The 144179-nt window shown below is 45.8% G+C and overlaps 2 protein-coding genes and 1 long non-coding RNA gene across 3 annotated transcripts; 1 reads left to right on the top strand and 2 right to left on the bottom strand.

The window, feature by feature from the left end:
- The first annotated feature begins 39593 nt into the window (after positions 1-39593).
- LOC148055124 (PDZ domain-containing protein 2-like) lies at positions 39594-111634 on the top strand. The gene is given in 22 exon segments (XM_087762388.1): positions 39594-39731; positions 52347-52441; positions 52443-52487; positions 53133-53265; positions 55072-55236; positions 70403-70514; positions 72226-72374; positions 73004-73123; positions 73966-74080; positions 80985-81015; positions 81061-81114; positions 89521-89602; positions 91452-91614; positions 92770-93551; positions 94765-94909; positions 99402-100720; positions 100722-101019; positions 101022-102847; positions 102849-103003; positions 103700-103938; positions 106867-106968; positions 107498-111634. Coding segments are annotated over 21 exon segments (6228 nt in total). The 3' UTR covers positions 106929-106968; positions 107498-111634.
- A 7251-nt stretch (positions 111635-118885) lies between these two features.
- On the bottom strand, positions 118886-119979 carry LOC104021592 (phorbol-12-myristate-13-acetate-induced protein 1-like). The gene is made up of 2 exons (XM_087762497.1): positions 119840-119979; positions 118886-119598 (listed from the first exon to the last, which is right to left on the bottom strand). The coding sequence occupies exons 1-2, from the start codon at positions 119889-119891 to the stop codon at positions 119486-119488; spliced, it is 165 nt and encodes a 54-aa protein (XP_087618623.1). The 5' UTR covers positions 119892-119979; the 3' UTR covers positions 118886-119485.
- Positions 119980-121955: 1976 nt separating this feature from the next.
- On the bottom strand, positions 121956-131870 carry LOC148055123 (uncharacterized). Its single transcript, XR_015705842.1, has 3 exons — positions 128923-131870; positions 128614-128720; positions 121956-126178 (listed from the first exon to the last, which is right to left on the bottom strand). It is a non-coding gene; the product is annotated as an uncharacterized LOC148055123 (long non-coding RNA).
- Between the last annotated feature and the right edge of the window lie 12309 nt (positions 131871-144179).

Below are 144179 nucleotides of genomic sequence, written 5' to 3'. Positions count from 1 at the left end.
TGCACAGATGACCAAGCCCTTGGGCCCATTCACCCGACAGACCCGGTACAGATCGAGTGGGGATTTGCCGCAACCGGGCTGTCGATTCACTTGTGGCAAAGGGGGCCGGCAGGGCCCATCCGGCCCATTGGCTTTTATTCCCGGAGTTTCAAGGATGCAGAAAAACAGTACACCACGTGGGAGAAAGGGGCTGTTTGTAGTCAGCCTGGCTTTACGAGAAGCAGAGCGCACCATTCGCCAGCAACCGATAGTGCTCAGAGGTCCTTTCAAAGTGATTAAACCAGTTTTAACCGGGACACCTCCCCCTGACGGGGTGGCACAAAGAGCTTCGGTACGAAAATGGTATGCGCAAATAGAACATTATTGTGGTATCTTTGAAGTTTCTGAGGGCGCTACCAAAAATTTAGTTATCCAAGAGGGAGTGGCCCCAGACCGGGAAGGTGACATGCCCCCTTCTGCTGTGCAGGTAGCCCCCCCATTTTCAGAACAATGACAGAATGCTTGGTTCACCGACGCCTCCGCTAAACAAGAGGGCAGAACTTGGAAATACTGTGCTGTCGCCCTACAGATAAGGACCTCTACACCCCTCACTCCAGCACAAATTGTAAGCAACTACAGTGAAACTGCCAACATCACTTGGGATGATAGTGGAACGTGGCCAATTCAGTTTCCTGCTGTGGGGCGATACTGTCTAAATTGCACACGGGGGGAGGGGTTTATGTGGGGGAAAGCAAATGTCAGTGGACGCTTACGAATAAGTTGGTAGACAAAAACAGGGGAGTCCACATATGGATGTGGCTGGATAATGCTGGGCACAGCCGAGGGTTTTAAGGGGTATTGGTCAAACAAGAACGAAACCTTAATTTTCCGACGATCGGGGGACCACATCTATAATCAAACCTGTGAATGGAAGAACAATTTTGGTGCTGGGTATTGCACCGGCTGGACAAATAATAAGCCCACTGGGCGATGACAATACAATGTATTTCCAGTTCCCAAAGAGCGCAGCAGGGCCATTTGCCACCGGCGCTAAAGCCAAGAAGGGCCATTATTGAATCTGTGGGCATACCGCCTACAAACAGCTGCCAGCGCATTGGTTAGGGGTCTGCTATGTGGGTATTATCTGACCTGTATTCTTCCTTCTTCCAGACACAGACGGTTCTCAATTGGGGATAAGACTGTATGATAACTTGGGAGATGGAAAGATTGCCCGCAGCAAACGAGCTGTTGAAGTTAACATAGGCGGAACGCAGAAATGGGGGGAAAACGAATGGCCTCCCGAAAGAATAATTCAACACTATGGACCTGCTACCTGGAACCCCAATGAGCCGATATCAGGGGCAAGAGAACCAATCTATAATTTAAACCGCATAATCCGATTACAAGCAGTTTTGGAAATTATCACCAATAAAACTGCTGACACTGTAGATCTTTTAACAGTCTCAACAAATGCGCACGGCAATCCTTCAACACCGTATGGTTTTAGATTATTTATTAGCTGAAGAGGGAGGGGTATGTGGGAAATTAAATGTCTCTAACTGCTGTTTAGAAATAGACGATGTGGGCGAGGTAGTCCTCCAATTGACTAAAGACATTAGGAAACTGGCCCCATGTCCCCGTTCAAACCTGGAACGGCTGGACTGGCGACCTATGGTCCTGGTTACCAGAAGCACCCTGGGTAAAACAACTTATACCCTACCTACTATGTGCATTTGCTACCCTAGTGTTTTTACCATGTATTATTCCCTGTTTTATCCGACTGATCCAACATGTGGTGTCTAACATGCAACTTGTATCCACTGTCTCACCTGACAGCATAAAACAAATTCGCGCCATCCGCTAACCAAAGTTGGCGATCGTATCAATTATCTGAACCGTTTTAGAGCTATTGGCTGCCTGCCTTGCCAATGAGAAAAGACCACATGTTTGAGATTCTGCCACACCTCCTTGATATTTTGTAACTGCCCCTACGAATGTCCGTCTCCTTCACCTAATTCCCCAAATCCACCTTATGAAATAAGACATTGTTAAACCCAAGAGTGTTAGAAAGAAGGATATCTGCATTGTGTGACGTTCTGTTTATTAAGCATTCCATTAATATAAAATAAGCTGTATATATTTTCTGCTGCATCTTGCCCTGCCTTTTGCCATGTACATAGTTCAATACCATTATAAGAGTTATTATGCGCCTCCTCTGTCTTTCTCTATATATATCTCTATCTTTCACACCACCACGAAGACAGCAATATCGAGCCACGGGGTGGAGTGTAAGGGACTGCTTTGGACTGTGTCTGTCTCAACATCGCTGTTGCATCACCCTCCCACTTCCTGACCTCGACACCCTGTTTTCAGAGGAGTTGCCGGACCAAACTGCGCTTGTGTGCGGGTTGGCGGGAAAGGAGACTGCCACGCGTAGCACGGATGACACGTACGAAAATGGGCACTGCGCATGGGCGAACCCCCCTATAAAAGGACTGCGTGCTCCTCCCTGGGGGCTGCTGGTTGGCCCTCGCTCCTCCCTTTCCCTCTGAGGACATTGGCTACTTGCCCGCACGGGGCGTGAACCCACGGAACATAGCTGGATCGATGGTGGTGGTAGCTATCCCTATCGCATCTCCCATGTGCTAATTTGTTCCTGAGTTTCTACAGGAAAATAATAAGTGTGCAAACAGGCCTGAATATTGCTTTTGCCAAACAAATGTTCTCCCACTTGTACTTGCAAAGATGAATTACTGCCTCCTGCAAGCTGTAATTTACTGGGAGGACATCAACCAGCTCTTTGTGGTAGGCAGGTGAAACCAATGCCTCCCCACTTAATTGCCTGGTTTTCTTTAAACTTAAACCTGGTTGACTAATAGGATCTCACATGGATTACCAAACCCAAAAGACACATGTTCCCTGGCTAAGAGGAGACACATGTTCCCTGGCTAAGACATCACCCAGTGAAAAACAAGACACCTTTGGAGGAGTTCCTTAAATTGAAAAGCTTTGGTTTGCTCCCTTTCCTAACTGAGCCAAATGACCCAATTCCCAAGAAATAAGATCTTGTCTTTGCCAAGAAAACCTTTATTGCCAAAGGTCTCAACATGGGCTGAGGAGGCAAGAGTCCGATCAGATGCAGCAAAGGAACACTAACAGCTAATTAATAGGATGCATCTAGCTTCCCTCTCGTAAAAAAACAAAATCTACACTATGAAACAGAAAACATTTGGATTCAGGCTTTAACAACATCCTCGCAAGCAATTGTCCTTGAGCAAATGCCCTAACCACAGAGCTACTACACAGAAAGCCAGGTGTGACCTCCTCCAACCATTTTTTTTTTTTTTTTTTAATTAAAGAGTGGCCACGAGAGCTCACCTGCACACAGACTCTGTTGCACATACATGCGTGACTGGTTGGCACACCCAGGGATCACCTCACCGATCAGACTTGCGGGGAATTAGGTCTAAGAACACGTAGTTCAGGAATTACAAGAGCAGGTCCAGGCATAAGATCAGCACTGAGGTTCCAATGCAACCACGAGGGCACTGGCACTGAGCATGGGCTGCAAAGCAGCTTAGATGCCTTGGAAAACACAGAGTGTATCCAGGCTATATGGGGAAGTTATACTGTAAGACATGCCTGGTGCTAGGACAGGACAGAGCTCTGTGCTGGCAGAATGTATAAGCACGTTTTGGTGCTTACACATGTTTTAATATGACTCTTGCTCAAACTAAGCAGTTTCATGGGTAGGGGAGCAGGGGGGACACTGTGCCTTATTTCCTAGATTGTAAAAGAGATCAAAAGCACTTTCTTAGTTTAATTTCTACATCTTGTTAATCTGCCATGAACAATCAGGTACTGTGATGCTGAGAGCCACACAGATGGATATCTGAGCTGCTTATGGTGTTTGAACTAAGGGAGAACAAAATCCCACCCCAAAGCTAGGACTAAGTGATTGCATGTTTCAAACGTCATTCAAGAAGGTCTACAGCTTCTTCTTATACAGAAGGTCAGACTAAATGGAAACAACTGCCCTTCAGACCTGATAATCTCTTTTCTTGCATACCCTATAATTTTTATCCCTTTCTCCTTACAATTTTCCTCTGTTTCTGCTACTGGTACAGACATTAGAAATAATCAGGATATTTAGGACAATTCAGCTGAGATCAGCTAATTCATTGTATCCTCAGGGCTAGAGGAATCACTAAGGAATAGAAAATTCGGAGATGTCATTTGTCAAAGGCACTTTGACTGTATTTATTGTATTGATACAATGAGCTTATCGGGTGTTTCCCAACAGAGAGGCTATCAATGGAGATCCATTTTCCCGTTACAATACAATGTCATTTAATGTAAGTATATAGACTGTCTGTGTCACATCATCACACATTTACCAAAGGAAATTAAGGGCACAAAGGAGAGAGAAGGCATGAATTCTCCAAACACAGTGCTGTCCAGACAGTAGGAAACACTGAAAATACTGTCTCATGTATTTGGAGCTGAGCCTTTCTGAATAAATTAGCATTCAGCCAGTGAGGATACATAGAAGGAAACTTTACAAAGTGCCAAAAATGACTTGTCTGAAAAGAATTCAGTAAATAGATTCAAGTGTCTGACAAGTGTAAGCTGCACTGAATATTATCAGAGACAGCAATACCTCTTAATCACGTGGACTGCCTTGTTAAATGGTAGCTCCTACCAGTTGAAGTCCAAGAAAGATCATCTGAAGGGTCCCAACAAGACAAGACAGAAATGGTCATGGTGACAGATGCTGCCGAACCAGAGTACTCAGAAGTTGTTGTGTGAACCTTATCAATGTGTCATTTATTTTCACAGACTCATTTCAGATTGTATTTCTGGCACAAGGAGTAACATCAAGAGCATTTCTTTCACGAAATGAAGCTAATGAGGATAATTAACACAACTCCTAAATATACAAACCATGCAGATAATGAGTCTCATTTGAATTTTGCTTTTTAGCAAAAAGCAGACGGATTGATTAGACCAGTTTCATGGGACTTCTGCCTTACCAAAAAAGATGAACGCTCTCCCTTTAGCTAAGGATCAATTTCCAGGCCAACGGTTTTTCCAGTGCTTTGAGGACAATTTAGGCCTTGCTTTGGCTTACTCCTTGACTTTTGCTTCTTCTGCCAAGCAGTTGGCAGCCAGAGGACAAGGGGATCCCCTGTCTCTCTTGCTGTCAGCAGCATCCTCACCATGTACTCGCCCCAGGTCCCACAGAAACTCAGGTTCCCCCCCATGCACAAGGGAACAACGCAATGGGACCTTGATCCAAAATTTTGGATTAAAACCAAGTTAGCGCTTCAACCATAAGGTCTTTCAGAGTGCAGGACTTTAAAAGATCAGTAGATACTAGATAACCATACGCTCCATTGCAATGAGGGGAAAAACATGAATAATGGAGTATTTCATTTCTTTGAATGGGTGAAAAAAAGAGCTGGGAAAATAATTTAGTACTTATGATCAATAATGGCTGGAATTTAATCAATTTTGTTATGGGCCAACAACCAAATAAATGCTATGTGGATAGGGTTCCTCTCATGATGTCAACATCCAGCAAGAGAGGAGAGCAGCCAAAAAGTCACAGCACAAAAATTGTATGAGTTTTGATCCCAAATGAGTCACCTCAACTGGAGACCGTTACTGGAGACACAAGGCAGACTACATAGACCACCCTTGGGAGCTATTTACCTAAGCCTCCCTTGCCTGCACACACACACATACTTTTTTGGAGTTGTTTCTCATGAGTATTTGCTAAGTGGCCCAACATCCTCACTATTACGGTAAACTCCACAATCAGCTCTGACTACAGTTTTACTGCCAAGTCCTTCTCTAACAACAACAAAAAACCCTACCCACATATGTGCTTATAAATTATAACCAGGAGTAGCGCCCCATAACTTTATGAAATGTTTAAGTAAACACTTGTGCCAAGTGTGGTGCTTTCCAGATACTCCAAAAAGGAAAGTCCCACCTCCAGAGATCACACAACCCAAGGAGTGTCCAGGAGCAGGGGCAAAGACACAACAAAAGGCACATTACAGCAGTGAGAAGGGCTGCAGTAAAGATGAGCTGAACACACCTCATCATTACAAGTCCGATGTGGAAGGAGAGCTGGAGCACGCAGCCGGCAGGAAGACAGTGCTTTAATCGGCTCATGTCTAAAAATTAGCTTCCGGCCATCACCCCACCGAGCTTTCACCAGCCTCCTGCCGCGGTTGCAGAGCTCATGCCTACCCGCTCCTGGCAATCCCTGCAATTTCTTCCATCTCTGCAAGTCACCCACAGCATGCAGGTCTTCAACGCCCGGAGGAGAAAGGGGGGTAGGGGGCAGGGCGTGCCTGTGTTACTGCTCATCTCTCCCCTCTACAAATGTAAAAGATTTACAGCACCCAGAGGAATCTCATATCCTGCGTAAGGCAGAAACCGCTCTGAATCCCCTGACCACTGAGAAGATATCCAAAAACCTCATATGCTAACAAATTTTGACATTTGATGGGAAGCAGCAAATGGCATGCTCCCAAAGTCTCCTTTCTTTGCTCTCAATATTTAAAAATGCATGCATACAGTTAAAATTATTATGGATGATTTTTTAAACTGGTTTTAAAATGCTTTCAATGCACATTGAAAAAAGAATCTATGATGTGGAATCCCTGCAGTTTAAAAGATATTTTACACAGAACAACATAGACTGTAATGGTCTTTATTATTCAGATGGTAATTCCATCCAGAGGTCCCAGTGAGGCAAGCGATCCCTGTTAAGTTCACACCTGGTCATGCACATGGGTCTGATCTTTGCACACAAACCTATGACTGCATCTACAAAGCAGGTATCTATTCACACATAACCTGTGGTGGCACGTGCTGGCAAGAGACAGAAGGCATACCAGCATTAAATGCACTGCTCGAACTTAGGAGCCATCACAATAGATCTTTAATCACTTAGAAGAGGCCACGTACTTTCCTCAATTTACATCCTTAATATTAAAAGGGATTGAGATGTAAATGTTTTGAACAGGGTTTTCTAGAGTTGGTTGCTGCAGCTTAGGTTTGTGGCCACAATCTCAGATGCTCAGGCTTGAAACAGCTAAAAACCAAGTCCCTAACCCACTTCCATTCCCAGGGCACACAGTCACCCCTTCCACCTTTTCCCGTTGCTAACAGATAAGAGGACTGTTTCCTTTTGGACATGCAGGGTCTGAACCCACACTTAGCCCTGCCTGCAAGAGCTGGGTTGAGTGGAGGAGCAGAGTGAAGCTCAGCACCACCACCAGCCTGGGTACCAGACACCATGGGACCACGAACGCCTTCAGGGGGATGTAGTACAGGGTGCAAATAACTCTTACTCAATGGCCCTGCCTTGAAAGCTCAGATTGAGTCAGCCTTATTTAAGGTTCAGGCAGCCTTTACTCATTTTTCTCCCCTCCACCAGCGAGGACACCAACTGGCCCATCCTTGTGGTCTTTTTCCATTCCCCTCTTACCCCAATGCATAAAATGCCTTTCATAATTTTTCCTTCTACAAACTATTCCACCCAAAGTCCTCCTCTCTGCTCATTTCTTACATGATGCCCAGAGGTTATAAATCTACAGTGCTCTCTCAAAGACTACATTTATTTTCACAAACAACCACATCCCAGTCATTTCCTCTCTGGAGTTCTCTGGTGCATCCTGTTTATTCTGTATCATCTATCTTGTTTGGATTGCAAACTCTTCAGAATAAAGACTTTCCACATTTTGTGTCCTATACTGCTGGAAGCACATGGCTGGTACTACCCGATTCATAGCTTTTACGGCCAGAAGAGACCACTGCAATTATCTAGTCTGACCTTTTGCATACCACACAACAAATTTCAAGTGACTTCTGCATTAAGCCCCTGATAATCCTAGTGAAGGTATGCTGCTAACAGATGATAATGACCACACATACTCAGTCTCTGATTCCTTTGTAGTCCTCGCAAAGTCCTTTCTCAGCTTTGCTAATTCAGTTGCGGTAAATGGGACCTCTTTAGTAATAACTTGGGGATGATTGTCACCCTCATACACCTACTCCGTTTTGATCAGCGGATACATGTGGGGGGGGCCTCTCTACAGTCTCTTTGGCTCTTTGCACATCCCCCTGGGGGTAGACCTGCTGTATCCCCTTCTCCGCGAGGGTTGTTTCTACCCCCGGCAGTGTGTCCGCTTCCCTTAAAAGTTGATTTCTCAACTCATTTTTTTAATATCGCATTTTGGCGCCTCTCCTCCTCCAACTGTTCCTGCAGGGTTTTTATTACCACCTGCAGGGAGTTCACCACTGTATCTGTCCGACAGGACCTCTGCTTTTTCTCCTCCGCCGCGGTGGCCAGACTCGCTCCTAACACCGCACAAATTATAGCCTTTCCCTTCCTCCTCTTAACCTTAGCCTCCTTCTGCAATATACTTATTCTATCCACCACACTCTGCAACTGAATCCAGTGTTCCCTTGCCCAGTCTGGGGCGAGGGGCGAGACCGGTGCACCTCCAAAAGGTCATACAGTTTCTCTGTCTCTTCATCCAGCGAAAGCACATAATCACACACATCGGCTGCCTTTCCGGCGGCCATCACCTACAAAGGGAATATCATCCTGAGAGGGTCTCACTTCAGAATCCAAGTTTCCCCTATGCGCTCCCAGGAGGCCAAACCGTGTGCTAAGGCAAAGGTTTCCACAATGAGGCGTTACAGCACTCTCATCTCAGGGGATCCTGTCCGTGACGCCAATTAAATGTCCCGATCCAATGTCAGGGGAGGTTTCGATACGATCCCAAGGACGAGATTAAGACACGGAATAGGGTCAAATGCCGTACAACCCTTTGACTTTATTTCGGTGAACAAAGGGGTGAGGACTGGGTAGGGAGGCGGGGGGGGGGGAGGAAGAGAGAGAGGGGGAAAGAGCAAGAGAGTGGGCGAGAGAAAGAGAGAGAAAGAGCGTGCTCAGGCAGGTGAGAAGAGGGCCACGTGGGGGAACTAGCTACCACCACTCCAAGTCTGGCGATGTCCTGTTGATGGACTTTCTATGCCCAGCCGGTCCAGCCTCTGTGTCCAGGTGTTGAAGTGTCCGCAGGAGCAGGTTCCGAGGGGTGCACGGGGTAGGAGGGGAAGCCCCCCAAAAAGCGCGCGCAGTCCTTTTATAGGGCCATGCACATGTGCAGAATGTGTCTGCGTACGTGCAGTTCGTGCTTCTGCTTTTCGCGCCCTGGTCTCTGCGCAGGCGTCCTGTGGTACTTGTCTGCAGGCCATTGTGGAGGCTGGATGTCAAAGCCAGAAGATGGCGGTATAACGGCAATGTCAAGACAGTTCTGGTTCCATAACAGTCCTTGACACCTGTCCAATCGCATCTTGAAAACCTCCAGTGATGGGGACTCTACCACATCCCTGGGGAGGATGTAATTTTTAATTGCGTCACTTCCCTGGTTCACTGATGATGTGGCTGCGTGCGTTCTGGTCCTGGCATGTGGATGGGAGTGCAAAAGCACGTAGGCACAGCACCATGGTGGCACTGATTGAGGATGTCCTAATCCTGCTTCTGCTCTCAGCTCTGCCATGGATTTGCTGTATGGCCTCAGGCAGGTACTTTAATCCCATCGCAGGTTTCTCCATGGCGCAACAGGGATAATGCTGGTGACCTGTGTGGCACACAGGGATGCATCGAGCTTTAGGTAATCCAGTTTAGCATGTGGATTAATAAGGGATGCCAGTCAAGCCCAGTTTGTTGGTGAAATGCTTGTTTGTTTCTCATCTCCTCATGGCTCTGGGGCCATTGGGGAGCCCACGTATGTGTGGGGTATGCACTTGCATCACTTCCCAGTGTAGGGACTGGTGAAACCTGGAGCAGCCTGGGCTGTGAGTTACATCCCTATGGGGGGAACTGAGGCGTGGGTCAGAGGGACATCACGGAAACCCTACATGACCGTGAAAGTAAGTGTGGCTGTTGTGAAAATAGTCACAACAGTTGGATTAAACTTAAGAGGAAACTGCTTTTATTCACTGCAAAGTGAATTTCGGCCTGTGAATATCATAATGTGATTTATTAATAATCACTTCCATAGTGTTTCTCATCTATAGATCTTAAGTGGCAATTAGTATGAAGGTGAGAAAGTATTATTCTTATTTTATTGAGGCACAAAGACATCGAATGACCTGCTGCAGGGCATTTAATGAGTCAGTGGTAGGATTGGGCATAATGCCTGCTTTGAGGAGGATAATTTTTGTACGATTGGTTTGTGTCTGCTGGTGCCAGTTGTATATGTGATTTGGTTAATAATTGTGAACATGACTAAGTTTTATGGAGTTGTTCACTGATTGTGGGTCGGAGTGTTGCCAGGACTTGCTGACAGTAGAGGCTAATTCATGCTAACCTGTAGACTTGGTATAGTTTAATCCAATTCAACTTGAGTAACATGTTTCTCCTTTTAAATTCCACTGCCTATTTCCATTGATCTATTTAACAAATAGATACCTGTGTATTTTAATGGGAAATATGAAAAACCCTTCAACCCTCAACAGCTCTGTAGGTGTCCTAGCTGTTGCTAAAGCAGTCTGCTGCCTTCTCGAAGCACACAGCTTATATTGGAGCTGGTTTTCCTCCTTGTCCAATTAAGCCAGATAATTAAATCTCCCTTTTTAGTCATAGCCTGCATTTTTAATTCTGTAACTGAGCTTGGCCTGCCACAGGAAGTTCTCCGCATTTCTCAACACAGCGGATCCCTAGTAAACATGGCATTAAATCCAGTTCCATGCTGCTTCTCTGTATTCATCTGTCTCTTGTTGACCTGGTACTTTTATGCTGGGTGTTTCCTGTACTAATGGTTATTTTATTTAAATGCTAGATGCACTGTGATTATACTTTTAGCTCAAAGTATAGGGAGGGTTTTTTAAGTGTTAGATTTAGTTGCATGTACTTGATATTTAGAGTACAAGCACAAAGCATGTTTTCACTGAAGCTGCCTAGACCCAATTTGACAATCAAATAAAAAGCTGGAGGTTTCAGGAGTGAAATGGCAACATCTCTTCAGCAATACAAATTGGTTCCTCACTTCTGTATTCATTGCATGTCCTTTGTTTGATGGTAGAAGCTTTTAAATCAGCCATTGCATCTTACCTGAAGGATGTTTTGCAGTTGCTGATTGTAGATGTAGTGGATGATGTGACAAGGAGCTGAGATGAAGAACTTGCACCTCTGTGGGGCATTCCACAGGGTTGCTTAATGAATTTGATACACCAAACAAAATTTGAAGGTGCTACAAATAATCTTTCACTTTGGGGGTAAAGAAATTACAGATTTCTCTTCCCATTTGAATGTTTGCCTTGAACTCTGATACAGAAATGGGGAAGAGCGAGGACTTCTGAACTGTTTCCTTCTCTGTACCTGTAGCATCTCCTTATGGAAGTTGCTTTTAGAACTAGATTCAAATAGTTCTTTACTAGTTTCATTTTCAGCTGAATTTGCTGTGTGAGAGGGGCAAAGCTGTACACAAGACACTAGTTAAACGGAGATGTGCTAAAAACCCCATGCAATATTTGGATTGCTTTCTAACACTTGAAAATGAAGGCTCAGATTCCTTAGTTCTTACTTGAGCTCTTTGCTCAGGTCAAACCAAGGCCATGAATAAATGATGTTGGTAGGATTTTTCCATGTCTGTATGAAAGAGACAGCACTGTCAGGAGAGCCCATTTTTTGAGCAGCGGTGGTTCTTTGTCTTGCATTGGATCGTTAGGTTTAACCTCTTGCATTTATGTCATTCCTGGAGTATCTAGAGACCTCATCTGGAGTTATTGTTATTTGTGCTGCGAAAATGCTTTGGTAGATGTGGGAATCCTCACTTTGAACTCATTAAGTGCTCTCTCTCATGCATATTTTTGACCAGCAGTGAGAAACCTCTGTGATGTGGGTGCCAAGGATGCATTAGCAGATATTGAGTAGTGTGTAACAGAGTACAATGGGATGAACAGGGAGACCCTTGCCAGCTCCTAACTTCCATTGAGTTTCCACTGCAGGCTTCACCGCTCATTTGGGAATGAAATGTAGGGTCTGGCACACAAGTCTGCAGAGGTGGTTGACCCCTCTTGGAGGTGTCATCGATGATATAGAGCAAGCATTCAACTATAGTCATCAGTTCCATAGGTTAAGGACCTCCTTTTCGAATCCTTCATGACTGAATCAGTAAACGTACTAAGGAAATTAGTAAACTGAGTAAATTATTAAGTCAGTAAATCTAATAGGGATTTAGGGTCTTCCCTCCCTTCACTGAGTTTGAGTAATGAAGATTATATATGAGTTTAAACTGCCAAGTTTGGACTTGTATCCAGACTGCTACTTCAAGTCTCATGCCCTGGCTTTTAGCTTCTGGTCCGGATCCAATACATTAGGATTAATATATGTATATTGGCAAGGCTAAATAGACCTTAAAATATGGTAGATATTAGTGAGGTATTGGTATGTTCTCTTAACAGCTCTGTTTCATATATATTGTTAGAGATCTCAATTTTTAGATAAAATTTAATAAACCAGAGGAGGTAACAGGCTTTTATGTGCAGCAAATGGCTTTTGTAACCCATTTTCAGAGAGAGCTGGAAGTTTATACTGGAGGCTACTGGGCAGTACTGCTGAGGCCCCATCTCTGTCTTCCTATCCAGAGAACTGACTTAGAAAGGTACAGAAGGAAAATTAAAAGAATGTATTAACTAAGTTTAAACATGAAACTGAAATGGCGCAAAATATATGAATAAATTTGGTGTGATAGCTGTTTTCTTTATAGGGATTCAACTATTAGGTAAGTAAGTCAGCCGACTGTTGCTTCGCTGAAGGAAAGTCTCTCTAGGTGGTAAATTTGTCCTCAGTCCCTCCAGGGTTTATGTCTTTTTTTATTTCTCAAATTGTGAAAGTAATCCTTCTTGCAAGCTGAAGTTTGCCTGTGGCGACTATTCTAAGGCATCAACTTTGAGCATTGTCCAAAGCTAATTAAATCAATGAGTATTGATCAAATAGTTGGCTTCATGCTTTGTCTTTGTGTTCTTCTCCCTTGAACAAGGAGCTGCCTCACTTCCCCGGCATCTGCTTACGTATTTAGGAGAAATAGAGAAGGAAAGAAGAACTTGTGCCTCTCTTCCCTTGTAAAAAATGTGAAAATGTTGCAGGGATTGGGCCCATGTAGGGAAAAACATTTGGAGAGGAAGGGTAACCTCTAAACTGGAAGATACATTGGGATTTTCAAGGGGCAGGAACATCTGGAGAGCTGACAACATCTTTATCTGCTGTTTGCCAAAATATTTCTATAGGGTTCTTGCCAAAAACTTCCTCAAAGTTAGGAGCTTTAGTCAGAGTCACTACAAGGAGGGCTTTGTGAGGATAGTGCTACCTCTTGTCCCCTCTTGCCTTCTGGTGACACAGGCAGCTTAGGCCAGCTCTGTTTTCTGGAACATATAGTGTCTTGCATGAAAAATGCAGTAACAACATTAGTGGGGTGATTCTGCTTGGTCAAATGTGAGTTTGCAAACAACATAATGAGATGACAAATCTGGTATTGACTCAGTCCCATTGAGGTGATAAAAGGCTTTGTGTTTTACTGCATGGAGTATATGTGTTTTATGTTGTATTGGGTTTGTGTAGCAAGGTTTTGGTAGTGGGGGGGCTACAGGGGTGGCTTCTGTGAGAAGCTGCTAGAAGCTTCCCCTATCTCCGACAGAGCCAATGCCAGCCAGCTCCAAGATGAACCTGCTGCTGGCCAAGGCGGAGCCAATCAGCGATGGTGGTAGTGCCTCTGTGATAACATATTTAAGAAGGGGGAAAAAAAACCAAACCCAAACCTGTGCAATTGCAGCCAGAGAGAGGAGTGACAATATGTGAGAGAAACAACCCTGCAGACACCAAGGTCAGTGAAGAAGGAGGGGGAGGAGGTGCTCCAGATGCCGGAGCAGAGATTCCCCTTCAGCCTGTGGTGAAGACCATGGTGAGGCAAGCTGTCCCCCTGCAGCCCATGGAGGTTAATGGTGGCGCAGATATCCACCTGCAGCCCATGGAGGACCCCACAGTGGAGCAGGTGAATGCTTGAAGGAGGCTGTGACCCTGTGGGAAGCCCACACTGGTGCAGGCTCCTGGCAGGACTTGTGACCCCGTGGAGAGAGAAGCCCACGCTGGAGCAGGTTTTCTGGCAGGACTTGTGACCCTGTGGGGGACCCACGTTGGAGCAGTCTGTTCCTGAAGGACTGCACCCCGTGGAAGGGACCCACACTGGAGCAGTTAATGAAGAACTGTAGCCCATGGGAAGGACTCATGTTGGAGAAGTTCATGGAGGACTGTCTCCTGTGGGAGGGACCCCACGCTGGAGCAGGGGAAGAGTGTGAGGAGTCCTCCCCCTGAGGAGGAAGGAATGGCAGAGACAACATGTGATGAACTGATTGCAACCCCCATTCCCCATCCCCCTGCGCCGCTCAGGAGGAAGAGATAGAGAAGCTGGGAGTGAAGTTGAGCCTGGGAAGAAGGGAGGGGTGGGGGGAAGGTGTTTTGAGATTTGGGTTTTATTTTCTCATTACCTTACTCTGTTTTAATTGGCAAGAAATTAAACTAATTTCCCCAAGTAGAGTCTGTTTTTCCTGTGACAGTAATTGGTGACTGATCTCTCCCTGTCTTTATCTCAACCCATGAGCCTTTTGTTATATTTTCTCTCCCTTGTCCAGCTGAGGAGAGGGAGTGATAAAGTGGCTTTGGTGGGCACCTGGCATCCAGCCAGGGTCAATCCACCGCATATGTATATAAAGGATAGGTGCAAAATCCAGTAGGATACAACAGATTTAATCTTAATCTTTTGAAGGTCGATAACCATTTTGTTGGATTTTTAACTATCCTGTAACTTTTATTAATATCTGTATCATTGTCTTGCATTAAATGCCAAGTCTTACATCCTCTAGTATCTTACATTTAACAGCTATTCTGTTAAGCATCTCTAGACCCCAGAATCTGACCTGGCACCTGAACGGATAGGTAACCAAAGAGTCCCCCAGCGCTTCTCAGAATTTTGTCCATTAATATTACATAGTGTTTGCTTCTAATATATGTTACATATGTGTGGGCGCTGTAGTATCAGTCATGTTTATGACTTCATCCTGGTCAAATGCATAAAACATATGGTAATTGTATGGCATCCATATGAGGAGAGTTTATGCTTTGTATGTGTATATGTTTCTGTATTTCATTGGTGGGAGAGCAAATATCCCAGCGCAAAAAAAATTGTTCATGGGAGAATAAGTGCTACCATATTTCAGAGTAAAGGCTGTAGCAGGCTAATTTTAAGGTTTTGCATATAACAGATGAAGCTGTTAATAGTGCGTTGGCATCAAGATAGTACCAAAGAAAAATGAGAGGATCAACATATGCCTGTCCTGTGGTTTTAGTATTTTTCTGTTTTTGTTTTTAATACTTCAGTCCTAATGCATAATGGGGGGGGATATCATTCACCCACCTTCCCAGGTGCTCTTGCATAACAGGTATGAGGCTCTGCAAGTGGAACCAAACAATGACGAGGATGATGGAACATCCAGCTCGGAGGTGTCGCCAAGGTTAAGTCGGCCTACACCCTGCATCAAAACAGCTTCCACAAAGAAAAAAAGACGGGTCATTGTCATAGGAGACTCGCTCCTGAGGGGAACAGAAGGCCCAATATGCAGACCGGACCCACTTCTTTGGGAAGTCTGTTGCCTCCCTGGGGCCCAGGTTAAAGATGTGAAGAGAAAGCTTACTAACCTGGTACGGCCCTCAGATTACTACCCATTATTGTTTTTTTCAGGTAGGCAGTGAGGAAGTTGCAACTAGAAGTCTGAGGGCAATCAAGAGAGACTTCAGGGTCTTGGGATGACAGGTTAAGGGATCAGGAGCACAAGTAGTGTTCTCTTCTGTCCTTCCAGTTGCAGGGAATGATGAGGGAAGACACGGGAAGAGCCAGCAGATCAATACCTGGCTCCGAGTCTGGTGTTACTGGCAGAATTTTGGGGTTTTTAATCATGGGTTGGTTTACACGACACCAGGCCTGCTGGCGACAGAGGGGGGTACACCTGTCTCAAAGGGGGAAAAGGATCTTTTCACAGGACTTAGCAGGGCTCATCGAAAGAGCTTTAAACTAGATTTGAAAGGGGAAAGGGGTAAAACCAGGCTTGCTGGAGATAAGCCTGGGGGCAGCACACCAACATTTGAGGGACAGTGTGCTAGCGAGGTCCTTTGGTCTGCCGTCTCAGTGGAGGCAGGGGATGGAGAGCCATGCAGCAGCAAAGATGCAAGGGCTATGGATGCATTAGAAACCACGGAAGCACCTGAGAACGGTCACGTAGGAATTAGGGCTTCTCCCCCCAAAAAGGTGTCAGGAGCAATAGCCCAACTGAAGTGCATCTACGCCAATGCACGCAGCATGGGCAACAAACAGGAGGAGCTGGAAGCCATTGTGCATCAGGAAAACTATGGCATAGTTGCCATCACGGAAACATGGTGGGATGACTCGCACAACTGGAGTGCTGCAATGGATGGCTATAAACTCTTCGGAAGGGATAGGCAAGGAAGGAGAGGCGGTGGGGTAGCCTTGTACATTAGGGACTGTTTTGATTGTCTAGAGCTTAATGATAGGGTTGAGTGTTTATGGGTAAGAATCAGGGGGAAGGCCAACAAGGCAGATATCCCGGTGGGAGTCTGTTATAGACCACCCAACCAGGTTGAAGAGGCAGATGAAATATTCCATAAGCAGATGGGAGAAGTCTCATGATCGCTAGCCCTTGTTCTTGTGGGGGACTTGAACTTACCAGATGCCTGCTGGAACTACAATAGAGCGGAGAGGAAACAGTCTAGGAGGTTCCTGGAGTGTGTGGAAGATAGATAACTTCCTGACACAGTTGGTGAGGGAGCCAGCTAAGGAAGGCGCCCTGCTGGATCTGTTGTTTGTGAACAGAGAAGGCCTGGTGGGTGATGTGACAGTTGGAGGCCATCTTGGGCATAGCGATCATGAACTGATAGAGTTCTCGATTCTTGGAAAAGTAAGGAGGGGGGTCAGCAGAACTGCCACCTTGGACTTTTGGAGGGCAGACTTTGGCCTGTTCAGGAGCCTGGTTGACAGAGTCCCTTGGGAGGCAGTCCTGAAGGGCAAAGGAGTCCAGGAAGGCTGGATATTCTTCAAGAAGGAAATCTTAAAGGCACAGGAGCAGGCTGTCCCCATGTGCCGAAAGATGAGCTGGCAGGGAAGAAGATCGGCCTGGCTGAGCAGAGAGTTTTGGCTGGAACTCAGGAATAAAAGGAGAGTTTATGACCTTTGGAAGAAGGGGCAGGCAACTCGGGAGGACTACAAGGATGTTGTGAGGCTATGCAGGGAGAAAATTAGAAGAGCCCAAGTCCAACTAGAACTTAATCTGGCTACGGCTATAAAAGACAATAAAAAATGTTTCTACAAAAACATTAGCAAGAAATAGAGGGCTAAGGAGAATCTCCATCCTTTATTGGATGCAGGGGGAAACATAGTGAGAAAGGACGAGGAAAAGGCTGAGGTACTTAATGCCCTCTTTGCCTCAGTCTTTAATAGTCAGACCAGTTGTTTTTGGGGTACCCAGCCCCCTGAGCTGGAAGACAGGGATGGGGAGCAGAATGAAGCCCCCATAATCCAAGGGGAAATGGTTAGTGACCTGCTACACCACTTAGACACACACAAGTCTATGGGGCTGGATGGGATCCACCCAAGGGTACTGAGGGAGCTGGCAGAAGTGCTCACCAAGCCACTTTCCATCATCTATCAGCAGTCCTGGCTAACCGGGGAGGTCCCAGTTGACTGGAGGTTAGCAAATGTGACGCCCATCTACAAGAAGGGCCGGAAGGAGGATCCGGGGAACTACAGGCCTGTCAGCCTGACCTCGGTGCCAGGGAAGGTTATGGAGCAGATCATCCTGAGTGCCATCACATGGCACGTAGAGGACAACCAGGGGATCAGGCCCAGTCAGCATGGGTTTATGAAAGGCAGGTCCTGCTTCACTAACCTGGTCTCCTTCAATGACAAGGTGACCCGCTTAGTGGATGAGGGGAAGGCTGTGGATGTTGTCTACTTGGACTTTAGTAAGGCCTTTGACACTGTCTCCCACAGCATTCTCCTGGAGAAGCTGGCTGCTCATGGCTTGGACGAGTATACTCTTCGCTGGATAAAAAACTGGCTGGATGGCCAGGCCCAAAGAGTTGTGGTGAATGGAGTTAAATCCAGTTGGCGTCCGGTCATGAGTGGTGTTCCCCAGGGCTCAGTGTTGGGGCCGGTCCTGTTCAACATCTTCATTGATGATCTGGACGAGGGGATCGAGTGCACCCCCAATAAGTTTGCAGATGACACCAAGTTGGGCAGGAGTGCTGATCTGCTGGAGGGTAGGAAGGTTCTACAGAGGGACCTGGACAGGCTGGATCGTTGGGCTGGGGCCAACTGTATGAGATTCAACAAGGCTAAGTGCCGGGTCCTGCACTTGGGTCACAACAACCCCATGCAATGCTACAGGCTTGGGGAAGAGTGGCTGGAGAGCTGCCTGGTGGAAAAGGACCTGGGGGTGTTGGTTGACAGCCGCCTGAACATGAGCCAGCAGTGTGCCCAGGTGGCCAAGAGGGCCAATGGCATCCTGGCCTGTATCAGGAATAGTGTGGCCAGCAGGACCAGGGAGGTGATAGTGCCCCTGTACTCGGCACTGGTGAGGCCGCACCTCGAGTACTGCGTTCAGTTTTGGGCCCCTCACTACAAGAAGGACATTGAGGTGCTGGAGCGTGTCCAAAGAAGGGCAAGGAAGCTGGTGATGGGTCTGGAGCACAAGTCTTATGAGGAGTGGCTGAGGGAGCTGGGGTTGTTTAGTCTGGAGAAGAGGAGGCTGAGTGGAGACCAGGATGGTGTGACATCCACGAGCACGGCAAACGGAGACTGTGTTTTTTGATGCTTCTCATCTGAGTAAATGCCAGCAAATAGGATCCACAATTGGCTTTATTATTGAGCATAAGGGCCTCTAGGTAGGGTTTGGGGTGGGGGGAGGATATTTCTGTCTTCAAAAAAGTTGCTATTGTGATGAATTGCTTTAGTTTGGCAGGGGGAAGCCTCTTTGCTGCAGAAGGTTGGTAAGGTTGGTATTTAGCTGCTGTGGAGGGGAGAAGTAAGTGGAAACTGTAAGTCCCTGGGACAGTTGTTGTTTGCTGGGTGTTCGGGTTGAGGACGCCTGACCTAGCTGATGGCAAGGACAGTCTTGTTGCCTCCTGATGCATGGCAGCACGTGTCTGAAAAAAAGGCCCTGTCCTCTTCTTGGCAAAGCTTCCCGAGGGCTGTGAAGAAGCAGCCGTGGCTCTGAGCTATCACTGTACTCCGGAAAGGAAGACCTGGTCTTGTGGGGCAGGTGGCAAAGTGCCTGTCGATGGTTTTTTGGTTTTGAGTGGCTTTTTTTTTTTTTGAGGGGGGTGGGGGAAGGGTCTCAAGATTTTGCTGCTGGAGTTTTTGGTTCTGTGTGGATTAGGACAGCCTTAGGTCTGCTGTAGGGTATGGTGAGTTGCAATGGCTGTTTTGGGAAGACTGAAAATAGCACTACATTAAAGTGCCTATGGCAGAGTTGCTCGGCATACACATTTACAGCTAATATTTCTCTGGCATTGCATGCAGGATGTCTAACACCCTTCTGCGTTGCTAGAGGAGTAGAAATGTCCTGCCACAGGGATGTGATCCAGCCCCCCATCTTGTCCAACAAAGACATTCTGGTCACTAAACAAAAGGCTTTCTTAAGGAATATATAGATGCCCAAACTCTGAATTTATGCTTCCCTACATGGGATGATGATACCAAAGACTTAAACAATTTAGTAAAAGATCAGGCCCCTTTTGTCCTTTTGTGTAAATTTTGTAAGGTGTAAACTTTGTAAGATAAAGGAGTCTGCACATCAAAGGTCTCAATAGTAGTATCTCCTGGGTTATAAAGCCTGACAGACTGAAAGCTGGATGTGATAAGGAGGAACTGAAACAATGAGATGTGGAGGGAGGAATGATAACACATCGGAAAGAATAGTTACATGTCTGCCTAAAACCAGTTTCTGGAGAGTTGAGGCTTTAGAAACTTGTCCACAATCTCATTATGCAAATTACTAACCAATCATTGTAAAGAGAATGAGCTTTGCAGTTTTTGTGTATAAATGTATCGTGGAAGTCCTGTTCGGTGTGCACTTTAGGAGGAGAGATCCCCCATGCACCCAGCACTGCAATAAACCAATGTTGGCTTTCTAAACTATCATTTGGTTTGGAGAGTTTTCTTGGTTACTGTTTTCGGTAACAATGAGTCACTGCACTGTTTTTTTAATATAGCCCCTCTGCATTTATGTGGCTGCTGCTCAGATTAAACTCTGATCTAGTGCATGAAATAAGAGTCAGTAGTTGTTGTGCTCCGCTGTTGTCCTGTTACTTGCAGACAGTTGCTGGTTAAAGTCTGCTTCTGACTTTTTCTGTGCAGATAGCAGTTACAAAATACATTACAGAGCATCCTTGTTTCGGGTTATACTGACTGCCTGTACGTGTCACTACCTGTTATTTTTAAGCAGATATCCAATACCTGCTATCTTGTTGGTTGTGTTTTGTTTAATTGAATTCAGTCTTACATGAGAACATACTGACAAGTCCAATCAATACCTTTGTTGTCCCAAAGATGGGTCCTGTACCCAGTGTGCATGAACTAATCCACACACTGAGTCAAGATATTTTCTTTATTTCATTTCTGCACAGAATGGGTGCTGGGTGGTAGTTCCACAAAGCTAGCACACCTGTTATCCCTGCATCACCTATTTATACAATTAAACTACGCCTACTGTTAACACCTACTTGTTAGTCATTGGTTATTTCTATTCTTGCTTCGATTTAAAGATACAGCTCCCTTTAAAATCACTACACATGTTCAGTGGGTAGGGGTCTTCCTTTGGAGGTGGATAGCTCCTCCAACAGAGGTGTGGTTTTCATATTATAATTAGCTGGTTCACCTAGGGGACACCAATTAGTGGATCTTGCTGACTAACAAAATGGGTTTAAGGAGGAGTTTTGACACTCAAGGATGTATGTTTGTTGTTTTAGAGATTTCTTGACCTTCTGCTCCTCATTATAGATATCCTGGTACTCATTATCTTTAGTACATGCCTTCTCAAGGTAGGCAATATCATCATAAATTCAAACAATTAGTTATCACCTTCAGTGAAAGTTTAGCAAGGAAAGGGTGGGGAAGGAAATTAGTTATGTGACATGTTATAAGCTAATAATGGAGTAGATGTGATGATTTGTAATTTGTAATTTGGAATTTTTAGTCCATCCCTCCCTGTTGGGACTTGCATCTTTTTTCCTGCAGTTGCTGCCAGGTTCTACTCTGAAATTCAGAAACATCATTTGTAACACCTTTGGAGCAAGAGATGGTGATTCTCTTGGGGGGAGGCAAGTGAGCTGGAAGAGCTCTTGCAAGTGCTGGGGTGCTGTGGGTGGGGCAGGTGGGCTCAGGTGGTGGTGGAGAAGAGGAAGCCGGTTTGGAGGGGGTGGGAGTGGCGCTGAGCATACCTGCTGGTCTCTGCTGTAAGTAAACCTGCACAACTGCAGCTAGAGCAGATGAATGAAAGTCAAAAAGGGAAAGGAAATTTCTTTTCCTGTGATGCTGTTGCCTTTGACTTTTTCTAAGTAGCAAAGGCTTATCTGTCAAATAAACTCGCTCTGTAAGAAGCAGGGATGGGCAGAAACTCTTGGAATTAAAACTTGTAAGCATTGCAGTCTGCTTCTCTGGGCTTTGCATATCTTGGGGGGATTTGTAAACTTTTTTTTGCTTGAGAGCCTATCTGCATCTACCAGGGAGGCTTTGCCTCTGGCTAGTGTGCCCTTTGCATTAAATTAAGCACCCCCCCATGCTCCCCCCATCCTGTAAAAGTTGATCTGGAACAGCTGTACAGCTCATCTGTAGTAAAGCAACTATTTTTTACTTTTATTTTTTTACTTCAATTTTTGTTTTCAGTGTCTTCTGTTGTGTGCCTGTCTTCCATCTACTCAGACTATCTCTCACTGTTGAATATTCAAACTCTTGATCTGCACATGGGTTAAAATTATTATTGCTTTGACTTACAAATGAAGTAAGTGAATTCCCACATCCACCGCAGGAAAGGAAAATATTCAGTTTGAAATATAATTTGGAGCCTATAGGAAAATGCATCTGACGAAGTTTGTGCTAATTCTATAGCTTTGGTACTAAAGCACCAGCTCTGTTATCATCAAGAGTTATTGCATCTAAGCTTTGTATTTTAATAGTAACTCAGTATGACTAATTAGTTTGAAGACTCTTTGAAGCAGCCAATGTGCTGACTAAATAAGCTCTTATTTTTCAAAGCAACTAAATGCATTCTTAATTTACAGAGCAGATAGTTGTAAAACTGCCTTCGGTTTGCATGCTAGGAGCCAGTGTGAAGCCCGAGAGTGCTTGCAGTCAACTGTGCTCCAACACTGTCTTCTAGGATTGGTGTTAGTGTGCTCAAGGGAGGTTTCTGGGCCTTTGGCACAGTAGCACAGCACAAATTTATGCCACTGGGCTTGATGTGTCTGGGAGGAGGATGTTGTCTAATGAATGCTCCTGCACCATTAAAATCAGTGGCAGTATTATCAATCTTTTTGCTGTTTGCAGGCAGGTTCAATCCAATAATGAAGAACAGCTTTGAATTTCTAACCAGATGACATGGCTAATCCTGAAGCATTTATAAAGTGGCCATAATTATTAGGAGATTTGTGGCTTTGAAAGTTCAGATTCCCTTAGTGCAGTTTGTTAATGACAAGGATTTGTGGTAAGTGAATAAAGGCTTACAGGGGATTTCTTGTGACATGGTGCTGGTCTGTCTCATGCCAGAGCTGGAGAAATAACTGGGGGATCATAAAAAAAAAAATAAAAGGAGGACAATAGAATCACAGAATATCTTGAGTTGGAAGGGACTCATAAGGATCATTGAGTCCAACTCCCTGATCCTCGCAGGAATACCTAACACTAAACCATATGACTAAGAGCATCGTCCAGATGCTCCTTGAACTCTGACAGGCTTGATGCTGTGACCACTTCCCTGGGGAGCCTGTTCCAGTGACCGACCACCCTCTCAGTGAAGAACCTTTTCCTAATGTCCAATCTGAACTTCTCCTGATGCAGCTTCATTCCATTTCCATGTACCCTATTGCTGGTCACCAGAGAGAGGAGATCAGCACCTCCCCCTCTGCTGCCCTCTTTGAGGAAGTTGTAGACTGTGATGAGGTCACGCCTCAGCCTTCTCTTCTCCAAGCTGAACAAGCCAAGTGACCTCAGCCGCTCCTCATAAGTCTTGCCCTTGAGACCTTTCGCCATCTTGGTTGCCCTTCTCTGGACACACTCTAATAGCTTGACATCCCTCTTATACTGAGGCACCCAAAACTGCACACAGTACTCGAGGTGGGGCCGCACCAGTGCAGTGTAGAGTGGGACAATGACCTCCCTCGACTGGCTAGCTATGCTGTGCTTGATGCACCCCAGGACCTGGTTGGCCCTTTTGGCTGCCAGGGCACACTGTTCACTCATGTTCAACTTGCCATCAACCCAAACTCCCAGATCTCTTTCTGTGGGGCTGCTCTCCAGCCTCTCGTCCCCCAATTTGTATGTATAACCAGGACTACCCCATCCCAGGTAAAGAATCCAGCACTTGCTCTTGTTAAATTTCATATAGTTGGTGATTGCCCAGCTCCCTAGTCTATCCAGATCTCTCTGTAAGGCCTCTCTACCCTCGAGGGAGTCCACAGCTCCTCCTAGTTTAGTATCATCAGCAAACTTGCTTAATATACATTCGACTCCTGTGTCCAGATCATTTATAAAAACATTAAAGAGCACTGGCCCTAAAATTGAGCCCTGGGGAACCCCATTGGTGACTGGCCGCCAGCCTGATGTAACCCCATTTACTATAACTCTTTGAGCCTGTCACAGATGAGTGGTTAGGCCGCTTAAAAATCACCATCAAAGATATTTGCAAATAGTGATTTTAATAGAAATCTATAAAAGTGTGATTTAACAAAGTTCGATGGCAAGGTTCACTCTATTGCTTATTAAATGAATGGAATATATATATATATAAAGAGAAAGAAAGAGGAAATCGAGCCTGGAGAAAATACAAGGAGGAAAAGGGGAGCCCTCCTGTTGAGTCACGAGGTTCAGAATGGACCCCCTTGCTTTCTAAACTCCTTCTCAGAGAGGAGCCTAGGTGCGTCTGGATCCAATCCTAGTCTCAGACTTGGACAACGGTTTATGTCTAAGGATTATATATTTAGCAGCAGTTTAAGATTTGTTTGCAGCAAGGAGAGAATCACAAAAATTTAGCAATAACTAATCTTTAATTAATCTAGCATCTACAAAGTGATTAAATGAGGTTTACTATAATATTTGAATCAATTCACGCACACACACACACAATAGGCCTAAATACTCATTATATGCACAGTTAAAGGTACCTATTGAAATATGCGCAGTTAAAGGCACCAATAAAAATTCCCTGCTGGGTTTAGTGAAATACTCACTTTAAATGACTGTCTCAGTGGGCAAAAGTCGAACCTCGAGGAGCAAGGAGCGCCAGCATCAGCTCATGCAAACTTAAGAGTTTGAAGCTCCGAGAGGCGTCCCGCTCAGAGGGAGATTCTGGTGCAGCCCGCTGCGGTCCAGGAGAGCTCAAAGGGTCTCACTTGGTACCGCTGTTTATAGGGTCACGAGATGATTGACTTTAGGCATCAGTAAATTTCCATTCTACTTTCACAGCCCATGTTGAAAATTACTAAGGTTCTCAAAAATTCCAGTGATGCTGGTACAGATCCTCCCGAGTTACAGCCTAGATAAGATAGGCCCCAAGACTGCCAGGTGGTGACTAGTACAGACGAAAAATATGTTCCAAGGTTGTCAAGGCTGCTCTCACCTCAGCCATGTAAGAGTTTCTGATACAGTCAAGGGATGCTTAACCGCCAAACTCGTTATACAAAGGCCAAGTTTTGACGGGAGTTACTGAGATTGTAAAGCAGCTTCGCTCCCCATGCTCTGCCAGGTGCACAAGAAGAAAGGCGGGGGTGGGGGGGAATGAACCACCACAGAGCCTGACCTGTCAGCCAATTGCTCACCCAATGTATTATGGACTTGTCTAGCTGTGTGCTGGACATTTTGTCCAGAAGGATACTGTGAGAGACAGTATCAAAAGCTTTGCTAAAATCCAACACCACATCTACTGGCTTCCCTTGGTCAACTAGATGGGTGACCTTGTCATAAAAGGAAATTAAGTTGGTTAAGCAGGACTTTTCCCTCGTGAACCTGTGCTGGCTATGACCAATGCCTGCATTGTCTCTCAAGTGTTTTTCAGTAACTCCCAGAATAACCTTCTCTATAATTTTACCAGGCACTGAAGTGAGACTGACAGACCTGTAATTACCAGGGGCTTCCTTCTTACCCTTCTTGAAAATTGGAACGACATTTGCCAGCTTCCAGTCAACTGGGACCTCTCCAGGCTCCCAAGACCATTGAAAAATAATGGAGAGAGGTCCCACAATGACATCGGCCAGCTCTTTCAGTACCCTGGGATGAATCCCATCAGGCCCCATAGACTTATGTGCATCCAGCTGGAGCAGCAAGTCTTGAACAAATTCAGGGTCAGCTGGGAGTTTATCACCCCCCCAGTCACAGTCTTCCAACATAGGGCTCCGGGGGTCCCAGGGCCCATCATCAGTGTTTAAGACAGAGGTGAAGGCGGCATTAAATGTCTCTGCTTCATCTCTGTCCTTATTTGTAAGATGACCAACCTCATCAAGGCAACAGACCAATGTTATCTCTCATCTTCCTTTTGCTGTTAACATATTTAAAAAAAGCCCTTTTTGTTATCCTTCACAGTGCTGGCCAGCTTGAACTCGAATTGAGCTTTGGCCGCATGAATTTTCTCCCTACAGTGGCGAACAGCGTCTCTGTAGTCCTCCTCTGTCGCCTGTCCTTGCTTCCACTGTCCATACACTTTCCTTTTTGGCCTAGTTCTAGATGATGATCCCTGCTCAGCCAAGCCGGCCTTCTGCCCCGCTTGCTTGACTTCCAACACTTTGGAATTGCCTGCTCCCATGCTCTTAAGAGATGGCTCTTAAAAAGTGACCAGCATTCCTGGACCCCAATACCTTCAAAAGCAGATTCCCAGGGGACCTTACTAACTAGCTCCTTCAGCAGCCTGAAGTCTGCTCTCCCCATATCCAGGGTCGAAGTTTTGCTGGAAGTTTTTCTCCTATCATCTCCAACGATTTGAAACTCAACTACTTCGTGGTCACTGTGACCAAGACAGCCACCAATTACCACTTCGCCCACGAGTCCCTCTCTCTTTACAAACAAGTCTAGCAGGGCACCTTTCCTAGTCGGCTCCCTTAGTACCTGCACCAAGAAGTTATCTTCAACATGCTTTAGGAATTTCCTGGACCTGTTTCTGTCCGCTGTATGATATTCCCAGTTAATGTCTGGGAAGTTAAAATCACCCATAAGGACAAGGGCAGCTGATCTAGAGATATCCCTTAATTCCTTGGCAGGAGGGTGCCCCAATATTTGTGCCAGGGAGTCCTCTCAACCAGGGTGGTGTGTGACAATGCATGCCCTTATCTGCTTCTGTGATAATCGATTCAATCCTGACTGGTTGCTGGGCTGGGCTACCCGCGGTCACCTTTTGGGTGGCAGCATCAATCCCTGTTCAGAGGCTGGGTCAGGGCAAAGAGCTGTGGGAAGCTCTTTCCTGAGCCCGCAGGGAGGAGAAATCAGTGAATAACTGCACTGTTGTCACGGTGTGATGGAGGTGTGAGGGGTCCCAGGGATGTCCTTAGGCAGAAAAGTTGTGGGGTGGTATCCCAACACGGAATGGAGGATGAGAGCTTGCAATCTCCATTAGTTTTTAATTAAACAAATAAATTTGTATATCTTTTTTCCCTCTGCTGTCATGTCCCATGTTGGATTGCAACTGTGTTACATTTGGCAACATCTTATGAAGTTGCAACTTGGGGCAAATCCTGACCCATTTTGGCTGCAGCAGCAGCAACTTGGGGGGCTGATTTGCTGCTGGGAAAAGCTGGTAATGTGAATAGATGCAGAGGGCAGTCCCATCCATTCTCCTGACTGTTAAAATAATGTTTGCTTTTGGGGCTGCTGCTGGGGGCTACATCCTGCCCACCTGAGGCAGTTTCTGGGGTTGCAGCCTCCGTTGTGGCCTGCCGGAGGGATGATTGTATCTTTGTAGCTGGTGGAGTGATTACAGCAGGCTGCAAAATCTGTGTTAAATACAGAAACTTCACTGTGTGCAAAGCGTTGGTTGGGAAGTTAAAATCATCTGCAAGCACTAATCCATTGGCCTTCTGAGGAGGGCACGTCTGTCTTGTTTGTGTTGCAAAACCGAGTGAAAGTTAGGAAATGTTTATGGTTGCTGCCATGCGTGTTTATTAATTCTTTTCCCTTTTGGCCTTGTCCAAACTCACTGTGGTAAAAACAAAGTGAGGATGTAATTAGAAGCTGGTTTATAATGTGAGCATCCAAGGAAAGAGGCAGACATACTACAGACAGGCACATGTATATCTAGCATTGCCCAGCTCCTGCCTTTGCAAACTATTTTGTTGTAGTTTCCTGGCTGCAGTTCCTATATTTATTTGAGTGATGGGGTTTGGGGGCATGAGGTGTTGGTGGGGGTGTCATCCTGGGGGCGGTTGTCACCCAGGCAGGGGTGATTTGCTCTACCTGGGTTGGTGCCAGCCTCGGCAAGTTGGTAGTTGCTCTTATTTTGTTGGTGATCTGCTTCTGCCTGGGAATCTTGAGAGCGACTGAGCTGGCTCAGAGCTGAGCATCCATGAGCAAAGTGCTTGAATTCAAAGCAATGCACTTGCTTGGGCAAAAATATAATCCCAGCCCTATCACCGGGGAGCTCAGATGAGAAATGTTTGTGCTCATGGGGAATTGTAAAACTGAATGAGTATCAGCATGATATGCTTGTTTTAGAGAGGGCGAGTCCTTTATTCTGGCCAAACATCAGGAATATCAAAGATGATGCCCCATCCCTGGAAACATTCAAGGTCAGGCTGGATGGGGCTCTGAGCAACCTGATCTAGTTGTAGATGTCCCTGCTCATTGCAGGGGGGTTGGACTAGATGACCTTTAAAGGTCCCTTCCATCCCAAACTATTCTATGATTCTATATATTTAGGCAGTGGGAGAGGAAGGGTTTGGTGTGACTGACTGAAACTGTTGAGCGAGAGAGATGGTGCTTTGTGTGGGGTTATTATGGTTAGAAACCCGTCACAGCATGCAGAGGAAGTACGGTTCAGCAGGCCCATAGTCAGAGCCGAAAGCAGTTAATCCTCAGGATTTACTGTATGCGCAGCCTGTTGTCATGGCCAAGAACAAAGTAGCCATGTTAAATAGCTAAATAAACCTCCTGTCCCCACAGGTGATGGTCCTCAAAAGATAAAAATGTCCTTTGCAAGAGTGGCTGAAAGTTAAATGAAGTGCTGATGGCCTTGCTGGGAGGGGCAGGGGGCTGGAGAGTGGAGCTTGGTCAGGTGCAGTCCATGAACACAGTGATGGGTAACGGTGTCAGGTGGGGCTCATTGAGGGCCTCACCACGATGAACACACTTGTGCAAAATTCACTTCTTTTCCCTTCTTCCTCTGGCATCTTGCAGCCCGAAATCCATCCTGAAGTCACAAAAAGTAACCTATGTGGGGGTGCATTTGTGTGTATGAGTTTAGACTTTTTTTTTTCCCTTTATTAAGGTTTTTTACAGTGTTGTCAGATCACGCTTTCAGACTTTTCCCCTGCACCGATAGAGGGTTAGGGTTTTTTTTTTTGGTGTTAGTAGAGAGCGGAATTTCTCATCTCAAATACATGTTTTTGGCTTTGTGAGCTTTGTGGTCAAATCACAAGATCTGAGGATGCTGAATGACAGGCATTGCTCCCCCTTGGTAAGGAGGGAGCAGCTGATGAAGTAGCTACCATTTTCAGTATTAGGAAGAATCCTGGAAAATACCCAAAACCGAGTAATCTTTTGAAGGCAAATAGCCCTTGCTGCTAAAATTGTCCCCTTCAAATATATCTGAGTGCCATGAATTTGTTCCTTCTATATCTGCCCCCAAGCAGGTGTGGGGTTATTTGAAGCCTGGCCTCTCACTGTTAATAAGGCTCCTCTCAGGAGCTCAAGTAAGCATGCAAAAGCATTGGAAATAAGTCTCTTCTATCCCAGCGTACCGCTTCCCGCTGTAAAATAGACTTGATTAAATCTTCTGGCTCTTCCTTTCATTGCTCACAGACATCCAAAACCTTTGCTTCTCAGTGGAAAGAGGTACTTTAAGAATTATAACTAATATTGAAACCTAAAGAATGTGGTTTTCCAAAACAATGTTGCAGAGATTTTTTTTTTTTTTTTTTCATTTAAAATATCATTGCAAAACTTTGCTGCTGGAATAAAAGCTCTTTCAGTGGGATGTGTTTTTTTTCTCCTCCCTTTTGGGCATTTGTGATAATTTCTGCACAGGGAAAAATAGGAAGTTTTATCCCAAAGGGATGACCTCACTAGGCAGGCATAGCCTGGGCGTGAGTGGGGACGGAGGAACAAACCACTATTAGGTGGAAGTAAAGGGCTCCCCACATCCTCACGGCTCCGGGCTGGGGAGGAGAGGCACCAAGGGCTGCGTTAGGGGCAGGGAGCTGGCTTGGGCAGGGCAGATCTGGGCAGTCCCCAGGGAAGGGTGCCTTGGGCTGAGATGGCCAGGTCAGCCCGACAGACCTGCACCACGTCAGTATGGCTCCAAGCCTGAGCAAACAAGCCCTGCTGCTAGCACTGCCCTGTGGCATCAGCGCTGGCTGGGGGCATGATCCAGCCCCTGTGGGCTTGCAGACCTCCCATCAGGCAGCTTTGCATGAGGGGTTTGTCGCATTCACCTGTGGAATTTTTTGTGGCACCCTCCCTGGGTGCTGCATCTGTGCAAAAAGCCTGGATTATGATAAATATCTCCCATGCTGAACTTCTCATTCAATTTTGAGTACAAGCCATTTCTCTCAGTTTAAATCTACTCCTAGCTGTCACTGCTGCCTGGTGTGATTGGAAACCGGGGGCAGAATTAGATAAAAGATTTGCAGGGAGGAAGAGGGAAGGATGTGAGCTGGATGTTTAGAAAGAAGTTGTTTTAGAGGGGGGTGTGATCCTAAAATAGCCTGGACGAAATGTGGAGAGCCCTGGAAATACAGTGGCAAGATTTGGGCACTCAGGGTGAACGCTCAGGGAGAACACTCTCTATATACTTTGTATATGGGTCATATATGGATGGCTTTTGGCCTCTTCCTTGTTTCTTAATGTGAGGCACATGCTTTCCAGTTGGGTGATTTATTTCATGTTTTGCAAATGTGAACTTGTTTGGGCTTCCTGGTATGGATCAAGTCTTATACCTCGGGAGAAACAGTGCAGAGAAGGAAAATTGCTGCCATGCAAGACTGAAGGTTTTCAAACAAATACACTCAATGCAAATCAATCTGCAATAAAATAAAAAAATCTTTATTTTGACATATTCTCTCAGTTTGAAAGTCAAAGTTCCTTCCAGTGCCTCTTCGTTCACGTTTCTGAGATTTATTGTCTAATTCAGTAGTATTGTTTTAAAAAAAAAGCCAAATATCTGAACTAATGATAACAAGCTGCATCTCTGCAATTAACAGTAGCAGTGAAAACACTGTGAGCGCTGCTCTGTAATTTACTGCAACTACTGCAAAAAGTAAACAGGAATTTATTTGTTTTTCAGTGTGCGTGCTGGGCATGCTTGCAAGCAATTCTTGTATGGTTGGGTCCTTGCGCTTCTTGTGAAACAGAAAATCATGCATGGACCTAATAGATGATAGCCCCTGTCTTCGCAAACTTCCTTTGGATGAATACATTGGAGAATACTCTCATTAGGGGCGTGGAGCAATTACCCCATGTCTGTGTTAGGCAGTAGTGTAGCCCAAAGGAAAGTGGGTCTGTAGGATGAAACTGTTGTGCTGAGACCTGACCTCCACACCATGGTTGTTTTTGGGGTTACTTTGGATTAGCTCTAGTGCGGTCCCATGGACCAAACGCTGAGGGGCATTCAGCTGAAGCATACGGCACAGCAACTGGAGTACATTGAGTGTGCTCCTGGCATACATCTGCCACTTGAATTTCATCTGAGAAGGACCTGGTGGGAGCTTGGAGACTGCCCAGCCATGCAAACCAAAACACAGTAACAGGGAAAATGAGATTTGCTTCAAAACTGTGCTCTTGATTTGTACTGAAGTGCTACATAAGACAAACCCTGTTGATGGCTGTCCTGGTTTCAGCTGGGATAGAGTTAATTTTCTTCTTGGTAGCCGGTATGGGGCTGTGTTTTGGGTTTAGGATGAGAACAATGTCGATGATACACTGATGTTTTGGTTCTTGCTAAGTAGTTGCTAAGTGGCGCTCACACTGGTCAAGGACTTTTCAGCTTCCCATGCTGGGGGAGTTGGCCGGGGGAGGGGCAACGATCGCTGCTTGGGGGGACATGCTGGGCATTGGTCAGCGGGTGATGAGCAATTGTAGAGTGTATCACTTGCTTTGTATTACTATTGTACTATTATTACTTGTTTTTATTATTATTGTTAATGTTACTATTACTACTGTTCTTTTTTTATTTTACTTTAGTTATTAAACTGTTCTTATCTCAACCCATGAGTTTTCTCACTTTTGCTCTTCCGATTCTCTCCCCCATCCCACCGGTGGGGGAGTGAGCGAGCGGCTGCGTGGTGCTTAGTTGCTAGCTGGGGTTAAACCACGACAGTCCCTTTTGGCGCCCAACGTGGGGCACGAAGGGTTTGAGATAATAACAGATTAACTAGAGTGTATTAAGGAATTTGTATCTGTTAACAGTTATCGGTTGTAATATTGATTCATCCATTCTCGGTACTAGTCTACCTGATCTGTACCATGCTCTTGTTTTTGCTGTGCATGTTGAAGATTGGTGTGGGTTTTTTCAGTTTGCTGTGCTTTGCCGTAATGAGTGATGTTTTGCCTGGAAGATTGGTTATTAAAACACTGACCTTGAGTGCTATCTGGTATTTGGGTTCTGTAGTGAAGCCTTTACTGTACTTCGGGTACCACCTCATGGAGACAATTAGCAAATGATTGTGCCAGCACCCGAATAGGATACAGGGTGGGAGCAAAGCTGTGACGTTGTTTGGTGTTGGCTGATCCCAGATTTAAGGTGTTTGTGAAACTGTAATACTTAAAGCCCATGGCTTCACCACCTTAGACCTTGCAGCAATTCTGTGGGATAAGACATTGTTGGCCCTGGGTTTTTTTTTGGAAAGACTTGCCTGGGGTGCTGCAAGGGATCTGTAGTACAGAGAGGGAAAAGGAATTCAGTTCTCTCAAATTCAAAGCCACATCATTGCGTCGATATCGGGTAGAGTGAGGTGTTTCACCAGTCATAGTCCTGTGTCACAAGGCTGAGCTGAATCTCATCTTCCAGTGAAAGCCGCAAGTAGGCAGTGAGTCTGTGAAAACACAGCAGCAATCCTCTGCTCCCTTTTCACCTTTTCTGAGAGATCAGGATTTCATGGTGGGCAAAGAGGTCTTGCCTGGGGCCTCCTGCCAGGCTTGCCAGAGGTGTATTTGCCCAGGGGCTCTTGCAGACTTCAGCACTGGAGTATTTGTTGGTCTTAAATTCTTGCTGGTTTGGTTTCTCTGTTGAACAGTGAAGATCAGATCTTGCCCTGTCTGTTTGCTGCTGTCGTTGCTTCTCTGAGATGTTGGTGTTGTGTTGTACAGACTGACAGCAGCCAGCCTGCAAACAGCTCAAGCATTGCCATGGTGAGCACGAATGCAGTGTGATGCTCAAAGCTACAGGCAGTTTTAATCTGGTGGAGGATTGGGTCTAATCAGCACCAAATATGCTTGTACTGGCTTATAAAAGGCCACAGAAATACCTTGAAATTTAACTTTCAAATTTGTTTTTCCTTCAAGATTTCAGTAGGTCTAGTTGCATTGCTTGCTATAAATTTAATGGTGAAAAATATGCCACAGACCAAGTAACAAAAACTGGATTCAGAGTTTCACTCTCCAGAAAGCCACTACTTTGGCTATCCTGAGAAAAACCCATTATGGCTTAGAGAGCCACAGACAGTGTGAGATTTGAGGCGGTGCTGCTTAACCTTGGCCACAAGCTGAGGGCTGAGGATTGCTCATCCTCAAAAGGGAGGTACCCCTCTTATGTACCCTGGGCTGTTTGAATGCACTCCCTGGATGTTATTAGTCTCTTGGCTCCATGACTGACTTTTCCTATGCCGTTTCTGCCTTTCCCCCTGCTTATTAAGGCAGGCGAAGAACATCACGTCCCTTGCGCGCACCATCGCCCACAGAGCCCAGGACAGGAAAGGGCTTGTCAGTGGTGAGATACTGGATCAGGAACTGCCTGGCTTGTTCCTGGTGCGCTGTAGCTCTGTGCCCGCAAGAGTACATTGAAGTAGCAGCCGAGTTTATTAATGCCATTGCTCTCTGCTGAGATAAATTATGGTTGGAGAGCTTAGTCCTCCAGGGAGGCAGAGGAGAGGGCTGGCAGCGGGGTGTCCCTGCAGCCCCAAGGAGGTGAAACCTCTTGCAAGCTTGGCTACAGCAAGGTTTGCCTGAGACCTTGGAGCTTGGTGTTTTCCTTTGGCTGCATGCATTAATGCAGACTTGAATCCTGCCCAAAGACAGGGCAATCTGTGAAAAGTACCCCCCAGTGCTTGCCAAAACCTGCCCTCAATGGGCTGGGTTTTCTCACACGGTGAGGGCAGCGAGGTGAGGTTTCATGAGGAGCCATGTGCCTTTCCATCGGTCACTATCTGTTAGTCATTAATTTGCCCTGCCTTACCTGAAAAGCAAGTTAGCTCATTTGCCAGTGTCATGGAGAGATGGTTTGTTAATTTTAGCTTTTAAATCCCCCTTGGGGCTGGAGATTTCATTTCTGTGAGGATCTGCTCTGCCCTTCATCTTAACAGCCTAAAGAAGAGTGAGTTTCAAGATGTTTTACCATGCCAGAGTCTTTCAGAGAAGAGCATAAAAATTAGCGGTCTGTCTGTCCTGCTAAGGACATTACAGGTCCCTGGGGGGCTAGGCAGGGGCTTTGAAAGTGGTCATCTCAGCTGAGGTTTCTCCTCCGTGCCCTGGTGAGCTGCGTGATGGGATGTCTGGCGGGATGTCAGTGATGCTCTGTGTGTATCAGTTCCAAAGTACTTACTGATCTATCAGGATGAAAGGTTCTGGAGAAATGCTAAATAGTATTATTAGTGTAAAATAAACATTCTTCTTCAATATTTCTGATTCTAAAGGGAATCCAGATGTTTTCTTACAGCTGCTGGGCTTGCTTACTTTGGTTTTTCTGTTGCTCAGTGTGACTGTCTGTACTTGTTCAAGTGAGACGGGATGTGACAAAGAGCTTGTCACAGCATGCTCTTGTCAAGTCTGTAAACCTTTTAAATTTATACACACAAATATATATATATATATATAAAAAAATACTGACTTGCTCGAAAATACCATTTCCGAGTCCGACACTTCACACACGTGCCAGGGAACTTGAAATAAACTCAGCTAGCTTATCAGTTTATATGATTGCAGCAATCAGTTCAGCTGTGTAGGGGAGAAATGGGATTTGGCTGCATAACTCAAAATAGTCTCTGAAGGAAGCGGATGCGTCCTTCTCTTCATAGCTCTGATACAAAAAGAGTATTAAATGCCCCTTGATACCAGCCACCAGTTGCATTTCCCAACCTGTGGTTGAGCTTTGCAAGAGGTAACTTTCCAGCGCTGTTTCAAATGTTAAGTAATTTTTCCCTGGTTTTAAGGTGTCCTGGTTTCAGCTGGGATAGAGTTAATTTTCTTCTTAGTAGCTGGTATAGTGCTGTGTTTTGGATTTAGGATGAGAATAATGTTAATAACACACTGATGTTTTAGTTGTTGCTGAGTAGAGTTTACACTAGTCAAGGACTTTTCAGCTTCTTGTGCTCTGCCTGGTGCACAAGAAGCTGGGAGGGGGCACAGCCAGGACAGCTGACCCAGACTGGCCAAAGGGCTATTCCATACCATATGACATCATGCTCAGTATATAAACTGGGGGAAGAAGAAGGAAGGGGGTGGATGTTCGGAGTGATGGCGTTTGTCTTTCCAAGTAACCGTTACACGTGATGGAGCCCTGCTTTCCTGAGGATGGCTGAACACCTGCCTGCCCATGGGAAGTAGCGAATGAATTCCTTGGTTTGCTTTGCTTGTGTGTGCAGCTTTTGCTTTCCCTATTAAACTGCCTTTATCTCAACCTATGAGTTTTCTCACTTTTACTCTTCTGATTCTCTCCCCCATCCCACTGGTGGGGGGAGTGAACGAGGGGCTGTGTGGTGCTTAGTTGCTGGTTGGGGTTAAAGCGCAACATAAGGATTATTAACATTTTCATGGTTTCTCTCCTACAGAGAACAGGTCTGCCCCACTGCTTAAGGGTGGCATTTTGTACAGGCTGGGGTTTTACCAGAGCTGGTGCCAGGGTGAGATCAAAGCAGCAGGAGCGGCCGGGTGGTCCTTCCTTCTGAGCATGCAAATAGGAAATGTTTCCAAGCCAATGTTTCAGTCATGTTTTAGACTTTGCTTGGGGAGATGACACTGTAGCGTGTGAGGGGACTCCCAGCTGTGCCAAGGGGACTTGACACTACCTTGCAAAGACTGGCAAATACAGAAAACGTGGATGGGTATTTTGCTGGTAAAATGTTTTGTTTTAGTAACTAATATTAATAGTTGTATTATCAGCTGGTAAAATCTCTTGCATTTTTAAAATCAGTGATAATAGGATTTGTTACGTGTTGTCATTTGCTGGCACTAGGAGTAGCTGCCCAAGGTTTTTAGCTGGTATATGAGATCCAGGGCTTTCACCGAATCCTACTCCATCCCCTGCCAACCAAAATGGGGAATAGGAAATTAAAAATCTGTTGTGATTTACAGTCTCAGTTTTCAATAAATTTTGATCAATCAGAGCTGCACTGGGGATATTTTTGCTCTATGTACCTTCTCCATCCAAGCTGAAGACCATGTTCAAACTAAGCGACAACTTGAAGGTTGCAGGTGATTCCCCACGTCTGTGCCGAGAGCCACGTACGCATATCAGCTCTGATCCTGCCCTGCCTGAAACACGGTTGGTGTATTGATTGCTAAAATCTCTGTGAATGCTCTACAGGAACCAAATCTAAAAAAAGGCATGTCTGCGTTGTGCACATTAAACCCCCTGAGAAGTCGAATTTTGGGTCCTGTCTAGCTTTTGCCCAGTTTTCTGCAGTTTAGAGGCTGTATCCATCTCTTTATTCCCTTCTGGCACAGGATGCTTCTGGATTGACAGAAAGTAATTAAAAATCTGCAGGTTCTCACTCATTTAATACAACCTTTCCTGTCTCTTGTCCTGCGCTGAGAGTCTGCTGTGCTTCCGTGGGGTTTTTTGGCTTCTTACTTAAATGGGGGGGGGGGGTATGGAATACGGATGGCAAAGGAAAAGGAAGCCAGCTAAGTAGACAGCATGTATTTAGAACTTACATGTGGCTCAGGCTCCTTGGTTAACAGTCCTGTCTTGGGAGGGAAATACAGCAATTGACCACAAATTCTTGGTATATTAGTTTCCTATCTTTTCATATGAGTCTGGTGTTATAACAATGCTGGTTTGCCAACATGGGATGCCTAGTCTTTGGTTTCTATACAAACTCTGAGATAATGATGCCACTTAGTGCATCACTGGTACCAGCTGGATTTACCCTGTCTGGAAATACCTGACATCATCTGGTGTATGCGATCACTTGCTGCCATGCAAAGGTAATTGCTCACTGACCCAGACAAGACATTTCTTTTTTTCATGGAAGCTTATTGTGTGCTTTGAACTGCCAAGTACTAAAGAAGACATAAATCTATGAGTTACTACAGGCTGCATGCCTGGAACATGCAGGCCATCTCGACATATGGAGTAAATCAGTACAGCTCCACTGACTTCAGCGCAGCTGCATCTATTACTGCTTGCTGTAACCCTGCTCCAAACTGTAGGGATGGTCTTCTGTGGACAGTGGATAGAAAAAAACAAAACAAAACACCCTTTCTTTCTTCCCTTTTCATAGCTCTACACTTTATGAACAGAATAAATGTTCTACAAGTGGAGGTGAAATAGTAAAATATTTTTTCCTCTATAAAATTACTTTATTTGGATATATGCTAAGTTCCTTCTCATTCCACTTGATTCCTAAATCAAGTAGTTGATTAATGCATGCACTTGGTTACTGGCACTCAAAAATACATCAGTGATTAGTTCAGTGATAGAGATCAGTGTTTTAAAAAACCCCACATATGTGCACCTGCACAAAAACAAGTTAGGCAGAACTGACTGCATAAAAACAGGGTGGGCAGCACCTATGTAAACCACAGGACTATGGGAAGAGGAGCTGCTTTTCTGTTTCTGTGTGCCAGGAGAAGCAATGCTATCAGGCTTATGTATGATGGATCAGAGTACAGTGGTATTACTGCAAGCAAAAGTCATCAATTTTAATCAACTTTACTGGCTGCCTTGAAATTTGAGTTGAAAGATAAATGTGAAAAACAGGCAGCCCATATTGTTTCTGGTACAAAACTGCCCCTTTTCTGTTGATTAAAATAATTTTTCTTTTAACTTGATAATCAAAAATACTTCCATCTTGGTTCTGGATTTTTTTTAGGCTAACCCTTCAGGTCCTGCCAGCCTGGGGTGCCTGCCTGAGCCGTGTGTCACCTTGTGGCCACTCAGACAGCTGACCTTGGCTGCAGAGACTTTCCAGCCAGCAGGGCTCTTTGGCTGTCTGCTTTCAGCCATTTTGAAAAAGATGGATTTAGGGCTTTATTTAAATATTCTTAATGTTAAAAAAAAAAAAGACTTGCCTGGTGAAAACTGCTGAGTGGACTGTCCAGGGAGTTGAGGTCCAGTTTATATTCATTGGGGAAATTTGGCACAGCCAACATACTTGTCCTTCACCTCTGTTGCTCCAGGGCTGCTTTTAAGGTTATGTAGTTGCTGTATTCATTTGGGCATCGGTCTTCCTAATTAAATATAAGTGATTTGAATGCCAATGTTGTCTTGGGGGGAACATGTAAGTTTTGGGAAGAAGTGGACTGAAACTACCAGCTAATGTCCATGGACAGAAACACACACCCATTGTGTGTTATTTTCAGCCACTGCCAGGCTGGTCCAGATTACTTTGAGTAATTGAGAGTGCTTTCCTCACTCCTGTAAAGAAGTTTCTTTCAGGGATTATCATAGCTGCTTTTCCTGTTTTGCCATTAAGTCACCTCTATGCAGGAATAACTTTGAAGGGTTGTATTTAAGGCCAAGCAACTTTTAAGAAAGGGAAGGGGAAAATTAGCCTACAAGCACCGGGGAGGAAAAAGAGAGTGAAAGACTCCTGAGTCGCTCCTCCTCTCTCGACCACAATACCTGTATTATTTTCTCTTAGGATCTTTTATGGTTCAATTCCACACATAGTTTCTTACCTCCTCTGATAGCTGTAGGTTCGCCAACTGCTCTGTCTTAGCAAAAAGTTCATTGCAGCTGACGCAGAGGCTTATTTGATGCTCTGGAAAATTCTTGCCGCTTTCACTAGTGAGAAAGGTAATATATTTTTGGGGGCCTAAATTAGTGTGAAAGGGCACATACCAAACCTGTTAAGTACAAATTCCAGCTTGTTTGTACTCTCAGTTGGTTACGCCCTTGGCTCAGAATCCAAATATTTCAAGAATTTGGGTTGAGGTATATGCTTTTCCAAAAGAGGCATGAAGTTAGATTCCCCTTTTGTATCAATGGGTGCAGTTTCTGTAAGGTCACCGAGTATTTGCTTGAAGCAGAAATGTCAATTCCTTCAAGGCATGTCCAGAGACTTTGGGAGGGGAGGTGATGCTTTGCTCTGGTACGGGAACCTGGTGGCTGCTCCTTGCACAGCTGAGATGACTTAGCTCTTGCTTTGATTGGAATACGCTTGCTGTAAAGGAAACTCACCTTATTTCCATGTCCCTTTATGGGAGCTGGGATGCCTTATAGTGCCACACTTTGCTGTATTGAGGCCATTGGCGCTACGCCTGCTTACCCCAGTGTCTGATTTTTTTCCCTGAGGCCTTCAAAGCATGTATGTATGCCAAAGCAGAAAATTAGTTTCACTAAGGAGGCTAATTTCAGATCCAAATGCTCTATGGGCTGCTGCACAAATGAAGCCTGCCTGATTTTTAATTTTTTAAAATTTATTTATTTATTTATTTTAGTCTACCGGATCATGTTGCGCTGCATCAAGCGCAAAGCCCCTCTTCCTCCCTCCAACGGCAACAACAGCAACAGCTGTGACCCCCAAAGCCAAGCCCAGCCCTGAACCCAGCAACAGAACCACTCAAAATGGGAAAAAGACCAGGAAGTTTGGGGTCGTCACCAGAACACTGGGCAGTAAGGAGAGTAAAGAAAAGCTGGGCTCAGAGCACGGGAATGGGCACTGCATCCCGATGGAGGTGGAGGTTGCTCAGCTGGAGACCTCCAAAGCAGAAAGCAACGGGGAAGAGCATCTTTGTGGCATGGGGGGACAGTACTGGTCCCAGCTGTCGGATGGCAGCGTGCCAGACATCAGTGACCAGTCTGCCCAGGTATGTTTGCTTTGGGTTTTTCTAGAGAAGCAAGCAGCAGGTGTGCAAGTGAATTAAGGGAATTTCTTGAGCGGTTTCCCTGGTTTCAGCATACCATCCTCAGGCTGAGCCTCCATGTGACAACCCAAGCTGTCGGGGCACTGAGCTGCGGGATGGGGTGCAGAACAGGGGGACAGGAGGATTAGAGAAATAAATAATAATTGTGAGGAACCTCTGTCATGTTCCATCTGTGATGAAGGGGAAGGTCCTTATATCTCAGTTCTGTCAGTGTTGGACTCAGGATTTCTTTTGTTGAGACAACTGATGACCTTACAACACCGGGGCAGGAGGTGTCAGTGGAAGACAGTCATTTTGTCCTTTGGGGCTTCATGTTTAGCTCTGTCTGAGCTCAACAGGACCTTAAAGCTCGTGTGAAAATTGGAATTGAAGTTTCCCTTTTTGAAGGGATAGGGAGTCAGCACCAGACCATGGTGCATTTATTTGTGTTACAAAACTTGTTTGGCCAGTGTTTGGGGACCACATGGAAGTTATTGTGAATTTTGCTCCAAGTTGATGAGATGGACGATTTGTTAATGTTTGGGATGACAGTGGGACTGGGGCTTTCATTGCTTCTCTCTTCATCCTAATGGAGATCTTGGGGTTTGTTGCCTGGCTAGAATTGCAGCGTTGCTGGATGGAGAAAAATAACCCGAGCCTTGATCACATTTCAGTATGCATCTGTCACCAGAAGAGCTGTCTGCCAATCTTTCCAGAGACACTGATAGTATAAACAGATGAAGGCTGCTGTATTAGGCTTGGGGCTTGCTGCAGCAGCTGGTTTTGGTTTTAAGAGTTCAAAGCTGGTAACAGAGCAGTATGAGTGGACACCTCATGACTAAATTCTGTTGAGGAAAGTGTTGTTTTAAATGTGGCCTCTGAATTAGAACTCCCTAATACTACTGCAGGGTGGTGGTGATGGTGGTTGTTAACTTAAACTAATTTAACTTAAAATACATTGGAGGGGCTAAAACCAATTTTAAAAAATGCTGGTCTTAAAGAAACGTAATTGAGAAAATCTGCTCTTCCCATCAGTGAGACACGTTTGATTTTGTTGTGCAACGGGGAAAATGTTTGTGTACAGTTTTTGAAAGCCTTGTAATCGCAGTCTGTAAAACCTTTCTGAAAGAAAACATTAAGAGTTTAGAAATAAATAAATCCAGTCCTTCAGTATTTTGAAAGCTCCGGTCCATATAAAAACTTCTTGACTCTGTTCTGAAGATGTCTAATTAAACACATTATAAATGAAGATGATCAGAGTTTGTTTTGAGGAAGTGGAAAGCCTATCTATCTATCTATCTATCTATCTATATATATATATAAAAAAAAAACCCAAAAACCTCTTGATTCAGAGCCATTTCACGCTAGTGTTACCTTGGTGTTTTGAGTCATTTTGGTCTGAGAAGTAAATTGTTAAATTCAGAACTTATATGTATCAATGTGAGCAATAAATAAATTTTTAATGCAAAGCACATACAAGGTGTCTTTGTAAAATGTAAAAGCGTAGTTGAGTCACTGGAGATTTAAGAGCTATAATCTGTTCAGTTGTGGTGTATCTGTTGGGAGGCACAGTCATTTAGTAAAATGGCTTCTCTCTCTCTTTTTTTAAATTTTTTCCCTCCCTTAATATTTTGCTTAGAGATATGACCTCTGTATGTGTCGGTATTAATTACATTTTCCTGTCATCTGACTGTGGAGAAATGTAAATAGCTGGACTCTGAATAGCATGCCTTGCTCATCCTTTGCTTTTCAACGATGAGGGGGCCCTATAGAAGCCCATCACTTTAACATCCGTGGGGTAGCTGCTATCAGAGTAATGAGCGGCTTAATTCAGTTTCTTAGTAAGTATTGCATAGTGACAGGAAATAAAATTTTCAAAATTAATTGAGTTCTGTTTAAAAAATAATAATAAAAAAGGTCAAGAAATACACACTTGGGAGCCTCAAATCTCACTTCCAGCTCTGTTTTCAGAGCATGACCTGGCACTCAGGCATGTGAGATCCAGTCGTGTCAGGAGCCTTTTGAAAACGGCATCCAGAGTGTAGTGTCAAAAGTTGCAGCCTCCTTCCAGGCTTCAAAGTGCAAGCCAAACCTTTTGTAGCCACGGGATGAGTTATCTCCTCCCGAGCGGGGACAGGGTGCATTAGCAGGGCACCCTCTCCACAGGGAAAGCTGCTCCATCCTTGCTGCCCACGCCATGCTTGCCATCTCCTCCACGCATTGACTAATTGAATATCCAGGGCTGTCGGCCCTGCACCTTTGGGGAGCACTATATTTGCTTTGAGAGGGTGAGAGCCAGCTTGCGGTGGGCTGGAGGTCAGCTGCAGGTGGGAGGAAAGGCTTTGAGAAGCTGCTCTGCGACCCGTGCGGCTGCAGGAGGACCTTTCTGGTCCTCCCCACCACTCTTTCCCCTGCCCCTGCCCCAGGATGCAGATTGAAGAATTACTGAATCTGGAATATTGAGTCCAGGCAAATCTCTTTTTCTCCCTGTAGAAAGTTTGTTTGAAGTTGTCATAACCAAAACAGGGAAGAAGAGGTTGGGTTGAATCTACATGGTGTCTTCAGCCATTGCTGTAATGAACCCAGCAGCCAGCTTGCGGCCGATGCCTTGGAGATGTTGTGCCGGGAGTGCTTTTGAGGCAGCTGTGTGTCTTGGGTGTTGTTTGCTTTCAGTGTACCTCCTCTCCCACGAGCTTGGGGTTGTTCTCCCATTTTCTCACTGCGTGCTGCTAATAACAGCAATGCTGAATCGTGAAACGAGAGGTGAGATGAATACTGTTTGTCAAATGAACCTGCCAGGAGATTCCTGCATAACTGGTTTGTGTGCATGTGTCAGTCCCCTTCAGGCTTGCTTTCATCTCCCAGATCTTGGTCTGTCTCTCCTGTGCACTTGGCATTGCTATCGCTATGTATAAGCAAATCTGCTGGTATGTAACCCTCAGTAAATATTGTACCTGTCAATTAGCAGGCAGTATTTAATGTTTACAGGTGGTTAAGTTATGCTGCAATATTTTTAGAATGAACCTAAATGTCCCTTAAAATGTGAGGATTCAAAGCAGCAAGGCTGTATCTGCCTAGCAGGAAGATCTTGGAGGCCTGGAAACCAGGTCTGACCTTGGAGAGGACCCAGGCTTTTAAACTACTTACTGCATTTCTGTTTTCCATTTATTTACGCCTTGCTCCTGCCAAGCTTTTCTTTAATATAAGGTTTCAAAACAATTTTTCCTTTGTTTATATAGATTTGCAGCTTCTTGAACATGGCACAGTCAAAATCAGTCAAACCCCTTTAAACTCACCTGCAATTAGCTGGTGAAAGATAAAGGGGGGAAGAAGGGCTCTGACATCTTTTATTTATTTATTTATTTTCAACACTCAGAGGAAAAATGTTCCTTTTTGTTTTATTAATGATGTGCTTATGAAATCAAGCGTTTGATGTTATGCACTTGCAGCAGGCATAATGCAAGTTTCCCCACATTGCACTGGCAGCGTGCTTCCTTTCTGATCTGTAGCACACTAGTTTATTTCAGATGTAGGCTTGCTCTGAACAGAGGCTGTCTAATGTACAGTAGCTTCACGGTGGAGAAAGATTGCCTGCAGGGACCACTTGAAGCTGCCAGCTGTATTCTCTATTCTCACTTGCGGTCTGTAATGTAAGATGACCCATTTTTTGATTGCGATTAATCCAAGTAGAATATTCATACTGTCTTAAAAAATATTTTAATTATTTGTAGCTTATGCACTTTGAAGTTGATCAGCTGCAAGGGGAAAAATCTGGTCCAAAGCACTGCCTGCTCAAAAGGAGTTGAGAGTTAGGAGTTAGGAGGAGAGTTGAGTCGCCTAAGAATGATGTAACTGCAGAGAATAAAAATTAGCTGTTAGCCCAACTGAAGTCCTTTGACTTGACCATTTGTGTTTCTTCTTGCTATAGGAATGTTCACGGAAGTGAGGGAAGGTTAAAAAAAAAAAGTCTGGAAGGGACTTCAAGAGATGACCCAGTCTCATCTCCTTCTCTGAGACCATCTTTGACAAATGTTGGTCCATCATGTCCGTGAAACTTTCATATCGAGGGGAATCTGCAGCCCCTTTGCATAGACAGGTCTGCTGCTGCTCTGGGTTTACAAGCAAAAGTCCATGGGATGGATCTGAGCAGAGATAACATTTGCTCCCAGAAGATGGGGAACAAATCTCTGAAGGCAAATTTTGGCTTCTTATTCCTTTGACACTCTCAAAACAAGCATGGATGTCTTTGAGTGTCTGTCTTGGCCAGATCTCGGGTGAATTGCATGAAACTTTGTGGCTTGTCTTATACAGGCAGTCAGCCCGTGTTATCTAGTGAGCTCTTTGCACTTAGGTTCTCAAGGATGTTGTGAGGTTATGCAGGGAGAAGATTAGAAAGGCGAAGGCCCAGCTAGAACTTAAACTGGCCACCACCATTAAAGATAACAAAAAATGTTTTTACAAATATATCAGCGACAAAAGGAGGGCCAGGGAGAATCTCCGTCCTTTGTTGGATGCGGAAGGTAACTTTGCCACAAAGGCTGAGGTACTCAATGCTTTCTTTGCCTCAGTCTTTAATAGTCAGACTGGTCATCCTAGGGGTTTTCAGGCCCCTGAGCTGGGAGATGGAGACAGGAAGCAGAATGAAGCCCCAGTTGTTGAAGAGGTGGCAGTCACTGACCTGCTCCTCCACCTGGATGCTCACAAGTCCATGGGACCAGATGGGATCCACCTGAGGATACTGAGGGAGCTGGCAGAGGAGCTGGCCAAGCCACTCTCCATCATTTATCAGCAGTCCTGGTCAACAAGGGAGGTCCCAGATGACTGGAAGTTAGCTAATGTGACGCCCCTCTACAAGAAGGGTCGGAAGGAGGATCCGGGTGTGGCAATTAATCACGGACTCCGCATATGAGTTTAGGCGAAGACAAGCGAAGACACTTATTTTTACAATCTATCCCTTTTATAATATGATCTAGTGTCCACGAGCAAGCAAAGCTTATTTCATTGGCTACTGTCTTGCGTCCACGCGTCTCTTCAGCGTTGCTTATTGGTTCTTCAAGTTGGTGCACGTGAATTCCTCTTTCAGGGATGTATCCAATCTCATCCTTATTTTTCTGCCTCTAAGTTTCACAAACTTGTTTGTAACAAGCCTCAAGGCCACAGCTGCATCCCAGCGAACCTGTTTGTAACAAGTCTCAAGGGCACAGCTGCATCTCGTCAAAGTAAAACACAATCTCATTTGTTCCCACATCCGGGAAACTACAGGCCTGTCAGCCTGACCTTGGTGCCAAGGAAGGTCATGGAACAAATCATCTTGAGTGCCATTACGTGGCACGTGCGGGACAACCGGGGGATCAGGCCCAATCAGCATGGGTTCATGAAAGGCAGGTCCTGCTTGACTAACCTGGTCTCCTTCAATGACAAGGTGACCCGCTTAGTGGATGAGGGGAAAGCTGTGGATGTTGTCTGCCTGGACTTTAGTAAGGCCTTTGACACTGTCTCCCACAGCATTCTCCTGGAGAAGCTGTCTGCTCACGGCTTGAATGGGTGCACTCTCTGCTAGGTAGAAAACTGGCTGGACGGCCGAGCCCAGAGAGTAGTGGTGAATGGAGTCAAATCCAGTTGGCGGCCGGTCACGAGTGGTGTTCCCCAGGGCTCAGTGTTGGGGCCGGTCCTGTTCAACATCTTCATTGATGATCTGGATGAGGGGATTGAGTGCACCCTCAGTAAGTTTGCAGATGACACCAAGTTGGGTGGAAGTGTCGATCTGCTGGAGGGTAGGAAGGCCCTACAGAGGGACCTGGACAGGCTGGATCGGTGGGCTGGGTCCAACTGTATGAGATTCAACAAGGCTAAGTGCCGGGTCCTGCACTTGGGTCACAACAACCCCATGGAACGCTACAGGCTTGGGGAGGAGTGGCTGGAGAGCTGCCTGGTGGAAAAGGGCCTGGGGGTGTTGGTTGACAGCCGCCTGAACATGAGCCAGCAGTGTGCTCAGGTGGCCAAGAAAGCCAATGGCATCCTGGCTTGTATCAAGAACAGTGTGGCCAGCAGGACCAGGGAGGTGATAGTGCCCCTGTACTCGGCACTGGTGAGGCTGCACCTCGAGTACTGCGTTCAGTTTTGGGCCCCTCACTACAAGAAGGACATCGAGGGGCTGGAGCGTGTCCAAAGAAGGGCAAGGAAGCTGGTGAAGGGTCTAGAGCAGAAGTCTTATGAGGAGCGGCTGAGGGAGCTGGGCTTGTTTAGTCTGGAGAAGAGGAGGCTGAGGGGAGACCTTATTGCTCTCTACAACTACGTGAAAGGAGGTTGTAGCGAGGTGGGGATTGGTCTCTTCTCCCAAGTAGCAAGTGATAGGACGAGAGGAAACGGCCTCAAGTTGCACCAGGGGAGGTTTAGGTTGGATATTAGGAAAAACTTCTTCACCAAAAGGGTAGTCAGGCACTGGAACAGGCTGCCCAGGGAAGTAGTTGAGTCCCCATCCCTGGAGGTATTTAAAAGAAGGGTAGACGTGGTGCTCGTGGACATGGTTTAGTGGTGGACTTGGCAGCGTTAGGTTAACGGTTGGACTCAATGATCTTAAGGGTCTTTTCCAACCTTAAGAATTCTATGATTCTATGAAATGTTTCAATTCAAACTAGAAATTTTTTCATAAGAAACATGCAAATAAACATTTTGATTAGATTCTAGTTATCTTTTCTGTTTCATCTTTCTGCACTTCAGAGAATTCTGATGCATGAAAGGGAAAGAAAGAAAAAAGGGTTTTATTATCTTATTGTCCATTCACAAAAACACTACTTAAACTTCAGCTTTTAAAAGAGACCGATGTGATTATAAAGGGTCAATATATTTACTGAACAGGCACAGCAATAAAAGAGGTTGTCAGGACAGGGTCGCTGCCAAGTTAGCTCCAGTTCTGCATGAAATGACTCAGACCTCTGCAAATGTTGGCAGGAGGGACATACTATAAATGGGAGCTTTGAACACTTCACACAGGAGTAGTTTTGCTCCCCTCATCATGGTGTTAGGGAGGACCCTGAAGCCTGGTTTGATGATGAAGTGCTTTGCCTGGCTCACCAACGCAGACACAATGTACCCTATTTTTTTCTCTGAATCAACGTGGGAAGCTGGGGCAGCAGCAGATCAGACCCAGCTGATCCAAGGGAGTTTTCTTCACTGGTACTCAGAATAAATGGTACGAAAGCAAAACTACTCTCTCACCTGATGCTGCTTTCTGGATCTCCAGGGTTACAGATGTGGGAAGACACTGCATAAGCAATCAGATTTCCTCATATGTCATCTTACTGACTGGGATACTGTTGATGGTGGTAATCTCATCTCCTACAGCCATCTTGCCCATTGATCCCTGATGCAATGACAGATCCAAGGGAATTATAAATACACCTCAGAAGCCCTGCCACAGGGGCAAAGATTGCAGGGAAGCAATTAATAGCTTATGAGCAACATTCCCTATTTCATATCACCGCAGAGCACAGGTACAACTGCCATCAGTTTGCCAACAAATAAATAAAGAGCAGACTGTGCTTTTGCCAGAAGAGGAATTAATGATCAGTCTCAAACAGGAAGGTCAAAAGAGCTGCTGGGTTCTCTGAGAGATCAGTATCAGGATGGAGGACATAGCCCTCTTCATTTAAATGGATTGGGATAGATCAGCCCTAGTTTCTTCAGGACTGGAACACTGTCTATCATTTTTGCATTTCACGTATGAATTATATCCCTGGTCACAACCTCCCATTGGACCAATTGGACTCTCCTAAATAACTACATTGGACAGGGACTGAGCTCTTAAGGTAAAAGCCTAAGCATGTTTCTAAACACTGTACAATAAGTCAGAGAAAGAAGCAGGAACAGAACCCAAATCCCCAGCTCTCACAGCCCAATTCAAACTGCTACGACATATCCCCTCTTACCCTAGTGGCCACTAACTAGATTAAAAATGCTACATCCAGTTTTGTACACCAGAGTATCTTCCTTCCTCTGTCTGCACCTTTTCATCTAGGTCAGCAACTCCACACCCAGCACAAAACAAGTATTCACGCTAGTATATGCACGTAAGAGATGCAGAAGAGCGATGTGTTACTGGTACTACCATGGTGCTTGGCAACCCTGGCCAGCACCTAAGGCCTCCTGGTACCAGATTTGTGTAATACAGGAATACATGCATATAAAATAATAGAGAGGGATTTAAAACACACATTCTAAGTTGCAACATAGCTCCTCTCTTAATAAGCATTTTTACCACCAGCATTTATTTTGTCTTTGCTTCTGGTAAAAAGAAAGGAAACAAGAATAGTATTCCCTCAAAACTGTGAGTGTGGATGAGTCCATCTCAGTAGATCTGCCTTTTGACTTTCTCAGTTTTGAATCAGCCAGAGTGCACTTTGAATCAGAAACATTTCATTTAACAGCAGCTTCGGAACAATACAGGGTGAGACGTTTTGCCCAGCAGAGACAAACATCTCCCTTGCACTTACTCCCAACAGATCACTTGCTTAATAATAACCATCCCTGCAAAGCAAAAGCAAATCACAACAAGGCAACTCAAATTAAAAAATTACCATTTCTGCTGCTCCACCTGGCCGCAGCCCTGTGACAACAACCTTTAAGGGCATGGCCTGGATTTCCAAATCCAGGCCGAATGACTCATTCTCATTGCGAACCAGAGTGACTATTTCACCCTGGCCCTGCCTGGCCCCATCTAGTGTTTCACACTTCTTGCTGTGAGGGAGTGTCCTTGCAACAGGCTTGTTATAAGAGCCATGCTCCTCAGTCCTCTGTCTCTGAAGGCTTCGGCACTCAGTGCTCATCATGTTTTTCACTCTCGTGACTGCTCTGTGTTCAAGTTTTGGCGAACTCTTAGATTCGAGTTGTGCTTCCCAGAGCTCCTTCAAACTCAGGCTGCTGTTCAACATCTTCATTGATGATCTGGATGAGGGGGTTGAGTGTCATCTGCAAACTTACTGAGGGCACACTCAACCCCCTCATCCAGATCATCAGTGAAGATATTGAACAGGACCAGCCCCAACACTGAGCCCTGGGGAACACCACTCGTGACCGGCCACCAACTGGATTTGACTCCATTCACCACCACTCTCTGGGCTCGGCTTTCCAGCCAGTTTTTAACCCAGCAGAGAGTGCACCCATCCAAGCCGTGAGCAGCCAGCTTCTCCAGGAGAATGCTGTGGGAGACAGTGTCAAAGGCCTTACTAAAGTCCAAGTAGACAACATCCACAGCCTTCCCCTCATCCACTAAGCAGGTCACCTTGTCATTGAAGGAGACCAGGTTAGTCAAGCAGGACCTGCCTTTCATGAACCCATGCTGACTGGGCCTGATTCCCCGGTTGTCCCGCACGTGCCACGTAATGGCACTCAGGATGATCTGCTCCATGACTTTTCCCGGCACCGAGGTCAGGCTGACAGGCCTGTAGTTCCCCGGATCCTCCTTCTGACCCTTCTTGTAGAGGGGCGTCACATTTGCTAGCTTCCAGTCATCTGGGACCTCCCCGGTTGACCAGGACTGCTGAGAAATGATGGAGAGTTGCTTGGCCAGTTCCTCTGCCAGCTCCCTCAGTATCCTCGGGTGGATCCTGTCTGGCCCCATGGACTTGTGAGCGTTCTACCTCATTCTAGAATCCTAGTTTTCGTTTAAAGACTAAGTGAGCTTGTAGTCTTATTGTTTATGAAGGAAAGCTAGAAAATATGATCCTTTAAAAAATTTCAAAATTAAAGACATAAAATGCATCATAATTTTTTTTTTCTCCTTTTCTTTTTTAAAAGTCTTTAGGCTTTGTGTTGTTGAACCTGGGAATCTCTAATAATTAAAAAAAAAAGGTTTTAAGTTAAATTTAAATGCATTTACAAATCCTTGCAATTGGCATAGAGCTTTGCTATTACGGCTTTCCTGTGATGGAGTCACATAAGATGCACATTCAAAGCAGCAGCATTTCCTAGCTGGCTGTGAAGTACCCCGTTCTGCTCTGTGCAAGAGAGATAGCTACTTCATCGGGAGGGGAAGGGGATGGGGATTCTACTGAACACCACCTTTCTTCAAGAGGCCTCAAGCAAAGCCTAGTAAACTGCTTTTTAATACTTAGCCTTTAAAATCTTGGAGTGACGTACCTCAGAGGTATGTGTGTATTGGTGGGGGGCGTTTGCTTTGTAACAGCTCCACTGTGGTTAAATGAATGATCCGATTTCCAGTTGACACCGAATTGTTTATTCCCAGCGAAACGCATGCAGCTGACCGGTGGGGACTCTAGAGACAGTCTTTTCTTACACAGGAGATGGTGACCATGTCATTTGAAAATGAGTGAAAGAAATACATATTTGGGTATGTGCCAAATGGTTTCATTGTCTTTAATATGACTGCGTTCTGCCATCTGTGTTCAGAGTGAGTAACGCTTTACTTTGCAAATGCTTTTGATTTCAGTGGGACTTTGAGGGGAATAAGATGGTTCTTGCATTAAGAGCAGCAGAGTCTCGCCATTTGCTGCTGTTAAGTGTTTTGCTATGTAAATGAATATTTGAGAGCAGGTCAGTTAAGAATAAATTTGGGATTTTTTTTTTTTTTTTAATAAAATGTGTGATAGTGAGAAGTGCTGAGGAATGCAAGCAAGGCTCTGCATGTCATGGGCCTTTGCATAACTCACATTCCAAAAAGCTTTTGGAAATCATTAAACACAATTTTATGAATGCATTGTTAAACTTTATTGGAGGGTATGCTTCCAAACTGGATTTAACAACAGGACACTCGAAGTGGCATCTTGTGAGGAGAATAGATGGTCATCATTTCAGCCTGTGCTTGATTGGGGGAGGCAGAGAGATTATATTTCTCAGTTATACCGTTTTCATGATGAGTGTGAGGCACTTTATAGCAATAAAATCTCTCTGGCGTATTTTCATGCTGTAGCTTTGTTCTGTTTTTTAATTAGATAAATATAGTTGACTCTTGCCCCTGCATTTAACACAGTGTCTCATGTATCACTCTATCTCAAAGTATTCTCTGTCCTGACATGTCCTGTTATTCAGCAGGAGACTGGGCTTTTATCAATGCATTGAGGATCCCAGTTAAACCTGTTGGGATATTGCCCACGTGCATGACTTTCAAGTTAAAAAATTACCCACAGGTGTATATGATTTAGGCTCAAAATTTTCAGTTACCTCTTAAGACATGGGGTTTGGTTATCCTGTTTCTCATACCTGTTGTCTAGGGGCTTTGTAACATTAATCTATTATTATTTTTACTTTGTTCTTAAGATATCGGTGTAGATACTGATCTCTTTGTTCCTGTGTTTGAAAAACTCATCTTGCATTGCATTTAAAAGTTTCAGCGTAGGGCCCCAGTGGTCAGGTTAAAAAAAGCACTTTTTCTGTACTTAATAAAGGCTCTGATAAACAACATTGGCCTAAAATCTGCAGGTTGCTGCCACAACAACCATTGGGTTTGCTGATATATTTAGCAGTTCCACTTCTCAGAAACAAGCAGCAATTTCTACATGCTCTTCACCATTTGGCATGAAATTTTAATCATCTTTGCTACTTGGGTGTTTGTGTACTGCAAGAATGTTACTTGTGTGCAGAACAGACCCAGTCAGAAATAGCTGACCCAGTGCCCAGTAACTTCAGCACGTGGCCTAAAAATTGCCTCCAAATTGTGCAAGCTTGAAAACGTCCTGGGGCTTCTTGTAATTCTGTTATCCTGGTTCTTCCCTTCTCTCTCAGAGAGTCCTGGCAATCACCTTATGTGTCTTGCTTGTTTTTCTCTTTCCTTTTTTACTCTGCTGATATCTGCCACAGTTGTGTTTCCTTGTGCCTAGTCCTTACAGTAGGACTCATGGGAATTAGTTTTTGTTTTGCATTTTTGTATTGCTCCAGAGTTTGTAAAGCATGTTTTGGATGAGTATTTATAATCATTAAAAAAAAAAAAAAAGGTGTCCTAAACATCACTTATTACCTTGCTTATATTGAAAAGTTATTCTCTGCAGTGGGCAAATTATTATTTACAGTCTGTAAAACAGCTGTCCTATAGGAAATATTTGATTGGCAGCTGATAATTTGAAGCTGGTATTTTCTTCCTATGTCTCAAATCCTGCAAGCCCCTCTGGAGAGGGAAACACTGCTGTGTGATGCAAGTCTGATCCCTGCTGCAATAGTAGCTGTGCTACCTGGTGTTCAAGGTCCCCCTTGAACAGCGTCTTGCTCCTGTGCGACCCTGCACAGCTCATCCTTGAGTTTTGGCCAAGGGTTTTGAGGCCACTGTTTGCTGCAGGAAGGATCAGGGCATTCAGAGCAGCAACTCTGCGTGGCTTAGAAAAGCTGTGAACAACTCTGCTCGAAAACCTCTACGTGCTGACCCTGCTCTGTGCTGCCTCCTCCTTTCTGCCTTCTTCGCTTGGACCACAGCTAACAAAGGAAAGCTCAGCAAAACCACCCGTACAGCTTGAGCTATAGAGATGTGTGGTGATGGGCAGCAAGGTGCTAAATAGCTCCTTCCTGTACCCTCCCAGCCCTCTCTCACTGTCCAAATCCAAATTCAAGGACTCTCTGCACGTTTTCTTTCAGTGGGAAGGTTGCCGCATATGGAAGATGCACATTCTCAAGGGGACGGACAGGCTGGGAATCCAGATAACAGGAGGCAGAGGGTCGAAGCAGTCCCCTCAGCATCACTGTCACCTGTGTGGAGGAAGGCGGCTCTGCACACAGGTGAGGTGACGGCGGTGTCTTTGCGGGAGTGGGTGTGATGGAGCATCCGTGGCCATCGCTGTTAGCTAGACTCAAGAGACAGGCGTGAGGGATTTGCCCTCTCATTGTGTGAGGGTGAGAATATGGCATTTTTAGCTTAAAAACTTGTTTTTGTGGTTAGTCACTGAAGCCCTTTTCGGCATGTTTAGCCCAAAGTACAGACAGATCAAACACTTGCTCGGTGATGGAGCATAACCCAAGGAGCCCAATGGCTTGTGGGGCTTTTTCTCCAAGTCCCTTTTTGGAAGGTGGCCCTTTCCCATGGGATCGGCAGTGGGTGAGTGCAGGTCGTGCACCCTAGGGTGCTCGCTGCCAACCCTGGCCCTGCTCCCTGATAGGAGGAGGTGGGGTTCACTGCTGCTCCCTGGCCATCTTTGTCAGGGCACGGAGAAGGTTTGAGGGGGCTCAGCCCTGCAAAGAGGGTGAAATGGTTCTGGTTATAGCAATGATTTCCTGGGGGCGCCTTTCTGAGCCCCCCTTTCAGGCAAATAGCACTGCACTGATTGATGCAAGCTTAGCATCAGCCAGGTCACGTGTTGTTTGTCTCCATGCCCTGGAAGGGGAAGGACTGCCCTGCAGCTCCACATTCCTGCTCTGTTTTCGCAGGGATGGCAGGCTGATGGCGGGTGATGAGCTCCTCATGATCAACAGGCAGTCGCTGGTTGGGCTCTCCCACCAGGATGCCATGGCCCTCCTTCGCTCAGCCGCTGGCCTGGTGCAGTTGGTGGTCACTAGCAAGGTACAGTCCTCTCCTTGGTGGCCCCCTGAATGTATGTCCACAAGAGTTTGTGCATGTACTGCATGGAAAGGGCATATTTTTGATATGGAGTCACATGTGCACATTTGCTCCCCTAAATTTAATGCGCAGCTATTGGAAATATATCAGTAGCTGCCATAAATCTGTGGCAAATCAGCAGGGTATAGACCAACTTAATGATTTGCTTGTATTGTCGCTGTCGTTCAGTGTGCAAATGAGTCTGTATTTATTCATGCAGATGTTACTTAAGTTTTGGCCAAAACCATTTTCTTAAAATATATGTACCCTGCTAAATAAAGCAATCTATTCTCAGCCTCTTCTGATTCCTGCCTGTGTAGCCTCTGTAGCTGTCATCTCTTGTCATATCTGTGTGCCTGAGGTCTCCTGATGAGGATCTCTTGGCTTGAATTCCTTATTTTGTCCTTGTTAATAGCTTGGAGTGGAGCTCTTGCAGATAAAGGAGCATGAAATTTCTGGGAAATGAGAGTAGAACTCATTTATCAGTAGGGCTCTTTGTTTTGCTTTCATCACAGGAGAGATTGAGGGGATATTACACAATACTTTTTCCTTTGTTTAAGAAAATCCTGCCCACCCCAGTTTGCTCTCCTCCCCAGACCACAGCCTGCTGCTCCCCCGCTTGGGTTGATGCAGGTGTTTGGTGTGTGACCAACTGGATCCTAAAAGCGCCTGGGGTCTCAAAGAAGGACCTGCCTGCAGGTGTGGGGCCATCAGGGTCATTGGGGTGGTAGCAGGAACCTCTTGGGCCAAAGGGACCACTCATAAACCTGCATTTCCAGGTGTAGTGTGCTGTGTCAGCAGGCCATTGTATCAGTATTTTAAAAATTTTTTTTAGCTTCATCTTCAGGTTGCCCCAGCCAACCTTTTGCAGGTTTCTGTGGGTTTAATCTCTGGATGCTCTTATGGCTTCCTGGGATGCTTTATGCTCATGTTTTTCAAGAAGAGGCTCTATCCCACCATATTCAAAGTGAAGAGCCTATAACGTCTCTAATGTTTCAGTTAGACTTGGAAAGGCAAGCAACGGGGAATCCAGCCTGTGCCGTGTTTCAGGCAGTCTCAGAAAAGGTGTAAATAGATGAAGTGAAGTGTTCCCTCTGGGCGTTATTTGTTAGTATGGGTAAGCAGCCTTGCAATTTGGCCTGGTGAGCACTCCAAACACAGGATTTGTTCTGAAAGTAATAAAATTGGGAGTCTGTCTCGCCGCTGCTTTCAGCTGATGCATGCGTTTGCCTCCTGGAAAATGTGCCCAAAACTGGAAACAGATCCTGAAGCATCAGGACTGAGTTGGTAGGGGATCAGTAGGTCAGTTTTCATTTTGTTCTCCTAAGTAGTGTTGTTGGTTTATTATTCTTATGCATGTAGATAGATATACGTGTGAAAGGAACATCCACAGGGAGGAAGAGTGCAAGTGTGATTTGGGATGTAATGAAATGAGTAATGAAGTCTGTAAACTCTTGAATCTGCTTGCAGTGACATTTAATAAACTCGGGGTGAGGAGGAACAGGCTGCTGTAGGGAAGCATTTATTTTAAATTCTCCTTTATGGAATCTAAATGTTTTAGATGTGTATTAGCCTATGTTTACTATATGTGCACTTTAAAATCAGGTCTGCTTTTTATAACTGGACCATTAAAGTTTGAGCACATGGAAGTGTGTAATGAGGGGAGGATTACCAGGGAGCTCTCACTGGGCAGGTGAAATGGAGCAGTTTCACCATGACTTTGGTGGTTTTTTGCATGTGATATAATGTATTTTTTTGTCTCTCGGGTAGGAATCTGCTGAAGGGGATTTTCTGAAGTACCCATCTACCAGTTTGCCAGACTTGCTTAGCACTTGCTCAGTCCAAGACTCTGTCTCTTGCACTGACAATAAAGAAAACGAAGAGCCAGAAGAAGATGTGAAGGGAGTGAACATGTCTTCTGAAACACTGGTCGCTGTAAGTGTGGCTTTGGTGTGACATTTTTACTCTCTCCCTTGACACCCATCTGCATGTCATGTTCTCCTACAGCCTGACACAGAGCAGGTCCTCGGGACGGGGCGATCCAACCCAGCCCTCCTTTGCATGGGAAGGGGGTGACAAGCTGAAATGGGGATGGCATCTACCGCGGCATCTACCGCAACATTTGCTGTCTCTGCTACTGTGCTGTAGCAAAGCAGTGGCATGGGGAGCAGAAGCTCTTCTGTCCTCCAAGCTCTGTGGCAATTGTGTTTTTTGGTTTTTTTCCTCTCTGCCTTTGGATTGTTTTCCACCCACTTCCAATGCTTTTGTTGGATCTGATGCAAGGTCTCTCGCAGTGCTTACGTGGTAACACACTCTTCTTTCCCCTCCTTTTGTAACTAAACTTCTTTAAGAGTTTATGATCCAAGTCTTCAAGTTTTTATTTGCTCTGTTGAAGCCAACAGACACTTTTTCGGGGAGGGATATGAATTTCTGGCTGTGAACTGTAACTGAAGTTCTGCTGAATAAATGCTGCCAGTTGATAATCTCACTTGCATTCCCTTTAGGGCTGCATTAAGCAGAGATTAAGTGGATTATTGGTATTTATTTGTAATGTAGCAGCTCTCTGAAACTTCATCAGTGTCCTGGGCCTCTGTTGTATTGTACAGACAAAGAATAAAGTGATGTTTGCTACTCTAAAGAGTTTGTAGGCTGGTTTTCTGGCAAGAAAAAGCAGGTGGATTCACTTGAAGCTTTTTCTCTTTTTTTTATTTTATCTTCTTGACTCCCCCCCCCCCCCCCCCCCTTTCTGCAGCAATTATAATAAATCTCTTAAACCTTTGGATAGCTCAGACATGATACTGGTTTGGTGATTTGTTTTGATTTTGTATTCTTATACTTTCCCTTTTCTGAGCAAAAGACTGCTCTGCAGAACGAGTCTCGCGCTGCAGTCTAGCTGATGTGGGTGTTCACTTAATACCTGCATGTTATCTCTGACTTTCTTTGAGTCTATGCTTATAACAGTCCCCACTCTCACACATCTCTCTACTGTGACAAGCTTTGTTTTCTTGTTACTTTTTTCTGCACTGTTCTCTCTTCTATGTGCCAGGATGCCTTTTTGGAGGGAGGAAGGGAAAAACAAATAAATCAGGCGTGCTTAGTGCTGATGACATCATAATGTTTGTGTGCTAACTTGAGTAGGCACCTAAGCATTCTTTTGGCTATCAAAATACTTTAAATTCTTCTATATATTGTGTTTCAAATTTTGGTAATTTTTCGTAAGGCTGTGACTCAGCAAAGCTTAAACATAAAAATAAATTTTGTCAAAACTTAATTATGTGTGGCTTGAGGATGCAGCTCCCTGGCATTCCAGTGAATCTTTCAGCACATGCTAGGAGTTATTTGTCACTTGGTATGCTCCTGAGTTTCCAGCAAGGCTCTGCCTGGTTTTCAGCGATGTTTGGTTTTTTTTTTTTAATCGGGTGTTTCCAGATTAACATAATGCTAGGGGAAACTAGAGGTAGCTGAGGTGAACACCACCGTGAAGACCCAGCCACGTGAGACTGCCCAGAGCCCTTCAGCATGGACCTGAGTTTGGAGCCTGCCCTGAAGTCCATCCCAGTGCCACTGCGTCTGGCGGTGGTGGTAGCCTGATGGAGAGCCAGTTTGATTTGCCTGCCTATCTGGCACTCTTGCCTCTGATGGCAATAGCTCTGTGCTTTCATAATGCATCGCTGGGGGATAGAGGGGAAATCGCAGAAATCTGAGTACAATAAACACACTAGAAGAATGGCAGGAAGATTTTTTTTCCTTTGTTTCTATCTTTGTTTGTTTGGTTTTGTTGGAGGGGGTGTAATTCAGAGGGATGCAATAAGCTATTGGTGACTCTCAGGACCTCTTCTTTTTTTTTGCTTGAGCTGCACATGAAATCCTTCCTCTTCTAATCCAAAGTGCAGGATGTCTTTGCGTTCCCCACATAATTGCTGTCTCAGCCTCGGGAGTGCAGACGGGGCTCTCTGCAGCTTGGGGTAGGCAGTCAGTACAGTGTAGACCCCTTGGCTCTACCTGCAGCCTGATCCATCCTCATCAGATCAGGTCAGCCAACCGGGAGAGCTGAGCCAGGTTGTGCAAATCCTGCATGCCACCAGGCAGGATGTAGGAAGGTAAATGTATGGAAAAGCTAAACTTCACATGTGTCTTTTTTCTGCCTGGCAAGACGGGGAGGATTTTTCATAGCAAGGCTTTGAAGCTGATTTCAAGGTTAGCATGAACATGAAGCATCATGTGATTTTTTTTTTTAAAAAAAAAAGTACAGTCATAGATTATTGCAAAATTGCTTTGGAAATTACTGTTCTTTGCTGTTCCCACTCCCTTGATGATAATCCCGTGTCTTCTCTTTCTCTCATATATATTCCATTATATTTGTACTGTAGATAAGGGATGATAGTGTGACTGATGATTAAAGCAGGAACTAAGCTGGACCATTTTTTTTATCAGTGCAAATATAATTCTCTTAGACTTCTAGGGGGGTTGCTACTCAAAGTCTGGACCAGGTAACTGTAGTCTTGGTTTAAGCATCAGACCTCTTAGATTTGAAAACGATTCTCTACCCAGCTCTGGCCAGGAGTTATCTTTCTCACCACCAGTTTCTCACCTCAGACAAGAGGTTAATGAATTTTGTTGTTTACTGTACAGGGCTTTGTAGAGACTTAAAGGTATGCTGTCAGGTGCTGGGTGGTTAGGTAATAATCATAGAATTGTTTAGGTTGGAAAAGACCCTTAAGATCATCAAGTCCAACTGTTAACCTAGCACTGCCAAGTCCACTACTGAACTATGTCCCGAAGCACTACATCTACCTGTCTTTTAAATACTTCCAGGGATGGAGACTCAACCACTTCCCTGGGCAGCCTGTTCCAGTGCCTGACTACCCTTTCGGTGAAGAAGTTTTTCCTAATATCCAGCCTAAACCTCCCCTGGCGCAACTTGAGGCCGTTTCCTCTCGTCCTATCACTTGCTACTTGGGAGAAGAGACTGACACCCACCTCGCTACAACCTCCTTTCAGGTAGTTGTAGAGAGCAATAAGGTCTCCCCTCAGCCTCCTCTTCTCCAGACTAAACAACCCCAGCTCCCTCAGCCTCTCCTCATAACACTTGTGCTCTAGACCCTTCACCAACTTTGTTGCCCTTTTTGGACACGCTCCAGCCCCTCGATGTCCTTCTTGTAGTGAGGGGCCCAAAACCGAACACAGTGCTTGAGGTGCAGCCTCACCAGTGCTGAGTACAGGGGCACTATCACCTCCCTGGTCCTGCTGGCCACACTGTTCCTGATACAAGCCAGGATGCTATTGAGCATTGATGCACCTGAGCACACTGCTGGCTCATATTCAGCCGGTTGTCAACCAACACCCCCAGGTCCTTCTCCACCAGGAAGCTTTCCAGCCACTCTTCCCCAAGCCTGTAGCGTTGCATGGGGTTGTTGTGACCCAAGTGCAGGACCCGGCACTTAGCTTTGTTGAACCTCATACAATTGGCCTCTTCCACCCAACTTGGTGTCATCTGCAAACTTATTGGGGGTGCACTCAATCCCCTCGTCCAGATCGTTGATAAAGATATTAAATAGGACTGGCCCCAATACTGAGCCCTGGCGAACACCACTTGTAACTGGCCACCAACTGGATTTAACTCCATTCACCACAACTCTTTGGGCCTGGCCATCCAGCCAGTTTTCTACCCAGCAAAGAGTATACTCGTCTAAGCCATGAGCAGCCAGCTTCTCCAGGAGAATGCTGTGGGAGACAGTGTCAAAGGCTTTACTAAAGTCCAGGCAGACAACATCCACAGCCTTTCCCTCATCCAGTAAGCGGGTCACCTTGTCATAGAAGATCAAGTTAGTCAAGCAGGACCTGCCTTTCATAAACCCATGCTGACTGGGCCTGATCTCCTGGCTGTCCTGTATGTGCCATCTGATGGCACTCAGGATGATCTGCTCCATAACCTTCCCTGGCACCGAGGTCAGGCTGACAGGCCTGTAGTTCCCCGGCTCCTCCTTTCGGCCCTTCTTGTAGATGGGCATCACATCATTAGCTAACTTAAAGTAACAAAAAGTAATTCAGAGTGATTTATCATCAGCTGAGGCTTCGCTGTCCCTTTTTGTTAGTCCCAAAGCCTGATGCCACTTCTGTAGTTTCGCCCCTTGTTGCTGTTGTGTGAAAGGCTGAGAGAATAAGGAAAACTTCAAAACTACCTGAGTGCAACCAGCTGTTGCAGACTTGTCAAAAGTTCTTCTGGAAACACTGAGAGAGAATTTCAGAGAAAGCATTTAGCATTGAAAAGGAACAGGAAGCATAACTCAACAATTAAATGTGTCCAGAGTTCGGGGAGGGACCCTCATTACTTGGAGGACTTGAGCATTCGTTCCCAGCACTGCAGTCTTGAAAGAGGTTGCTGAAAGACGACTCATTCCTCAAACAGCACGGTATGGCTGGAAAAGTGAGAAAGAGCTTTTGCTATCAGAAATCTGTTTTGCAATGAAACGCTTTACTTGAGGGGGGAAGAAGATTCATCTTCTTCAGAGCCTGGTGTGAAGCTCCGTTGTGGCCAGCCCTCATCCTGGAGAAGGATTTAATAACTCCTTTCCTCTTCATGGTGAGGGCTGGCAATATTTGCAGATCCTGCCTTGTGCCACATCTCCTGTGGCCCTTGGAAGGGGCAGGCTAGGGCAGGGTCCAGCCATACCTTAGCATGGCTTGGAGCTGCTGTTTGGCTATAAATGCTGCATTTGTTGAAAGTCTGGCAGCACTGTACCTTTCTGAGATACAGTTTTGTCCAGCATATCCATGGGTCTGTGCCTGTGCAGTGCCCTTCACTCATGCTGTAGCTGAGCAGACGTACTGGGTCCTACAGTGATTCCAGAGGACTGGGGAAATGCAAGTTTTTTCGAGTAAATGTAGTTAGGAATTTAGGCAAGAGAAAATGACAAAGTATTTGGGGACCAAATCTTGTTTGCCTAATGTAGCTGTTCCTTTTGTGTTGTTTCCAGAAGCCGTATCACATTAAAATAAGCGACTGCAATTCATCTTATTGCCATGGGGATGTTCTGTAATGGGCATGATGGGCTGATGGTGGTGGTGCGGGTGCAGGCAAGGGCTTGGGGAAGGTGTGGGCACACATCGTATGAGTTTGGGGAGGAGAAAGAGTGATGGAAGGCCCCTGGGGGGGCAGTATCATTGAACTACTGTTTTTCACAGATATTGTAAAAATTCATCTGTCATGGAGACATTAACGTGAATGTGTTCTTCAGGTCAGGAGGGAGTTCGGCGAGGAGCGCAGTGGAGGCAAGGGTAAGTCCTCGCAAGCGAGGCCAATGTGTGGCTGATGCGGTGTGGGCGTTGCCAGGAGCAACAGCAGGAGATTTAAAACGCGGCTTAACCATCAACAGCACCCAGTTGGCAAGGAGCACAGCAGCGGCAAGGCTAAATCCTGTGGCTCAGTGCTAGACTGGGGCAGGCAAGGGGGTTCTCGGAGCCCAAGAAACCCGAGGGCAAGCAGAGGGACCCGTCAGGAGCCAGCAGTTCTTGCGAGCGAGGCCGACGTGCGGCTGACACGGTGTGGGCGTTGCTAGGAGCAACAGTGGGAGATTTAAACAGCCCTTAGGGAGCGTGGCGAACAGGACGGGCAAACAGGGCGTGGTGCGTCAGAAGGGCGTGGTGCGGCAGTTGGCGCGGCAGTTGGCGCAGGCAGGGTTCTGCAACCTGCTTGTAGGTCTACAGCCCAGGGAAGTGCTCTAGGCCTCTGGCAAAATGGTGGGCACTCGCCTCAGGGCCAAAACCACTGTTCCTACAGAGAAAGCCCCTGAGACATCTGACGCATCCACCCAGATGGATCTGGTAAGAAAGGAAACATCAGTACAGGGGGTAGGTGCCCAAACCCTTCTCCTGATGAAGAGGTAAGTACCTGCATAAGGTGCGCACAGGTCAATGATCTGTTACATCAGGTGGCCGAACTGCAGAAAACAGTTAAAAGGCTGCGCAGTATTAGAGGAGCCGAGACAGAGAGAGATAGGTGGCTTCAGAGCCATGTTCCTATGGCAGACACCACTGAGAATGAGGCACCTTGGACCCTGGTGACTCACAAAAGCAGGACTCCACATCAACCTGCACCCTCCACCATCACAATCAAAAACACATATGAAGCCTTAACAGCTGAGGACACCCATGAGCAAGGCCTGCAAAGCCCCCTGCAAGGGGAAACTGTACCAGCAACACAGTGGACACCGTAAAAAGAAACGACGAGTGCTCGTAGTGGGTGACTCTCTGTTGAAGGGTACTGAGGCACCCATCTGCTGACCTGACAGGGAGTCACAAGAGGTATGCTGCCTTCCAGGAGCTAAGGTTCAAGACGTGGCCGAGTGGGTGCCACAACTCATCAAGAAAACAGACTACTATCCATTGTTACTATTTCATGTAGGCACGAACGACACCGAAAGCTGAAACCTGGGTAAAATCAAGGAAAACTTTCAAGCCCTGGGGGTGCAAGTGAAAAACATTGGTGCCCAAGTTACCTTTTCTTCCATTTTGTCGGTTCGAGGGAAGGGGGTAGCCAGAAATAGGAGCATAATGCATATCAACTCCTGGCTACGTGGCTGGTGCCGTCGTGAGGGTTTTGGCTTTTATGACAATGAGGCGTTCTTCGATGACTATAACATGCTAGGGAGGGACGGAATCCACCTGTCTAGAAGGGGCAAGGGAATCTTCAGCAACAGGCTGGCTAACTTGGTGAGGTGGGCTTTAAACTGAAGGACTTGGGGGGTGGGGTCCAAAACAGAAATGCTCATGCCATCACATCCAACTGGGGAGTAAGTCAGGCCAACCAGAGCGGCGACAAATGTTCCTTAGCTGTCTCCCAAGATGTGAACCAGAGGAGCAACCACCTCAAGTGTATGTATATGAATGCACACAGTGACTGGAGCTCCGTGCCCAGTCAGAAGGTTATGATATCATAGGAGTAACTGAGACATGGTGGGACAACTCACATGACTGGGGGATCGGGATGGACGGTTATAGGCTGTTTCGCAAAGACAGGCAGGGAAGAAGAGGTGGAGGAGTCGCACTCTATATTAAGGAAAACCTCGAATGTATCGAAGTCAACTATGGTGATTGTGAATGCTCTATCGAATGCCTCTGGGTTAAAATCAGAGGGGTCATCTCCAAGCAGAACCTTACAGTGGGCATCTGCTACCGACCTCCAAACCACGACGATAAAGCCGATGAAGCAATATTTGGGACACTAAGGCAAGCTTCTGGTCAACAGAACCTGGTTCTCATGGGTGACTTCAACTACCCAGACATTTGCTGGAAGAACAATACAGCAGCTCGCATGTCATCCGTCAAGTTCCTGGAATGCGTAGAGGACTGTTTCCTCTTACAAATGTTAGATGTGCCAACCAGGAAGGAGGCACTGCTGGACAAGAAAACCTGCTTTGTAATATCTCAGTCAGTAACAACCTTGGCTGCAGTGATCACAATATTGTGGAGTTTGGGATCCTGCTGAGCATGCTGAAGGTTAGCACCAAGACAAGGGTTCTAGATTTTTAGAAGAGCAAACTTCAGCTCGCTCAGAGCTCAGTTGGGAGGCATTCCGTGGGAAGCTTCCATGGAGGATAAAGGAGCCAGCGAGTGCTGGGAGTTCTTCAAGAATGCTCTCTTGGAAGCACAAAACCAGTTTATCCCCTATAAAAGAAAGGGAAGTAAGCAGAGCAAGAGGCCCCCTTGGCTCAACCACGAGCTCCTGGGTCTGCTTAAAACCAGAAGAGATGCGTACCAGAGATGGAGAAGTGGAAGATTATCCATTGAGAACTACAAGGGCATTGCCAGAGTGTGCAGAGATGCAGTTAGAAAGGCAAAAGCTCAGCTTGAATTGGAACTGGCCAGAGATGGCAAAAATAACAAGAAAGAGTTCTTCAGGTATGTAAATTGCAAGCAGAAACAGAAGGAAAACATAGGCCCACTGTTAAACAGTAGAGGTGAATCAGTCACCAACAATGCTGAAAAGGCAGAGGTTCTCAACACTTTCTTCACCTCTGTCTTTACCAACACTATTGGATCCCAGGCGCTGGGAACGAAAATCCAGGATGATCCAAACACAGACCCACCATCAGTGAAGGAGGAGTTAGTACGTGAATTATTACAGGAGCTTGACCCCTACAAATTGATGGGCCCTGATGCCATCCACCTGAGGGTGTTGAGAGAGCTGACTGATGTCATTGCGGGGCCACTCTCCATAATCTTCGAGAAGTCGTGGAGATCGGGGGATGTCCCAGAAGACTGGAGGAAGGCAAATATTACCCCTATCTGCAAGAAGGGCTCAAGGGAGGATCCGGGTAATTATAGGCCCATCAGTCTTACTTCAATCCCCGGGAAAGTCATGGAGCGGATCCTCCTGGGGGAAGCACATGATTGGGAAAAGCCAACACAGCTTCACCAAGGGCAGATCGTGCCTGACAAATCTGGTGGCCTTCTATGATAGAGTGACCTGCTCAGTTGACATGGGGCGAGCAGTGGACGTTGTCTACCTGGACTTCTCCAAGGCTTTCGATATGGTTCCCCACGGCCTCCTCCTGGAGAAACTGATGCGTTACAGCCTAGACAAGTGGTCTGTGTGGTAGGTGGGGAACTGGCTGACAGGCCACACCCAAAGGGTGGTGGTAAATGGCTCTTTTTCAAACTGGCAACCCGTCACAAGTGGGGTCCCCCAGGGATCGATATTGGGCCCAACGCTATTCAATATCTTCATAAGCGATCTGGATAACGGGATCAAGTGTAGCCTGATGAAGTTTGCAGATGACACCAAATTGAGTGGGGAAGTAGACACTCTGGAAGGGAGAGCCACCCTGCAGGAAGATCTGGATAGGCTGGAAGAGTGGGCTAACAGGAACCTTATGGAGTTTAACAAGGACAAGTGTAAGGTCTTGCACCTGGGAAAACATAATCCAGGAGTGCAGCTCAGACTGGGATCCACCTGGCTAGAGAGCAGCTCCATGGAAAGGGACCTGGGGGTCCTGGTGGACAGGAAGCTCAACATGAGTGAACAGTGTGCTGCTGCGGCCAAGAAGGCCAATAGGATGCTGGGTTGCATCAACAAGGGCATCACCAGCAGCGATAAAGAAGTCATTATCCCACTCTACTCGGTGCTTGTCAGGCCACACCTGGAATACTGTGTACAGTTCTGGTCCCCACTATACAAAAAAGATGTGGACAGGCTGGAGGGGTTCCAGAGAAGGGCCACCAAGATGATCAAAGGTCTGGGAAGCCTGCCATATGAGGATAGGCTGAGAGAGCTGGGTTTGTTCAGCCTTGAGAAAAGGAGGCTTAGAGGTGATCTCATCACCATGTACCAGTACTTAAAGGGGAGCTACAAAGAAGATGGAGACTCCCTTTTTACAAGGAGTCACATGGTGAGGACAAGGGGTAACGGGTACAAGTTACTCCCAGGGAGATTCCAATTGGACATGAGAGGGAAATTTTTCACAATGAGAACAGTCAATCATTGGAATAATCTCCCCAGGGAAGTGGTTGACTCTGCTACACTGGACTGAGGACTCCAGAGCTGGACGCAGTACTCCAGGTGGGGTCTCACCAGAGCAGAGTAAAGGGGCAGAATCACCTCCCTTGACTGGCTGGCCGCACTTTTTTTGATGCAGCCCAGGATACGGTTGGCCTTCTGGGCTGTGAGCACACATTGCTGGCTCACGTCCAGCTTTTCATCCACCAGTACCCCCAAGTCCTTCTCGGCAGGGCTGCTCTCAATCCCTTCATCTCCCAGCCTGTATTGATGCTGGGGGTTGCCCTGACCCAGGTGCAGGACCTTGCACTTGTCCTTGTTGAACCTCATGAGGTTCACATGGGCCCATTTCTCAAGCTTGTCCAGGTCCCTCTGGATGGCATCCCGTCCCTCAGGCGTGTCAACTGCACCACTCAGCTTGGTGTCATCTGCAAACTTGCTGAGGGTGCACTCGATCCCGCTGTCTATGTCATTGATGAAGATATTAAACAGTACTGGTCCCAATACAGACCCCTGAGGGACACCACTCGTCACTGATCTCCATCCAGACATTGAAGCCGTGCTGGCTGTCTCGAATCACCTCCCTGTCCTCCATGTGCCTCAGCATAGCTTCTAGGAGGATCGGTTCCATGATCTTCTCAGGCACAGAGCTGAGGCTGACAGGTCGGTAGTTCCCAGGGTCCTCCTTTCTACCCTTTTTAAAAATGGGCGCAATGTTTCTCTTTTTCCAGTCCCCAGGGACTTCACCTGACTGCCATGACTTTTCAAATATCATGGAGAGTGGCTTGGCAACTACATCAGCCAATTTCCTCAGGACTCTGGGATGCATCTCGTCAGGTCCCATAGACTTATGTATGTTCAGGTTCCTCAGGTGGTCACGAACCTGATCTTCTCTTACAGTGGGAGGGACTTTTCTCCCCTAGTCCCTGCCTTGAGGTCCATCCACTCGAGAAGTGTGGGAAGAGGTTGCCAGTGAAGACTGAGGCAAAAAAGTTGTTGAGTACCTCAGCCTTCTCCTCGTCCATTGTTACCAGTTTGCCAGTCGTGTTCATCAGGTGGAGTACACTTTCTTTGACCTTCCTTTTCTGGCTGACATACCTATAGAAGCCCTTCTTATTATTCTTTGCGTCCCTTGCCAAGTTCAGCTCCAGCCGTGCCTTGGCCTTCCTCACCCCATCCTTACACAACCGGGCAACATCCCTATACTCTTCCCAGAATACCTGTCCCTGCTTCCACTGCCTGTGCATTTCCTTCTTGCCCTTTAGTTTGACCAGCAGGTCTTGACTCAGCCATGCGGGTCTCTTGCCTTCCTTTCCCGATTTCTTACATCTGGGGATCGAGAGCTCTTGCGCTCTATGGAAAGCATCCTTAAAGATCTGCCAGCTCTGTTCTGCTCCCCTGTCCCTGAGGGCAGTTTCCCAGGGGGTCCCATTGACTAACTCCTTGAACAGCTGGAAGTTTGCTTTCCTAAAATTCAGGGTCTTGACTTTACTCTTTGCCTAGTCCCATATCCCTCAGGACTGCAGACTTCATGATCTGCATGATCGCTGCAGCCCAGGCTGCCTCCAACCTTGATGTCACCAATTAGCTCACTTGTGTTGGTGACCGACAGGTCCAGTAACGCAGCCCCTCTGGTAGGGCTGTCTATTACCTGGCTTAAGAAGTTATCCTCAATGCACTCCAGGAGTCTCCTGGATTGCCTACAGCTTGCCGTGCTACTTTTCCAGCAGATGTCAGGGTGGTTGACGTCCCCCAGCAGGACGAGATCCTGAGAGTGCGATGCCTCCTGTAGCTGGAGTAAGAAGGCTTCGTCAATAGGCTCCCCTTGATCAGGCGGCCTGTAGTAGACCCCAACCACAAGGTGCCCTTTGTTGCCTTGGTCTCTAATTCTTACCCATAAGCTTTCAACCTGCTCGTGGCTATTCTTCAGAGACACCTCATCACACTCTATCCATTTCTTGATGTGTAGGGCAACCCCTCTGCCCCTCCTTCCTCGCCTGTCCCTTCTGAACAGCCTGTAGCCATCGATAGCCACACTCCAGTCATGGGATTTGTCCCACCAAGTTTCAGTAATGGCAACTAGGTCGCAGCTTTCTAGCAGCACGGTGGCTTCCAGCTCCTCCTGTTTGTTGCCCATGCTGCATGCATTGGTGTAGAGGCACTTCAGCTGGGCTGTCGGCCACATCACCTTCTTAGAGGAACACACCTTAATTCCTTTGAGGTATTTCACTGATGTTTCCCTGTTTGCTCCTATTACCTCAGGAGCCCCTGGCTCCTCTCTGTAAGACTTCAAGCGTGCTGCAGTGTACCCAGCACACCTCAGATCAACAGGCTGAGGGCCCTCGCTAGCACCCCGTCCCTCTAACCTTGGCATGTCATCCCACAGTTTGTCACGGGCAAGCCTGATATTATCCCCTTCCCCCTTCAAGTCTAGTTTAATGCTCTGTCAATATGAGCCCCGCTAGCTTGTGAGCAAAGACCCTCTTCCCCCTTTGAGAAAGGTGAATCCCATCTGATGCCAGCAGGCCTGGTGCAGTGTAGGCCATCCTGTTATCAAAAAACCTGAAATTGTGGCGGTGACACCAGCCACAGAGCCATGTATTAATAGGCTGGGTCTATCTGTTTCTTCCAATACCACTGCTTGCAACTGGAAGGATAGAGGAAAAATTACCTGTGCTCCAGATTCCCTTACCAACTGTTCCAAGGCCCTGAAGTCTCTTGATTGCCCTTGGACTACACGTTGCAGCTTCATCGCCACCCACATGGAAGAGCAATAATGGGTAATAGTCCGAGGGCCATACCAGGCTAGAAAGTTTCCTAGTGATGTCCTTAACCCAGGCCCCAGGGAGGCAGCAGACTTCCCTAAGAGGAGGGTCTGTTGGACCATCTGTTCCCCTCAGAAGGGAGTTGCCTACAACTATAAATCACTATATCAGGTGTAACTGCCCATGTCCATGCATGCTGCAGAAACGAAACAGCTCTGCAGCTCCGGACCTGAGCTGGGTTGTGCTCAGCTCCAGAAAAGTGAGGTTGGACCCATCCCTGTCTGCTAGGATAGTTAAACACCATGCGAGTGCAAGGCAGCACCGTGCCTGCTTCAGTTAGGTGTCCCCTCTTGTTTTTCTCTATCCCTATGCTTCAAATATTTCTCCACTGCAGAATTAACACTGCTCCTGAGTACTGTTTTGCACACCTTTAAAACCACCAGCTATGTGATCTTTGTGTGTTTGTGCAAATGATTTCTACCTTTCTATGAGGGAGGCATTCCCACTTATAAAGGGTATTTTCATTTATGTGGTAAATTCCAGCATAACTTTGTGTGATCCATGAAGTCCCAGCTCACTTCTAAACACTTCTGCTGTCTTCTGGGTATGCTCTCAAGATCGTAGGGAGAATTTGTGGTACTGTGGCTGTGGCCTAATCACTGATGGTTTGGGTCTCTTGGGTGGGTTTTTGGATCAGATTTCTTACATCTTTTCTGGAATGAGTCCCTCGCTAGGAGGGACTAGTAAGTAAAAGAAGAAAACACTGTAAGCACTGGTTTTCTTAGACTGATGTGGTTATTTTCTTCTTTAGATGAATCCTATTATATGGAGCTGTGAGCTGCAAAGCATTTGATATTAGAAGTGGACTCTGAGGTAGTTGCTGCAATGCTTTGAAAAATCAGTAAGAACTTGCTAGGATGTGTAAACTATGTATAGCTGTTCATGTTGAAGGGGGAGGAATAAAAAGCCAAAATCAAATAGCAGTTTCCATTCCAGCTTCCTGTTATCTGCCAGTTTTATCTTTCCTGAAGTTTTTACCTTTTGAACTGAAATCATAAAGTCTAGACTCTGTGCAAAAGAGAAGTTTTGGCTTTCTTCGTTTTGGGAGAAGAGGGACTGGGGGATGGGAGGCAGGTTCTGGGGAAGATCCTGCCATTTTTAAGCTTGAATAGTGGAAGTAGAAATTATTTTAACAGTAAGAGTGTTTGGTCATTTGGGTGGGATTTTTTTTTAAACTGACTTGCAGCAGTTTATATAGTACATTAAAAGTATAATGCAACCAGTAAGTGGTTGTATTGGAAATTTTGTCATCCTTGCCATGACCTGTCTGAATAATTGCGCAGAGGATGCATGATGGGTGATGGGGTGAAAATGTAAAAGAAGTAGTGCGTCCATGGGAAGTGTGTCGAGGATCGCTGTGTAGCGGCACATCTAGGAAAATGTGACTGCTGTAGTTTGGTAAAGGAAGCAGCAAGTGGAGAAGGAAGTCACCAGGGTCTTCCACAACACATGGGTTGAGGAGCATCTTTGCGGGCTTTGCATGTTGCGCAGCTCTGCTCATCCCTGACCATGTGGCCTGAGCATGTGGCCATGCTGCTGAAGGTGGCAGCCGTGTACATTGTCACTTTGTATTGTCACCTTGTCGTGGTTTAACCCCAGCAACTATGCACCACACAGCCGCTCGCTCACTCCCCCGCCCCGGTGGGATGGGGGAGAGAATCAGAAGAGTAAAAGTGAGAAAACTTGTGGGTTGAGATAAAGACAGTTTAATAGGTAAAGCAAAAGCCACACACGCAAGCAAAGCAAAGCAAGGAATTCATTCACTACTTCCCAGTGGCAGGCAGGTGTTCAGCCATCCCCAGGAAAGCAGGGCTCCATCACGCGTAATGGTTACTTGGGAAGACAAACGCCATCACTCCGAATGTCCCCCCCTTCCTTCTTCTTCTCCCAGCTTATATACTGAGCATGAGGTCATATGGTATGGAATAGCCCTTTGGCCACTCTGGGTCAGTTGTCCTGGCTGTGCCCCCTCCCAGCTTCTTGTGCACCAGGCAGAGCACGAGAAGCTGTAAAGTCCTTGACCAGTGTAAGCACTGCTTAGCAACAACTAAAATATCAGTGTGTTATCAACATTATTCTCATCCTAAATCCAAAACACAGCACTATACCAGCTACTAAGAAGAAAATTAACTCTATCCCAGCTGAAACCAGGACACACCTGCATCTAGGCAAACATAGCGAATAAACAGACTCCTCCTGTCTCAGCACATTTACTCAGGGTAGCGGGGTTGCGATTCCACATGTAAATTTAAGTTGAGCGTTTCCAGGCTTTTGAGTAATCCTGTGTAAGCCTCATAACCTTCTGTTAAATTAGCTTTTCATCCATTATGCATTGACATTCAGCTCTGGACACTAACAATAAAATAACACTTTTAAAAAGTGATTTTCTCTATAAAGATGTGATGTCTCTGGAAGTTTGCTGAGCTGAACAAACTGCAATAAAAGCTACATTAAAATTTTGTTTAAATGCATGTGTAAGCATCTGAACAAGGTGCCATTGATGCTGGAGGTGCTCTGGGGGCATTAGTGTGGTACCCTGCAGAGGATCTCTGGCCATCCTTAGCTGTAGGTGTACCCATCAGTAAGATATGCAGTAATGTCCAAAGGCATTGCTGAAAATTACTTACAGAAACACGTGCTGGCTTAATACAATGACATGTTTTGGAAAAAAAATATGATGTGCAGTGGAATTTTCTGTCCCTTAGTAAAAATGAGAGGAATTCCATCAACTTCTCTGGTTTGCAAGTAAATCAGAGTGGTTTTTTTTTTATTTTTTTAGGTGATGGAAACTGAGAAGTCTCAAGATCCAGCTTGTGCAAAAGTGTCCAAAGGAAACAACCAGAGTCCAACTCTGGGAAGTAGCATACTGAAATACAGAAGTCGATCCCAAGGTAAAGCTGGGTTGATAAAAGATAGCAGTAGTAGAATTTTTATGGTGTGTATTTATTTTAGCTCTCTAAAAGTGAGATAGGTTTTCTTTCCTTTGGACATCGTAATAGTTTAATTTGGAAGGAATATCCCAGCTCTAAGATGTTTGCATTCAGCCTCCTGAGTTGAATTATTGTATGGACAGAAAGATGAAGCAAAATTTTGGAAGGTCCTTTTTTTTTTTTTTTTTGTTCTTTCTCTTCCCCCGCCCTCAACATTTACCTTCCCTATATATTTCAGTGTGCTCTAATACTGAGGTGGGGACATGTTTCAACATGCTATCACCAAAATACCCATTATGGTGAATACTCCCCAAATTTTCTATTGCTTTGTCCCCAAGTCTTAATAGTAACCTGTGTGCAGAGCTCAATACGTTCTCATCCCTAATACTCTCTGAGACTCCCTCCCTCCTATGTTCACCTTAATTTCCATTTACTCAAATATTTTTAGCATCTTCCAGGGAGGTCCTCCACCTGTAGCCCCTGTGGCTGTGTGTTGGTGGCTCACTGAGGATCCAACCCCGGTTCCCGTGAGCACTGATGCCCCTGGGCTGTGGGTGAGCCTGGAGCATCCCCCAGCCTGGTCCCAAGCCTGGACTGCAGTGTGAGAAGGGAAGCTGCATTCAGAGATGGGCAGAAAACACAGAAATATAACTGTTCTCCTAGAATAAAAGAGGGGGAGGTGACAGGAAAGGGTTAGTTGCAGGTGCCAGGAGGGTTTGGGAGTAAAAGAAGTGCCAAGATGCCAGGTCCTGCCAAGATAGCTGTCCTGGCTGAGTGCAGCAGTGGTGCCCTGTGCCCAGGGAAGGGGAGCTTTAAAACCAGAGGTAATTTCACACCCCAAAGCAGGGAGCGGGTTTAAATTGCACTCTGGGTGGTGGGTACAAGTTGTGCCTATGGATGCAATTGCAGAATTGCTTTAATGCTGAGTGAAAACAAGCAGCTGCCCCCAGCTCTGTGCTCCATTCCTCCCTGGTGCTAGCAGCGAGCCTTGCACAGCCTCCTGGCAAGGAGGAGGTGGCAGAAAACAGGTTTGGGGCTCTCCTGGGCAAATTTGCAGCAGGTCTACCTCAGCCCATGGCTTGTGAGCCCTGTCCCCAGGGTAAGAACAGGGCAGTGAGGACAAAGGGAAAGCAGAGCTGCCCCTTTCTGTGGCAGCTCCAACTTATATTGGTTTAATCTGGAAACCACGTCATGAAATCCAGCTTGTGTAAATTTGGCCTGTGTCTTCGATTTTCATCTGTAAAATAGGGGTTAATGGCCCTTCCCTGCGTGGTGGGGAAATGGCAAGGATAAATGTGCGGAAACCGCTGTGACTGGGGGTCCTGTGGGGACCTTGGAGAAAATGAGAATTGGAGGAGCCCTGGTGTGAGGAGCAGGGTTTTTCTGTCCCTGAGCTACCATCTCAATTATCTTCTGCTTTTTCTTACTACCATGAGTGACAGCGCTGAGGAGTTCAGCATCACTGAAAGATTATACAAAACCTGTGACAGCAGGAAAAGTTTTTAGTTGAGGATGATCAAACCTAGCTTGTAACTGCCTGGTTGGGAACTGCATAGCATTGTTTTAAGGCACTGTTTAAGTTGGGATTTGCAGGAGGTGATTATTGCATGCTGGCAAGAAGATAAAGCAGCTCTGAGATGTTTGTGAGACTTATTTCTGTGGTTTTCCCTAGGTGCTGGATCCCGCTTAGAGTCCGTGGGAGAAGACGATGAGCTGACAGTGGAAAACGGTGAATCGAATTACAAAATAGCGGTGAAATATTCCTGGGGTGGGAGAAAGCACTCTCTGCCCCAGCAGCTGGAGTTGGCGGGAGCCAGGCAGGTGGGTGGAAAGGCAAGGCTGGCTCTGAGCACCTCGCTTCCCTTGCTCAGGCTGTGCTCGATCCTTCGAGATCTGTCTGGAGCTCGTAGAAGCATCGGTAATTAAATGAGGCCACATAGGTACATCACAGGGACTGAAACCAGGCCTGGACACCAAAATGGGATGCGTTGGCCACCTATGGAGAACTTATTTACTCTGAGGATGGTGAAAGGGGGTACTTCTTGCTATGGCCAGGAGGCCCTAAGGCTGATATTATGAGTTGCAGTTCTAGAGATCTGAGGACTTAAACAAAAAAATCCTGCTTCTCTTTATTTTAATGACTTGATGATGTAGGATTTTTTTTTTTTTAAGCAGAGAAGGACTTCAGTATATCATGAGGCTACCCTTAATAATCTTTTTAATTTAAATTGTGACTGGTACATTACAAAATGATCCTACTGTGTAAAGTGTGGGAAAATTATGGCAAGATTCACTTTGACTGTAATGGGCAAGGATTTCATCCCTTGAACATTTTTCTGAATATATCTGTAATATCCCCCCCCCCAACACATGCAATTTTCCTGGTATGACATCCCAGTGCCTGTGCCAAGCAATCAGAGCAACTTCCCTTGTTTGCTGATGTTTATTAGGACTACCATATCATGAAGAAATACACCCGTTCCTTCAGTGCCGCCCAAGTGGAATCTCCATGGAGACTGACCCAGCCATCCATCATTTCTAACATCGTCCTGATGAAAGGGCAAAGCAAGGTGAGGATTTCTGCATGTGGCTGGTTTCTTACATGTAGCAAGAGCTGTAATTTAAGAGGTGTCTCCAATGCCCAGGACTTCCAGCAGGTCTCAAGGTAGCCATTAAGAATAATAACAATAATAATAAACAAATCCCATTTTCAAATGTAAATGCCAAAGTTACACCTGCAAAATACAGGGGAAGCAATGTTCATGTCATGCACTTGATGCGGGGTGGCTTTCATTCTGATTTGGTGCATCTGGTCATTACTGAGATATCAAATATTAATAATGGCTCTATAAATATGTATGTTTATGCAAAGTTGGTGCAGCTACAGAAGAGTACCTGTTTGCATGCATATTTATGGGCAAGCATATTTTATCTCTGTGGAATACATTAAAAAAAAATCACTGTAAATTAAACATTAAACCCAAAGACGGGTTCGTGGTTGATTGTTTATCTGAGAGCACTGAATTCTCTGGGTCAGAGTCCACTTTTTTCCCCCCAATAATGTGTTTGCACATTTGCTGGATACTAGCTGGCTGAATGCTAAGGGAAAATAGACAGGCATTAAACTAGATGTATATTGTTTTCCCTAATCCAATCCACACTAGTATTGGATCTGTCGCTTAAATATGCTAAAAATATGCATGTCTTTTTCTGAAATACTGTTTAAATTCATCAGATGGATGTGTTTTGGACTAAAAAGACTTGTTTTGACTTTCAAGTCGCATTGCAGTGCAATTCATCAGAAGCTATTAGGTTTTCATCTTTCCTTTGTCTTGTATGTTATTGGCAGTCTTTCTCACACAGGTGATAATAGAGTAAGGTGCCAGCTGTGTGTCTTCTTCCTTTTCTGTAGGGTCTTGGATTCAGCGTTGTGGGAGGTCAGGATTCTGCTTGTGGATGCACAGGGATTTTTGTGAAGACTATATTCCCAAATGGAGCAGCGGCTGCTGATGGAAGGCTTAAAGAAGGTATAGTAGAGAGAATCCAACTGCATATAAAGGACCGCAGTGGGATATTATTTCAGTCCAGCAGAAAAATTCAAGTACAGCTTTATTTAGGCACCTGGCCATCAGCAAGAGGCTGTGGAGGATGTAACACACCCCTGTTTGTCCGTCCTGGGGAAGATCATTCATAGCAGTTAACTTGATAATGTTGCATATTGAGAAGGGAAAACTACAGTATGAAGTTTTTTTTCCCCTTCCTCTTCAGTGAACCTTATTTGCCCAAGCCATAAGCTGCAATTCTTCAGTTGGAGAGAGTCATTGATAGCAGTGAAACATATCTATCCAACCAACATCTGGCTTAAAGATGCTGGTCCAAGAAGGGGTTATACAGAGGGGCATGCTTGGGAGAGGCTGTTTTGGGCCATTGTGCTCTCTGTGCCTCTTGGTGTGATTTTTGATGTGAATCAACAAGTAAGAGTCATAACCAGACAAAGAAAAGAGGAAGGATGAGATTAGCAGTAAGATCACCCAGCTGGTTAGAGAAGCAGATATAGCCTGATTTTACTACTGCTTTTCCAGTCTTGATCTCTGAGCTGGATGTATAGCCTGCTCTGCATGTGTTTGCAGCCTGGTCCAAGTGTTCCCGTGCCAGACAGACTGTTATGCACTGTTGAAAGTACAAAGTGACCATGAGTTTAGAGCGGTGGTTTACAACTCTTCTGCAGGGGTTTGGTTATTTCTCTTCCACAGAAAGCTGCTCCTGTGTTACTTTTCTCCTATCATCATTCCCCTCTTTACATTTCATCACTTGTTGTATTTGAGGCTGCTTTTGGTGCTAACTCTCAAACTTACTGCCAAAGGGAAGCTCGCGTCCCTGCAGCATAGGTTGTGCACTCATCATGGGAAGCCAATAATTAGCAGCTGTCCCATAAACCCAGCAAGCTTTTGTAGGCTATTCAGAGCTCACATACTCTAGACTTGGCCGATGATGTCGCCCCATCTAATTTTGCACAGATGCAAGTAAAATTGCATAAAGTGGAACTGGATCCTGCTCACTTCGCCCTCCTTTTAATAAAATGAAGGTAGATCAACACAGCTGGGTGTAAGTAGTAAGACCCAGAACCTGGAAGCAGGTAGAAATGTGACAGGATGTGTTCATTGGGGTGAGAAGGGCATTTGCTATTGCAGTGTGTGGGCCACTTGCTTCTCTCTTTGTGGGCACTTAGTAAGAGGAACACATTTGCTTTCTGCATGTGGATGCAAGGCCAGTTTTCTCTGAACAGGCTTTGGAGTAATGATGTGCTGTAGTGTTTCACTTAGATTCTCGTTTCTCCTGTTGATGCTCACAAAAGAGAGGGACTTTTATAGTCCCTTTGGACTTTATGTTATGAGCATTTATTTTCAGACTTAAGTTAAAATCTGTAGTGTTTTCAGCTTGTTTGTTAGTATGAGAATGCCAATTTAAGGATCTCTGCTGAAGAACAGTCTTTGCTCTGCTAATTCATCACTATTAACTTGTAAAGGCATTAGGACAAGTGAAAATAAACTGAGAACAGTAAAAGGCTTTTTACTAAGCAGATAATTGGAATCCACATAGTAGTGGGTTGCCTTATGTATAGGAAGTGTTTTTTACATCTATATAGCCTCTATGTTGCTGACTTCATTTTTTGTAACTGATTACCAGGGGATGAAATCCTAGAAGTTAATGGAGAGTCTCTACAAGGGCTGACCCATCAGGAAGCCATTTAGAGGTTTAAGGTAACATGGATGTAGTAAGAGAGAGATTCATGCTCCTCTTCATTCAGTGCCATTTAGCACCCTTGGCTTTATATTCTTTTGCTGCCACTAATTACTGTATGCAGGTTTACTGGCAAATGTTGGCATATCATGTTGCCTTATTGGGGTTCTCTGATGTCTCTCCAGCAACTCAAGAAAGGTGTGGTGACCCTGAATGCGCGCACGCAGCTGCGCAGCCTGAGCCTCACGCCCTGTGCGACTCCCACCTTGCTCCAGATCCCCCAGCGCCAGTGGTGGCATGCCTGTCCCCACTGGCCCTGATGAGGTGGGTGGTTCCTCCTCCAGCTGCAAAGGCCCCGGCCCAAAAGACAGGTTTGTCATGGATGTGATGCTCAGTAAAGGTGAGGGTCCACTGAAATGGGCTTGGAAAATGAATCCCTGCTTCTTAGGGGAATTTTTGGGAATAGGCTAATGGCTCTAATATCCAGGGCACCTACCCATGTCGTTCCAATCTTGAACCATGGGATGGGGGAGAAACACATCCTCTAATGCAAAAACCTCTCAAGAGTTCACCCTTCCACATTTTGCTGCTCCAGAGTTAGGAGGCTCTTACAGGTAGCAGTCAGTGTCTGTGCTGCTGAAAGGGGGAGGCTGTGAGATACCAGGCAAAATGTGAATCAGCCTCTCAGCAGCCCGAATGGCCATGCCCTTCTTGTAAAGGGCAGCTCTGGGGAAGGCAAATCCACGCAGAATTGCCCAGATGAGCTGTTTGAACTCCTTCCTAAGGGTTACTCTCATTATTAATAATTGCACAAGATAAAGGGACCTGGACAAGCTTGAGAAGTGGGCCTATGTGAACATCATGAGGTTCAACAAAGCCAAATGCAAGGTCCTGCACCTGGGTCGGGGCAACCCCTGGTATCAATACAGGCTGGGGGATGAAGGGATTGGGAGCAGCCCTGCCGAGAAGGACTTGGGGGTACTGGTGGATGAAAAGCTGGACGTGAGCTGACAATGTGCGCTCACAGCCCAGGCGGCCAGCTGTATCCTGGGGTGCATCAAAAGAAGCATGGCCAGCAGGTCGAGGGAGGTGATTCTGCCCCTCTACTCTGGTGAGACCCCACCTGGAGTACTGCATCCAGCTCTGGGGTCCTCAGCACAGGAAAGACATGGACCTGTTGGAGCAGGTCCAGAGGAGGGCCACAAAAATGATCAGGGGGCTGGAACATCTCTCCTATGAGGAAAGGCTGAGACAGCTGGGGTTGTTCAGCCTGGAGAAGAGAAGGCTGTGGGGAGACCTTATTGCAGCCTTTCAGTACTTAAAGGGGGCCTACAAGAAAGATGGGGACAGACTTTTTAGCAGGGCCAGTAGCAATACGACAAGGGGTAATGGTTTTAAACTAAAAGAGGGTAGATTCAGACTAGATATAAGGAAGAAATTTTTCACATTGAGGGTGGTGAAACACTGGAACAGGTTGCCCAGAGAGGTGGTAGATGCCCCATCCCTGGAAACATTCAAGGTCAAGCTGGATGGGGCTCTGAGCAACCTGATCTAGTTGAAGATGTCCCTGCCAACTGCAGGGGGGATGGACTAGATGACCTTTAAAGGTCCCTTCCAACCCAAACTATTCTATGAATCTATGATAAACTTGGAGCATATGTTATATGTGGTGGGACAAATATACCTGTTTTAAAGGCTCGGGTGATGGTTTTAAAGTTTGGATTAAAAATCTGGAGAGAGAAGGTAAGATGTCCAGCAATTCTTACTTCAGGAACGCTGTTACCTGAAGGAAAGCAGAGGTGAAAGTGGACAGAGGAAATCACTGAACCAGAGATAACTCCTCACCTTTCTTCATGTCTCTGCTGAGGGATACTATGCAGATATTTTAACAAAAGAGAGCAGTACAGTTGGCAGCATCTTCTGTGCAATAATTTTAAGTGACATCTTTATTGGATTGCTGCCCCTACTCCTTTGTGCCTCGGACCAGATCAGACCTTGTGCAACATTTCCAGGCTGTTCCAACAGCACACAGAAAATTTGCCGGGAGTAGAGCTAGTCTTCTCAATGATGGATCTTGGAAAACAGTCAGGATCAGATATTTTCAGTCCTGATTTTTACTGTTGGTCTTGGCTTCCTGACTGACTGCACCCGAGGCCAGCCCTGAAACAATACATGAGTCTTGATCTCAGATGGGATGTGGGAACACAAACACTTGTGTGTCCTGTGTGATTACAATCTGTGGGGAATAACAGTACTTTTCTTTGTACTTTTTGTTTTTCACAGAGCCAGGGGTTGGGCTCGGCATTGGTGCCTGTTGTCTCACGCTGGAAAACAGTTCTGAGACTTTGTTTTTACCAATTGGTTGGTGTAGCAGAGAGGGAATTTATACTTAAGAGTTCACCAAAAAGAAAACATTTAAATAAAGACATTCCAAAGTGGTATTTAATACTGTCCCGATCCAATGTCGGGGGAGGTTTCGATACGATCCCAAGGATGAGATTAAGACGCAAACGAGGTCAAATGCTGTACAACCTTTTGACTTTATTTTGGTGAACGAAGGGGTGAGGACCGGGTAGGGAGACGGGGGGGGGGGGGGGGGGGGGAGAGAGAGAGAGAGAGAGAGAGAGAAAAAAAAGAGCAAAAGAGCAGGTGAGAGAAAAAAGAGAGAAAGAGAGAAAGAGAGAAAGAACATGCTCAGGTGGGTGACAAGAGGGCCACGTAGGGGAACTAGCTACCGCCACGCCGAGTCCGGTGTTATCCCATCAATCAAAGGTCCAGTCTCTGTGTCTGCAGAAGCAGCTTCCAAGGAGTGCACAGGGTAGGAGGAGAAGAAAAAGAGAGAACCTCAAAAGGTGCACGCGGTCCTTTTATAAGGCCATGCACATGCGCAGAACGGGTCTGCGTACATGCCGTTTGCACTTCTGCTTTTCGCGCCCTGGTCTCTGCGCAGGCGTACGTGCAGTTCATGGTCCCGCCTCTCGTGTCCTGGTCTCTGCGCAGGCGTCCTGTGGTGGTTTCGTCGGGGGCTGGATGTCGAAGCCAGAAGATGGCGGTAGAACGGCAATGTCGAGACAGTTCTGGTTCCATAACAGTCCTCGACAAATACCCAGGAAACATTATTCTGTGTGCTGGAAGTAGCACAATCATTAAGGTTTGGTTGTTGGGGTTTTTTTTTGTTTGGTTTGGTTTTTTTTTTAATTCTCTATACAGAAAGCTGAGCCTAATAGCACCCTTTGAGAAAGGGGAGCAGCAAGAAATGCAGCCTCATGTCTTTTTATCAGAGCTGCAGCCAGAGACCCCAGATTGGGAGGAAATTTGCAGAGCTCTGCTAAAAGCTCAATCACCTGAAACTGTCTGAAACCAGGACACTGTCTTAAAAAGAGCTAGGGGAGATGTTCTTGCAGCTGATTGTGCCCATGGCTGCAGCAGCGCTTTTCTGCCCTTACTGTCTGCCTGGCAGGATTGCTGCAGGCCGACCTGCCCATCTCATTTACTCTGTGGTGCAGTTTGGATGACTTTAAGGAACCATGAGAGAGGCAATCATTCCTAGAGTTCCCTTGTGCTTTACATTGGATTAAGTGACAGAAAGTTATTTGCTGTTCCTCTCCTGGAGGCCTCATTTTTAAAAACCATTGGAGGAAATCTTCCACCTTTCTGCATTCCTGCATAAATGCTGGTGGGTACTGGGAGCATCGCTCGGGAGGGGAGGCTGCGCTGAAGACCTGCTGGGACCGCGTGATCCACACTGAACTTGTGGTGTGAGCATCAGTGCAGAGAGGCTGAGCAACAGCCTTGCTTTTGTGTGGGTAGAGAGCACTTTCTGTTTCCTTGCTCACTGGGAAAACTGTGATGGAGCAATTTGATTTTTTGAATACGGGAAGAAGATAATTTTATGGTGGCATTCCTGCCAAAAACCTTGAAAGTACCTACAATATAGAAATGTCTATAGGAGACAGTACTTTAATGCTAATTTGCTTCCTTGTAAGCCTCTGGAAAAGATTGCACTGCTGGTTGTGTCTGTATGTATCATTTATTAGGTTTAAGTGATTGATTATATCCAGGCATGCTTCCCAGTTTTCTAGCTTGCTTCTTTGAGACATTGCTTCTGTTGTCCCATCAGCAGTTTATGGCTCCATAAGCCAAAACTTACAGGATGGTTTTGATTTTTTGAAAACTTCGTTAGTCAAATACTGGCTTTGCAATACCAGAAGGGGTCTGAATCCAGCTCCTCTGTATCTGAGCTCCCCCTCTCAATCATGCACCTGTGTAAGTGACTCCATTTGTGTAGTTTCTAATAGCTGTTTAAATCTAAAAGACAGGCAAAGCAGTGGCATGATTACACAACTGATAGGTCACCCTTTGCTTTCATGAGCCTGTACCAGAGGTACTAGTTACTGAAGGCTGCTGCATGCAATTGCCATTTTGCCTTTGGTGTGTGGACTCACATGCAGACTCATTTCCATTGTCACAAGTAGCCCAACATAAATCAGCAGTAGTGGATTGTTTGAGAGTGTCTATTTAAAGCAAATGCTTTAGTAATTATGGAGAATGCTTTAATGATATCCCTAGTTGATGATTTTTTTCTTTTGAATAGTTCCATATGTCTGAGCACCATGAACAAGAGTTAAGAAATTGTTTAGTTTTGTTTTTCCAATCTATGCTTTCCTCTCAGAAGAGTTGTTTTTTCTTCTTTTCTTTTAAATGGGTTCTATAAGTTAATTTGAAGCAAATACAGGCTTATCATGTTCAATTTTTTTCCTGGATTCATTTCATAAACTCATATCTAAATCATGAATTTCTTATTGGTGTTTGTGTTAAGTAATTCGATTTGATGGGAAGGAAGAGCCTATCTGAATCTAATTTTTCCTCTTCTGTGCTCAACAAGTAGCTGAATGCAGAACTGGAATTGAAGTTTGCTTTCACCCTGGTCCAGTGCAGCCAATTTTCTCTGTTGATTTAACAGGGTTTGTAGCACTGACAGTAAGTGCAGAAGGGATCTCTGGACCTCCCTCCTGAAGGCAACAGGACTTAAAGCATTCATGTCACTGGGAGCAAGAGCAAGAATGGCTTCTTTGCAAGTCAGATCTTTTTCAGATACTTGTGTCTTTGAAAAAGCTTGTTCATCAGTTGAAAGCACAAATATTTCTGTAAAAGGCAGATGTGATTAACTGGTTCTATGTCTCTCTGCAGTCGGGGTGACCAGATCTTGGAGGCAAATTCAGTGAGTCTGCGTCACGAGGTGTTAAGTGAAGCCTATGCCATTCTGAGCGAATGTGGTCCAGGTCCGGTTAGCCTTATTAGCTGGCACCCTAACCCAAAGGTGAGGAGAAAATGTGTTAGTGTATCTGGGGTGTTTTCATCTGGTGCTGTAATTTGAGTCTTGCTGTCGGGAAAGCAGCAAATGAAGAATATTGGATTTTTCTCTCTATGTCATGTGTTGTGCAAGAAGTCAGGACTGTAATGTTGCCTTCCACTTTTGTAAGTTGTAGCAATGCTGGACTGTCCTTGCTGCTTTTCACTTAGTCACCCACTCATCAAATGCAATTTTCCTGGAACTACCCGAGTGAAATATTCCCATCTTTCTTTGTACTTGGACCAAGTGGCAACAGAAATATGGCACAAGTCCTCTTCCTCCTTAAAGTTATTTTGCAGTTAGTTTGTCTTTGAGCAGAATATAATTTAGGGCCAGGAATATAAATATTAACAGATTGAACTGATCACCTATAATAAAGTAGTAGGAATACTGTTTTTAAGAAAAGTAAAATCTGTCCAAAGATCAAAGTTTTCCTTCAGGAATTAAAAAGTGAGAATCTGGAATAAACTGCTGTCGTGGTTTAACTGAGTATGACGTCATATGGTATGGAATAGCCCTTTGGCCAGTCTGGGTCAGCTGTCCTTGCTTTGCTCCCTCCCAGCTTCTTGTGCACTAGGCAGAGCATGGGAAGTTGAAAAGTCCTTGACTGGTATAAGCACTGCTTATCAAGAACCAAAACATCAGTGTGTTCTCAACATTATTCTCATCCTAAATCCAAAACACAGCACTATACCAGCTACTAGGAAGAAAATTAACTCTATCCCAGCCGAAACCAGGACAGTATCCACCCCTTATTCCATACCATTTATGTCATGCTCAGGTCCCACATTATCCAATACATCCTCATTAACCACCACCCCCCTTCCCATCCTTTGATACGATACACAGGTATCGTTCCCTTAGTCTATGGACCACCTCTGTGAAATGTCTGTAAAATGTCCACAAATGTCCACTGAGTTCATTTAGTCCATGACTTTGGGCTCCATCTGTGATGGTGGTCGCTCAGGACAGGAGAGGTGGTGTGTCACGTGGAGTCATCAGGCACCAAAGCCAGCTCAGGTCAGGTCACTGCTGCACTTGCACTGCTTCTTGTAAGGCTTTTTCTCCATTAGTTCAGGTGGTTCCTGCTATGGTAATTCCCATAACATGCAACTCAGATCCCAGGTTACAACAATTTAAAGGCATTTCCATTACAATCTCCACCCCTGGCCCCTTTGGACCAGACCATCGGGTTTAACATTGCAATGGACTCCTCCCCTTGCCCCTGCTCTGGCTTGAACTTAGCCACAGACTGCAGTCCCTTAGGGGTGTACCTGCTCCAAGTGGAGCCTTATCTATGAGCCACAGTCTCTCCAGGGGTATACCTGCTGTGGCATAGACTTATCCACAGCCACAGTCGCTTGGAGGTGCACCTGTTCCAGCATGGCCTTCTCCATGGGCCACAATGCCTTCAGAGATATACTTGCTCCAGCACGGTCTTACCCATGGCTGCAATCCCTCCAGGAGTGTTCTTGCTCTGTCGTGGGCCTATCCATGGCCACACGCTTTGAGGTGCTCCAGCATGACCTCATGCACAGCCACTGATGCTTCCAGGTATATCTGCTACAGCATGGACTTATCCACAGCCACAGATGCTCCGAGGTGTACCCTCTCCAGCGTGGACTTATCCTTGGGCCACAATCCCTTCAGAGGTATACCTGCTGCGGCACAGACATAACCATGGCCACAGACGCTTCAAGACATACCTGCTCTGGCACGGGCTTATCCACAGCCACAGACGCTTCGGGGTGTCCTGCTCCTGCATGGACTCATCCACAGGTGACAGTCCCTTTGACTCGAGTTCACACTGGAGTTCCAGCCTGTCCAGTACAGCAGCACAGAAACAGCAGCTATGCCCTGGCCATCTGCCAGCCCAGGCACATGGCCATTGCTGTTATCAAAATGTGCCCAGGCACAGCAGAGTAAGATGATAAGCAGTTCAGCAAGCAGCAAAAGCAAAAAGCAGCCACTAACGAGCACTAGACTCTAATATACAGTAAGGCAAGCAAGCCCCGTGGCAAGCACAGAAGCCTGCCGATTAAAAGCTAAACAGCAATAACAGCTATAAATTCGATCTAGCACATTCCAATCAAATCTGTCATTATCTCAAACCCTTCGAGCCCCAGGTTGGGTGCCAAAAAGGACTGTTGTGGTTTAACCCCAGCCAGCAACTAAGCACCACACAGCCGCTTGCTCACTCCCCCGCCCCGGTGGGATGGGGGAGAGAATCAGAAGAGTAAAAGTGAGAAAACTCATGGGTTGAGATAAAGACAGTTTAATAGGTAAAGAAAAAGCTGCACGTGCAAGCAAAGCAAAGCAAGGAATTCATTCACTACTTCCCATTGGCAGGCAGGTGTTCAGCCATCTCCAGGAAAGCAGGGCTCCATCACGCGTAACGGTTACTTGGGAAGACAAACGCCATCACTCCGAACGTCCCCCCTTCCTTCTTCTTCCCCCAGCTTATATACTGAGCATGATGTCATATGGTATGGAATAGCCCTTTGGCCACTCTGGGTCAGCTGTCCTGGCTGTGCTCCCACCCAGCTTCTTGTGCACCTGGCAGAGCATGGGAAGCTGAAAAGTCCTTGACTAGTGTAAACTCTACTCAGCAAGAACCAAAACATCAGTGTGTTATCAACATTATTCTCACCCTAAATCCAAAACACAGCACTATACCAGCTACTAGGAAGAAAATTAACTCTATCCCAGCCGAAACCAGGACAGTATCCACCCCTTATTCCATACCATATACATCATGCCCAGGTCTTACACTTTCCAATACATTCCAATTAATCACCACCGCTTTTCCAGTCTTTTGATATACATATATATATATATTCATAGATATCATTTCTTTAGTCTATAGGCTATCCCTCTAAAACATTTGCTGAGTTCATTTAGTCCATGACTTTGGGCTTCATCCGTCATAACAGTCTTTCAGGGCAGGAGAGATGGTGTATGGGGTTGGATTGTTGCCTGCTGAAGTCAGTTTTGGTTCCATCACTGCTGCACTTTGCTCGGTTTCCTCAAAGTTCATTCATCATTAAATTGGGTGATTCTTACTGTATACTGTTGATATGGCATATAGCCACTATAGAAGTGATGATATACAGTATTATATAGAAATTAACATCATGCAATTCAGTTCCTTGGCTATTTTCCCCCAAAATCAAATCCCCTTGAGGTACACATCGGACTTCCCCATCCTTCCGCGTTACCCACCAAGTGCACCCAGGTCTTTGAGAAAAGCAATCCCATCAATGGGTTTGCCTTTGCCCAAGGCAGGAGTAACCCAGACTGTCTTCCCCATCATATTTTTTATGTGCGCTACAGGGACTTTATCCCCCTCTACAGTACATAAAAGTTTTGATTGGGCAGGGCCAGCTCGATTGGCAGATCCCCCCTAGTGTTGACTAACCAGGTGGCCTTTGCTAAAGGGGTATCCCAGTGTTTGAATGTCCCACCACCCATTGCTCTCAGTGTAGTCTTTAACAGTCCATTGTATCGTTCGATTTTCCCAGAGGCTGGTGCATGATAGGGGATGTGATATACCCACTCAATGCCATGCTCTTTGGCCCAGGTGTCTATGAGGTTGTTTCGGAAATGAGTCCTCTTGTCTGACTCAGTTCTTTCTGGGGTGCCATGTCATCATAAGGCTTGCTTTTCAAGACCCAGGATAGTGTTCCAGGTGGTGGCATGGGGCACAGGATATGTTTCCAGCCATCCGGTGGTTGCTTCCACCATTGTAAGCACATGGCGCTTGCCTTGGTGTGTTTGTGGGAGTGTGATATAATCAAACTGCCAGGCCTCCCCATATTGATATTTCAGCCATTGTCTTCCATACCAGAGAGGCTTTAACTGCTTGGCTTGATTGCAGCGCATGTTTCGCATTCATGGATAACCTGTGCAATAGTGTCCGTGGTCAAGTCCACCCCTCGATCATGAGCCCATCTATATGTTGCATCTCTTCCTTGATGGCCTCAGGTGTCATGGGCCCACTGAGCTAGAAATAATCCACCCTTCTGTTGCCAGTCCAGACCCACCTGAGCCACTTCAACCTTAGCAGCCTGATCCACCTGCTGGTTGTTTTGATGTTCTTCAGTGGCCCAACTCTTGGGTACGTGAGCATCTATGTGACGTACTTTTACAACCAGGTTCTCTACCCAGGCAGCAATATCTTGCCACAATGCGGCAGCCCAGATGGGTTTGCCTCTACACTGCCAGTTGCTCTGCTTCCGTTGCTGGAACCACCCCCACAGGGCATTTGCCATCATCCATGAGTCAGTATAGAGAGAGAGCATTGGCCACTTTTCTCGTTCAGCAATATCTAAAGCCAGCTGGATGGCTTTCACCTCTGCAAACTGACTCGATTCACCTTCCCCTTCAGCAGTTTCTGTGACTTGTCGTACAGGACTCCATATAGCAGCTTTCCACCACTGATGCTTCCCCACAAGACGACAGGACCCATCAGTGAACAGGGCATATTGCTTCTCACTTTCTGGCAGTTTATTATACAGTGGGGCCTCCTCAGCACGTGTCACCTCCTCCTCTGGCGATATTCCAAAATCTTTGCCTTCTGGCCAGTCCATGATCACTTCCAAGATTCCTGGGTGACTGGGGTTTCCTATTCGAGCCCGTTGTGTGATTAGTGCAACCCACTTACTCCATGTAGCATCAGTTGCATGATGTGTACAGGGGACCCTCCCTTTGAACATCCAGCCCAGCACTGGCAGTCGGGATGCCAGGAGGAGCTGTGCTTCAGTACCAACCACTTCCAAAGCAGCTAATTCCCTCAGGTACTGGATACCTCTCTCCATGGTGGTCCACTTGCCTGGGTGACATATAACATCTTCCTTGGAGGGATACCTTTCCTTCACACCTGACAGGAGTCGCCTCCAGAGGCTGAGGGCTTTTGCCCCTTTTCCAATCGCTTTGTCAATGCCCCCTTCCCTAGAAAGGGATCTCAGCTGCTTGGCTTCCTTACCCTCTAATTCCAGGCTACTGGCCCCATTATCCCAGCATCGGAGCAGCCAGGTGATGATGTGCTTGCCTGGACGATGACTGAAATCTTTTCGCATATCTCTCAGCTCACTCAGGGACAGGGATCGGGTGGTTACCATCTCATTTATGGGTTCTGCCTCTTCCTGTTCTCTTGATGGCCCTGGCTCATCATCAGCCCTTATTAAACGAGCTGATCTTCTTGTGCATTTTTTCTTCTGTATGGGGCGACCAATACTGGCATGGGTTGGTTCTCTGGCGTAGCCACAGCGCCCGTCGTTTTGTCATCAAATCCAGAGACCTTCTCTTCCCCTTGAGAGTTCTGAATAGTGTTGAACAGGGCTCAGTAGGCATGGGCCAGGCCCCAGCACGTTGCCGTGATTTGTGTCTCTCTGGAGTTGCCAGGGTGACAACATACTTTTTCCAAATACTTTACTAGTTTTTCAGGATTCTGCACTTGTTCAGGGGTGAAGTTCCAAAATACTGGAGGGGCCCACTGTCCTAGGTACTTGCCCATGCTCTCCCACACTCCCTGCCACTCATAACTATCCAGCGTTGGAGCAGATCTCTGGATGATATTCTTAAACTGCTTATTAACCTTAGACAAAACTGAAACAATATTCCCAAGAACTACCAATGGATATATCTTAACTACCCAAGGATGCTCAAGATAAGGAAAAGTTTTTGCAATGAAGGAGGAAACATCATAGAAGAAGGCAGCGAAGGTGCCATTCTGTATTTCCTCCATGAAAAACCTCTCAGAAGAAGAGTTATAATTGCTAATTGTCTCCATGAGGTGGTACCTAAAGTACAGTAATGGCTTCACTACAGAACCCAAATACCAGATAGCGCTCAAGGTCAGTGTTATAATTACAAATCTCCCAGGCAAAACATCACTAATCACTGCAGAGCACAGCAAACTGCAAAACCCAACACCAACCTTTAACACGTACTGCAAAAACAAGAGCATGGTGCAGATCAGGTAGACTAATACTGAGAACAGATGAATCAATATTATGACCGGCAACTGTTAACAGATACAAATTCCCTAATACACTCTGGTTAATCTGTTATTATCTCAAACCCTTCGAGCCCCACGTTGGGCGCCAAAAAGGACTGTCGTGGTTTAACCCCAGCTAGCAACTAAGCACCATACAGCTGCTCACTCACTCCCCCCACCCCAGTGGGATGGGGGAGAGAATTGGAAGGGTGAAAGTGAGAAAACCCGTGGGTTGAGATAAGAACAGTTTAATAATTGAAGTAAAATAAAATAGAATAGTACTAATAGTAATAAATAATAATATAATACAATAATTATTTCCAAAGCAAGTGATACACTATACAATTGCTCACCACCCAATGCCCAGCACATCCCCGAGCAGCGATCACTGCCCCTCCGTCCAGCTCCCCCAGTTTATATACTGAGCATGACATCATATGGTATGGAATAGCCCTTTGGCCAGTTTGGGTCAGCTGTCCTGGCTGTGCCCCCTCCCAGCTTCTTGTGCACCTGGCAGAGCTCGGGAAGCTGAAAAGTCCTTGACTAGTGTAAGCACTACTTAGCAACAACTAAAACATCAGTGTGTTATCAACATTATTCTCATCCTAAATCCAAACCACAGCACTATACCAGCTACTAAGAAAAAAATTAACTCTATCCCAGCTGAAACCAGGACATCTAACCGGGTATTTGCTGCGAAGATGAACTGAGTTAAGCTAATTGCTTGCTATTACTCAGTAACAGAGGGCAACTATTAAGTGGCTCCTATTACAGTTTTCCGTAAGTGATATTTACAATGACAACAAATCCTTTGCCAAGAAATGCTAAGAAAAGCTAAAAGTTGAGCTGGAGAGACCCTGAAGCATTTCCGCCCCCCCAGGCATTACTGAATCCACAATCTCTCATAGTTGGATCTCTGAAGGAATGTCCATATGGGGACCCATATTTATCATTATGTCAGTGTCACCATTTTTCTGACAGCACTGGGGAACTACAGAAGGTTGTGGGGTTTTTTTAAATTTAATTTAATTGGGTTTTTTTAGCTCTTAATAATACCCCAACCTGCAGATTGTAGTTAGGAATTAGTTTGTCCCTCTCTGTAGAAGCAGTTTGATCTGCCTGAGGCATAGAGGATGCTAAAAATCGAAACTGGCAGAGCTTGCAGAAGTGTGGATTTTTGGTTAGCTTTAAACAAATACTGCAGTCTGCCCAGCACCTAGTTTTACTCTTGGGACATCTTGCACCTAAAGGCTTGTGTAAAGGTCCTGGAGCATACTCTCAGGGTGTGGTCCGTGTCCGGTAGGAACTCTCTGTGCTCCAGGAGTCCAGAGGATTTTTGGTTTGCTGTAAGGTCATGCCACAGGCTGAAAACAGATGTATTTCTACAAAGGCTCATGTTTTAGACAGTTTTATACTTACTTAATGTCTCATTTTATGACACAAAGGGTCCACAGTACATTTTGTTGCTGAATATGTTCACTTCGGTGTTTTCATGTACTTCCAAGAGCAATACCACAAAATTTTCTTTCTTCTTGTTATTCTGAGCGAATGTGGCATTTGAACTATGTTTAAACTGCTGAGTTTGCTTAGGAATCTTTCAAATCTTCATGGTTCAGAAAGATTCAAGTTTCTTGTCTCTATTTATGCTGAATTTTAATTCATATAAAGCAATGTGTATAGAAATTACTTTCGACAGAAATAACTTGCTTTCTTTTTTTAAATATATACTCCTGCAGACTAGTGGTTCCTGTTATAAAATTATATGGAGTTTTCCAGTAATAAGAATTAAGTGCACAGCAGTAATTCAGGACAAAATTAGCAAATATGGTAAACTAGTATTTATTCTTAAACCATAGAAACATTAATTACCAATTACTGATTTAGGTTTTCTTTTTAAAAGCAAGGAGAAATGAAAATTAAAAAAGACAGCTAATATCTCAGGAAGTCTGGTATTCTTCCAGTAGGTTAAGTGTAGAATATCTTCTGTTGCTGATGTATGCTTGTACAAAGCAGTCTTAGTCTATTTTCTCAATAAATCAATGTACAGCATTTAATTGAGTTAAAATTGTGCTGTAATGGCTTCATTTGATTTCTTTAAGTCTGGTGCAGTTTTATTTTTTTGTGTAATGTGGCACTTGGATGTGGTCTTCATGAAGTCGGCAGGCTTCTGCCTCCTGGTTTCTGCAGGAGAGTGGCACGGAGGGAGTCTGAATCAGGGGACCAGGACTTAAGAGCTCTCAACTAGGTCTTCTTTACTGCATCTTTAAAAATAGTGGCATATCTGAAATGAATCATGTATTTGTAGTGATAAGTGGTCAGACTTTCATCTTCATTTCATCTACCCAGTTTGATCACTGTCCTCCACTTGCCTTTAGGTTTCTGAGCAGGAGATGGATGAAGCAATTGCATGCACTACTCACCGAGAGAGCAAGGATATCAGCTCCTCTCATGTCACAGGTAACAAGCAGTGTTTTCTCTCCTAATATTTGTCCTTTTCCAGATGTGGGAAGGTTTAAGGACATGCTCTTGGGTTCCCCAACATCAATATTTTGAGGGCCCTCAAAACAGCTGAACTGTTTGGGGGATGTAATCACTCTGTTCACTGCAGAAATTTTAGCAAAAACATCCAGTTCAGACGGATCAACTCTACAGCTCATGCTACTTGCTTTGGGTTTCGCTTGGCTGCCATGATCTGAAAGTAGGGGCGCCAAGAGGTGGTTGCTCTATCCTCTCTTCAGGATGAATGGTAAGGAGAATGTCCTGGTAGGGAAAGGGCAGGAGGAGTTGTACGCTCCATCTGTGTACAATTATCCATGTAGATGGCAAAAAAAAAAAAAAAAAAAGTAAGTATTGGTGTATCCATTTGAAAAAATCCAGATATTGCATACTGGACTGTATGTTTTAACTCCATTTTAATCTTTGGGGTCATGTCAAAATGTGTGCTCTGGCATTTTTCTGATGTTTTTGAATTCCAGACTTAGCACTTGCTAAAATCTTACAGATAAAAGCAAACTCTTGGCAATGGCAGAGTGACTAGTAAGGTGATTTTTAGACAGAAATGTTAGATTTGTAATTATCCTCTTTATATCTGTGTCAGCTAAGACATTTTTTGAAGTAGACCTTTCCAGTGGCTGCTAATTTGTCTTTCGAGATTGCACTTAGTCAGCAGCATGCTCCAGCGGGTGAGGGAGAAAGTCTCCTGTTCATCTCTTGTTCGTAGCTCTGTCCTGGGCCTGGCTGGCGTAACATGTTTCTGTGATAATGTTTCACCTGATCTGAGGGAGAGCTTGTGAAATGTTAAATAAATCTCACTTTATGAAAGAAATTCAGATAATAAGTGGGATTAAATGCAGCCCCCAGCTCAGATGGTGAATGAGGAGCTTGTTTGGATATATGGAACTTTAATTTTTGGCATCTAACTAAGCTGTGTTTAACAGGAGCTGTACGAAAAAGCCCATCTCCTAGTGTGAAGGCCAAACAAGGCGAGACCTCATCTCCCCTCAGCTGGACTATGAAACGCTTCCTGGAGCCAGCAAGCCAGATAAAAAGATTAGATGCAATAAAAACAGCGTCTGCTTCAAATTCAGCTTTTACTGAAGCTCTTACTTAATCAAGGAGTTCAAAAACCAAACCTCTATGCCCCTTCCCTGTTACATGGGCTCCATAAAAGGGTTTGTTTCTTATGATGTCACGTGTTTAAATCGTGACAGCAGCAAGCTCCTGTTCATCTGTGTGGCCATAGCCTTCAGGAGTGATGTGCAGAGCATGGCAGAGAAAGCTGTGGGCTCCCACCTCCTGCCACCTCGAAGGCACCCCTGCTCTGTGGGACACAGAGATGAAGTTAGCAGGGGAGACCTGAGTCTGTGGGCAGAAGTCTGAGCACTTGGTCTCTCTATATAGCCATTGCAGTGGAAAAGTCTCTGTTTTTCCTGGGAAAGCTAAAGAAGCCATACAAACTGTCCAGAGGTACAAACTCTTCCCTTCTCTCAGTGCAGAAGGTACATGAAGGGAATTACACAAGTGAATGGTTTCATCCCTGGTTTCTGTGTTGAACCACATCTGCAAAGTAGTGGGATTTGGAATCTTTTTTATTTAGTATACTGGCTAAAAATGTATTGATGTGCTGCATTTCAGCCATCCAAGTTTGACAGTTTGGCTCTCTATACTGACAAGTTCTCTATTTAAAAACTGTCTTTAAGCTTCCTTTATTGACAAGGGTGATGAGTGGAGTTTGTGGTGCTTGCATGCAGACAGGGGCTTTAAGCATCAATGACAGCCGGTCACCAGGCTCACTTCTTTTCAGCAGGGATCTGTCAGCTCTGAGGCAGAGCTTTCCCAGTACTTCTCACATGACAGTACAAGCCAGCTCCCGTTTTCCGATGCTGTAACCGGCTCCTGTGATGAAGAGCAGCTCCATCAGAAGAACAGAAACAGTTTGTTGGATGATGGCTCTCTTTCTGGTAACCCGAGTAAGCAACGGAAATGTGTCTGGTCGTTTGACTAATGGGGGGAGAGTCACTGAGCACTGGTTTGCTTTACAGGAGAGCTTATGATGATTCCTGTGCTGGTAAGAAATGCCTGGTGACGTAGTGCAAGCCAGTGGTGATCATATGAAATTCTGGAAAATGGAAGGGATTTACAACAACACACATGTATGCCTGTTTCCATGGTAGTTTGTCCAAATTGCTGCTCTGACTATGTGAAAATGACTTTATTTGATTGGTTTGGCAGAAACTAGATTGACAACACTGCAGGTTTTTCTTCAAATGACTGATGATCATCTGATTGATTACATTTAAATGAAAATGTTCATAGTGATATCAAATACACAATTTCAAGATTTCACATATAGCAGTGTAAAACCAATCAAATGTTCAACTTGGCATTGGATATTTTGCATATGTATCTTTCTCCCCATAGTAATTGACGAAAGAATCTTACATGTCCTTACTGACATGCACCTGATTTCAAATTCAAAGGATATTACATTTGTTCTCCCTTTCCTGTGCTTCTCAAGTAATGTCTTTGTCTACAGCTTATTTTTCTCTGGAAATTCATTATTTAATGCTGAAAAGCATTTTTAGGTTTAAAAAAAACACAAAACAAAAAAACTTTCTACAAAATAAGATGCAGTTCTTTCTAAGAAGGATGTGGAAAGGGTTCTTGGGCTTATTAGTCTTTAATTTGATACTGATTGTCATGTGCTTGTGTCTTTGTTCAGGAAAGCATTTCTCACTCACTGTAAATTGATGCAGGCAGTCCTGAACATAGATTTGAGCAAGATGTGAAAGAAATTCTGTTGTTTAAAGTAAAATACACATGTGAATTTGCATACCTTTCTTCTTTGGGTCATAGTCATAATTTAGAAATAAGCTGAAAATAGAAACAGATGTGCCATGAACTGATTTCAGGAATTACCCATAAATTGTGGAGCTATCTGCTGCCCCTCTTGCTGTTTACTGTAGTTAGAGGGAGGACATGAAAACCCTGCTTTTTGCTTTGTGAGGAGAGGTTAAGCTTCCTCTACAAACAGAGCCACACGTCCTCTGCTGCAGTCAGATGCATGGTATTAAAAAAATCACCCATAAATGCAATTAAAATATAAATTTTTGGGTTTTTTCTAGCTGCTAGACAAGCAGGAGTGGCAAAAGCAAATGGTCTGGCTTCTCCAACTAGTGGGAGACCATCCGGCCTTCACAACAAGCACGTGGAGTCTGTCCGACCCGGCATCCTCAGCAACAGCCCCAAATCTGCACGCAGCCCCTTTCATCGACAGAGGAGGGTTGTTTTCTACAATGGTGATGTTAGTGATGATGACGAAAGTTCCCACTTTCAAAGAAGCCAGAGGGCCAAGAGCCAGGAGGATGCTGGCATTGTCATTACAACCTCGTCCATAGAAATCGATGATGAGAGCGAGTCACCTAGATATATTGGCACAGAGACGTCTTCCCCTGTCTTCAGCAACTCCATGGAGTCTGCAGACAGCACATTGGAGCAAATTGACTCTCCTTTCTTCCCCATCATAGCATTTGATTATTCAAGTGTGCCTGAAGTTTGTCTTGGCAGCCTGAGTTTGAAGGAGCTCTGGGAAGCACAACTCGAATCTAAGAGTTCGCCAAAACTTGAACACAGAGCAGTCACGAGAGTGAAAAACATGATGAGCACTGAGTGCCGAAGCCTTCAGAGACAGAGGACTGAGGAGCATGGCTCTTATAACAAGCCTGTTGCAAGGACACTCCCTCACAGCAAGAAGTGTGAAACACTAGATGGGGCCAGGCAGGGCCAGGGTGAAATAGTCACTCTGGTTCGCAATGAGAATGAGTCATTCGGCCTGGATTTGGAAATCCAGGCCATGCCCTTAAAGGTTGTTGTCACAGGGCTGCGGCCAGGTGGAGCAGCAGAAATGGTAATTTTTTAATTTGAGTTGCCTTGTTGTGATTTGCTTTTGCTTTGCAGGGATGGTTATTATTAAGCAAGTGATCTGTTGGGAGTAAGTGCAAGGGAGATGTTTGTCTCTGCTGGGCAAAACGTCTCACCCTGTATTGTTCCGAAGCTGCTGTTAAATGAAATGTTTCTGATTCAAAGTGCACTCTGGCTGATTCAAAACTGAGAAAGTCAAAAGGCAGATCTACTGAGATGGACTCATCCACACTCACAGTTTTGAGGGAATACTATTCTTGTTTCCTTTCTTTTTACCAGAAGCAAAGACAAAATAAATGCTGGTGGTAAAAATGCTTATTAAGAGAGGAGCTATGTTGCAACTTAGAATGTGTGTTTTAAATCCCTCTCTATTATTTTATATGCATGTATTCCTGTATTACACAAATCTGGTACCAGGAGGCCTTAGGTGCTGGCCAGGGTTGCCAAGCACCATGGTAGTACCAGTAACACATCGCTCTTCTGCATCTCTTACGTGCATATACTAGCGTGAATACTTGTTTTGTGCTGGGTGTGGAGTTGCTGACCTAGATGAAAAGGTGCAGACAGAGGAAGGAAGATACTCTGGTGTACAAAACTGGATGTAGCATTTTTAATCTAGTTAGTGGCCACTAGGGTAAGAGGGGATATGTCGTAGCAGTTTGAATTGGGCTGTGAGAGCTGGGGATTTGGGTTCTGTTCCTGCTTCTTTCTCTGACTTATTGTACAGTGTTTAGAAACATGCTTAGGCTTTTACCTTAAGAGCTCAGTCCCTGTCCAATGTAGTTATTTAGGAGAGTCCAATTGGTCCAATGGGAGGTTGTGACCAGGGATATAATTCATACGTGAAATGCAAAAATGATAGACAGTGTTCCAGTCCTGAAGAAACTAGGGCTGATCTATCCCAATCCATTTAAATGAAGAGGGCTATGTCCTCCATCCTGATACTGATCTCTCAGAGAACCCAGCAGCTCTTTTGACCTTCCTGTTTGAGACTGATCATTAATTCCTCTTCTGGCAAAAGCACAGTCTGCTCTTTATTTATTTGTTGGCAAACTGATGGCAGTTGTACCTGTGCTCTGCGGTGATATGAAATAGGGAATGTTGCTCATAAGCTATTAATTGCTTCCCTGCAATCTTTGCCCCTGTGGCAGGGCTTCTGAGGTGTATTTATAATTCCCTTGGATCTGTCATTGCATCAGGGATCAATGGGCAAGATGGCTGTAGGAGATGAGATTACCACCATCAACAGTATCCCAGTCAGTAAGATGACATATGAGGAAATCTGATTGCTTATGCAGTGTCTTCCCACATCTGTAACCCTGGAGATCCAGAAAGCAGCATCAGGTGAGAGAGTAGTTTTGCTTTCGTACCATTTATTCTGAGTACCAGTGAAGAAAACTCCCTTGGATCAGCTGGGTCTGATCTGCTGCTGCCCCAGCTTCCCACGTTGATTCAGAGAAAAAAATAGGGTACATTGTGTCTGCGTTGGTGAGCCAGGCAAAGCACTTCATCATCAAACCAGGCTTCAGGGTCCTCCCTAACACCATGATGAGGGGAGCAAAACTACTCCTGTGTGAAGTGTTCAAAGCTCCCATTTATAGTATGTCCCTCCTGCCAACATTTGCAGAGGTCTGAGTCATTTCATGCAGAACTGGAGCTAACTTGGCAGCGACCCTGTCCTGACAACCTCTTTTATTGCTGTGCCTGTTCAGTAAATATATTGACCCTTTATAATCACATCGGTCTCTTTTAAAAGCTGAAGTTTAAGTAGTGTTTTTGTGAATGGACAATAAGATAATAAAACCCTTTTTTCTTTCTTTCCCTTTCATGCATCAGAATTCTCTGAAGTGCAGAAAGATGAAACAGAAAAGATAACTAGAATCTAATCAAAATGTTTATTTGCATGTTTCTTATGAAAAAATTTCTAGTTTGAATTGAAACATTTCATAGAATCATAGAATTCTTAAGGTTGGAAAAGACCCTTAAGATCATTGAGTCCAACCGTTAACCTAACGCTGCCAAGTCCACCACTAAACCATGTCCACGAGCACCACGTCTACCCTTCTTTTAAATACCTCCAGGGATGGGGACTCAACTACTTCCCTGGGCAGCCTGTTCCAGTGCCTGACTACCCTTTTGGTGAAGAAGTTTTTCCTAATATCCAACCTAAACCTCCCCTGGTGCAACTTGAGGCCGTTTCCTCTCGTCCTATCACTTGCTACTTGGGAGAAGAGACCAATCCCCACCTCGCTACAACCTCCTTTCACGTAGTTGTAGAGAGCAATAAGGTCTCCCCTCAGCCTCCTCTTCTCCAGACTAAACAAGCCCAGCTCCCTCAGCCGCTCCTCATAAGACTTCTGCTCTAGACCCTTCACCAGCTTCCTTGCCCTTCTTTGGACACGCTCCAGCCCCTCGATGTCCTTCTTGTAGTGAGGGGCCCAAAACTGAACGCAGTACTCGAGGTGCAGCCTCACCAGTGCCGAGTACAGGGGCACTATCACCTCCCTGGTCCTGCTGGCCACACTGTTCTTGATACAAGCCAGGATGCCATTGGCTTTCTTGGCCACCTGAGCACACTGCTGGCTCATGTTCAGGCGGCTGTCAACCAACACCCCCAGGCCCTTTTCCACCAGGCAGCTCTCCAGCCACTCCTCCCCAAGCCTGTAGCGTTCCATGGGGTTGTTGTGACCCAAGTGCAGGACCCGGCACTTAGCCTTGTTGAATCTCATACAGTTGGACCCAGCCCACCGATCCAGCCTGTCCAGGTCCCTCTGTAGGGCCTTCCTACCCTCCAGCAGATCGACACTTCCACCCAACTTGGTGTCATCTGCAAACTTACTGAGGGTGCACTCAATCCCCTCATCCAGATCATCAATGAAGATGTTGAACAGGACCGGCCCCAACACTGAGCCCTGGGGAACACCACTCGTGACCGGCCGCCAACTGGATTTGACTCCATTCACCACTACTCTCTGGGCTCGGCCGTCCAGCCAGTTTTCTACCCAGCAGAGAGTGCACCCATTCAAGCCGTGAGCAGACAGCTTCTCCAGGAGAATGCTGTGGGAGACAGTGTCAAAGGCCTTACTAAAGTCCAGGCAGACAACATCCACAGCCTTCCCCTCATCCACTAAGCGGGTCACCTTGTCATTGAAGGAGACCAGGTTAGTCAAGCAGGACCTGCCTTTCATGAACCCATGCTGACTGGGCCTGATCCCCCGGTTGTCTCGCACGTGCCACGTAATGGCACTCAAGAGGATCTGCTCCATGACCTTCCCCAGCACCGAGGTCAGGCTGACAGGCCTATAGTTCCCCGGATCCTCCTTCTGACCCTTCTTGTAGAGGGACATCACATTTTCTAACTTCCAGTCATCTGGGACCTCCCCGGTTGACCAGGACTGCTGAGAAATGATGGAGAGTTGCTTGGCCAGTTCCTCTGCCAGCTCCCTCAGTATCCTCGGGTGGATCCCGTCCGGCCCCATGGACTTGTGCGCATCCAGGTGGAGGAGCAGGTCGGTGACTGCCACCTCTTCAACAATTGGGGCTTCACTCTGCATACTATCCCCATCTCCCAGCTCAGGGGCCTGAAAACCCCGAGGATGACCAGTCTGACTATTAAAGACTGTGGCAAAGAAAGCATTAAGTACCTCAGCCTTCTCCTCATCCTTCGTGGCAAAGTTTCCCTCTGCATCCAACAAAGGATGGAGATTCTCCCTGGCCCTCCTTTTGTCACTGATATATTTGTAAAAACATTTTTTGTTATCTTTAACGGCGGTGGCCAGTGTAAGTTCTAGCTGGGCCTTTGCCTTTCTGATCTTCTCCCTGCATAACCTCACAACATCCTTGTAGTCCTCCTGAGTCACCTGCCCCTTCTTCAAAGGTGGTAGGCTCTCCTTTTTTTCCTGAGTTCCAGCCAAAGCTCTCTGTTCAGCCAGGCCGGTCTTCTCCCCCGCCTGCTCGACTTGCGGCACATGGGGACGGCCTGCTCCTGTGCCTTTGAGATTTCCTTCTTGAATAACATCCAGCCTTCCTGGACTCCTTTGCCCTTCAGGACTGCCTCCCAAGGGACTCTGTTAACTAGACTCCTAAATAATCCAAAGTCTGCCCTTCTAAAGTTCAGGGTAGCGGTTTTGCTGACCCCCTTCCTTACTTCTCCAAGAAGTGAAAACTCTATCATGTCATGGTCGCTGAGCCCAAGACAGCCTCCGACCTCCACATCGCCCACCAGGCCCTCTTTGTTCGTAAACAGCAGGTCCAGTGGGGCACCTCCCCTGGTTGGCTCGCTTACCAGCTGCGTCAGGAAGTTATCTTCCACACACTCCAGGAACCTCCGAGACCGCTTTCTCTCTGCTGTGTTGTATTTCCAGCAGATATCTGGTAAGTTGAAGTCTCCCACGAGAACAAGGGCTTTGATACCTTCTTAGTTTCTGCTCAGGGTTGATTTATACTGCTACAGCAATATATGCATCTCCACAGATTGTACAAATTACATAGTGTGGAAATGAGTGTTTGAAAAAGAAAAAGCATACTTTTCAAGTTCAGGAAGAACATAACATTTTGCTCCTTTTTAGCTTATGATCTTCTTCGTGTACCTATTAATACCTGGGAGTCTAAATTCTTTCCAGATGCTTCAGTTCCAATTGTTCTTTAAGGAATTCCTGACTTGGCAGAGAGTCCTGTTCTTGTTTCCTTACATTGCTGTGGCTTTTGCAGAATAATAGTGTTGGGGTAGGAGCACATTGGCACTCCTTTATCAGGCAACTCTTCTGCTTTCCCCTTTTCCTCGCCCTGCCCCACTGGCAGAGAAGAGGGTGTCTTCAGTGTGTGATCCAGCACACTGAAGCAGGGCAGTACTTCAAATCGTAATCTGGCTGCTTCAAATTGCTCTTCTGAGATGTCTTCCCCTTTGTTGACTCCAGGAGGAACCTGCACTTCTTAACATGGGTACCTAAGTTAAGTGGTGTGGATAATCCTGCAGGTTTGTGCAAGGATTAGAGAGACGTGCTGGCATGTTTGAATAAGCAGGAAAGGATGCTGACTCTGTGATACACCCCTCCATGCACTTTCTGGGCCTCATCTGGTAGTAACTGGCCTCTGGAAAGCAGCTTGAATGGGGATGAGTGTCCCAGAAGCAGTGCAGAAAGGTGCAAGCAGATGCTTAGGGTGAAGCACTGAAAATTGAAGAGCTGGAGAAATGGGTGAGCTGGAATGTGTTGGAGCGCAGCAGTGACAGGGAGCTCAGTGTGTTGCCCAAGAGTGGGTTAAACATGTATTGTAAGCGAGGAAAGGTCTGTGCCGGAAATCCTATAAAGCCCATATGCTTAATGCGTGTATAACATCACCCATGCATGTCACATTAAACACCTGCAGAAGTGCTGAGAGGATCAGAGTCAAGTTATTTATGCACAGCTTGTCACTGTTATCTGTTCACGTTTGCTATGCCAGGGCTTTGTGTACTCTCTGCAATCTACTGGAGACATCTTCAATCAAACAAATAATGAGAAATAGTGCATCTCAGACTGACTTACTGCACACTGACACTTGGTAGTTGGCTGCTTGACTGCTGAAATTTCAAAGATGAGAATTAAATAGATCATGACTACTCACCCTGGATGAGTAGATTGCTCCCTCCTGTGTGCTACTCAAATACACGGGGTTATGATTAATTTGAGTTGTTGTAAACATCATTACAGAAAAGGAGGAGTGCAGAGCAAAAGGAAAACATTGTCTGAATACGTGGGTGTCTATTTTTGTAATAAAACCTGGTGTTTTGTTTATCACTTCCCATATCTGACAGGATTTTGCTTTTTTTTTTAATTTTATTTTTATCACGATGCAGCTGTCAGCAGATCTACAAACCTCACCCTGTTGCCAGAGGTAGACAGTCAAAATCAGGCCAATGTCAAGAGCATCCTTGCAACTGAGGAAGAACCAAGTGCTGGGAAACAAGGAGCAGGTTTGCAAAATGCTGGTGGCAGCTGTGCAGTGGAGAGAACACCACTACCACCTGATGCCACAAGCAAAGATGTGCAAAGAGGTACCGTGAAAAGCAGCCACGCTGAGGACAGCGCTGCCATCCCTGTCACTGATATAGATGAATTGCTCAGCCAAATGGGTGCTCCCGAGAGCAGGGCTTCACGCACTCCATTGCGAGCAGAAAGCCTCCTCCAAGATGAGTACACCACGATGTGCTGCTGTGGGACTAATGAAGGCTGTCCTGGTTCTGAGCCACAGCCAGCGAAGGAGGAGCTGCTGGAAAAAAATATGAATTGTGCAGCGAATGCACAGGGGGTTTTGGGGCTGTCTGTGTTGGACTCCATTAACACAGGCAAACTTTTTACTGTGAATAAAAACTCTTTAAATAACTATTCTAGAAATTTTAGCAGTTTAAGTGAGGATGAGTTGCCTGCAGCAAACTCTCTGGAAGGTAAGAGAAGTGACCCATTTCCAAAGTCTATGTATGGGGCTGTGGAGGATTCTCACTTGGACGCAGAGTCTGTCACGGAAACCTTTGATAGTGCTAGTGATGTGTTGCTTGGGCTGTGTGATGCTGCTAATGCCCCTGCAGTCTGTACTGTAATGGAGTCAGATGAGGAGCAAATTGAGATCTGTTGCATGAACGATGAGCCACAAAAGCCCACACATGAGCAGCATCTCACATCTGCAACAAGCTCATCCTCTCTGTCCCCACTGCACCCTTATGGCAGCAAAGTTTTGCAAATTGAGGGCTGTGCAATGTGTGGGTCACTGAAGATGAGCATCAACAAACTAGGCTTGGAAGATCATGGTGGTCCCACTCCATGTCTCTCACAGTGTTCAGATGTGTCCTCTGCATCCTTGTGTTCTCCTTCCTCAGTTTTCCTGCCAGAAAAAGACATCCTAAAGAATTCAGTCAGTATCCCTGAAGTTTACTCTTTCCATAACAATGGTGCTTTAAGTACAGAAGAACAGATGGATTTGGGGAACAGTAATGGACATATGAAATGCTGTGAATCCATCAAAGAGGAAGGGTCTCTGCACTGCAAAAAGATAAGCTTTTGCTCTGCTAGAAATGTCAATGGCTTGAAGAACAACTTGCTTGAGAAAGAAGGATATCATGATGAACAGAGATCCAAATCTGAAAGTGAAACGGTGGTTGATGACTGTAATCATGCTGTTAAGTTATTGCTTAGTGAAGAAAGAAACCAACAGTCTGTCCAACTTGTCTAAAATAGACAGCAATCATGTGAATGCATCGTCACCAAGAGCAATATCACTCAGGTCTCCCTTTCCCACTAGATCTAAAGATCCAAAGGCTAATACAACTCATGACTTGCCAGGGAAAAATGAAAAAATTAACTCTGTGACTTCAGGAAGGACTTCAAATGGAAAAGTCCAAAGCTCAGGCACAAATCACTGCAAAGGAGCTGCAGTACCGCACAGCCCATCTTCACAGAAAAAATCCTGTCAGGAGCCTAAGGGAATAAAAGTATAATGGAAACCCTTTTAAATAACCAGAAGGCCAAAGCAGGACCAAAGCTAAAAGGCTTCACCATCAAAAGCAAAGCAAAGGCAAATTTGGATTCTTCTGCCATTAATCCTACCAAAGTCAGTGGGGCTGATCAGAAAAGGACTTCTCTTTCCCCACAGCTGTCTCCCAAACTCCTGGGAAAGAAAACACCATTGTCCCATAACTCACCTACAAACCCAGATCCTGGCAAGAGCATTTCAGCAGCCTCAAGGACTCTGAAGTCAGAACTAGAAAATAAACCATCTCTGGTCATTTCTGAAGATTCACTTCTGCCTCTCCTGAATGGCACTGGCAGCCCGACAGAGAGTGGTGAAATTAAATGTGGTGGCTGTGGGGAGCTAACGGACCTGCAGCAGGCATGGGGAAAGCCAAAATAAAAGCAAGTTTCCATGCAGCCTGCAGTGTGTCAGGGTAAGGGTGTTAAGGTAGATGATTTCAGAGCCAGAGACAGTCAGTCCAAAGTCACTTCATCTCCTCAGGGGATACGAATAGTTGAATATGTGAAAGAGAGGACTGAGAACCCTGGAGCAGGCCTGAATGTGATCAAGAGCATCTATAGTGCGGATGACCTTAGGCAATTAGATCTGCAAAACGTAGGCCCATCTGTTGGAGACTCCTCTTTGTCGAGATCATCCGCAGTTCAGCAGGAGCAGCTGGAAGGGCAGGAGATTCAGTGCACTTTCATTGAGGTGAAGCTTTCCTCCTCCTCCTCTTCCTCCTCCTCCTCTGCCTCTTCCTCACCAGCGTCGTTTTTGCAGTTGCCATTGCTGGAGAAAACAGAAGAGGTGAATGCAGAAGTGCCTTAGCTGACTGAGGAGATGGGGACCATGCAGTATTTCTTGAAAGCAGATACCGATGGAGACAAAAATCTCTATGGCTTGTCAAAACCTGTGATGAGGACTTACTCGATGCCAACCCAGTTATCAGGTCACTTGAGGGAGGACCGCCATGTTGCAGAGGTTCATCCCGTGCAAGGCCCACAGGGCCACGCCATAGAGGAGAAATACTCCCAGGCAGCAACGGGGATGTTAAAGATGGTCCATCTCAACCTGCTAAATGGCCAGAGCAGGAAGGAGCAGGCGTATGCCTCCAAAAGCAGCCAGAGGGTGCATGACACATCCCCCTCAGCCAGTGACATCAGCTGCCTCGCTGCTGATAAGCTGAGGAGCTTCAGGAGGAATTACTACTACTACAAGCTGAACTGGCTGCATGAACCTACCTCATTCTCCTCCATCAAACAAAGGATCAAATCCTTTGAAAATCTGGCAAATTTTGACCAGCCCATTGTGAAGGCCATTGATATACATTTGACTGCGAGGTCCCTCCTCACCAGGAGGTCGTGTGGTGGGATGGCTGCTGCAGCCAGCCCTGCTGAGATGCTGCGGGCCTTGCGGCACAGCTTGAGCTCCTATGGCAGCAGCCCAAGCCCAGCTGATGACACAGCCAAGTCGCCTGCCAGCATGGAGCCAACACATGTGGCAGGGGGTGGCAAGGGGGAAGGAAAGCCCCAGAGGAGTGAGGAGGGTGGCATTGGGGCAAACCCGTCCGCCTTTCCCCCCTCGGCCTCACAGTCACGCTGCAGCCAGGGCCTGGGGTGGCCGCCGCTGTCCTGCTCCAGGCTGTGGGAGCTGAGGGCCCTCAGCATGCCCAACCTGGACAAGCTGTGTGGAGAGGGCTTCTCAGGGCCGCTGCAGCCCATATGCTTCAAAACGGAGCTGGAAATCACATCCCTGAGAGCCCTTGGCTCACCCTCCCAGAGCAATTGTAGCCCTGCTGGCTCACTGCAGCCCCACTGAGGCAGGTGGGATGGGGATGGATGCTGGCAGCCCTAAGGACAGCGACTCAGGGATGATGGGGTCCACTTCGGATGACAGTGTGCCCCATGGTGGCTCTCCGGATGGGGAGCACTCAGAAAACAGCTGGTCTGTCAGGTTGGTGTCAGCTTTGCTACTGCTGTTTCGTTTTCATCCCCACAAGCCTCTCCCAAGGCGAAGCTTCCCCATTGCCCCAGGCCTGTGCCAAAGTGCATTTCAGCTTTGGCCCTGGCCCCCATTCCCCTCACGATTCGGGGTGCTGTTCTTTATGCTCTTTTGATCTCTCAGAACTGCCACAACGCTTTCTGGTGGGGGCCATGCTTCAGTACGGGATGAAACACTTTATCCTGGCAGGGTTGGGCTCTTTTTCTGTGTCCCCTCTAGCTGTTTTCAGTCGTTTTTTGGCCATGTTATGGCACGGCAGCCACTGCTTCCTGCCCACCCTGGAGGGGAGGCTGTGCAGTGCTGGCTGCCAGCGCAGCCTGCAGTGACAAACAAGCTTCTTGTCCTGCCAGAAGCAGTCCTCAGAAGTAGCTGTCTCCTTGTTTTTGTTAATGTCTGTTGCTAAAATCATTGGGAAAGGAGGAGGGGAACAGAACAGGGACTGATTTTCAGTTATTCTTAAATTGTCTTCTCTGCCCCTTCCCATTCTCCCAGCATATGCCATTTCTTACCTGTTTTCAAAATTTCTGCTTGTTAATGAGCTGGCCCTTCATTGCTTACCCTAGTACAAATTATACTGTATACCTGAAACGTATCTCTACACAGTCTAGAAAGATGAAGCTGTCTTTTATATTTTCCTATTCATTTTAGCTTGGATCAGCTGCTTATCTCAAGCCTGGACCAGCAAAAATTGCAATCTGTTTTGTCAGCAGAGACAACCACCAACCATCTGGGTCAGATCCACTTTCTCCACCATGCAGGGGAAGCTCTGCTCCTCTCTGTGCCTGGAAGCACCCGCCTTTTGCTAGAAGCTGAGATCATGGAAATTGAATTTATCTTGTTTAGTGCTGAACTGGTGGCTTGCAATGCCAGAAAGCAGCTGCTGGAGGGTTTGTAAGAGACTCCTGTGCCCTTTTTGCTCTCTTCTGTGGAAACTGGTCATTGCATTAAGATAGTCTGCTTAATTATTTAGGTGTTTAAAGAAGGCCACCAAAGTGAAATGATTGCCAGAACATTACTTCCCTGTTTGCAGTATTTATGTTTGTGTTTTGGGGATATGTCCACACCCTTTTAAAATCAGAACAGAAGTTGATAAAATAATGACAGCACTGGAGGGGAAACCGCCATCTGGTCTGCATAACTGCTGGCTGAGCTGCATTTAGAGTGTTCCTGAGTCTTATTCACAAAAGTTGCTATTTCAAATGTAGAACGGGCTGGGGGGAACAGGACCTCCCCAAAATACCCAGCTTTACCTCCTTCCAGGGACAGCATAGCTAAAGCTTGCAAGTCCCAAGAGCTTCGTGAGCCAAGAGGGTTTAGTAGGTTTACTGAAAAAATTAGGATTGGATTGTACTTTTGGCCAAAAGTAATTAAGTGTTCTTTAAAGTATTTTGCATGAGGTCTTGGAGAGATTAGTTATTTATGCCACTTTTCAAAGTCTGAGAACTCAAATATTTTTAAGTAACTCAATGCTTTTTGGAATGCGCTCCTTGTCTGCATAGTTTCTTATCTATATTTAAGCCCAGTATGGCACGTTGGCTAGAAAATTTTATGCTAGTGAAATGCTGCATTTAAATGTACAATAGGACAGTTCTTCATAGTTATGCAATTGCTGAAAAAATGAGATGGACTGCCTGATTTGGACTGAGAGCTTCCCCAGGAAGAATTTGTCATCATCTTTTGCTCTGAATTTACTGCTAGCATTTAATAAGTGTTACTAATATAAAAAATAAATATACAAGCATTTTATTGTTTAAATCTCTATGACCAATGATCTTCAGCTAACAGGCTGAAGAGAGGCTAAAGATTTGAGCTCTTTCATGTTGTGTTTCTCATTTCTTCTAGGCAAGTTCCTTAGAAATTTTGAGAGAATAACTTGCCTATGCACTGCAAGGAGTTTGCATTAACCTGCCTCAAAGACATGTTATGCAGTTATTGTAGTGACATTTCTCAAAGCCCATCAGATGATAGTCGTCATCACTGGAGGCCTTGTGCGTCAACTGTGTGGCCGAGTAAAACAATAAGCATCCATAGCCAGGTGTCTGTGCCCCATAGTACACGTGCTGGCTGAGGACAGCATTGAGAGCTGGTAAGGGAGGAAATGCACGACCTCAGCAATGGGAAACCAGGGTTCAGACTATGTTGCTGACTGGCTCAGGACATGTGGTCCTCACACAACCCTCAAACATCTGAGCCTCTGATATTATTTTTTTTCTTCCCCAGTGTAAGAAAATTAAGTTGTGGTAGCAAGGGTTGGAAAGAACCTGACCTCTTAAACAAAAAGGGTTGCTTTAGTACCTAACGGTCAAAGATACGAGTATGTTTCTGTTACCCTCACTGCACTTTGAAGGTGGCTAGCCTAGATATTTAACTGACTTCATTATTACTAGCCTAACATAAAGCTGTTCTCACTTGAGTACAGGTGAGAAGGGTCTTGATAGCTACTGTGGCCTAAGATGTTTGGCCCTGACTGCTCCTCTCTCCTTGAGCCCTGATGGATCACTGATGTGGAGCAGGGTGGCATCAGTTTCTGACATTGGCTCTGTGCTTTGCAGGGATGCCTCTAATGCAAAAAATCTTCCAGGGCCACTATTTGGCAAACACACACACAGAGAGGCCAAGAATTTGACTGTTGTTTCACCAAACAGCGATAATAATCTGTGGTTCCCTGTGCCTTTTGAAACGAAATTAAAAGGCAAACGCTGAGTTAAAATGTTGAGTTTAGTGAACTAAATATGTCATTTAATGCTAAATAGATTAAGAGGTTGGTTTCTAATGATGTGCCATTAATTTTAGTGTTGGCAGTTTCTGGAAATGACTGATGTTGGATGGGATCCTGGGGAAAAGCTGAGAGACCTGCTTTTTACTCCCCACTTCTGATGCTCTGCCCCATAGATGGTTACTATCCCCTTGCTCCACCAGATGCCTGCTTATAGTCCCCCTTACACCGCAAAATGCGGTCTCTGTAATAGTGTCTGGTTTGTCCTAATAACCATTCAGAAGATGGCACCAGGCTTGCTGGACAGGACTGCTTCTCTCTCATGGCAAATTCTGTATTTTGGCAGCAGCCCATCACTTCAAAGAAATCAGCTTTACACCTTCGTTCTGGTCTGGAGCCAAGTTCAGCCCTGGTGCAGACCTGCGCCAGGCCCTTTCCTGTGCTGGATGCTCCCATTTCCACAACAGCACAGCTTAGTCCCATTTGGATTACTAACAGGCTCATTACCTTCATCTCCCAAGCGAAAGAGTTTTTCCTGCTGTCCCATCTAACCTTCCCAAGCCTCAATTTGTAGTCACTGCCCCTTGCAAGATTGTCCAGCACTGCTGAGAAGAGGTTGATGTAACTGCCCTCCATTACATCTTTGTAACTGCCTTTCAAGAGGAAGGAGAAATGGGATTAAAAAAAAGTGTTAGCAATTCCCTGGAAAGTACAGTGCTTGGTCCAGAAAGGTGTATGGGAACTATTCAGTTTTGACTGCAAAATGTCCAGCAATGCAAAGTTGATTACAGCCTGTGAAAATTAGGCTGCCCAAGATTTAATACCCTTCCACTATCTTAATTTTGACTTTGCTTTTTAGCCTTGGACTGACTGAAGAAATCTTTGCTGTCACCTGAGTTCTCCTATATGGCTGCTACTCATCTGTAGCATGAACAGAAATGCATTTCACATCTCAGTTTTAATTCCTTGAGTTGCTTTTTTTCACCTGCCATAATCTGAGGGTACTGGGAATTTGTCATTTTTGTGGGAACTTGGTCTTGATCTTTGGTTTTGTTTTTCTTCTCTTTCTCCTTCTCTTCCACCCCCATTTTTCTGCTAGAGAAAAGACGACACATACTTTGTAGTCTTGTGCAAAGAAGAAGGAGCTGGCCTGAGATTTAGTGTTGCTGGAGGAATAGATCTGGAACAGAAATCAGTCACAGTAAGTGATGGCTGCAAGTCATTTTTTTGCAAAGCTCACTTTAAAGCAGGCTGGTGATTAGATCAAGTGCTCGTTTATCAAGACTCACTGCAAGTCATTCACAGTCATAAAACAGTGTCTCTCAGAGGCGACTGCATACTGTCTGCTACTGAAATCAAAGGGTGTCTGGGAAGCGTAATTTTTATTATTGGAGATGGATGCCAATTATGTTTTCAGTCTTTAAAAGTCTGTTACTGGATGGGATCGGCTAGGTCTAAATCCTATGCATGTAAATAAAATTTTGCATGTAGTTGCAGTGCAACAGACGTTTTTTCTGAGAACAAGGATTTATCTTGGTTAAAATAACATTTTCTGTGAGACGCAGCATGGGGTAGATTGCTAGAGTGGAGCTGAACATAAATGACTTGTACTGAAATTGCCACTGTTGGAAGAATGGTTTATTTGCTATTCATCACAGTGGAAAGCAAATTTTTGTGGGTTTGATTTTATTTTTTTTTTTACACTGACTTTTCCCCCCTTTTGCTCCTAGGTGGTGCTGCAGAGCAATCTGGAAACATAGAAACTGGAGATGAAATTCTTGCTGTTAGTGGAAAATCAGTACTTGGCCTCGTGCATTACGATGCCTGGAACATTATTAAATCTGTGCCGGGGGCCTGTTCAGTTACTAATCAGAAAACACATAACTTCAGTATGATGGAAGCACTACATCTAATCACACTTGCTAAGACAAAGCATTTAAAACTGGCTAGAAGCTGTCTTTGTTTCTAAAGCCACACAGAAGCCACACAGAAGCATCTTAATGCTCTACAGAGAGGTGCTAAGAGCCTTGGAGAACCACTGAGCAAGCATGTGATGAGCATCATAAAATCTCACCTAATTATCAAGGATGAAGGAAGCCAAATGCTAGAGACATTTTTGTATTATGTGGCAGTTTTAATGGAACTTCAAGATTTTTACTGGGTTTGGTTTAAAGTATTCTGACTGACATAAATAACACTGTGCCTGTCCCTGATATTTTTAGTATCTGCAGAGCATTAGGAGTATAACTTGTTGGTTGCCATCCTGTTGACAAGGATGGGTATTTAGACTGTACTATATCACTTAACTGTAATATGACTTCAGAACACTTACTTAGGGTCTGGTCCTTTTTTGTTATAATAAGAGAATGTCTGGAACAATCTTGCTTTATTCTTCTAAGTGCAGTTTTGCTAAAAATGCATGACAAAAGGGGATAATTTTGCACAGCTTTTATGCCTAAAAACATGAACATTTTATCGCAAAGCTGAAAAATCCTCTTAAAACTGATGAACTAATTCAGCATCCACCACAACTGAATCTGCTCTTAGTGGCAACTTGTATCTGAAAGCACATTTCTATTGCATTGTATCTGAATGCAATAGAAATCTGTGAGCAAGAAAATCATGTCCAAATAATAGGTGATTGTCCACCAAGGTGTAGACTGAGTTGTTACCTGTGATTAAAATGGGAGCAATAAAAATTGGGGTCTGAATTTTCAAATTTAGGTTTCTAATGTTAGGCACCTTTAAAATATATATATTTTTAAAATAGGGACAGTTTCAGGTGCTGAGCCTTGCAGATCCCACAGACTTCATCAATCACTAAGTATGTCTGAAAGCCAGGCTGCTTTTATTTGGCTGCAAGAGGTTTAAGGCTGCCCGACTTGAAACACTCAAGCTGGAAAATGGTAGTCTAAGGATGTGGATTTTAACAGATTAAATCTGAACTGGCCATATTTGTGGTGGCTTTTAATCGCTCTTTTTTGTCTTCTCCTGTCCAGTATTTATTTTTGCTTGTGTGAGAGTGGGTGAGTATGTGTGTGCAAGATATAAGTGTGCCCAGCTGTGTCAGGAACGGGCTGATGCTGAGGGTTCTAGATTGTGAAACTGTAAACTGTTTGTGTAGATGGGAGAAACCATGGTGTTAGATACAGCAAAACTGAAAGGGTTGCAATGCCCCAGGCACTTAGTTTGGATTTTCTCACCTCTACTCACAGTAGAGGTATCAGTAGTGGGCCATGCTGCTGAGTGTTTTTTATAATCTGCTGTGTCAGGAGGAGAGTGTATGGGTGCAAGAGATTAGACTGTTATTTCTCTTCCTATGTCTGGGATAGCTAAACAACATAAAAGAGATACAAGAGGAAATGTGCCAGCATCCTTATCAGCTGAGAACAAGTTGTTTGTTCCAGAGTTCTCAGGTTGGTTGTCGGGTTAGGCTGGAGACCAGCATGCCCAGGGTGAAGAGCTCTCAGCCTGGAGCCGGTCCAAATCTGAAGTGCTGCCTATGTTTCTAGTGAGCCAAGACACTGCATAGCTGTTACAAAAAGGTCTGAGCTTGTTGCTTGGCCCTACCCCAAGATCATGCTATAGTTCAGTTTATTTACATTTATTCAACAGTGCTTGGAGCAATTGCTTCCAGGTTAGTGGAGCACTCGATTTGGTTCACTTCTGTGACAGCTTCATTAGACTGCAACTCATGATGTGCAGAGGAAAATTCAGTTCTGTGAGGCAACCCGAGACCAGGCAAGCAGAAAAGCTGTGCAGTGTTTGCCTAAAAATGAATAGATTTAATTCTTTTTCAGTGACGTGCATGTGAATCCAGGGAGAGATGCAACTTTTGTTTACAGGAAAGGCAATGCTGTATGTAGTCCTACAGCTGCTTTGCCTGCAGGATTTCCGTTGAAACTAATTCAGGTTCAGTGCTGTGAAATGACTGTCGAGTTGAGTCCCTTGTGACCCTGAAGCTCAGCTGCTCTGTCAGGACCAGTCCTGGCCTTTGGTCACCTCAGTGGTAGGAGAGGCTTCAGGAGGATGCAGCACTTTGGGTTGGAGGACCACACTGCAGGCCTGTGCTGGGATAAAAGAGGTTACCCCTGCATGTTTGCTGAAAACCAGGGAGAAGACATTTGGCAATGACAATTAAATGGCAAGGCCTTGTTCAGGAATGACCAAAATCTGATTATAATAGCGTGTGTAATAGATACATAAAATGCATGTAAAATTTAATGTAGCATAGTGAATACATACCTGTATATGTATAATACGTACAAGTGCAGTACTGACTTTTTGCTACTTTAATGTGGTAAATCACAATTGCATTTTAGGAAATGGCACTTTTTTTCAGTCCACAGTTTAAAATTTTGGAGGTTCCAGTGCAGGGAGGCATATGGCTCCCTCACTCTCTAAACCGGTGTGAGCTCAAGGGTGAAGTCTTCATTTTGTAAATTAAACTTACTTTGAGGTGTCTTAAAATGATATGTGGTAAATATTTTCAGACACTTATTTGCAGGTACTGTTCATTGTGAGTGATTTAGAAGGCTTTCATTTTTCAGTAATCGCATACTGTTGGGTATTTTCTTTTACATGCATGTAGATATGTGTTGGCTGAGTAACAGCGGAGAGAGGTGGGGATTTTTGTGTGTGATTCAGTAGTGGCTATAATTTAAAAGATAGGTTTAATGTTTTAAGTCTGATAGTTACTATGGGTAGAATGATACACTTATCTACTAACCTTACAGCAAGAAAAAGAATAGTATTTAACCCTGATTGTTTCTGTTCCTGAAAATACTTTTTCTCTTTTTTTCTTTTTTTTTTGGTGAAGGAACAAGAAACATCTTTACTGATGCTTCCAGTATTGATATGATTACAGTAGCATTTCCTGATGTCTCTATTGGGGTGACATTCCCCATAAAAGCCCCAGGATTTATGGAATATGGGTCTGCTTTATTACAAACAGGATGGATAGACCAAACAGATGTAGTAAACCTTCAGTTACGCATCTGGCAAAGAAAATGTTCCTTTTCTGAGAGCCTGGTTGCACCAAAATGACAGAGGGAGTTGCATTAGTTCATCAGTATTCAGTAGGTTCACAAGCATTTTTGACCTTGCTGTTTGCATATCAGCCCCCATGGTGATTCTTTGCCATGCCAGAGGGTTGGCCAAGCTCTAGGAGAGCAGTGACTCTCCAGAGACTCGCAGCTGCATCTTGGAGGACCAAAAAGTAGGATGAAATTATGCACTTGGTCCACAACTCTTCACCAGGGACCTGAAGGCATGCCAGGTAAGGTGAATTTGCTCCTAGATGGAGAAGGTCTGGTGGAGGGCTTTGCTGCTTCCAGGCCTGGAGCAGCTCAGGGTGTGATACTGTCATTGCATATTCTGCAGCCTTTTGTACGTGGAAGCTCTTTCCAGCTTCTGTGGGGACTGCATCTGTATTAAAAACTGTGAGATTAGGCCTAAATTAGGGAGGGAGCAATAGCGGATCATTTTCTTGCTAAAAAAAAAAAAAAAAAAAAAATCGAGGGCAGATAAGTGTTAAACTGTTAAGTGATTCATATTTTCTAATGACCCTCACTTAAAATTAACCCTAGTTAATGTTCTGCAGTGGTTCTTGTCAAAATCTGAAGGAACCATTCCCAGATGGGAATGTTTACCTGCTTCTACATTTAGGATATATAAATGTATATGTGAAAATATTGATAAGAAGTAGACTAGATCATGTGAGAAATTAGGATCCCACTCTAGGTAGGTTTTGTGTATTAGGCTGATACACTTCTGGTATGATACTGTATATTTACACTTATATTTATATAAATAAAACTGCTTTTAATGAAAACTGTTTTAAATGCCTTGCGATTAAAAAAAGTGAGTGCAATAACATGAAATAGATTGTACATTTTTCAATTTGCTGTCTCTGTTATGTAAATCTGTATCTCCATAAACTGTTTTGTTTGGGTTTTTTAGTGATTTTGAAAATAAATGGTATCCTTATTACTCCTCTAGATATTTATTTCTGTTATGCTAAAGTCTGTCTAGTCCACAGTTGGAACTGGCATCACAAGGACAAGGTTGTCTTGGAGAGCGCGGTCAAAGATTAAGTGTTAACACTGTCCAGATATACATCTAAGCTAGAAGTAAAATACCACCCTCTAAGGACTGTCATTCAGTGTGAGCAGGATTAAAGCATTTAAGAAGTGTTAGAAGGTGTTGTATAGGACTTGCTTTGGTATCTTGGAAGATGTGCTTTTTTTTTCCTGCCCCTTTGCAAGGAAAATGTGGATGGCAAAGGTGAAATGTAGAGTTTTCATTAAGAGCAGCAGTCTCTGGAGTGGGTCACCTATAAACTGCTCTGTACCTCCTGCCCAGCACCTGGGCTTTAAGGGAATGGGTTGTATGTGTAGGGAATATGTATATGCAACTAGTTTTAAACTGGTATTTGTTGTTATCTTCAACCTACCCTGGGGATAAACTCCCCTCCAAAACCCCAGTAAGCCGGAAGTGTGGGCTGGACTGGAGATAACCTCTCCGTGGATGGAGTGGAGCTCATAGTGGGATGTGGAAGCCATAACCTTCAAATTGAGAAAGTTTGCATCAAGTAGTCCACCTTTTTACGGACACAGCTGGCTTCACGGTCACTGCATGGCAGCTTGAAGCAAGCCTGCCTCCCAGAAAGACGAGTCAGCCCAGAAAGCACAGTCTGGATGTCCTCCTTGGGAGCTGCTTTGACATGGGGAATGCCAGAGGCATGCCAGCGCATGGACACGTCAGCTAGTCACTGCAGGGTAGGCTGAGCTGGAGGAAGGAGCTTGTGAGTTAAGTGTTTATATCCACATTGCGAGCCTGCATGCATTGCTCAGTGTTTGAGTGCTGGGTTGGGCGCTCTTAGCAGCAGCGTGGCTGGAAACTCCCACCTGGCTTACGCCACAGCGCAGTCCTGCCCTCTCGCTCACCTGCCTCTTCTTGGTGCACACATGGCACTCGCCAGTGTCTCTTCTGCTGTGCCTTGCAAACCTCACCATTTCCTCCAGTGCACGGTGCTGCCCAAAAGGGCTGGGTTGGCTTTTCTGCGAGGGGAGGAAGGCGTTTGCTTTCCTGTGCTGGTGTCGCGGAGGGTATTTCCCTCGTCCCTGGGCTTGTGTCCCAAAAGCCACCATGTTTGCTTTCAGTTTCCTTCTCTGGGTGCCGCACCAGGAGGGTGCAAGTGAGCAAGAGTCACGTGAGGAGGGAAAAGCCCTGGCTCTTCTGCTGAATCACCCTGCAGGAAAGGCCGGCGTGTCGGGCTCCCGGCCTGCCCCACGGGCGCTGGGGCATTTTCCTGAACTGGAGGGGAAAAGGAGGATCCCTTTTCCCCACATCCCACTCCCTTGCAAAGATCTGTGATGAGGGATGTTATGGAGCCTGTGTTGTTTTGTAGATAAGATTGTGCAAGGCATAAAATCAATAACATAGGAAGGGGATGGATGGGGAGGTGTGGGGCAGTGTGTGCAGCCCCCTCAAGCTTGTTCTGGCACGTCTGTCCCCAGATGGGGCCTGGCTTCTCCCCCAGGGCTGTATGGGGAAAAGGAAGAAGACATTTTTATCCATTAAGATCTCCTCTGCTTTCCCCTCTCCCCTGCTGTCCTCAGTGCTGGGGCAGCCCAGCCCCTCTTTCCAGAGACTCCCCTGTGTACATCCTCCTGTCTGTCCTTCTCCCACTTTCTGCTACCACATGGCATGAGCTGGGGACCCACAGGGCTCAAGCCTCAGAGTGCCTGGCTCTTGTAAGATCAGTCTTTAAATTCTTTAATTAAAATCTTAATTGTCCCAGACAGTAGCTAAGTAAAGAGGAATGCAAAAGAGAGAAGGCACAATGGACTTAATCCATAAATGGATTAGTACATGTGACTTCATTTATTCACTAAGCCATGTAAAGTGGTAGAAAATTACATTTAAGTTTACCTAACTCAGATGTGTTCCAGAGATTGTTTTTTTTCTGAAGGCCTTGCGGCATCAGCAAATGGGGAACTTGGCACAAAAGGCAGGAGAAGTTTGCAGTTTTGGGCATGGCTTTTTTTGACGGTTGGAAGAGGAGATGGATGGAAGGGGAGACCTTATTGCTCTCTACAACTACCTGAAAGGAGGTTGTAGCGAGGTGGGGGTCGGTCTCTTCTCCCTAGTAACAAGTGATAGGACAAGAGGAAACGGCCTTAAGCTGCGCCAGGGGAGGTTTAGGCTGGATATTAGGAAAAACTTCTTCACTGAAAGGGTGGTCAAGCATTGGAACAGGCTGCCCAGGGAAGTGGTTGAGTCTCCATCCCTGGAGGTATTTAAAGGACGGATAGATGTGGTGCTCGAGGACATGGTATAGCGATGGACTTGGCAGTGATAGGTTAACGGTTGGACTCAATGATCTTAAGGATGTTTTCCAACCTTAACGATTCTATGATTCTATGATACCTGAAGCTGTAGTTGCTTGGATTTTTCCCTACCTAGCAAAGCCATTTCCTTGATGTGCTGCTGATGCCACAGCAGCACTGGGGAAAGCACAGCTGCTGTCTGTCGTCAAAAATTATCTCCCTAATTCCTGATCCTGGGCAGGAGGGACCTGTATGTGGCCTCATGCCTTTGTCATGGCTCGGTCACATCCCTTTCGGGAGCGCAAAGGGGAAGGTGCAAGCAGAAATCTACCCTTAATCACTGCCATGCAGCAGGTGGCAAAGGTGGCTGAGATCCTGGCTTGGATCCCGGAGCTGAGGGAGGAGGTGCAAACGTGGTACCTTGACCTGGGCAAGAGTGTGATAACACAAGCAAAATCCCAAAGGCACAAAAGCCTGGTGACGGGCACCGTCCTGGGGGCCATCTTCTGCTCTGAGCCCCCCAGGCAGGCACTGCAGCAGTGTCACGGTGGGCAACGCAGGGGTGCCAGTGTCCTGACGGCAGCTCCAAGGCATGTCCGCCAGCCTTACCCAGTGTTGTTGAAGGTAACTGGTTTCTTTCAAGGTTTGCAAGCTAGCCTGTCCCCTGCAGGAAGGTGCCTTGGCCCTTCAAGCGGTGGCAGCAGCATGGAGGAGCTGAGCCAGGTGGTGCGCCCGCTGTCCTTTCCTGCAGAGGAGGGAATGATGCCAAAGCCCCCGTAATATGAAATGGCAGAAACAGTTTTATTTGAGGTCACTGCCGTTTCACGGCATATCTCCTGTTGCTAAAGGAGTTAGTGATGTCTGCCTCCGCACTTTCGGAGGGCTTGCAGACTGGTGAGATTTGCATTGCAAAGAGACCGTGCATGAGAAGGGAGGGCAGCCTTGGTGTGGCCAGTTTCTTACACCATCATCCAGACAATATAGTGACGCACTTGAGTAAAGACCCTTGTTTACAGCTGTAACAGCTTTTGGGACTATTGCTCACTGACAGTCCCACCATCAGACAGTCACCTACTTCATGGAAAACCCTGCCAGACCAAAAGACCATATCCCCAGCCCTTCCTGTCTGGCCTCCTTGCACCTCTACAGATGCATGTCATGCCTTTGGACTGTCTCGTGTCGATGGAGAGAAAATGAGTCTCTTCCAGCAGCATATGCTAAAAATAATTAGCAGCATATGAGACATTCTTTTTCAGATGACTTAAAAAAACATCCCACAGGGGGAGAGGGGAGGAGAGAGGTGTTATCTGTTGTCTAGCAATTTGTTTAGGAAATACTGCTTGTGCATCCAGTCTCAGGTGTGAGAGTGTGAGCTGGCTGAGGGCTGGTTTTTGCCTGGGTGAGCACAGTGCGAACGTGGCCTGAGGCTGCACTTGTTGGTCTGGCAGGTGCCCATGGGCTGTGGTTAATGGAGAGCGCTATGGGGCAGCAACTCCAGCAGTTTGCTTTGGCAGGTGGGTTTAGTTTGTTGTTTTGATATCAGGTGCTTGGGGGTGAGTCAGGCACCTTCAGATAGCGATGCCGTGCCCCAGTGATGAGATTTTTTTTTCCTTGCCCTTTTGGGAGGAGCAGGTCACAAGCATCACACTCTAGCAGTGACCTGGCTGGAGAGGGCCCAGCCTCCAGTGGGCAGTGGGTGAGGGTGTCTGGATGTTTTCACAAGGCAGATGAGCCTTACAAGTATAATTTGTTTCCTGGTGGGGCTGTGCAAAAATTCACTGTACAGCACCTGCAGTAGCACTTGGCACCAGACTGATAGGCCTTCTCAGGACCGCTTCGCTGATGCCTCCTAAGTAAAGCTCTTCCAAGCCTCCACTGGTGGCTAACTGGGAAAGGATGGCAATTTGCTTCCCTTTGATTTTTTTTTTTTTTTTTTTTTTAGTTTATTAGAAACCAGAGCCTTTGGCCAGGAAGCTCTTAGTCCTCCTCGAGCTAGGAACACATGCCCCAGGCGTGGTGCTCCCTGCCCGTGAAGCTGGGAAGAAGCAGCACAACGAGTCAGGGGAAAGCCTGCTGATCTGCTGATGCACACAGTGTAGCAGGTGAGGATCTTGGGCTCTCCTTTCCACAGACACATCTTTGGGTCCCAGCTTTAGGGAGAAAGAATAAGCTCTGCGCTATCCCTTTGCTATTCCCTTGTGGTAAGCAGTATCATTTACCCCTTTTCCAAAACTCCAGCTTCAAACTCTCGAGAAAGTAAAAATCTGAACTTGGCAAAACGCTGCATTCCTTTCTGCCTGCATCTGAGATAAAAACCTTAACTTGGCTGTCTGTCCTTCATTGATTCCCAGGGACTCTCTTCATCAAAGCTGCAACACCTCTAATAGAGGTAATGGTGCCCCTGACACCACCAAACTATTCTGTGGGCAGTAGTTACTAGAAAATATTAGAATAGGTGTGCCTGTTTCCCATTTGAAGTTCAAGGATATGGTTATGTCTTGTTCCTCTTAATGGCAGAAGTAAAAGCCTAATCTCCCAATGTGTATCTACTGGCACTCTGCTGTTGCCTTAGTGTGTGCCCTCTGACTTGGATGTATGGAAGGAATTTGTATAACCCTGAGTTATAACAACAACTCATTTTTCTTGCTAACACTGTATTTATTATCTCAGCAAGAATTCAAGACATACATGCATGGGGCATACAGCAAAACATCTGGCCTGTATCCAGAATAGGTCTTAAGAGAAACACACTCATGTTGATACAGTCATATAGCAGATCCTTTGGAGAAGTAACAAAAGGACTCCCAGGGAGGACATCAGCAAGTGCTTACTTATATGCTGGCACTGATCGCTTGGATCTAGGACTTTTTTCCTGAACTCACTGTGAACACTAGCACTCTTGACAATCCTCAGAGAAACATAAAAGCATTTAACAAAAAGCAAATAATTTTTGCAGATCTAGACAGAAAAATACTGCACTAGTACTTAACTCAGATATCCCTGTGATAATGCATTTATGGGGATACCTTTTTTTCCTAACATTCATGTGTGCTACGGCCTGAAGAATTGGGCAGGCTCTATGAAGCCTGCACCTCATTTCCTATGGAATTTCAAAGCAGCATATGTTGAGCAGAACACTTTCATTCAAATACATTTCAGCTACTAATGCAAATACTAATGCTGAATTTTCCTCAGAGTCCCGGATAGGTACAATCATTGTTTAGTGTCCTTGATGAAGACTCCAGGACTCCACCAAGCCCAGGGCACACAGCAGGAGCCTTTCTGTTGAAGTCGGGGCTGCCTTTGATGAACAGCTTTGCCAAGTTGCACGCAGCGCTAGCCTGGGAGCTGGTGTTTAGCCTAACAGAAACTCTTTGCATTTACTTTTTAATACCTGAAAAACTGACCCATGTACATGTCAGCAAAACATGTTACTTTGCAGTACTAAGACAAATAACAACTATTCTTGAAACATTATTTTCTCACTGAAAAGGTATTAGCTGGCTTAGAGGAGGAGGAAACCATGCATGTGGCTCAAGACAACGGCAAAGCTCTCAGTAACGCCACTGGGACGGGGTTAAAAGTCCTCCATGCGGAAAGCAGGCAAAGTCAGTCAGCTTCTGCTTAGTGAAATCAGTGTCAACAAGTAACAGCCATACACAGTTGGTTGTGACAGAGTGACCAGAGCTATGTAATGACAATTTTGCAAAGGCAGATTCAGAAGAGCTAACTGAAAAATTCATTATCAATACAAACAAGAATTCACTGCAAGGCAGGAAAAAAATGTAATTTGAACAGACCCAGAATTCAGAAGGTGCAACTATACAGCCTTATACAATGCAAATGTACTTACGTACAAGGTTAGTAAGAGAAGCGACTCTGACCATTGACTTAAGAGGTAGCTACAAAACATGATCAGCTTCAGCCATTTTCTTGCTAGTTTACACCCATGAAAAAATACTGTTTAGGATCACGTCTGACATGAATTGACTAGCAGAGTTACTGTTTGCCTTGACGGCAATCAGCATGATTAATTCAGCTCCTCCAAAGCCAGCCAAGGGTGACCCCTCAGTGAGATAGGCATAATGCATCACCATCCACTGGATGTGCTACAGCGGCTTCATCATTCTGGAACCGAAATGAGGTTTCTATGAAATGAAATGGAAATAAAGTACAAGGGAAGAACTTTCACTTGTGAGTATCATTAAACATTCAGAAATCCAAGACTACATTTCTGTACTGACTGTAACATTCAATTCTATTGATATTATTTCTTCAAAGAGAGGTAGTTGCTTTCTTTGAATAAATAACATTCTCAAGAAAACTTGAGTTTCAACTCAGATTCAACTTTAAGATCTACTTCTATTGAAAAGTTATTTTTTTACTTATAAAGACACACAGCAGTATTGTACTGTTCTCAAGAAATTCTTTGTAATGTTGAAAGAATCCTTCTACCAAACACACATATTTCAATATCTGTATTTGTGTAATATATATTCATATATATGTGTCTTATATAATGATATACTAAAGTATGCTCCCCTCTGTGATGCATGAAGTATTTCCTTTATTTTCAGAAAACATTATGCTTTCTTCTAGTTAATATAATGGATTTTTATGTCATGTTTTGAACATTTTTTCATACTACTTTTTGAGCCTAAACAAGTAGCATTCAATTAATAGTTCTGTGAAATACTCATTTCATATACATGGGGTGCACATGTTTATATTTTTATATATAATATATATGCAAATATATATAATATAGACTAGAACTATGCAACATCGTGTTAATTCATAGAATTGTAATTTTTAATCCACAAAGCAGCATCCTGTAACAAATAACTTTTCAATATAGTGGTTTAATTAACAAATGAAATAATCCCAACACCAGATTCCTGTCCAGCGGAATCCATGCTTTAGAAAACAAGACCAGTCAGAAACCGAGCAACTGGCTTTTGCCTTGTGATATACAATCCCATGTTCCAAGACACTGACTTTTTTTGGCTTCTTTCTGAAGGTGATCTGAGCTCTTTGGTGAAATGTAGCTGTGGGACAGAGGACCAGAGGGTGACTGGGGAAACCAGGCTCCTGGAAGTCTTCTCAGACCAGGCTGAAGGGCAAGTTCCATCTTGCCCCAAGTCTCCCCATCGTGTGGTGAGGGGCTCTGCCCATCGCTATCTTTTTTTTCACCTGGCATTCATACACCAATATTGCTGAAACATTCTTCAAAGAAACCATGTTGCAACAGCCACCCTTCAGTAGCTACAGGCAGCAAAATACAACGCAGCTTTCTTCATCTCCCAGTGTCAGTGAAGTCTCTCGTTCCAAACCAACAAAGCCAAGGTCTTCCCTGCTTTTCAGCGCACCGTGTCCGAGGGGAGCTCACGTTTCCGGGCAGAATAGCTTTGTTAGGAGGTTCAAGATCTTCTGCCGCAGGTCCCACTTGTCGCTTATCCTGCGCAGCTGCAGGGCGCACTCCGCCACCACCTCCCGTTCTGCAGAGCACACGCACGGCCGTCAGCCATGCATATTTGGTTTTAATTCTAATGAGATCTTGGCCGCTTTTTTCTCAATATTAAATCCCCCTCCTCCCGTGTTCACACGGGCGGCCGCAGCCGCATCCTGCCGCCCGCGGCGCGGCGAGCGCTGCCCCCGCTCCGGGTGCTGGAGCCGGCGAGCAGCGGCCCGGGCGGAGAAGCGCCCCACCACCACCCCGCTCCCTTCACCCTCCGGTACCTGCGGGAGCGGCGGGCGGCGCGGCCTTGCGCAGGGTCCTGCCGGGCATCATCGCGGCGGCTGGGTACGTCACGGCTCGGCGGCGGCAAGAGTGCGGGCGGGCGGGGCGGAGCGGAGCGCGGCCCTAAGAGCGGCGGCGCGGCCGGGCTTTCCCCGCGCTGTGACGTGGGGAAACCGTACGGGAATCCCGCCCCCCCCGCCGGGCAGGCGGCGGCGTGCCGGAGCGCGGGGTGGCGGGTGCCGGGCCCCGGGGACAGCGCCTCCGCTGTGGGACAAAAAGGAATGGCAGGATGGGATGCGCTTGGAGGAGAAGACTTGGTGTAGGGATGGGGTGTGCTTAGGGAAGAGGAGATGGAGGCATGGGATGGGCTTGTGGTGGGCCAGGAGGGGTGGAGGGATGAGGTTTGCATCTTCTGGGCAAGAAGAGGCAGAGGGGTGGAGTGTGCTTGTGCTGGGCAAGGAGAGATGGGAGGGTGGGCTGTGCTTGTGGTGGTGGTTCAGGAGAGATGGACAGGGCTGTGCTTGCGCTGAGGAAGAGGTAGAGGGATGGAGTGTGCTTGGACAAGCAGAAGCAAGGGATGGGTTGTGCTTGTGGTGGGCAACAGGATATGGATGGATGGGTCTGCTTGCTCTTAGTCAAGAGATGCTCCTGACACAGCACTGTGATGGTGACCTTGGCCGCAAACAAGTCATAGAGAAATGAGCTGGTCCATATCATGTGCCCTATTTGCAACTTAGGGCCTCCCTCCTGCTGCTGGATCCTCCCTGTGGCAGCGCAGTGCCCACATAACGTGTTGCTGGCTGACATGCGCTGGGGCACACTTACCTGTGCTTGCTGTAATTTTAGATGATGCTTTTTACAAGAACCAAGAGCTGGAATTTTAAAGTCACCCTCGTGACTTTGTGATTGTTGCACAGTGTTGGGAGAGCTGCCGGTGATATATGGGTCACTTATCTGCCTCCTGTCTCTTGGAAAGCTGATATTTGGTGTGGTGGCACATAGGATGGACTTTTGTTTTTAGGGGGAAATGAAAACAGTTTGACATAAAGAGAGAACAGATGGACCACACATAACAAAGAATTGATTTGTGGCTGAAAGCCAGTAAATGTCCACCTATCCCATCAAAACACAAGAACTTTCAAGGAAAAGACGCTGCAGTATAATACAGACCCACAAGGGGCTGTCAAGAAGCTCCTTTCCATGGGATCGGAGCCTCTGAAGTCAAGTGTCTAGAAACGCTGATGACTTTGAAGTCTATTAGAAGAGGAAACTCGCCAGCTCAGCTTGGAAACCCTTTCCCCTGCATATGTGCTGGAAGCAATGGCACACCTGAAACAGGGCTGGGATTTCTCTCCCTGCGTAGGAAACCTCAGCCCCTGACAGAAGGCAGCGGGCACAGTGGTGCCGTGGGGCTGGCATGTGGGAAAGGCAGCAGTGCTGGCTCACGGATAGGGCATTTCTCAGGGTGAGATGTCCGAACGAAGGCTATAGCTGGATGAGACTTTTGCACAGCCGTTCCCAAGACGGCAGCTAGGCTGCAGTGGGTGCTGGCTCTGGTAGCATCCCTCAGTGTGCTCTGCTGGGTTGTGACCTAGTGCCTGGTGTCAGAGCACTTTAAGTTGACCACAGAGGAGTTTTTTGAGAAGGTATTGCCTTCACCCCTCATCCTTTGGTATAAAACCTATATGGCATATAGGCTTATTTGCTTGACTTGATGTGTTCAGGGTCATTATTCAGCTGTGTGAATGCCCTTGTTTGTAACCCAGCCCTGTTCAGGGAGAGCTGCCCTTTGACTGTATCATTCCTGTTACATTAAGAAACTGTTTCTTCAAAATAAGTCTGTTGGGTTTTAGATGGAGGGAAGGCAGGTTTTAAAGGAGCAGCAGCTGCCCGAGCATTCACACACCATTCAGGGAGTCACACACACACCACCCGAGACTTTAACCGCTAGGACCGGAGTCCCTTCACAGCGGGCAGCTCCACTGAGCTGACAGGTGCTCCTTTCTGACTCCTCACTCATGCACACACTCACCCTTGGTTGCTTTCTCTCCCCTCAGGCTCGACCCTAGGTTTCCCGGAAGCAGAGTCTCCAACACAACGTACGCCAGGCGAATTTATTGAGTGGTACAGCAGTGAAGAGCAGCTCGAGCTGGGTGCCTCTGGGGAGGGACCCCAAACAAAGAAATCCCTGGGCAATTATACCCTTACAGTCTAAGTTCCCCTCCCCTCATGTGACAGTTCAGTCCAATAATAATATTTGGGTCTGGGGTCTTCTTATTCCTTATTGGATCCTTTCCCTGTCTCCAGGCAGGACATTCCTTTTCTTATCTTGAATAGTTGCAGCTTCTGCCGATGGTTGTCGCTACCTTATCTTTCTGATTTGCACCGGTTTCAGGGCCTTCCTTTATGTAGCTAGGTAGGAGTTCAGCATACAGTCAGCATATCTAGGTGAAAGTTCACAGCTTGCAGTCTAAGGCTTCAGCAGGCCTTTGGATTCTTATTTGAGCTAGAAAGTGACTTCTACAACAACAGGTAAACAGCTCAGGAGCATGTCAGGCTGCATGATGTGTTGTCCCTCACGGTGGAGGTGGTGTGGTCTGAAGCACATGATGCTCAGGGCTGCATCTCATGGCTGTAACATGGGCTGAGTGAAGCCTGATGGCTGCTCTGCAAATCACGGCAGCCCCTCCAGGACACCGGCACAGGGGGCCAGGGTGCTTACCGAGACCCCCACGTGCCCCCAGTGCTCTCAATGCTCAGCAGTCCCAAATGCAGGGAAAGCGCTCACAAACTCAGGCTGCAGGGAAGAGGGACACACTGGTCCCTTGCACTGTTGGGCACACGTGTGTTAGGTTGTGCATTTATTTTGCTTGTTTAGGCAGAGCCAAGGACAACCTAGGGCTTGTTCTTTGTGAATTCGGAGACAGATCTAATACTTGGGTAAATTATTTAAATAACTGTTCCTCCAGTGAGGCCAAAACCAAATGAACCTCGATCCTGTCCTGTTTAGCAATACTTCCTCACCCAAAAGGGGAATGATCTTTAAGGGCAACTTCTCCCTATATCTCTGTGGCAACACCGAGAGATGGGCCCTTCTTTTGGGCCTATGTGGGTGAGGAGATGCTTTTCCTGCCAGGGCACCTGGACACAAACCAGTGGGCTAGTAGAATCGCAGGCATAAATTTATTTCTCTATTTTATTTTAAAATAATGGTAGGGTAATAAGAACAGTGGGGGACTTTAGTGTACAAAATGGGATAATAGACCTGCCTGTGAACCAGAGTATCTGAAGTGCTCACCTCTGGCTGAGTGCCACCCCATTGCTGCGGTCAGAGCTGTGTATGTGAGTGCAGTGGTGTAAGGCAGGAAGCCCCACTGTTTAGAGGGGCTCCCATAGGGAGAGGTCAGCCTGATTGCGCTTTACTGATGTGTGACAAATCACAGTCCGTTACAGCAGGGGCAGCACACAGCAGGGCTGCTGCCAATTATAGGATTGCACAACAAGGGCAGAGCAAAAAAAAGTGTCCATTGTAGTTTCAAGCCACTAGCGAGCTCTGATGGTTTTTTGTTTCAGTTCCCTTAAACAAAGCAGTGTAGCTGTGGGAAGCACAGACATCTGGAAAGCTGCTCTACCAGAGCAGCCACAAAAGCTGTTTCTTGCTGTGGCTCCACTGAGCGGGACCATGGGTCCCCAGGTGGGCACAGCTGCGGCAGGGGAGCAGAGAGAAGCAGCCCAAGGAGCACAAGCCTCTCAGAGCACTCTTCCGGTTTATTTGTGTTTAACATCATTTAAAGTTAGTGCAATTACACAGCTGAGAAGAGAGAATCATCTTGAGATAACATGCTCAGAGCTTTACCAGTGTCTGGGCGATGCATTCTAACCAGGAACACGCTATTGAAAGCCAATACGTGACTGACTCTCAGTATGAATAATATCAGTGGGCAGACTTGCTGAAAGGAAATCGAATGTTGCAGAAATGAAATCAAGAGTAGGAGAGAAAGGAAACTAGCTGTTTTTTCTCTGAACTCAGTATTTGTGCTGAATCAGCTTCAAGCTGTTTCTGCATATCCCTATAAGATCTTAAATAAATCTCTGGTACTGCTTTGTTATTGGAGCTGTTCTGATCTTCCAAAGGCTGTCTGGTGTTGACAGCTCTTGTGTTAACTGAGAAGCTGCTTGTGTCTCTCTCTCTCTCTCCCTTTTCCCATTTCTGCAGACTGCAAAGTCAGTGATTCCTGTTGATCCTTGCAGGTCCAAGCACAGGAGCAGGAAACTCATCTCTGTTGTCAGGAGCACAAACCAAAGGTCATTTTGGGAAAGCATGGCAGAGTGTGACCACGCTGAGTGTGGGTGATGATCACTGTGTGCTGGCCTCAGTGGGTTTTGTCCCTGCCCCCCCCCCCCCCCATTTCTTAAATCACTCTAACTCTCGTTTGCTCTTCTCTGGTACCTTTCCTCCAGGGATCTCTCTCACCATTACAAGTAAAGCTTCATAAATCCTCAAGCCTTAAGCATTAATGTCAACTTCACTTTTCAAGGAAACAGCTTTGTTCTGTGTTAGCGATTTTCTGGTGGCAATTGCAGCAAAGCTTCATCCTCCAGCAGCTGCTGCTACACTGCCAACACTTCCACTATGGTGAGGGAAGAGGTGAATGCAGATTTAAATAGTTAAGAGAAATACTCCAGCTAATTCGACGTTCAGTTGCTGGTGTGATCCAGCACCAGACAGGAAAAGAACTGCCTGCCCACTGCTTGGATGTAACCCCCACTTGCACAGGTCTTATCTGTTGTTTAAATATTACCTAATGGCCCTACCACTAATTCTTAGACTCTCCCTCCTATGTTGTTCTCTCTTGCCTGCTTCCCTTGAAAGCTTAAACATATAAGTTTCTTAGCAAAAGGTGAACTGCATGGCTTGTTCATATATCACAGTGCTCTGTCACTGGCAGAGGGGATGAACACCCATCTTTTCTTCTGCAAGCACTTGTGTGCCAAGCAGGCTGCATTAATTATTTGCAAAATGCTTCTGAAAGATGACTTGCATGTGTCTGATCTAGTGCCCACCAAAGCCAGGGTGGGCAAAGCAGTTTTCCTACTGACAGCAATACAATTTGGTTGAGGATGGGGTTGGATACCAGAACCCCTCCTTGATATAGCTGAAGTGTAAGAGAGTTTACATTGACTGCGTGCTGTTTAATCAAGGAGTAACTGTAAAAAGACTTAGTTGACTGAATTTTCCTGGTCTTAGGTTGTTATACAGTCAATTCTAAATTAGCCAGGGCAGATTATCTGGTGAACTGAATTTTCTGTGAAAGCAAAAAGCAAAGACACTGCAGGTAGCTCCTTGTAAAGCCATTCCCAATTCAGCCCATTGGTAGTCACCGAAATGTTTTCTAAAGAGCTAAAAAGGATGTAAGAGATGGAAAAATTCATTAAGTAGTTTGTTAAGTGGATTTTAGCACTCGTGAAGATGACAATATTCTCATAAAGGCCAGTCTTTGCAACTGCTATCCAGAAGAAGTAGGTATTAGTAAAGTAAATATTGGCGTTGATCACTGTTTATCAGGCTGGTGGAGTATTTGCTGAAGAACTCTCCTCCGTGTGCGTAGGTGTCTTTGCAAACACCAAGAATACAGCTGCGCCATCACTGCTGGATTTTTACAGAAGTCCTTCCTTGGATGGTGACTATGGTTATTTTCTGTCTTGCTATCTTTGTTGAGAATTTGAATGTGCTCCATTTCTGGAATTCATCATTGCTTGCTGGTCTGCCAGATCTTTTTCAGGCTCTGGCTACCTCCTATTTCCCCTATTCCCTATGCCTCCTCTGTGCTTTGTCATAATTTTTGTATATAGTTGCAGGAATACGTGAGATTGTGTTTTACTTTGATGAGATGCAGCTGTGCCCTTGAGGCTTGTTACAGGTTCACAGGAATGCAGCTGTGACCTTGAGGCTTGTTACAAACAAGTTTGTGAAACTTAGAGGCAGAAAAATAAGGATGAGATTGGATACATCCCTGAAAGAGGAATTCGCGTGCACCAGCTTGAAGAACCAATAAGTAACGCTGAAGAGACGTGTGGACGAAAGACAGTAGCCAATGAAATGGGTTTTGCTTCCTCGTGAACACTAGATCATATTATAAAAGGGATAGATTGTAAAAATAAAGGGTCTTTGCTTGTCTTCGCCTGAACTCATATGCGGAGTCCGTGTCTCATTCCCTTCAAATGGTGACCCCGATGTGATTCGGAGGAGGCAGCGCTGCAAGTAGCATCCGGAGGGAACCCCAGCTGAACGACTCAAGCTGACGGCAGGACTGCCGGCTTTAATCCCGGGACATCACCTTAAGAAACAGGTAAGCAGCTGGGCAGTAATCATGGGAGCTAACATATCAGCTGAAGAAGAAGCTATAGTTAAACTTTTAATGCAGCTATTAGCGAAACGAGGAGTGAAGTATGACGCATATAAAATAAAATTATTACTGAAGTTCTTGCAAAAGCAAGGGACTCCCTCTACAGTCTCTGCAGTATCTGATGTGAAATCTTGGGAAAAGGCAAGGGAGACGATTTGGGAGACAGCGTCCAGAGGGGACACCACCGCCACCGAAGTCATGACCACTTGGCAATTAGTGACTGAGACCTTGTGCTAATGGCAAGCTGAAAAAAAAAAAAAAAAAAAGAAAAAAAAAGGTACAAAACGCAGTCGCTCAAGCAGCGCAGATAGGGAATGATGAACTGAGTGAAAGCAAGCCCCAAGACAAGGAAGCTCTTATAGACTTGGGGGAAAAAGAAAAGAATGAGAACTTGGGTGAAACAAACAAGGGAACAGGACTCAGACCGCTGTAGCAAACACTACACATCAAAGTTATCCCACCAGATCTCCAGCCAACACGGGCTTTATACCCCCAGCAGTAGGTGTGTCATGTTATAAGGGGCGGAGACAAGGGAGGGTCGACCCTTAACTCTTTCCGTACAGCACGTGATCTTCCGGTCGCCAGCCCTTATCTTTACTACATTTCCCCCTCCCTTCGCTCCAGTAGTTCTGGATCTTGCTGGGGAAGCTACGTGTAAAATAATCGATATATGGTAAGACTTATACAGACACGCATCCGTTATGTTTGTACTGTGCACCAGGATGAGGGAACCTGCAGATGACAGCTCTTGGCAGAATTTCATTTAATTGCTCACTGAGGTGGCCTGAAAAGCCTGATATTCAGGTTTGCTCGAAGAGGACCTGAAATGACACATGGTCCATGTTTAACCCCGTGTTTGAAGAAGATGCCCTCATGATTGTGGAGACCCTGTTGAATGCTTTGATCCATGACAGCAAAGGTGCTGCCCGAGTAAAGAGCACTTTGGAAACTGCTTTAAAATACTGTGTTTTGTCCTCTGCATAGTAAAATTCATTTCCTTCCTTGTATTAGCAAGGCCATAATAATGATCAGTCATGCTTACATAAAAGGGTTTCTTTTAAAAAAGGGGAATGCGCAAAGGACAGAAAACAGCTTGATTTTCAGAGGAAGATGCCCAGACTTTACACAGCTATTTCAAAGGAAGCAGCACTGCTGTGTCTGATGTAGATGTATAACAACAAACAGATGTGATGGATATGCAATGAGTTTCCAAACACAGTCTTCATTTAGACACCTTCATATAGTCTCCAAATGGAAGAAGGGAGACAAGGTCTCTTTTATTTGAGCGTAGTCCCCCAAAACACCTTTCCAGCCCCCAAGAGAAATGGAGGACAGGTGCTTTCTGAGGAGTTTCTTCAGTTCAATCCTGAGAAACCTGTGATTATGCCATGCTGCATCTGCAGTGCTACACTGCCCATCTAGATGTGCCAGGGCCTTAGGTGTGAAAGAGGCAATAGAAAAAGGGGGCAATGTGGGGGGGAGTGGAAGTTTTGAAGTTTCCAGAGCCTCTGAAGCCACTTTGAAGGAGGAAAGGAAGAGGAGCAAAGAGGAGAATACAGGAGAAATGGTAAAGGATAAAAGTATGACATATTTCCATGTGCTGGGGACAAGTGGCCATGGAAACAGTAACAGGAACCTCAAAACCTGAATGGTCTCTCATCATCTTACTGCTGATAAAGCAAAACCTGCGGGTGATGCACAGAGCTCAGCGCAGGAAGCTGTTACTGAAGCTTTTCCCAGGCCAATTCCTGGAAAATAGCTGTTCTGGTGCTCTTGGAGTGGAAACACAGAGCTGTTCTGCAGAGAGGAAAACTAATGGAAACCAAAGCCTGAGCGTTCAGAAAATCCTGTGAAAATGAGGGCTTTACAGGAGGGAATTCAGGGGAGACTGTGAAACCTTCTACAAAATGGGTATTGCATCATTTCAACAGAGGGCTAATTTGTTGCTCCACATGAGCAGGCATGTCACCGCCACCTGGCAGAGCAATGAGTCATCTGCCAAAGCAGTTCTCAGCCCGGTAAAATTCCTATCCATTATCCAGCTTTGATCAGGTCACGTATTAAGTCACCCTCATTTTACAAACCAAACCCTAAGTTACTGATTCAAACACCACAAAAAACCCAAACTCTTTCAAGGCTGGAAGAAAATAAATATCTAAATTCTTGAACTCTGTGACAATGCAGGTTTTCAGACATTACTTGCTGGTTGAAAGGCTTAATCCTGAAAAAGTCCCTGCTTCAAAGCACACTGAAATCAGTCACCCTGTTTATGTCACACTTCTGTAACTACATATATTGAAAGGTCCCCAAAGCCCAGTACACTAATCTTTTCTATTTATAATTTTGTGAAAAACCTCAGACCTCACCTTGAAGTCTTTCTCATTGCAGGTATCCTTTTGATTTAAATGTGATTGCTGATGTCTGAGTTTTTCTTCACCTTGTAGTTCAGCCCGGGTTGATTGTGGTGACTTGCCTGTAAGATAATGCCATTTTCTCTAACCAGCTACGGTAACAGATCCCTTTGGGCAAAATGGGCTGAGCAGTTCCTTTCCATCATTATTATGTGGTGTAATCAAAGATCAGTATTGTCTGATTAAGATGACCTTCATCTGTGTGGCTGACAGAAGTTTATCATCTGACTGAATGAGCTGCTGAAAAGGAGCACTCGCATTTACCTGGATTTCACTAAGTGCCTCTTATCTTGCTTTATTGTTGCTGGATGGTTGAAGAATCAACGATCATCTGAAGGTGAGATCCCGTTTGCCTTCCTCAGAGTCCACACTTTCACTTAATGGCAGTTACCTAGAGAAATAGTGCTCTGGAAGAAAGGGCCTAAGAGCCAGTTATGAGAAAGCAGCAGGTTCCTTCAGAAACTTAGCATGTTTCTTAGTCTGGGCAACTGTAGCAAACACTACACATCAAGGTTATCCCACTAGATCTCCAGCCGACCCGGGGCTTTATACCCCCAGCAGTAGGTGTGTCATGTTATAAGGGGCGGAGACAAGGGAGGGTCGACCCTTAACTCTTTCCGTACAGCACGTGATCTTCCGGTCGCCAGCCCTTATCTTTACTACATTTCCCCCTCCCTTAGCTCCAGTAGTTCTGGATCTTGCTGGGGAAGCTACGTGTAAAATAATCGATATATGGTAAGACTTATACAGACACGCATCCGTTACGTTCATAGATTTTGCCCAGTCCAGCCAGTAGTTCGTCGCGGCTCCCTCATTACTCCCCCACACCATCAGGATGCATAGGGAAATGGTAACCTGTCAAGATAAGACTCAATAGATTGATTAATGTCTATACGGTCGAATATTTCGACTGGGTACCCATTCTAGCGTCCCTTTCTCGGTTTGCACACACGCATACCCACGTCCCAAGCAACGGAGGGAATAAGGGCCCCCCCATTCACGGGTTTGCAGGTCCCGTACTTGAACCAAAGGGTAAGGCCCTTCGTTCTCATCGAGCCGGAAATGTGCCTGGGTTGCAGTCTGGGTTTTATAGGTGTTCCCTCGAATGGTATGATTTAAGGTAATTAGTGCCGTCGTCAACAGACGCTGTGCCCGAAATAAGGGAGGGTCAAGGGGAGGGGGAACCCCTGTTCCTGGGCTTATCTTTTCCCCCTCCCTAAGTCGGTCGAGTAACTCTTTTAATGTGCGGTGCACGCGTTCTACAATGCTTTGGCCCGTACTGTTATAGGGAATGCCATGACTCAACTGAATATCCCAGCGCGCGCAAAAGTCCTTTGTCTTCTTGCTGACATATGCCGCTCCATTATCTGTTTTAATTTTTTGTGGGATGCCAAGTTGCGCCATACAGTCCTGCCAATGTAAAACAACTGCAAGAGCATTTTGTTTAGCATGCATAGTCGCTAAAATAACTCCACTGCAGGTATCAACTGTGACATGCAGATACTTACGTGGATTAAAGGGTTCATAAATCGTAACATCAGACTGCCATATTTGGTTGGGCTGCAACCCTCGAGGGTTTACCCCTGCCTCCCAGAGGGGACCTTTGGAACACACAGGACAAGCAGCAATCACAGAGCGAGCATCTTGCAACGTAATGCCAGCGAGCCTAGCTAAACCGCGAGCTCCACAGTGGAGGAGCTCATGCAGGCGGAAAGCTCGCCTTAGGTTAGAAGTTTCTTCAACCGCCAGTACGCTCTTTGCTAAGCTGTCCGCTATTTCATTCCCAGCAGAAAGAAAACTCGGTATGGAACTATGACTATTAACATGGATAGGACAGACAGGAGCGGTTCTCATTTGCAGTGCGGTGAGCAACATTCCGGCAATCTCTGACGTTGCCCCAAGTGCCCATCGGCACTTCTTCAGTAACTTATATACATAGCAAGAGTCTGTGATTAGATCCAAGGCCTCTTCGGGCCATTGAGCGAGAGCCATCCATACCGCTTTGGCCTCAAGATACTGCACGGATTGCCCTTGATCTTGATAACTAATGTGGGTCCACTGACCATCCACCTGCCATGTAACGACAGCTTTCCCAGTAATCGATGACGCGTCAGTAAAAACTGTGCGGCCTCCGGTGGGTTGTTCAACTATGGCACTAGCTGGCAAAAAATGGAGTACCTGGATTATCTCCCCACAGGGGTGTGGTCTTAGACCTTCAATACGACCCGTAAATTCAGCTATCGCCGCTTGCAGGAGCCCCACTTGTGGAAGTACCAACTCCCACTGTGCCAAAGAACAGGGCAATGCGATGACCTCCGGGTCCTTCCCTGTTAAGTGTTGAGTTTGCCTCCGACAGCGGAGAATAAGCTGGGATAATAATGTTGGCCAAGAAATTAAAGCCGTCTTTGGTTTGCCTTGATACAACCAAGCAAAAGGCCAGCCTTTTTCACCATTATTTTGAATTAGTAAACCATGGCCAGCGGTATCGGTCATGTAAATCAGGGCAGTGACCGGTTGTTCAGGTGTAAATCGAGCGAGACCCCAATGCTGGGCTCGCTCCATAATTGTCCTAAGAATCTCCTGATGGTTTCTTGAAAGAGTCCTTGGAGCTAGGGGGGAATCTCCTCCTTTCAGGAGTTGATATAAGGTAGTCATTTCTGCCTCAGATATTGGAATAAAGTTTCTAAGCCACAACAGTTGTCCAATTAATTTTTGTGCCTCATGGAGTGTTGTCACTGCAGTCCGAATTTCAAATGATTGTGCTGTCACGCTTCGTGGCCTCAGTTGAGTACCTAAATACTTTACTGCACGCCCTACCTGTGTTTTCCGAGGCTCAATGTGTAACCCATGTCGCTCCAAACTGACTATCAGCTGCACGCGCGCCTTTTCCAGTAACTCCTCTTGGTTGGACGCCAATAACACGTCATCCATGTAATGGAAAATGATGACCGTAGGGAAATTTTCTCGAATAGGGCGTATCGCAGCAGCTACAGCAATTTGACACAGGACTGGTGAGTTTTTCATGCCCTGGGGTAACACCTTCCATTGATATCTGGCGCACGGGTGTTGACTGTTAGGCTCAGGAACAGTAAAGGCAAAGCGTACTCTATCTTCTTCATGCAAGGGAACACTAAAAAAGCAATCTCTAATATCCATAACCACTATTTGATAGTCAGGTGGAATCATGGCTGGAGAAGGGAGGCCCGCTTGTAGCGGACCCATGTCTTGTATACATGCATTAACTGCGCGTAGATCATGTAGCAGTCGCCACGCTCCCGATTTTTTCTTTATCACGAAAACGGGGGTGTTCCAGGGACTTGTAGAGGGTTCGATGTGTCCTGCGTCAAGTTCTCGTTGTACCAATTGTCGAACAGCCGCCCTCTTTTCCTCTGTCAATGGCCACTGCTCTACCCACACTGGTTTATCTGTCAACCAGGTGAGTTTTAATGGGCGGACACAGGCAGTGGCCATTATGATAAATTTGTACGCAGCACTATATTCATCTTCTGCAAGCAACATCGTCCCAAGATGACAATGGGTAACTCAGCAATGACGGGGTTACACCATGCTACCCTAGCTTGTCCGGATTCCGGATCCTTCAACATAATTTGCATTGGGTTCCTGCTTTGATGCGAGGTCTGCATGCCTCCCACGCCTTGCAGCGAACCTCTCGGTTCGAGTGGCCAATCGTCTGGCCATAGATGTGATGGGATTACTGTAACATCCGCTCCTGTATCTAAAAGGGCTCTTAACACGAGGCGTGGTGTTCCCCCCAACTCTGGGAGCCATGGGGTAACTATAATATCTACTTCTGGTCGTGTGGTCATGTTTAGGGTGAGTGCCACATACGGCGAGGCTCTATCCCCAGCCTCCTCTATTGCGCGCTCCCATCTCCCCAAGGCAGCTGAGTTGGATATTGCATCATTGGGACCGCAGGCGACTGTGCTGGTCCCGGGGAAGGAGAGACTCCCTGTGCCATACATTGCGCTGCTGTCGTCGGGCCTGTTGAGCTGATCACTGGGGCAGGTGGGGATGGCACGGCCCTCAGCCATCCCCTCTTCTCATTTCCCCAGCCTGGTCTCCTTTGCTGACTCCCCGATTTGCACTGTCGAGCTCTGTGGCCTAGTCGCCCGCAGCGCCAGCATCGTAGGTCTCTCTCTCCTTCCCCTGTTCCAGGGGTGTTTATTTTTGAAGGGCATTGTCGCGCCATGTGTCCTTGCCCCCCACACTTATGGCACATAAGTCGTGCGCCGCGGCAGGCCGCATGGACTGCAGGCACTACCGGTTGCATACTTTGCGCCTGTTCCTGTTCCAGCACGTAACGAATCATCTGTGAAAGCGTGGTCCCTATGGGTAACTGTCTTAGCAACACTGCAGTTTGTGGGTTTGCTTGCGTACGTGCACAGTCAAGCAATATCGCCTCCTTAGCCTGCTCAGGAAGTCGAGCAACCTGGAGCGCCGCTTGCAGCCGGTCTAAAAACTTTGTGAAGGGCTCACTTAACGATTGCCGTATTTGGACCCATGGAGGCTCCCTTTTATCAAGGGCCACGATGATGCGTATCGCTTCCTGGGCAGCTTTCGAAGATGCAGCAAAATCGCGCCCCCGCATTCGCTGAGCCTGTGCCTGAGGAGTTGCGAACTGCCCTTCACCCATCAGCTGCTCTAAAGTCACTCCTGCCATGGGATGGTTGGCCTGTTGCGCCTCGATAACAACTTGGGTGCACCGATTCCTCCACTCCTCCCTAAACAATACCATCATTGAGGGGGTCAATACGGCCCGCATCAACTGAATGATATCAAAAGGTGCAAGCGGCGTTGCAAAAACACAGTCTAGTAGGACTTGGGTTTCTGGGGAATTTAATCCATGACTTTTCACCGTTGTGACCAATTCTTTCACCAACTTTGCATCTAATGGTTGCCACTCATATCCTCCACCTTGGGCTGCTCGGATAGGAAATGCTTGAATCGGAGGGGCCTGGAATCACACTCCTTCCAAGACACAATTTTTTGCAATCATCTGCCAATCCGTCCCGTTTGCCCTCTCTTTCGGCATTCCCCCTGGCATAAGACTTTCCGCATTTGCCACCACCCCTCTCAATCGGCTGATCAATGCCTCAAGTTCCCTTGAAACCTCATTAGTCCGTCTCGGAAGCGGGGGCGGATGAGCAACAATCGAGGATCCCTCGTCACCCCCTTCGCCCTCACTGCTATCAGAGCTCATGGGGTAATCGTGTACAGGCTCCCTCCACTGTGAGGGAATACCAGTTTGATTTCCCATTGCCCTAGGGATAGGGGTTCCCTCTGGTGGCTCAGGTATCACTGACAGTGCCGGGGGAGCCCTACCACCCCCCCTCGATGTCCTGCGCTCCGCTCTCTGTGTGTCCAGCACTCGTCGATCACTGGGATACAATGGGGCGTCCTCAGGTGTTTTGCCTTCTTTTTCTCCTTCCCGCCATCTTCCTTCACGTAGTTCACGATACTGCTGGGATCCCACATCAGCCCCCGGGACCCAATCCAGCAACCTATCAGTCAGCTCCCTTTCCACACATTGTTGCAACTCGCCCCAGGGGTATTGAGGAAGTGGCAGATCCGCCGGTGCAGGAGGTGCCGAAGGTTCCGTGGGCGGCCGCTCTAAACTCCCCACTTGTATCGGGAACACCTTTCCCGACTCCTTTGTTCCCGCTGCACCATAGTCTCCCTGCACCTCCCCTTCCTCCGTTGGCTCAGCCCCCAGTAACAACGGTTCCGTCTGTGTCCCACAGGCCACTCCTTCCCAGCCAGCCTGTGTCCCCTCCGAAACTAAACTTGTTGGCTTTTCGTTCCCAGGAGATTCATGCCCCATCAGCACGCCACGTGCGGCAGGCCGGCGCCGCCTTGCCGCAAACCCCCTCTTGAGCACCCTTGTCGTTACCGACTTTAGTACCTTTATGAGTTCCGCGAGCTCCATCGCTGTTGCCTGATCACGTCGGGGTCACCACTGTGTAGCAAACACTACACATCAAGGTTATCCCACTAGATCTCCAGCCGACCCGGGGCTTTATACCCCCAGCAGTAGGTGTGTCATGTTATAAGGGGCGGAGACAAGGGAGGGTCGACCCTTAACTCTTTCCGTACAGCACGTGATCTTCCGGTCGCCAGCCCTTATCTTTACTACATTTCCCCCTCCCTTAGCTCCAGTAGTTCTGGATCTTGCTGGGGAAGCTACGTGTAAAATAATCGATATATGGTAAGACTTATACAGACACGCATCCGTTACGTTCATAGATTTTGCCCAGTCCAGCCAGTAGTTCGTCGCGGCTCCCTCAGACCGCCTCCCCCAAGTTCCATTCCAATGAAACCCACTCCGTCCTGTCCCCCGTGTCCGATGCAGCCGCCCGCACCGCAGGCTATACCACAGCCTGAGCGAGCCTTCGACCCCTGGGATCGGTGGGAGCAGCTCCGTAGGGAAGCGTTGAAAGATGGAGAAACTGCGGGGTTCGCGTTTCCGGTGCGGGTACAAGATAATAGCAACCACCCCCCCCCCGCGCCGCCCCTACCCTCCGCGCCGTTTTCTCCTTCACCTGCTCCTATGCCTTCAACACCTCTGCTGGCCCTTCCGATCCCTGCAATCAGTACCCCTCCACTTCCCGGCCCCTGCTGCGTCGGAACTCGTACTGCCTTTCTCTACTGCTTCTAATGCCGATACTCCACAAACCCATAATCAATTGCCGCCCGAGGAATGGGGGGCGTCAGCCGCTGCTACAAGGTGGCAAAAGATTAGACACCAAGCATTGCAAGCAGAGGATACAGCTTTTTGTTCAGCGATAGCGTGTCCCGTCATACGCAGCAACGCAAATGTCCCCGATGAGCATGAACCTTTTGGCTATAATGTTTTAAAAGATCTACGACAAACAGTTGCCGCGCATGGACTGGGTTCTCCTTTTACACAATCCCCGCTATGGGGAATATTTACAAATGAAATAGTACCATTTGATATATGCACGCTTACTAATCTTATATTGACCCCAACGCAAAAGGTGATCTTTGAAAGCACCTGGCGTACTGCCTGCCAAAACACCACAATTATCAATATGCAGCGACAACAAGGCGACCCTTTACAAGGGGCAGGACTCCCCCACCTTGTGGGGGATCTGCCGCTAAATCACCCAACGTTACAGGGACGGTTACGACCAGAGATATTAGCACAAGGCAGAGACCTTGCTTTACAGGCATTACTAAGAGTGTCGGATGCCAGAAGAGCAACAAAATCGTTTACATTAATAAAGCAAGGGACAGGAGAGGGATATATCTCATTCTTAGATCGTCTTAAAGAGGCTTTGGAAAAACAAGTCGAAAATGCAGAAGCAAGAGAGGTCCTACTCTTAAAATTAGCTTTTGAAAATGCGAATACAGACTGTAAAAAAGTGCTTTTGCCTCTAAAAAATCCCTCCTTAATGGATATGATAGAAGCTACCCAAAAGGTGGGGTCAATGTCCCATAATATGGAAACATTAGCTACAGCTTTTGCCGCCACAATGAAAGTACAGAAATCATGTTTCTTCTGTGGAAAACCTGGACATTTTAAAAGAGATTGCCCACAACTAAGAAAAAGAGACGACGAGCTCTAAACAGATATGGACTTGAAATAGCCCCTGAAAAAGTGCAAAAAACTGAGCCTTGGAAATATCTGGGCTGGAAAATCTTGCAACAAACAATTGAACCTGCAAAAACAAAAAGGGGGAATGCCAGGAGCCACTCCAGCAGACAGGCTAAGTAAAGCCGTGTATGTGTTAAACTACCTGAACATGTCTGAAAATAATATTCCTGTTATTATCTCTCATTTTCTGTCTCTTCAATCAAAAGATTTAATAGCCACCCCCACAGAGGGCTTGATTGGAGTCGGCGGCCTTTCTCAAACCTTTCAAAGCGCCCACCTGCTCAATATCAATACCCAAGAAGGGTCTACATTTACTGTACAGCCATATGTGACAAATTTGCCCATAAGCCTGTTGGGGTGAGACGTAATGTCCCAATGTGGCTTCACCTTAAATTGCCCTGAAAATTTTCAGTAGTGGCCATTGATGAGCGACTGACAATGAAACTTATTTGGAAAAAAGAAACACCCATTTGGATAGATCAATGGCCGCTCCCCAAAGAAAAGGTCACTGCCCTTCAAGAACTGGTCAAAGAACAACTTCAACAAGGACATATCGCTCCTACAACCAGCCCCTGGAATTCTCCTGTATTTGTTATAAAAAAGAAGAGTGGAAAATGGCAACTGCTACATGACTTGAGACAAATAAACGAAGCTATGGAAGAAATGGGAGCGCTCCAACCCGGCTTGCCCTCGCCAACAATGATACCCCGAAATTGGGACATAATCATAGTAGACTTAAAAGACTGCTTCTTTACTATCCCACTACATCCTACGGATGCACCGCGTTTTGCGTTTTCGGTACCAAAAATTAACCGAGGCGAGTCAATGGATAGATACCACTGGACTGTCCTGCCTCAAGGAATGAAGAATTCTCCAATGATCTGTCAAACATATGTGGCTAAAGCCATATGTCCTGTACGACTAAAATTCCCAGAAATGTATATCTGTCACTATATGGACGACATTTTACTAGCAGGCCCCACGAACACCATGGTGCGTGAAGCACTACCTGTTTTAAAATATGCATTGCAAAGCAAAGAACTGCAAATCGCACCAGAAAAAATTCAAATGGAAGCACCATGGAAATATCTTGGGTGGAAAATCTTACAACAAAGTATCCAACCTCAAAATGTGATCATTTCAGCAGACATAAAAACCTTGAATGATGTACAAAAACTATTGGGAAACATAAATTGGATTAGAGCGCAGTGTGGTATTGATAACTACACATTAACGCCCTTATTTGAGCTACTTAAAGGAGATACCAATATTAACGCACCACGCCAATGGATGACCGAAGCAAAAAACGCACTGAGAATCATAAATGAAAAACTCTCACTGCAACAATGTCACTGACGACTTGAAAATTTACCCATACAATTATATATCTGCAACCAAAAACAACAGCCTCTAGCAACCATTGGACAATGGGAGAACAAAGGAACAGACCCTCTCATAATGTTGGAATGGGTGTTTTTGCCACATCAACCTGCGAAAACCCTGGCTACTCGTATCGAAATGTTCGCTGCCTTGATAAAAAAGGGCAGAGAACGAATTGTAGAAATGGTTGGAGAAGAGCCTCATCTCATTGTCCTTCCTGTCGTAAAGGACTACTTAGATTGGTGCTTACAAAATAGTCTAGAACTTCAAATGGCCTTAGCAGGGTTTAGTGGAAGAATTGATACTCATCACCCCCCTCATAAAATGTTCACCTTTTACAATAATGTGAAAATTGAAGAGGCGCCACTATACCAGTGGCATAAGGGCCATATCGGCTACTAACTTGGGGTCGAGGGTATGCTTGTGTCTCAACAGATGTAGGACCTAAGTGGGTAGCTGCAAGGTGCATAAGACCGGCTCTTGCATCGGATAACAGGAACGAGCAGCAGAAGACACTGAACTCTGAGAAGACTGATGGGGAATGACTTATCAGATAACTCCAAATTAATCCATAAAGCAATCAAAGATTTGAAGTTAGCAAATTACAAGTCAGTGATGGATTTGATTGGCTGAATCACTTACTAACAAGTTGGGGAATTGGCGGGTGGATAATATCTCTAATCAAAATGGTTTTTTTCTTGTTACTAATATTTTGCACTATAATAATGATAGTTTCTTGTCTAGTGTCTTGGGTATAGAAAATGCTATAGAATATGATTAAACAAGCTTTTGTGATAGAAAAACAAAAAGGGGGATTTGTAGGAATAAATGAGATTGTGTTTTACTTTGATGAGATGCAGCTGTGCCCTTGAGGCTTGTTACAGGTTCACAGGAATGCAGCTGTGACCTTGAGGCTTGTTACAAACAAGTTTGTGAAACTTAGAGGCAGAAAAATAAGGATGAGATTGGATACATCCCTGAAAGAGGAATTCGCGTGCACCAGCTTGAAGAACCAATAAGTAACGCTGAAGAGACGTGTGGACGAAAGACAGTAGCCAATGAAATGGGTTTTGCTTCCTCGTGAACACTAGATCATATTATAAAAGGGATAGATTGTAAAAATAAAGGGTCTTTGCTTGTCTTCGCCTGAACTCATATGCGGAGTCCGTGTCTCATTCCCTTCATATAGTCAATACAGCAGATGTGGGATTGAAAAAAAATGGAAAATCCCATGTGGAAGACACTTGGCGCTTTCCTGGTGTGCCAATGCCTTGCAGCTGAGCCAGCAATCTGGTAACCCATGCAGGGCTCATTATCAGTCACTTGCTGTGAATCACTGAAGTCTAACAACAGGAGAATTAGGGAATCCAAAGGAGCTTTGCTGGACACAAGCATGGTGACCTGGGATTCCCGGTCTGGCACCTCAGTCCTGCAGTGTCTCTCCTGTAGCTTTTCAATGCTCTTCAGTTGGGACAGGAGCTATTTTGCATGGTTAGAAGGTTTTCAGACTATTCTGAACAATATTTTCTCTGTGCTGGGTTTTGGAAGTGCCTTGTTTGAATAATCTCCAATTGGATAAAGAATCACTTAGTGCCCCTAAATCCTATAAAGCAGATTTAAAGGGGAAAAGATTTTAAATGGGGAACTTAGGGCAAAAGGCAATCAGAATTAATAACAGAAAGTGGGGACTGAACCAAGGTAGAATGCAGTATCTTTTGTGAAACCTCCTTTGCAATTTTTAGGGCTTAACTGTTTTATTCACTGTAAAGATTAGAACCCTACATTTGGAAAAGGCAGACAGTATGTTCAACATTATAAGAAAGTATAGGATCTCCTCTACAATTTGAATCGTCAGTGATTTGTATGAATAAGAGATTAGGTGTGTTTGGTTGGGGATTTTGGGGCCATGTCTTTGCTACAACAAGGAAATACTGAGAATATGATTTGGGTTTCATTTCAAAATGTCTGTTTAGGAAAAAAAGGCACAAATGTATGAGACTATATTGTGGGTAGATCATCACAGCCCAGACCTCAGGAGCTGGCAGGAGCATGGGAGCAGGCTGTGCCCCTAACCCACACATGCACACACACACATACACAAACACTGCCAAGATATACCCATTTTGGGGTGCTGTAGTGAGTACCGGCAGTCTCCAGCCACCAGAGCATCACTGGGAGAGACTGGACCATTTCCATTTCAGGATCTGAATGCTGCATCATGGCAGTGTGAAACCTGCTATATGCCCTACCCCTCCATACTAACGGTCCCTACGCAGGTTGTGCTGGTTGAGAAGTGGAGTAGACTGAAATCATGTCTTGGTGAAAGCTGGCAGGGTGGCCACAGACTATGAAGGCAGAGGGACCACTTGGCTCATCACTAGACTGACAACAGAGTTGGTATGAGAGGACTGACAGCATCCCATGTTGTGAGGTAGTTTCACTTTAAAGCTTTGCCTCTGATTGCTCTGAAATGAGTTCATTTCCTTTTTGGTTTTATTTTTCATACGTGGAAACATACACAGAGGAAGGAGGGTGTGACTTCTGCTGCTTGAGAAAACCAAAAGCCTCCCTGGAGATGGAAAGTCCCCTACAGCTGCCCCGCAGATTTGCTTTAGGCACGAAGGACTGCAAGAAGAAATGCATCGGTGGCAATGACCTTGCACAGAAATGGAAGGAAGCTTGTTCCTTCCTGCCAAAAAGTGCTCCCTTTGGGGCTCTCAGTGCTTTCTCTATAGGTGTAAGCAGCTCGTAGAGAAGAGGAGGACATGCTGGAAGTGGTGGGACAGCGTGGTCAGATGCAGACATGAGTGCTGTCCTCCCTGAGCACCCATCTATTATGCTGACCTAAGGGCTGGATTCATCCACTGTCTCCTTCTTGACTTCAGGGGAGCCCTGTGATGGGGAGCAGCTCCACGTGGCACCACCAACCTGCAGCCCGTAATCCCCCCTTTGCTAAATGAACACCACATTTGAGATCCTGCTTTATATCCAGGTGACATCAGGGAAAGCAAAACCAGCACAGAGCTGAACGTGTTCGATGTCCACGCTGGCTCTAAACATGGGGACAAGCTTCTCCCATGCATCCACAGTCATGTGCCGAGTCCCTCCCCCCCCCCCCGGTACGCACACTTTTGGCCATGGGTGTGCCGCTGTGAAGTGTTGGTTACTGGTGGGAGAGGGAAAGCTGCTGGGGTGACCTTTGGCATTAAGAGTGCAAACAAACAAGTCAGAAATAAGAAGTCTCCCTTCGAGGGTTAGGGTACTGTGTTCTTCCTCACCAGAGATCTCTCTGCAGATGCACCAGCCAACTCCAAGAGGTATAAGGGAGACGTAAATAGAGGAATCAGGAAAAAGGGTTTTGCACTTGATAACAACAAAGTATTTCTGCACTTTACAACCTGTTTCTATTCTCTGGGCCCTTTGTGCTTTGGGAAGGTCCCAGTGTCGGCTGCTCCCTGCCCCCATTGTGGGTCTGGATGCTGTGTGCGTGCCCTGTGCCCCTTGGCAGGGCTGTCACCATCCCCTCCGACTCCACGTGTATAGGAGAGGAGCGGAGGAGTGTGGACGCAGGGGGAAGGAAGCGGGGGGCGGGTCATGGTGAGGAAGTGTGTGGGCTGCATCCCACAGACAGGTGTAGGACTTGACTTTGTGCGGCAGCATCTTGGGTTGCATCATGTTTTGTGGCCATGATGCCATCCTCCTTCCCTATTTCATCATCCCACGATGGGCAATGGGGCCCTGTGGAGATGGGGCGAGGGGGCACATGGGCTGCGAATCTGCAAGGGGCTCAATCTACAAAGACATAAGAAGTCAGGGTTTTTTGGTTTTGGAATTTTTTTGGTATTGTTTTTAACACAAAGCAATTAAATGGTCAGGTGGTGGCAGGAGTCTGGCAGAGGATGGCTTGTGTGACTAGGCTGTGTCTGCCGTTATGGCAGAGCATGGTGGCAGGCAGGGAGAGGTGAGGGGAGCGCTGTGCCGAGGAGGTGAGGGAGGACCTCCGAAAGGGCTGGGGAAGGGGCGAGTGGTGGAGGAGCCTCCCTGGACAGGCACCAGCCGCTCCCCACTGCCCTGCAGCTCTAGGGGACACTGGGGATGGCTGCACTCGCTGTTTTGCAACCTGGGATCAACAGGACCCTGACGAATTAGTCAAGAGCCTGTGTGGTGGGTCGCTGATAAGGTGTTATGGGTACTTTCCCTGTCTGGACCCTGGTACTGCAGGCAGGGGTGTCTGAGGGAGTTGTTCTGAAGGTGCCAACTGAGTGCTCAAAGAAGCCGGCAGGAACCACTGGACCTGCATTTCTGGGAAACCTCAAAGGTATGAGGGAAACTCTCCAGAATCCCTATTTATTAATATCCCCCAAAAAACAAAAGTATGCACAATAAGCAATGCAATTGACTCTAGTATTGGCAACTCTGACAATCATTCTATCTATCAATTATATTCTTTGCAATGCCTATTTCTGCTTTTATTTGTTTACCTGTCCCCAGCTTTCCCTTCTTTCACTTTTTTTTAATTGTGATGCTTCTGGGTTTGGAACAACTATTTGTCTCTTCCTTCTAAATGATGTCCTACTGTCGTGGTTTAATCCCAGTTGACAACTAAGCACTACACAGCTGCTTGCTCACTCCCCCCGGTGGGATGGGGGAGAGAATTGGAAGAGTAAAAGTGAGAAAACTTGTGGGTTGAGATAAAGACAGTTTAATAGGTAAAGCAAAAGCCACGCACGCAAGCAAAGCAAAGCAAGGAATTCATTCACTACTTCCCAGTGGCAGGCAGGTGTTCAGCCATCCCCAGGAAAGCAGGGCTCCATTATGCGTAATGGTTATAAGACAAACGCCATCACTCTGAACGTTCCCCCCCCCTTCTTCTTCCCCCAGTTTATATACTGAGCATGAGGTCATATGGTATGGAATAGCCCTTTGGCCAGTCTGGGTCAGCTGTCCTGGCTATGCCCCCTCCCAGCTTCTTGTGCACCTGGCAGAGCATGGGAAGCTGAAAAGTCCTTGACTAGTGTAAACTCTACTCAGCAACAACTAAAACATCAGTGTGTTATCAACATTATTCTCATCCTAAATCCAAAACACGGCACTATACCAGCTACTAAGAAGAAAATTAATTCTATCCCAGCTGAAATCAGGACACCTACCAACCAACCGCATCCTTAAATTAAAGAAAAAAACTAGAATTTAAGCAGACTTGGTGAAAAGTAACCATACTATTCTTCCTTCTGATTTTTTTTTTTAAATAGTCTATTTATCCTAGGTCATAAGATATTCGAGATGAGGATTATTGGTTCATGATACCGGACTGACATTATTATTAACGTGTGATCAAATTACACTATTAATTTACATAGATAATTTGTAATAGAATGGTTGGAAATGTGAGGTATACATGTAATTGGAGCAATCATCAAAATAATAAGTTTCACTTGATACTTATGAGAGGTTAAAGTAAGATCACATTCTTTTACAGATATATAGGCAAAGTGACCTGTAAGCCGAAAACCCTGGTCACAACCTCCCTTCTAACACTGAAGCAACAGTGTTAGTTCTCTTTCATTAGTATATTTGGGGGATTCATTGGCCAGGACTAGAGAAAGATTGCAAATATCCTTAACTGGAATTTCCTATATTCATTCTAATATGACTATTTCATTTTTTCAGTTACTTTTAATATCCTCACAACAGAACAGGACCTTATAAATCCAACAAGCTGTAAACCCAGCTTTTATGTGCATGGGAAAAAATGCAAATTGAGAAATCAAGCAGTTGGCAGCCAGGAGCTTGTTCTGTGACCTCCCATGAATATAGAGGCCTTGGTGGTTTACAGACTTGTCCCAGGAGCAGAATATGGTGTGTTGTTTGTAGAGCAAAGAGAAGGACAGGTTTCATAAGAGAGTAGAACTTGTAAGAGTTGTAGTTGTGGTACATAAAGATATCTTCTACCTGCTATTTATTTTCCTCTGTTTACTTCTCCTCTATACACCCAGGAGTTTGCTGTTAAGGTATGGTGCAGAACAGAGCTTTTTGGAGGAAGCACTCAAGGCAGCCTGCTGCTGAAGCAGAGCTGTGCACTCTGTCATGAAGAGAGATTTTCTCATGCTTGTTCTCTTAATATCTAAGGTCATTCCAGCTGGATGCATGTGGCTGCTCTTCCATCCTCTCCAATAATCAGCATATGGCCACACGCAGTGGCAAATGCGATGGAGGGAAATTCTCAGTGTGAGTCTAGGATTATTTGGCAAGAACTTTATTGGAGTGGAGGATCAAAGTCATTGTTTTCTCTGGGATAGAGGAATCAGTACATTTTCCTGTGGTTATAAAGTATTTGATCCCATGCTCTGGGCATGAGGGAGAATCAGCATAGCACGTTAAGCATTGCCAGGCAAGGTTAGCTCAGGCACTTGCAGGTAATGGTGGCTATGGGACACCTGAGAAAGAAGATGCTTGGACTACTGAAAACAGGATGGGCAATGAAGTAATCTTTCCCTTCTTTTAT

This window comes from Nipponia nippon, unplaced genomic scaffold (genome assembly GCF_047370975.1).
Source record: "Nipponia nippon isolate SJK-2023a ecotype South Korea unplaced genomic scaffold, ASM4737097v1 scaffold_26, whole genome shotgun sequence".
Classification (NCBI taxonomy): domain Eukaryota; kingdom Metazoa; phylum Chordata; class Aves; order Pelecaniformes; family Threskiornithidae; genus Nipponia; species Nipponia nippon.
This window is presented reverse-complemented; position numbering and strand designations above follow the sequence as displayed.

Excerpts from the sequence above, each read along its gene's own strand:
- LOC104021592 (XM_087762497.1), bottom strand. The coding sequence starts at position 119,891 with ATGATGCCCGGCAGGACCCTGCGCAAGGCCGCGCCGCCCGCCGCTCCC. Across the intron at positions 119,599-119,839 it reads GCCGCCCGCCGCTCCCGCAG|AACGGGAGGTGGTGGCGGAG; the intron begins GTACCGGAGGGT and ends TGTGCTCTGCAG.